Raw genomic sequence first — 136,491 nt, 5'->3', positions numbered from 1 at the left:
CAAGCACCTGAGAGAGACAAGTAAACCCTGGGTGCACACACGGTGCAGAGCCACTCAGCTCTACAGGCAGCAGGGAGGTGGGTGGGAAAATGGCTTAGCATGATATACAAGCATGAGGATCTGAGTTCAAATCCCCAAAACCCATGTCAAGAGGTGGGTGTGGCCATGACCCCAGTGCTGTGGAGGGGCAGAGGCAGGAGGACTCCTGCTGGCTGCCAGCCTAGCTCCAGGTTCAGTGAGAGAGCCTCAGGGGACAAGGCAGAGAGTGATAGAACAGGGCCGCTATCTCCTCCTCTGGCCTCCATGCATGCACACGTATATACCACATATGCATGCAAAACATACAAAATTGCAAGAATGTTTAAAATAGGAAGAAAACGATGGCCTGTACTATACTGTGGATTCGCCCTGAGGCATTATGCTGGGTGCAATGTTATACGAAGGTCAACACTGAGTGACTCCCTGTGTAACGCCCCTAGAAGAGTCAAACACACACACAGACAGGAAGCAGATGGTGGCTGCCAGGGCCTAGGAAGGAGTCAGTGTCTCACAGAGGCGGAGCTTCAGTGTGGGAGGATGAATGTTCTGCAGGCGGGCGGTGATGAGGGCTGCTGGGTGGACGTGCACGGTCACCTTAATGTACTGTGAGAACGGCTAAGGTGGGGGAAGGGAGAGGGGAGGGAGAGAGGAGCAGGGAGAGGAGGAGGGAGGGGAGAGGAGGAGGGAGGGGAGAGGAGGAGGGAGGGGAGAGGAGGAGGGAGGAGGGAGGGAGAAGACGGAAAAGGGAGACCCCATGTGTCAGGGGCTGGGTCGGCAGAGGGCAGGCTCCTCCTGCTCTAGGCACACAGTCTTCCTTGGTGACTCAGCATGCGCACAGTGCAGTCAGTAGAGCCCCGTGCTGCCCGAGGGCAGGCTGCCCCCAGCATTAGGGAGGTAGACTCAAGAGAATCGGGGCGTCAAGGCTGTCCTCAGCAACACGTGGAATGCAGGCTTTCCCGGGCTACACGGCAGCGCCTCACCTCAGATAAGGAAGGCTGTGGGGTGGTCTTGGGTGAGGACTTGCATGCGAGCGAGTGGAAGGGCCGCTCTCCAGGGCAAACCTCACAGGGGAGTGAGGTGCAGTGAGCAGGGCTCCCTGGTGGCACTCAGCCAGAATGCAGAGTGGCAGGCACAGCAGAGAGGAACAGCTGCTTGGCATTCCTGTGTAGGCAGCCATGCGGCTCACACAGCAGGCCTGGCAGTGCTGTCTGTGACCAGACCAGGCTCAGAAGCCACAAGGGGCTTTCAAGCCAAACCTATTCATGCAGGAAAAATCAGGACTGAAGCCGGCCAGGGAGTGATGGAAAGAGTTGTCCTTCCTTGCATCTCTGTGGGGAGGGAGGGATGTATGGCCCGTGTGGTCCAGCTGAACACGTGGCGGGAACTGGCAGCAGAGCCCAGGACAAGTGTGTAGCATGCATGCGAGTGGATGGAGAGAGCCAAGTCACTGCCATCTCCCACATCGCCAGCTCAGCGTCCCCGGGGCCTGAGCCACCTGTCCCCTACCTAGCAAACCTGCCCCCAGCCCGAGAGACGCCATTCCTTTTTTTTTTTTTTTTTTAAAGATTTATTCTACACTGTAGCTGTCTTCAGACACCCCAGAAGAGGGCGTCAGATCTCATTATGGATGGTTGTGAGCCACCGTGTGGTTGCTGATTTGACCTCGGGACCTGTGGAAGAGCAGTCAGTGCTCTTAAGAGCTGAGCCGCCTCTCATAGCCCCTGAGAAGCCAGGCCTTAATGTAGCCTTCTCGCTGTTCTTTCCGTGGCCGGAGCCTGGCTTGTCTCCTGGCTTCCTAAATCTCCAGAGCTTGCTTCCCAGCCGTAAGTACCACCCATGACGACAGGAGGATTCTCACTCTCTGCTACAGCACCGGCAGGGGAATCCACAGCATCTCTACCCCCGCCCCGCCCACGCCCTCGCTGCTTCTGCTCTGCCCAAAGAGTTAGTCTCGAATCATGTCAAGCATGCGGTTGTCTGCTTCCTGAGCCAGGGCGTCGTCGTCATCGTCCTCCTCCTCCTTCTCCTCCTCCTCCTCCACCACCTCCTCCTCCTCCTCCTCCTCCTCCTCCTCCTCCTCGCCTTTGAGGGACAGGGAACAACTTAATTATGACCAAGCACGAGGCAGCCTCATTTTTAAAAGTATGTTACTGCTGGTCTCTATTCTCCTTATTCTATATTATTTACTCAGCTGATTAGCTTTAACGAGCACCTGGAGAGTAATTCAGCAGAACGTTAGAGGATTCATGGCCCAGGAAATGGGAAAACGAATCTGTTGGCGCTTGAGATAGATTGAGCTCAGGTGGCGTCACTCCAGGAAACACACCTGACACCTCACGCACAGGGAACTCCACGCCGCCATGTGTATCCAACAGCCAACGCCAGCCTGGGGAGTTGCAGAGCCACTGCTCCAGGCCTGGTCCGTTGGTGAGGGCGGAAGTTAATACTGATTGTCAGCTTGACCGCACCTAGAATTACCTCTGGATCCATCAGTATGTGGGGGAGTTTCTAGGTTGGCAAACTGAGGCGTGAAGACCCACAGTAAATGTGGAGAGGGCACCATGTCCCAGACTAGCTAAAGGTGAGGCAAGCGCCACCAGTCACCTCTCTGCTTCCTGTGGGGAGAGCCACCCCAGGCTTCTACCCCCAAGCCTTCCCAACCGCCATAGACAGGACCCTCAAGCTCTGAGCAACAATAAGTCCTTTCTTCCCAAGTCACTGTCTTAGGGTTTCTATTGCTATGAGAAACGTCATGACCAAAGGGCAGGTGGGAGAGGAAAGGTTTATTCAGCTACACTCACAATGCTGTTCATCTTGGAACTCACACAGGGCAGGAGCCTGGAGGCAGGAGCTGATGCAGAGGCCATGGAGGGTGCTGCTTACTGGCTTGCTCGCCCGGCTTGCTCAGCCTGCTCTCTTATAGAACCCAAACTATCAGCCCAGGGATGGCACCACCCACAATAGGCTGGGCCTTCCCCATTGATCACTGATTGAGAAAATGCCTTACTGTTGGCACTTCCTCAAGGAAGGCTCCTTCCTCTGATGACTCTAGCTTGTTTCAAGTTAACACACAAACCCAGACAGTACAGTTACTTTTGTCAGATACTGAACTTGGGTGTGTGAGGGCATACCACGAACTCTCCCCGTTGGTTCTCCCATTAATATGTGAATAAGTGATATCCAGTCCGGCGGGGGGGGGGGGGGGGGGAGGGGCGGGGCGGACGTCGAAGACCGCATCTTCTGAATCAACTACTACTGGCCTGTGATCTGTAGCCATTTCCCAGCTCCATGTGTGGGTCCCAGTGTCACACAAGCCAGGAGGCTACTGAGGGTAGATGTTTAAGGCAGGCCTCCACAGTTGACAGAGCCTGGGGAAATCCCAGGAGGGAGGGGCAAGTGCCACCCATAGAAACTGAGGGCAAGCGGGTGTGTATTTCATGAGGCAGGAATGGGAATGCAGCTTTGAACTTCAAATGTGGGCTGACTCAAACTGGAATGGAAATTGTAGGTAAGACCACATGGCCAATCAGTCTCCTTTTTATTGACTGGTTGATTGATGATTGAGACTATCTTATAGCTCAGGCAGACCCAAACTTGTCATGCCCTATTCCTCAGACTCTGGAGTACTGAGATCACAGCCGTAAGCCGCAGTGTTTGTGGAGTCTCCCTCCAGTTCTTTAGAGATGGTGTTTTGCCCAACTAGAAGAGATAACATGCCCCACCCTGAGATTCCTTCTAGAATCTGTCTCTCTGAGCCCCGAGGCTAAGCTGCTCTCAGGAGCTGCATCTCGGCCTCCGAGCACGTGTCTAACAGCGAACATTAGACACTCAAAGGGACCAGCTCAGGCACCATTGGAACAGAGTTTTAGCCAGTGGCTTTGTGACGGCCAATCACTGCCTACGAACATGCGTGTATGGTGATATGCATGCACACATCAATGTATATATGCATTATGTGTGTGTGTGTGTGTACATGTATATGTGTGTCTTAAACCCCATGCAGATCCCTGTCAGCAAGTATCTCTGACATGAGCCTTAGAGTCCACAAACTGTGAAAAGCTCTCAGGCCACAGGGTCTCCATGAGTGGCTGTTTTTACCTTCGGTGCCATAGGTCTGCAGCCTGAGGGCTGGCTGCTGCTCTTCCAAATCATCTCTAAGGCACAGCCAGCCTCCTGAGAATGGTGACTTCCAGTGAATGCTGATCTAAGAAGTCTCAGAGACCTCAGAGCGGGGGCCGTTGTCAGGATGTCGGGGCTCAGGGACCACAGACGTGCACCTGAGAACAAAGCCAGCATCCTCTAACCAGGTCGAGTGCCAGGGAGCTCAACTCTGCACTTGGGGCAGCCACTGACCACAGTGACATAACATGGGACATCAGAGTTCAGCATCCTGGGAGTCTCTGAGACACAGTTCTTCCTGGGTTAAAAATACTGTTTTCTGTCAGAGATAGCCACTGACTCACAAAGCCATTGAGAAATGTCTGTCCCGGGGCCTGAACACGTCCCGAGGATGGGTCTTCTCAGGTTTCTGGTCTGGCGGAGCTTGACCTGACTTGTGTGGGCAGGCTTGTGTGTCTGGTGCTTCAGCTGTACTTTGAGAAGCACTGAGCTACCTCCGGGAGCCTGGAGGAGCCTGGACACTGGGACGCTCTCGGTGGTGTCAGAGGTCTGAAGTAAGGAATGTCCTCCGCTGCTGTACTTCAGGGACGTGTGAGCGTGGCCCCACCAGGACCAACAGGATCAGACCCCTTGAGAGTGGGCCCAACACCCAGGCGTGTAAAGTGTCCCCACAGGCAGATCTGGATTCAGGCCAGCTGCTGGCTCTGAAAACGGGTGCCTTGAGGGGACACACAGCTCTCTGCCTGGCCCTGGATGTGCTGGTGTGTGTGTGTGTGTGTGTGCGCACATCGAAGGCGCAGGCATCAGAAATGATTTGATACGATACCACCTTGTCATATTGGATCATGGTATTAATCGGCATCACAGTTGGAGTGTCATCTTTACACAGTACTTCTCAAAGTCAGCTCAGCAGAGACCTGGGGATGAAGCTCCGGGGATTCGGGTCTGGGCAAAAGGCCGAGCCCCAGGTGCAGATATGAACTGCTGAACACCCGTCCCGTCTAGAGGGCGTTGCCTGCTTTGGTCTCAGGTGCACAGCTGTGGTCCCTGGGCCCTGACACCCGACTATGAAGCTGCTGGGGTCATGTCTCCTCTTCCCAACTCAACAAACCATCCCATACTCAGCTCTAAGCAACAGGTCCTGGGTTTCTTGTCAACGAATAGACAGGCATCTCTTCTATAAATGCTCCCCCGGTCAGGGGAGTGACCGCTGAGGGCGGAGTGGAGGAAGGTGGAGCCCTGCTTGGATCTGAGCAGAGGTGGGCCTCAGGGTATCCCTGAGCAGAAGGAGAAATGGCCTTAGAACACCAGGGCCAAGCCCCCATAGGCACAGCAAGAATGAGAACTCTTCTATACCACGTGTAGAACTACGAAGTGATAGTAAGGCCTTATTGCCGAAGACTGTAATGTAGTTTTCACTGAACATGGATCTGTGACAGTGACCTGCCTGGGATATGTGAGAGTAACCGATCAGTCACCATCTGATTGCATTTAAGGCTCACTCCATGGCCCTGTCAGAGAATCTGAGACTGAGGGGACCCAAGAGAAAACTAAGTACCATTGTTCTGCTAAAGGAACACAGCAGTGCAGTGGCTCCTATTCTGCTGTGCCCCTGACCAGTGTCTTGCTCAGACATGGTCAGAGACGTTTCCTCCTACAGCGGATGGAAACCAATGGGGGGGGGGGGGGACTTGAAACTCTGCAATGTGCAGAGTGAGAGACTTTGGATCACTCAATCCTAAATGGGATGTCACCATCAATGGCCTCCCCTCTGGCTCCGAGAACCCTACAGAACATTCTAAGAGCTGGAGGAAATGGAGGACAGTGCAGAATCGTCCCAGACACGACAGGACTGAAGCACATAGGAACTCACAGGCTGTGGCAGCCAGACAGGATGCCAGGGCTCAGAGGAACAGGCTGAGCGCTAACCAAGGAGCCATCTCCGACTGACACTCATTTTCAAGGGAAGGATTAGTTTGTATCTCACTGGGCATACGAACCACACTTACCAGTAACCCCCATGCCACAGCCAACACAAAACAAACTCAGTGGTATCTCTGTAGAGTTTTTCTTTCTTTCTTTCTTTCTTTCTTTCTTTCTTTCTTTCTTTCTTTCTTTCTTTCTTTCTTTCTTTTTTTCTTTCTTTCTCTCTTGTTTGACCAGTCTTTTGTTTGTATATTATGATTTCCAATTTTGTGTGTGTGTGTGTGTGTGTTTTTTATGGGTTTTACGCTTCTTGCATTTTGTTTGTTTGTTGTTGTTTCAAAGACAGGGGTTTGCTGGGCAGTAGTGGTGCTCACCTTTAATCCCAGCACTTGGGAGGCAAAGGCAGGCGGATTTCTGAGTTCAAGGCCAGCCTGGTCTACAGAATGAGTTCCAGGACAGCCAGTACACAGAGTACACAGAGAACACAGAGAAACCCTGTTTCAAAAAAAAAAAAAAAAAAAAAAAAAAAAGACAGGGTTTTCTCTGTGTATTTCTGGCTGTCCTGGACAAGGCTGGCACTGAACTCAGAAATTCACCTGCCTCTGCCTCCTGAGCACAGGGATTAAAGGCCACCCCTGCCGGTTTGTTTGGGTTTTGCATGTTGGTTTTCTAAGGGGAGAAAGAAAGAAGAAGTGTGAGTAGATGCGTGGGGTGGCAAGGCAGGGAGATGCTAGGTGGAGATGGTAACGGAGGGGAAACCTGGGAGCTGAAGAGATTGCATGAAACAATTTATTTTCAACTTACAAATAAGAACAAATCATGTATATGTAAATATATCTCATATCTGTGTATATATCTCTACTTACCTACTTGTCTGTCTATATCTATCTGTCTGTCTGTCTATATCTTAATCTATGGACACACACATCCATGAACAGTAGGGTATCCAGCAGTCTCTGAAGAACCCTTGCCAAGTTCTTCTACAAGCACCAGGAAGAAAACGGTGAAGCCGCCTCAGAGCTCAGCTCTGGTGTCTTTGCCTTTTAAATCAGAATACAAAAGAGATCCTCCCACCTTCTCTTGCAGCAAACAAAGGGGCCGCCCTTGAGTGCTTTAGGGTGAGGATCGAGCGCCCCCTTGTGGTAATGAGTCCTACACTGCACCGTCAGTATGCGGACTTTTAGAAATCAAGTCCTTTTAAGGGTCCTCAAGTTTCTATATACCCCAGAGATTTCAATCATTTCCAGTGTTAGAAATAAATTAAAAGAATACAAACTGTCCTGGGCTGGTGCTGTAGGAGAGCTGTAACTCAGCGGTATAGCATGCTTGCCTAGCGTTCATGAAGCCCTGGGTTGAGTCCCCAGGATCGCATACAGCTTGCAAGTCCTAAAGCTGCAGCGCTCAGGATCGGGAAGCAGGAGGATCTGAAGTTCACCGTCATGCCCAGTTACACAGTGAGTTTGAAGCCAGTCTGGGATTCACGAGAGCTGGTCTGAAAACAAAAAACAAAACAAAACACCCAATCAACCAACTAAAGAAACAAAACCCAGCAACATTAAATGGGACGTTTTATACCGATGCATGCTGGAATCACTGTATTTCAATCTGCTGAATCAAATATCTTGTGACATTAATTTCACCAGCATTTTCTGTGTTTTACCCTGATGACCGCAGTTGCACGCAGGGCCCGCAGTACAGCATTTAACCCTACTGAGCCTCATTACAAGCTTTGGCTGAACTTAATGAAAAACAAGGGCGGGTGGTCTTTGACTATTTGATCTAGGCTGGGGCAAATAGAGCCAAAGAGAGGGGAAGTGGGAATCTGGACCCTTTCGGTCTCTCTGCCTGTATCTTGGAGTCCTGACCTGAAGTAAGGGAGAGCCCTGAGGCCTGAGGCAGAGCTGACTCTGGAAATTGCCAAGGCACGAGGGACAGTTTGAGCCGTGTGTGAGCACCCAGCACCTGACACGCAGGACGTTTGCTTTGCTGTGTGTCTGAAGTCAGGGTGGCAGCCATGCTGTGGGGCCGCATGCAGGCCACTCTGGCCGGCTGTCAGGTGGTCGCCGTCCTGTGGGAGTGATTCACGGAAACAGAGTTCCCTACCCTCGCAGGCCTCTCAAGGACTCTTTCTGTTCCGTGGTTGCCACTGGAGATGAGCCCAGCTCCGTGTATGTCTAAGAGGAGACCCCGTTTTCCCCGATCCTGAGAGAGATCGCTCCATCTGACAATGCCTTCCGTGCCAATGTTTTCCTTGGTATTAGTTGCATGACCTGACACCGCAGGTCCGACTGGGCTGTCTGGACGCTAGAACCTCATGCTCTTTAACAATCTTCTGAATACGAAGAAAATATTGCTCCTACTTATTCTTGTCATGAATACCATCAAATCTACATTTCAACTTGATAGGATCTAAAACCACCCAGGAGAGAAAGCTTTGGGTAAAACTGTGAGGAAATCTCTAGACTGGGTTAACTGTGTGGATTAATTCTCGTCCTAAATGTGGGCAGTACGGTTCCTTGGGCTGGAATCCCACGAGCCTAAGCCAGGAAGGTGAGGGTTTATTTCCACTTACAGCTCAGGGGGGTCCAGCCACGGCGGTGGGGAGTCACGGCCACAGGAGCAGGAGGCAGCGGCCACGCTGCACCCACAGTTAGGAAGCAGGCAGCGAGCGAGGCGAGAGGTTTAACCCTCCAGACCCGCTCGCTCCCAGCTTAACCTAGTTCGTCCAGTGAGCCTGCGCCCTCCTGAAGGTTCCAAGGCAGCCACGGCAGGGGACTGGACTGAGTGTCCGAATAAATGATCCTAGGGGAGAATTTTCATTTTCTAACCACAACACCGTGGATACCTCACACACTAGGAGAAGACAGTACATGGCTGACTACGCTGGAGATTCTAATCAAAACCAAGTCAACAATGCAGACAGTTTAAGTTTACGACAGTGCGGATGTACAGCATTGTGTAGCAGCAGGGCACAGGCGGGCAGCCTCTGCGAGGAGCCCCTGCCTGCCGTGTGGAGGAGGGCATTTGAACTCAGGAGTTGGAAGTTTAGAGGCTTTGCTATGGGGCAAGGTGGGGTGGTTGGGGAGGAGGGCGTGGCAGTGTGGATAAAGGGCTAAGCAGGAGGTGAAGTCAGAGGTGGGTGGGAGACAGCTCGCATCTTTGCCGGCCCCCCAGGAGCTGACAGGGCAGCTCTCAGCCTGCAGAGGGCGTGGTGTGTGTGTGTGTGTGTGTGTGTGTGTGTGTGTGTGTCCGTGTCCTTGGGCTGCTAGGAGGAGCAGGGAACTGAAGACCCTTTAAAGGCATGTAAGGGGGCACCTCCAGACATCCTACAGGATAGGGGGCACCTCCAGACATCCTACAGGATAGGGGGCACCTCCAGACATCCTACAGGATAGGGGGCACCTCCAGACATCCTACAGGATAGGGGACACCTCCAGACATCCTACAGGATAGGGGGCACCTCCAGACATCCTACAGGATAGGGGGCACCTCCAGACATCCTACAGGATAGGGGGCACCTCCAGACATCCTACAGGATAGGGGGCACCTCCAGACATCCTACAGGATAGGGGGCACCTCCAGACATCCTACAGGATAGGGAGCACCTCCAGACATCCTACAGGAGAGGGGGCACCTCCAGACATCCTACAGGATAGGGGGCACCTCCAGACATCCTACAGGAGAGGGGGCACCTCCAGACATCCTACAGGATAGGGGACACCTCCAAACATCCTACAGGATAGGGGGCACCTCCAGACATCCTTTCTGGACTGACCGATTGCTGTTAGGGTTTTTATTGCTGCAACAAAAAGCAACTTGGGGGAGGAAAGAACTGATTTGGCTTACTGTTGTGATCATAAAAAGACAAAGAGGTGTGAGATATCTTCTACTGCAGTGTGGGGGAAGGGGGTGCCTCAGTGGGCCCATGCCAAAGCATCCCTTCCCCCGAGGGACCAAACACACAACGGTATAGCAAAGAATAGTTTATTCAGGGCATGGGGAGGGGAGTTAAGGGGGCAGTAGAGGCCAAGAGAGGCAGAGGGATAGTAGAGAAGCAGAGGCCGGCATTGACCACGTGGAGAGGGTGGGGGAGGGGAGGAGGAGAGAGAAAAGCCCAAGGGGGTAAGAGAGTAAGAGCTGCAGAGGGAGCAGAGAGAGAGAGAGGGGGGGGGGCGAGCAGCCCCTTTCATAGTGGGCCAGGCCTACTGTTGCCAGGTAACTGTGGGGTGGAGCTTAGACAGAATGCTAACACTTACACTTCCGTATTGCTGTTCATCATAGAGGGAAATCAGAACAGAAACCTAGGAGGCAGGAGCTGATGCAGAGGCCATGGAGGGTGCTGCTTACTGGATTTCTTCCCCTGGCTTCCTCAGCCTGCTTTCTTATAAAAAGAACAGAGGACCATCAGTCCAGAGATTGCACCACCCACAATGCCTGGGCCTTCCCTAACAAACCACTAATTCTAAAAAAAAAAAAAAAGCCTTAGAGCTAGATCTTATGAGGCCTTTTCTCAAGTTGACATGAGACTAGCCAACTTAATTGCCTGTCTTTATTAATGGTCCTGATGCTGATCAAAACCTGAGGTGGCCCTAAGTGGTCCGAGAGTCCATTTTCTTTGAGAGCAGAGATCAGCCAGCCCTGACTCTGACCAAATGTGCAGTTGGGGGTTGGGGGGTGGGGAGTTCCTTCTTAGTTTGAAAACCGTGCATAAAGCAGTTCTCCCTCTAGATTTTGGAATTCAGACTCACGCTGCTGCTGCATCTTTGCTGCCTGCAGAAGCAGCTGACCTGCTGGGCAGGGACGTGGGGAGGGTCAGAGGACACTGCCGCCCGCCCAGGTGTGGGCTGAGGATGTTCAGGTTGGAGCATTCACGATCATGGAATTGTAAGGCCCATGCTTAAGTATAATCACAGGTTATGAACCTGGGAAAACTACCTAGACAGTGCAGAGGGTCCTGCAGGGATCAGGGGTGACACAGAGGTCAGCAGTAGACTCTGAAGGAACGGGGGTGTTAAGCTGACAAAGTCTGAGGACTGGGGCAGGGCAATGCTCGCATGTGGATCCCAACCCTTACCATGTTTACCTGTTCACATGGCCTTTGGGTGTGATTCTCAACCCTTACATGTTTACCCGTTCTGTGGGAAAACTTGGAAGCACACGGCCCACCCACTCATCTCTTCTAGAAAGCCTCTTTAGAGTTGTGTGGCTTGGGCAAGATGCCACACCTGCCAGTGGGCCCCAGTCCAGTCTCCATGGGACAGGTGCCAGGCGAGAACAGCTCCTTTAAGACCTTGGGAGCACCACACCGAGACAGAGAAGCACGCTGGCCTGAGCCCTGGGCTGTGGGCAGACTTGAAGACTCTGAGGGCAGCAGCGGCTTCTGCACTAGTGTGGCTAAGTCCTTCTCTGTGGAGCTCCGAATTCTGTCAGATACTGTGCTGTCCTCAAGATGGCTGCTCTTAGGCTCTGCCATTCCCTATCTTCAGCCGAGACCCCCTAGATGAAGAAGGCCATTCCCAGGGAGCTCTGCCAGGAGGGCGGCAGACCCTTCAGGAAGCTCCCACACATCGCCATGTCAGGTAGGCTCAGCCCAGGCAACCAGAGTAGTCAGAGGGGTGGGTGTGGGAGACAATAGTGACCAGTTGCTCAAAGAACTTGAGCACTGCTGGGGGCGTTGTGAGTTCGGAAGTCGGCTGGGGGAGAGGTTTCCAAAGGTTTACCATGACTTCTGAATAGGCCCAGGAAGCAGGCATGGTTAAAATCTTATTTAAAAAAACACAGCAGGTTTACAGGGATTAAACTCATGACTTAGAGACTATCCAGGAGAATCTGCCCTAGCAAAGGTAACTTGACAGGCACAGGGCATTGCTGCATTCCTTTCCCATGATTCCTAGTCGTGGATTTATGATCAGTAAATTATATCGTCCAAGTACGCAAGAGTAAGAAACAGACCATGGGCTAGTGAGATGGCTCAGCAGGTAAGGGGAGCTTGCCGCTAAGCCTCATAGCCGAGTTCAATACCCGAGACTCAACTGTTGGAAAGGGAGAACCAGCTCCTGAAAGTTGTCATCTGACTTGTGTGCCCACTTCCAAATTAATAAATGTAAAATAATGCAAACTCATCTGAGACATGAGGATATGGGTGGGGTGAAAATAAATAAAAAGAAAGAGGCAATCAGTGTGCCATACAAACCAGAAAAAAGGAAAAAAGCAGAAAATGGCCTACTAGCATCAAATAAAGCAAATTCAGAGCAACGAAAATGACGAGGGTCCAAGAGGGGGATTCGTCAGCAGTAGAGTAGACCCAGCAAACCTGAACGCCTATGTACCAAACAGCAGAGCATCCGAAATATGCAAAGCAAAAGCCTAACAGTGCTGGAAAAGCAAAACAAGAATAGGAACATCGTTACTACAGCTGTTAGTCCATCTACAGCAAGAGACACAACTAGGCAGACAGCAAGGTCAAAGAACCACCGACACCCTTATCCAAAGGGATACAGGTGACGTGTACAACCTTTAGCATGGTAACCATACCTGGTCATAACCGCCTGCCTCACAGCTTGCTAGAGGACTGAAAGCACAGTGGTCATGATGGAACCATTCTAACAATCTGAAACAGGAAGAAACCGGAGATCCCCAGCTGGCTGGAATAACACACTTCTAACTAACCCACAGTACAGAGAGGACACTGCCAAGAACACCACCACGCAGAGACCTAGGATGCAACTAAGAGGAAGAAGTTACAGCGTGCATCAGGATGCCTGATCTTCAGCCATAACTCCAAATTTTAAACTACTACAAGGAGCACAAGAAACCCAAACAAAGAGGACCTGGAGATCAGCGTCCCCACTGTACTGACCTGACTGTCAGGCCTGAGGTTTCCATGGGGGCCGTTAGCTGCTTCTCTGAAGACTCCATGGCCAAAGCCTTATCTTGCCTGGATCTCACGACTCAACAGCACGTGGCCTCACGTCCATGGCTGGCCAGATTTTAACTCTGCAAATTCAGCTCTGGTGCTTCTCTTGATGTGGACTCCAGTGGCCCCCGGCACCGGACACGCAGTCCTTGTAAAGGAGGTACTAAGTCCTGCAGTGTTTTATAATTCTATCACCGGGAAAAGCCTGCTTCCTCCATTCCACAGGGGACGCCTCTTGTGTCCCAGTTACTTCTGGGCTGGGTGGGCCTAGAGAAAGACAGCCTGACAACTAGACAGGTGCCCTCCGTGCACCCTTTGGAGCAGTGGCTTCTAGGGAACTGGGTCTTCCCACCAGTGTAGGCCTCAACTGACAATCCCACACAGCCCCAATTCTGTGGGAAGGAGTGTGTGCGGATGTTAGAGGGCATGTGGCGAGCAGAGACCGAGCTGAGCTTGCTTCCCCACCTCTACCCCCATAGTCCCTCTGCCGCTGCTGGAGCTCTCAAAGCTTCACAGCTCAGTCCTTACAACACCAATGCCTCTAGGCCAGGACACGCTGCAGACGGGCTAATGCCAAATACCAAGCTACAGTGCAGAAGGCCCTGAGGAGCCAGGACACAGCTATAGACTTCCACCCCTCAGACCATCCAAACTGGTACAATGACAGCAGGTTACAAGATTTCTATGCCTGTCAGTGGGCCTGGAATGGAGCCAGAACTCAGGTTTCAGCGTTCTTCCTTTGGCCATTCTGAGGACAGACACTACTCAAGAATTACCACTGTGGCCTGAGGACAAGCAACTGCCACAGGCAACCCCCTTCCCCTTTTGCTCAGTACCATTTGATAGACCTTCCTATACTTAACAGATGACTGTATTTACACAGCATACCCCAGACTCCACCACCCATGGCTTTCAGTTACTCAACAGGAACTTGGCCCTGGAGAATCTGGGGGCCCTTGTTGCAATATCCTCTCCCCAACCCCACAAACGGGAGGCTATACATACAGCTAGCCATCCAGATTCTTTCCAGCTATGACCCTGTGCTTGAGCAGACCGTTCTGAGTGTGCACTGTTGCTCAGCTGACAATAGGGCCCCCCAACACCCTTGGCCCTGACCGCCCCTGCTAGCCCCATGAAGACAGGGCTCAGCTCACATGCCTCTGGTATCCACTCCTGAGGCCGTACTCTAGGCACACGGTACGGAGACAGTGGACACTTGGTAGGCACCGTTCTTTTCTGCTTCCTTCTTATAGCCCGACTGAAAAAGCCCAGAGCCTTTCATTCAAGTAGGCTAACAGCTTACCTGGCTGAGAAAGTGCCTGTACTCAGCTAGTTCCCCACAGGGTTACTTTACCAACTGCTTTTTCCAGGGATTTGAGAAAGAGGATCTTAACATTAAGATGTAGAAAAGGTAAAATATGAGCTAGTTAATTTCAAACTTCTCTGTGTGCCAAACAAGGCTTAAGTCCCATCTGTCTCCTCTGCCCATGGAGAGATCTTCTTGGTCCTCTGGCTGGTTTAGAGGACCAGACCAGCCAAACCACAGAGCTGTGATCCACTAAACTGGAGGTCAGAGCTTATACTTCACTGAGGCTGGGCTTCACTAAGCGGGAAAGCACATCAAGTCTCTCTAAAAGTCTGAAGCCAGAGCTGTGCAGGGAGAACATACAGTCTGCAAATACAAGATCCAGTGTCTGAGTGTCCTCCTACACTGCCCCCGGCATACAGAGGAGGCAGGGCAGTGGGTCTCATGGACACAAGCCTGCCCTATGTCGGGGCATACCTACCCAAACCAGCAGCACAAGAGTGGCAAAGAACAGAAGATGGTAAATTAGGGGGAACTGTGTCCCAGAACCGAAACGGAAAGCCTAGATGGGTCCAGGTATGTGTACATGGTTGGTGTGAGGTAACAAGGTGGGGGAGGGGCATCACAAATCTGGGGAAAGAACACTAACACACCGGAAGCTGGGTGTGGTGGTACATGCTTACTTCCAGCACTCTGAAGGCAGCAGACCTGAGTTCCAGGCCAACCCGCTCTACACAACTACTTTCAGCAGGCCAGTGATTCCCTGTCCTAAACCAACCCAACCCAACAAGGCAACCCAACCAAACAGAAGTGCTGGAGGGGTAGAGATGGCTCCATGTCAGCAGCACGCGCTGCTCTTTCAGGGCCCGTAGGCCGCGGGCTCCGTCAGTCCTATGCTGTGGGTAGTCAGCTTAGGAGGGAGGGCTGGACGACTTTAAAACTCAAACTGAATGTTGTGGGCTCCTGTTTTATCGTCCTCATGTGCTGTGATGGGAAACAAAGGATCTTTAAAAAAATGCATTCTTGAAGAAAATTTTAATTTAAAAGAATCAAAAGAAAAATTGAACAGTGCCTAAATCTTTATTTTTCATAACCTACATTTTTTCAAATTAGACAGTTTTACACAAAAATGACACAAAAGGAAACTTAAATTACCAATAGTTTACATGTAAGCTTGATTCCAGTCTTAATGAAAAGTAGAACAGAAACAGAAACCCTCGGGCAAGCTCCCACTTGTTACACTCCCGTTCTGTGACTTGCAGCTGTTAGCGCTCCTGGAATCTTCGATTGTCTGTTGCTTTCCGTATAACAGGCTACAAAGCACACAAACCCACAACTACAGCTCACTGAAGGGGACACAAAGACAGGTATGCACCATCAGTCGCCTGCTGTGACACACTGGACCAGTTTTTCAATATCAACTGCAGAAACCCTAATACAGCAATATAAGACTTCTTTTTCCTTTTTTTTTTGTCTTTTTTCTCTTTTTTTTTTTTTTGCCACCCGCTAGTGGCAACCAGTGATGCAATGACAGGAGGGATTCACAGAGACATCATGACACTGACTATGAGAGAGGAATCACTTGAAATTCCTGTCTGGTGAAGTGGGGCCAGATTCCTAGTCCGTATTTCCATATTATAATTAAGCATCATCACACAATTTTACAAGTTAAAAATGTCATTTGTGACTGTGGTATCTCTGATTCTATACCTTGAGATACTGAAAGGAATGAGTAAACTTAAAAAATAGACTATGAGACCACATGTCACACTGGCTGTATGACATAGCAAGAGTCCGCATGCACCCTCCACAGCTTCCTACTTGGATAACTTCCATTTTTTTCTGAGTGGAAAACCTCAAAGTGTTCAGGAAGTCTCTGTTTTGACATTATACAGCTATTTGGCATATCACCCTTGCTTCCTGAAAATGAGTGCTATAAAAATCCCAGCTGAGCAAGGCTTTAGTTCCTGGTGCCAGGCTGTCACTGGCTAAGCAGTACTGACAGTGTCCCGACCTCGTGCATCTGCACACCTGCTCTTGCATGCGGCCATGAGCGTTACACTTCCAGCCAGCAGACAGCAAGCACCCACAGCTGGCTCTGCCACACAGGTTTCGTGCTGCAATGCTCAGCCTTGGGGAAAGGACTTCTCATTAAAAATCAAAGATCCTGTGTGAGAGCACCCTCGGGGATGAGGGATGCTGACCATAGTTTGGCCCCTCTTCCAGCAAAGGCGTGATGTGATGGGAAGGGCCTGAGGCCTCAGGCCGGCCTTCTCAGACAGACAGTATCTGCGTGTGTGGGTTCAAGAGGCCAGCTGTTTCTTCTTCTTTTTTTTTTTTTGTCAGTGATCTGACATCTATAAGGAAATTCGTCCTATGTTCCTTTCACAGGCGTTTGAAACTTCAGCACTGCGTACTCCTATGTAACTGAGCGACAGTTGCTCTGAAGGACATGGTCACGTGCATCAGGCCATCTTTGCCTCTGGCAGGAAATATCACTTAACAGAGTATAATTTTAATTAGCACATCGATTTTGACTTTCATTGAAGATCCTGCAGTCTCTGCTCTCTCTGCTCTCCTTCCAAACCCTCACACATCACATATGATTAGTATGTGCTTACATACCTAGAGTATGAAAACATCCAAAGGCTTTCAATAAGACTTTCCATTTCCCTTTGCAGCAAAGAGGCAAAATCAGTTCAACACACCAGTATAAGGGGGAAAAGAAAAACCTTAACAAATTAAAATAATACTCAAACCACAACATTTAGTTTATCTACATCCAGCTCAACAGCAACCTTTATAATATATCAATAATTTTATCAGATTCCTCTGTAGGTACCTTTCTCATATGTTCTGACTATTTACACTGTACAGCAGAGCACACTCAAGTGCACACTTTAACACAGTAGCGACTATTTGCATTTACAGGATTTTTCAACAATCTGAAAAAAAGATCAACTGTTGAAGATCTGTAGGTATGTTACAGAAACCACTGGAGTTCTTGTACAACAGTATGCGTGCTCAGCAAAGCCAACACCAGGAGATCCGCATGGTAACTGAGTAACCGATCCGCTCCCGCCAGCCCAGGGGCAGGTCTCCGTGAGCTCTAAGCTGTCTTATACAAAAGTTAAGGCAAAGTCATTTTCAAGTTTAAATAAAATTCAAGTCTTTAAATATTGGATGGAAATCATTTTTTCCTTAGAAAAAAAAAGAAAAAAGAAACCAAAACAACCTTCAGTCATGTTAAATAGCATTTTGTGGAATAAGGTGTATGGTTACATATAGCAGGAAATATTTTAATGTCTGCTGCTTAGAATACTTAAAGAAAAGTTTTAGGCATTTTAAAACAAAATAATTTATCTGTAACTTTATTATAACTTGCTAACTTGACTGCACTGTTGCTCTTCAGAAGTACAGCTTCTGTCGACAACCAACAAGACCCTCGTCCTGGAGGTAAGAGCAAGGACTCTGTCCTCGCCAGCCAAGAGGGGGACACAGACACCACTCTCTCACGGCTAGGTACTTCTACATCCGTGTGCCGGTGCAGAGGGACAGGAAGACATCCACACAGAGCTGGCTAAGAAATGACTCTCCAGAGTGTGTGGGGACACGGACAGAGCAGGCCCTGGAGGACGGGAGCCCACTCACAGCAACACACATCATGGTACAACTTCTGACGTCAGTGGGCAGCAGTTTCTAATTTCATCTAGGGTCTATTCACAATGTGCTTTGAACTTATTTTACACAGTAGCCACTTGGAACTGGAGTGAGAGGCTGGTTACTTGCTCGCAGGACATCAACACTCAAAGGTTTCAGATCTTTCTAGGGTGCTCTTTGCAGGTTCATTCTGCCCACTAGATCAAAAAAGAACTGTATGTACATCTGTATCTTGTTTTAAAGCTAGAGTTACCTGTTAGCTAAGGATTTGGATGAAAACACAGCTCCTATGCCCGTGTGTCAGTGTCCTGACATTGCAGTCCCTTGCTCTGTGAGGCCAAGGCCGTCCCGCCAGTGCCATCAGCCCCAGCCATCTGCTGGACACCCTACCACTGCGCACTTGTAGACCAGCTATTAAAAAAAAAATTCCCTTAATTTAGAAAAACTCATTATAGCTTTGCATTCAGAGCCATGTGGAGGCTTAATAAAAAATATCCATTTGTAAGGATAAATACATTTTCTATCCTGAAAAACATCAGACTTCTGTATCACCTCCAGTTAAGCACCAACCTAAAATAAGGTTTATATTATATAATTAAATCCTGAAAAATAGATTTTTTTTTCAAGAGGGGGAAAATCCGACTCACAGAAGGAAGTAACTTGCAGGTATCCCACGGGCCCCACAGACACTGCAAGCTCCTAACCAGCGGCTCATTCCGTACTGAGTGGAAGGGAGAGCTTCTCACGGTGAATACAGCTCTTCCAGAGCCCTCCCAGGCATCTGGCTTTCACTGAGGAGACTTGGGAGGAGTGTTCTGTTCTCTGTTCAGGCGTTTCCCAGCAGCTGGAGGAGAGGGTCGGCGCCCAGGCTGCCGCCTCTGATCTTTGGGGACTCCGGGAGTGGATTTGAGGGTAGAGGGCTCTCGGTATCTCTCCACAGGCTCAGCAAGCTTCTTCTCCTCCTTCCCACAGGTGACAGTGTTTGGCTTTTGTTCTTTTGGGGGTTGCAATGGGGAGGAGGAAGGAGGCTCTTTACTCGTTCTCTGACAGATCTCTGCATAACTGGGCTTTCGCAATTCCTGGAAACACAGAATGTAGGATTATGCATACAAAGTATCAGGGATGGAAGTTCCTTCAGGATGAAGTTATATAAGATAAAGCTTTTATTTTAAGTAAAAGTTCATCTTCATGGGTATTTTTACTTTTAAGACATTCACAGAATTCAATAGCCACTTCTGGCATGTCGGTGGCAGCTAGCGGCCGGCATCAGAGCTCCGACCTCTGGAGCTTGCGGACACATGGACAGCATCAAGACTTCTCTGAGAAAACAGTTGTTGGTGTACTTGTAGGATTTGTTGGCTTTATAACTATGGTGCTGGGATAGGTCACAGAGCTTGGAATTACTCCAGAAGGAAGAATAATTACTAAATAGGGATAATGTAGCCATGCTGTTTCCTGCAGGAGGCCTGAAGCACAAAGCATTTTCTTGATTTATGTTAGATTCGGGCTTATTTGTTTAGGTTCTATAAAGCTACGTTTCTATTAAAATTAAGTAATTTGAAAATACACATCCATTTTTTCCTAAGCTAATCATGGTTATCTTGAAAAAAAATTAGTTTTGTAAAGTTAAAAAAATACAGACGTCTTTGGTTTTTTGTTTTTTTTTAATTCACTGCTCCCTTCCCTTGCAGTAGTGCAGTTTCCCTCTGAAGGTACTATAGAAATGCCTCTCTTCACAGCCAGGAGTGATAAAGGCACAGCAATAAAATGGTGACCAAATTCTGACCAACACGAAGCCTTAAAACATTCTTGAGAAACATGGAAGTCTGTGGGGCTCAAGGAAAAAAGCCACAAACCCTGGCCCCCATCTCGTCTAAGCCAGGACTAGTGCAGTGCTATGCTCACACAGAGCAGGCAGGGCCATTGTGACACAGTGGCCAGGACGTGAGATGGCTTCACTCCCGGCCCTCCTGCTTCCACCTCCTGAGGGAGTATTCCGCTGAGCGCAGCTGGTCTGGCACTCGTGCAGATTGTGGGATTCAATCTTCCTACTTCTGCCTCCCAAGTACAGAGATGCCAGATCATAAAGGACAGAAACTCCTGCTTAACTGTGCATCCCCAGCTGGCTGAAACCTGCTATGTAGATCACGGAACTCAAATTGGCAGTTATCTCTCTGCCCCATCTCCCAAGCATTGCAACTAAGGGCAGAGTCACTGGGATATAAACAGGGCAACAGGACACCGAGTTGCTCTTTAAGTCATTCAGCTTTATTCCACTCCTTGCCCTGTTGTCCTTTTATTCTTCTCTCATATATTACATCTCTCCCTCCCCTCCTCCAAGTCCCTCCCCCAAAGGATGAAGAAGCTGTGGACCACCCATTCCCCTCCTTTAGAACCCCCATCTGTCTAAGCTTTTGAAGCAGACAGACTTTTGTTATTACTGTGTTTTTCTCGAGACAGGATTTCTTTGCATGGCCCTGGTTGTCCTGAAATCCATTCTGTAGACCCAGCTGACCTAAGATGCAGAAATCCACCTTCCTCTGCCTTCAGAGTACCTGGATTAAAGGTATGCATATACCACCACCGCTCAGCTAATTCTTTTTCATATATACAACACACAAAATAAATGCAGAAATCACCAACTCCATATAGGACAGAGTTGAGACCTTGTTACCATCTGAAAGACTCCATACTGAAGCTGAAGACCTCAGTGATAGAGAAATGAAGGCACACACACACTAATGACAACCCATCATCAGAGGCAGGACACACATGGAATGGCAGAGTGTGTGGAGGGCAGGCCAGACACTTACTGTTGCTGCTCCATTCACCTGCACGGATTTACATGCAGTTGCAGTAGGGGTAGAAGGGAGTCTGTCCACACTCTGAGTCTCCCTCTGCTTTTCTGCCACCTTGGGATCCCTGCGAAAATGCCATCTGGTTTAAGAATCACACTTAATATTACAGAGCGCTCATCCTTGTACCTGGCAGAGGCTGGCAGAATGCTGATACTCACTCAGGTAAGTGGGCGGGGGAAGGGGGCCGCTCAAACGCCGCCGACACAGCACAGGGCGCTGGCACGGAGGGCTCTCGGGGTCCCGCTGCAGGAGCAGTGTTCGTGCTTGCATCTGCACTGAGGTTCTGAAAACCGTTAAAGTAGTATTTAGCAGTTGCCTATCTTTGCCCAAGAAGTTAAGGTCTAACCATGGCAATCACTAACCGATTGTTGGAGACTACTTCCCACTCCTACTGACTGATGTTGAAGGGTAAACAGAACAATGGCATGTTACCAACAACTGCCAAGTCACAGCACAAAGACCAGGGAGAAGCCTCCAGCAAGCATAACTGCATTCTGAGTCTGTCATCTGCTGCACGGCACGCAGCCTTCTTGCTCTCAGCAAGTACATTACAGTTACCTATAAGCTTCCAAGTGCACAGCTTCCGAACACACACCTTACTCATCTGACACATCAGGGCTCCCACAGCTGGGGTGGGGTTACCAAGTTATACTATGACTCACACTTGTAACTAATACAAAGCAAAGGCCGACATATCCAGGCCTACACAGACTTGCAGGCCCAGTGGTGGGAGGCACATGCTCACAGGAGCTGTCACCCGAGTCTACAAGCCACCCTGGAAAGCAGGGCTACACATCAGCTACCCAACTTAATAGGCATGGTCACTAAGCTACGACCTGAGTGAACCAGACATTGCCCCATCAATGACTTGCTTAGTGAAGCCCCATGATTCATACAAGTGCACACACTTGTATGTCATTAACCCACTATGTGATTTTAGGACAAGTTAAGTAATTGGCCACAAGTTTAAATACAAAAAGACAAAATTTACTAACTGCTTTTCTCTTCAAAGAAGGTAAAAGTTCAAAGATAAAATAAAGTCCCTAGAGTAAAGTAGCTGGAACTGCAGCTTCGGGAGAATGGAGCAATTCACGCTATTGCCTGGGGTGTGGGCGTGGGGGGGGTGCACTAGAGAGTCGGAGGCTCTGCTGGCTGAGAACCAAGTTTCTTATGACTGCTCAAGGGCAAGGTACCTGACCCAGGGAAGCCAATGGCTTTATATTTGCAAAAGCATATTTAGATTCAGTGTGTGCTAAACACTGGCTCTAACACAGACACACATGGCACTTGGCAAAGAGTCACCAGTCCAGGTCCACCATGGAGGGCGAGGTGCCTGATGTCCCAAGTCCTCCTGCAGGCTTCCTTACTGGCAGCAGTAAGTCTGTATAACTTGGCCACAGAATCAACAACAACCTCTCAGAAGGCAACAGTTGTTTCTTGAAAGAAGAAACTCAAGTATATACAGAGCAGCAACTGTCTGTTGCTGGGAGGCCTGCTAGGACTCTTTTACTTATCACTACAGGAGGAGGACATACTTGAAAACAAGACTTCATGACTGTTGAAATGCATAATTTTCTGTTTTATAAGTCAACTGGAAATTAGTAAGTGGATGTTAAGACTTACAATATCTAAGACATCCCAATTCTAACATGTAATCCTTACTTGAAAAGATAGGATCTTTTCACACAAAGTCCATGCTAAAAACAGTAGCAATTAGCACCCCAATGAGACTCAACTTTTACCTGACTTTAGTCTCAAATTACTGTAACAAAGTCATTTGCCCTAGGAACTACTGCAGCTACTACTGTGGCTCTAAACTCTGCAGTGGAGTGAGGTCCTTCCCTCTAAAGAAAAGTCTGATGTGGATCTGACGTGCAGCCAGTTTGCCATGTAGCAGAAGGGATGTCTGCAACCAGGACCACTCTACTGTCCCCCGTAGTGTGTTCGTTCAAGTGTGCCCCTAGCACTTAGCCATACGTTAGTAGCTGGGCACAGAGTCTTCTCTCCATATGTCCACAGTCTTCAGACACTGGCCCTGGAGGAGAGACAAAGCCCATCTTCGACCTGCTAGCTAAGTGTCCTGAAGCCGTAGCCCTGGGAAGGACTCTCCTGTGATGATGGCTGCAGTGGAGACCCTGCTGTGGCCTGGTGTTCACACTGCAGCCCAGCACGCCTCTGCCCTTCCTACCTGCACTACGTAGATCACCACAAATCTTATCTCTGCTCTAATTCTGATTCCTGTGTCTCATTTTCTGTTCTGTGAAACAAAAAAGCTCTGAATGTCAACAAGGAAAATGAATATATGCGTTTGTACAGCACAGGCCTCCCCAGCAACCTCAGCAGATGGCTTCAGTGACAAACACCTATCACCCAGATTTCAACCTGTCCCTCCCAGTTATGCTCCCTTCCAATGTGTGTGAAGGACCTGGGCACAAAATCAGTGCTTAGAGAACATCAGCAACGGTAACACTTAGCTCACTCTTTCTTTTGAAGATCCTATGATCAAGCTGGAAAGCCTGTTTTCAAACAAGTCCTCTGCCTTCAAATTGCCTGCAGCTCCAGGTAACGGGGGGAAGTTGGACAGCCCCAGTTCGAAGCTCGGTGATGGAGGCTTTGGTGGCGTTGGCGACTGCGTCTGACTGCTCTGCAACACAGCGACACCCCGTAAGGTCACACAAGTGTGCAGTGAGTGACCAGGGTAGAAAACAAGGCAAAGAATCTTCTGACTTTCACATCCACCCAAAAATGTATAAATGTTGCACAAATAATTTCTAGGCTCCAACTAACTTGAAATTTAAGCCAATAGGATAAAACTGTGAGCAGAGTCTAGAAAAACAATAATGTCAGAGTTCAAATGTAAACAGTGGGCCAGTGAGCGGGTTCAGTGCCGTGCCAAGCTCGAGGACCTAAACTGAACCTGGGACCCAATAGGACAAAGAAAAAAAGAAACTACTCATATAAGTGGTCGTCCTCTGACCTTCATATACGGGCCAAACATGTGCGTTGTATATATGCACACATGCACACATACAAACACAGACACAATTAAAAAAAATTCAAAAGTAAACAGGTTAAAAGATGTAATGTGTATCTAAGGTGACAGACAAACCCGAGGTTGTACCGACAACCTTTTAGTGGAAGTGTGCCTGGCCCTTACAACTGCTCTCTTAGTAGCACAACTGATCTCTTTGGCAATCAGATCAGATGTGATCTCAGAGTTTGTTTAAAAGTAACCTTTACCTCAATAGCCCCAAAATGTCAATAAAAGAGAAGCCAGGAACTGCTTCCTGCTGAGAAAAAGGTGATGGTTCTCTACTAATGGGAAGAAAGACAGCCATACACCCCCCAGGTTATGAAGATCTATGTTACAAATGAAACCACTTTTCACAGTGCTGCAGAGGGAAGACAGGCTTATGCTAGCTTGGTTGCTGCATCTAACATCCAAACAAACTTGATGTTGCCTATTAGCCACGGTTTCAGCATCAACTCTGAGTCTTAAGATGTTTCCCAAAGGTTGGGAGGGGCGCTCCTGCTTAAAAATCCCATTATAGTTATCTGCTGAGGACTTTTCTGAACAGCCACATTTAACTATTCATAAAAGTGAGCTCTTACCTGAACTGTTCACGGCACCTTTATTTACATATTAAGGGAACACACCATATTCATCAGAATTCCTAAAAACCCCACAATCCTTTCCTAATTAGACCAAAAATGTCAGTTACAATTTAAGGATATCACCTTAAAGTTCTTTGCAGTGCTCCTCCTCATCTTAGTCTTTTTTGTTTGTTTGTTTGTTTTTGGTTTTTCGAGACAGGGTTTCTCTGTGTAGCCCTGGCTATCCTGGAACTCACTCTGAAGACCAGGCTGACCTCGAAATCAGAAATCCACCTGCCTCTGCCTCTGCCTCCCAAGTGCTGGGATTAAAGGCGTGCGCCACCACTGCCCAGCGTCATCTTACTCTTAATGCCTTAATTAGTGCTCAAGTTTGCTTACTATTAGACTTAATCATCTTATAAAGAGAAGCATTTGGGGATAAGAGATGGCTCTGTGAGTGAGACTGCTTGCTCTGCAAACACGACGGCCTGAGTTTAAAACCCTAGCAGGCATGTAGAAAGATAAATATAGCTGTCTGTCTTGAATCTTGAACTCTAGCATGGACGGGAAGACACAGAATGATCAAAGGAGCTCCCTGGCTGACCAGCCTACCTGAAACAGTGGGCTTCCAGTTCTGCAAGAGACTGTCTACAGACAATAAGGCTGAGACTGGCAGACACCTGAAGTCTCCTTCTGGCTCTTATGTATTCTAGTGCATGGGTTCACACGTCAATAAGCTTGTGTGTGTGACTACACACACACACACACACACACATACACACAAACCCCATACCACTTTCTATACTTACTGTAAACTTCTCTTCTCTTTTCTTCCGATAGGCAAAGGAATTTTTCCTAGAAGAAAGCGAAAGCCCATTATTTTCCCCTCACATGAACAATGCACCAAGCTTATATTTGTTCATGTATACAGAGCAGCATGCACCAACTCAGTCTCTAACATATTTAATCTTTTATGAATAAATTCTGATGCTAAAAGGACAGAGAACCCAGGCACTGCAGGACATGCCCGCAGCTCTAGTACTGGGGAGGCTGGGCAGGAGGCTGACAAGCTCACGGCCAGCCTGTATCACAGAACAAGATGGTCCTACGGTCTTAAACAAAAGTACAAACAAATCCAAATTCTGAGAGGAAACTATTAAGTTAGACATCCAGAAAGATAATAGAAAAATCGTTATTCCTAGGAGCTCCTTAGAATTTCTAAGATTTGAATGTTTAAATCCGCTCAGCTGGAATGACAAGATACATCTAAAATCCAACACTAAACTGTTTAGGTGAGCTACTTAAAACACAAGTCAAAACCTATCATCATCCCTTCCTGCAACAGCCACGTAAGACCCTCTAAACCCTAAGAGGTCACTAAGATGGGCTGCTTGCCTTCCCTGTAACAGCAACCAGACCCTGGGCAGAAAGGCTGAGTTCTGTGCCCTGCTGCTCCACAGTGAGCAGCCACTGCATCAAGATGTACAGCATCCCGTGTCTGTGTGGCCTAACAAGCCACACATGACCTGCCAACTTGTAATTTTATTTTTACTTGTTCATCTCTTCTATTATTTCAACTGAACAGACTCCCCAAAGGAGATTCATTAATATAAAGAGGAGTTTTAATTTACTTATAGAAAAGGTTTTCTTAAAGTATTTTTTTTTTAGGAAAGTAAGCGTGAGGATTGCTCTATAGATCCTCTGGCTAGCCTTTAGGCTATGAACCTTTCTGACTGGAAGAGCCAGGCTTTCTGCTGAGCTAGCCTAGTAGGGGCTAAACCCCTGAGGAAGGAGGAGCCACTGTGCCACAAAGGTGGGCATGAGAAGCAACCTATAGCATGTCCCTTGGTCCCACAGTGACCAGGCCTTTGGGCACTGAGTCCACTGTGATCACCTGTGTTAGAGTTGCTACCTCAAAATACCACCAGGGCTCTTCACTGGGCTGGCTTCCATCAGGTCCTGAGGAGCAACACCAATGCTGCCTGACAAGCATCTTCCTCCAGCCTCTGGCCTCCCACCACATGTATTACTGCCTTCAGGGCACCTTGATAGCCTACTAGGAACCTACTGGGTGCAGCAATCCTGTAATGCAGGACGTCCTGGACCACATTATCAGTGCACATCCCTCACAGTGCCTGAAGAGTGGCTGCTGCCCACGGTGGACAGCTTACTGTAGCTGAGACACAGGCAAGGAGACAGTCCCAGCACCACTCAGGCTGCAACGGGGAGACTGGGAACTCACATGTTTTGGACCACACACAGGCATGCTTCCACTCTGTGAGTGGAGAGAGCTCACACTGACAGCGTCAGATGAGCATTTGGAGATGTTCATTGCACTGACCGCGCATGCACAAGGGAGGCAGGTACATGACCGAAGCCTTAAAAATGTTATGGGGACTTCTTAGTGTTTCAAACCAACAGAAAAAGTTAATGGGAAACAAGCCCTCTGAAAAGCAGTGGAAGGAAGACTTGTGAGCTAGAGCAAGTCTTTCAGGAAGGAAGATCGAGATCACTGCTCCAGCTTCTGAATACACGCTCTGGACATGGGACATACGATGCAGTAAGAAGGAAGCTACACACTAATCCTGGTACCATTGGTCCACAGTTCAAACACAAGGGCTGAAAGCTACGTCCATTCAGGCTTTAACAGTGAACATGGGTCACTGTTGTTAGCAAAGTGAACATATTAGTTTCTCCCAAGTTTCACTGGAAATGTTAAGTTCCTTAGGAGTTATGTTCCTTACTTATGAACATAACTCTTTCGTTGAGAACACAGTTAAGAGTCTCCATTATCTGCCTGGTAAAAGCATAGACCTGTCCCAGCAGCCACCTAGAAGTTCAAATACTGCTGGGAGACTAACAGTGACTAACTATGTCACCAAAGAAGCAGATCATACTGGTCAACAAGATGCCCTCCAGGCTCTGCCCTTGCTCTTTAGTTCACTTTGTTAGGTGGCAAGGATTCTGCAAACACTGCTTTTCCTCTGACAGAAGCTCTGCTAAGTTTTCATTAACAAGGTCTGGAAGAACATAGGAAATTTACCCTTCAGCTTACAATCTTTTTACACTGTACCTGTTGGATCCAGAAGGTCTGTTGCCCAGGCTCCTTTCTCTCAAGAATTCCAAACATGATCCTTGGCTGCCACCCGATGTCACTGAATGCTCCCTTTTGATTTTTCAGTCTCCAATAACCCATTTAGTATAAAAATGGCTGGTACAGCTTTTTTCCTTGATGACTCATAGGCCACTGTTAGTTCTATTAAGCCATGGTACCTGTGACCTGTCTCATAGTAGCTTCAAGATGCTGCCCCATCACTGAAGACAGGAATTGTTGTTCCCAAATTCAAACTGCACTGAGAGCCAAGAGATACCCCCCTCCTGTTCCATGCTGTGCCCATCAAGGTTATGAGCATTGACAGGTAGCAGCCCCAGCCAAGCAAGAATCTCCACGCTATTTCCCCTATGTCATCACTTACTGTGTCTTTGTGCCACACTTTTAAAATCACCAATATTTCAAACTTTAGTGTGTATTTTATGGTTATCTGAATTTTAAGGTCACCACTGCAATTGTTCTGGGAAGTCAAGAGCTTCACCCATGTAAGATAGTGAACTTAATAGATGAATATGTGATCTGAAATTTTTCTGAACAGCTTTATATTTCCCTGTTTCCTAGGGAACAACATTGAAATGAACCGTACAATGCCTTCAAGTGTTTAAGGGAGAAGAAGAGCTTATGTGTTTCTCTTTAAAACCTAGAAATGACTAAGCTGCGTGGAGAAAGCGTGTCCCAGCAGAGCGAGCAAAGCTGAGCAGCTGTCACATCATCAGCCAGTGCATACAGAGTAACAGGAGAGCCAACTGGCCTTCCTGCTGACAGAGGGCATCCCAGTGACCCAGACGAAAGACCAAACCAGCCACAATATTCCCAGATGGATACGGGAATGATGGGTCACAAGGTTCCCTCTTTTGAATCCTGAGGGAGTTGAGAGAGGTGAGGAAGTTGTCGATGCTGACAGAGGTTGGCAAGAAAGAAGTACTTCCCTTACACCAGAACACAGGTGAAGTAGCAGGCTCTGAGGCAGAGGACGCAGAGATGTAGCCAGAAGACCTAGCTACCATCACACACATAAGAAGAGTGCTTCACCTAAGTCAAACAGTTTCCCATTGAGAGATGATACACTCTACGACATACTAGCTTCAGAAGTCAATGCCCAGCAGTGAAGCTTTTAATGACCTAGCTGACTTTCCACTGGGGACTAACTTCTGACTATTACGAACATGATTAGTGAATGTTTTAAGCAAGTATTGAAAATGTATTATTAAAAACAAATGATTCTTTTCAGATTATAATTGTTGCCAATGCACCTGGCCATTCAAAAGCTCTGATGGATTAATAACATGTTAAAACAAAACAAAACAAAAACAACCTAACAACATGCACTCTGCAGTCATGGGCCAAAAAATAATTTTAACTTTTGGGCCTCAGTGTTCAATAAATGCACTTCATAGGGACTGGACTGACGATAGCCAGTCAGAAAATGCTTGACGCCCGGTCATCAAGACCTGAGCTTGAGCCACAGAACCACAAAATGGTATTGAGCAAAATTACCACAGTGGTATTTAAAAAAAAAAAAAAGCACTAGGACTCGGGAGATCCTTTCTGTAAACTGCCTGTCATGCAAGGTTTGAATCTCAGGACACATAAAAGCCAGCATACAGAGAACCACAGGCAGATCCCTGGAGCTCACTGGCCTGCAAAGTTTGCCAAAACTGTCAGCTCCAGGTTTAGTCAGAGACAAAGGTGGAGAGTGAGAGAGGAAGATTGTCTCTGGTCTCTACCTGCAACACTCAAAGATGTATGTCTGTACACAATTAAGAACATTCAAGGCACCGGACTCTCCAAAACAAAAATGCCTAGTGGTTATGTTTAAAATCTTGGTTTGGGGGTATTTGAGACAAGGGATACCCTGGAGTCCACCAGCCTGACCTAACTGGTGAGCTCCAGTTAAATGAGAGAAACTGTCTCTAAAATGAAGGCACACGACACACTTGGTCTGTTTATTCCTTCCCTGACACGCACATGAAACAGGAAAGGACACTCAGACAACAGTGAACCTCTGAAAGAGATTTGGAAAGGGCCCAGCATCTCAGGTGCGGCAGGCAGGTGAGAGCCGGCCAGAGGGCAACAGTGATGGATGGGTATAGGCTTCAAGGGAAGAAGTGATTTCAGAGCGCTGGGAGTAGGGTGAGACCTGAGAGCGGCGGGCTTCACGAGCCTCCTAACCGTCCTTATCCACCCTTCAACAGTTAATGGAGCTGCTTCGTACAGATCAGCAAAAGTATGGTTTCCTGAGCTAGAGCTAATGACTCAGGTCTTCCAGTGGTATGGATGGAGAACAAAGGGTTAAGACTACCACTGGAAGGGGCATTAGGCAAGCAGCAGGGAGGGGGTGAGATCTGTGAGCAGAATAAACTGCAGCATATGCTTTTAAAACAAAGAAAACAGACAGCACTGCCTTAGTCTTGGGTATCGCACACCTATCCTAACCTTCAGCACCAAACAAAAGCCACCCTGCTTTACAGTGCTGGTCTAGGCCCGCACCTGCTGCACCCCAGAGGTGTGCCTTTGTTCTGACTCTGTACCCACAAAGAAGAATCAACAGTCTTGAGTTTCACCTTGCCACTAATCATGCTGCATATGAATGTATGGAAAGCTTAAGACCTTTTTCCATTTACACATTTCAGAATAGGTAAAAAGAAAAAGCCTTGGTAGGCTGAGGGTCCTGCTCGGGCTTCATCTCATTAGCACCTGGCCTAGCTGACACTGAGTGGGTGCAGACCCTCAGACCCACCTTTTCTTTTCTAACCTCACTTCTTTAGAGGCAGAGAAAAGAATGAGCAAGGAGGAGGCTGCATTAAAGGCTGCAGGGGGGATGGGGATGGGGTGTTCCATTCAGTGTACGGAAACCACCGGAGACGATGACAACAAAGACCAACAGTCCAAGAACCACCTGCCCAAGAATGGAAATACTGTGGCCACGGGTGCTGCTCTACAAGAGCAGCTTTGGTTTCTAATTTTTTTTTTTTTTTTTTAAACAGAGACAGGGGTTCTCTGTGTACCCCTGGCTGTCCTGGAACTCACTCTGTAGGCTGGCCTTGAACTCAGAAATCCACCTGCCTCTGCCTCCCAAGTGCTGGGATTACAGGCGTGCGCCACCCCCGCCATCAGGCTGTTTCTAATTAACTTAGTAGAAATGGAATGTTGATGCTGGCTTGCATGGCTACACAACTCTACTATGTCCCACTGCCAGCTCCACTCCAGTTCATTTAGGTTTTATGGAGCACTAGGCACTGAACCCAGGGCCTTGTTTATGCTGGGCCTGCAATCTACAGCTGAGCTGCATGCTCAGTCCTCCTTATTACCTGCTGCAAAGGAAGCCAGGCCAGGAACCACAAGCACACCTGAGGGCCCAAGTCTGTGTGGGCAGTGACCTGAGGGGCCAAAGCTAACTGCTAGGCTGAGGCTGCACACAGGGAAAGCAGGCTAGCAACTGCACAGCTCCTAAACACCAGCTTAGTCTCATGGAAAAAAAATGTCATTCTTTTAAGAAAAAAGAAAAGAAAGAAACAAAGAAAGGAAGCACTGAAGTTTATGCTCTAAAACTATCCTGAGGAATTAAAGGAAACATTTTATAGCCTTCTCTTTGATTTTTCTGATTTATGATTATAAAAATCTAAGTTGAAACTTAAAATATTAATAGTTGATGATTGGTACATGGTATCTGTTTGACAGAACACATGAGTGACTTACCTCCCTCTCCCTAACCCAGGAGAGGACTCGAGACTACTTGGCTCCACACGCCCAGCTCCAATCTCTCTCTTGGCATAAGCTGAAGGGTTTTGTATTCGTGTTCTAGTTTGCCCTGCTTGCCTCGTCTGTGGGCTCCGGACACCATTAATTAATCGATCTGCAGTGAAGTTAAATATTGAAGGACTTTCTAGCAGCCCAGGCCCTCTCTCTGTACTAGGAATCGCATGACGCAGATGAGACTTACTAGGATTCCTGCAAATGAGATGTTTGTATATGCTGAGTTATAAAGCAATCAAGGAGTATAGAATGAACATGCTAATGTGAACTATGGATGTCAAGACCTGCTTCCTACTGAATAAACACACGGTAAAAGCTGCCCCCAAAGCCTTCTCTGAAGAGAGAATCTCTTCCTTCCTACTGGCATCCATTTTGGGGTTTCCTTTAGATTACAGTTTTCAGTTTTAGGTAGTATCATCTCCAATGAGCATTGTTAGTGGTTACACAGATTTCTTCTTACAGACACCCTGGAACACCACAACATGAAGCTCAAGAGCACTGAAAGCAGCCCTGGAACTTGCCTGCTTCTAGGAGGATATTGTCTGAGTGATGGCAGAGGAGACGTTGCAGGTTTGAAGGTTGGAGATGTAAACCCATTTATAAATCCAGTACTTGGAAAAGGAGTTACCTGGATTAACAAAACAAAAAACAAGCATGAAAAACACGAGACACTTCAATTGGATTTTCGCTTTAGTATCTGGGGTATACCTCTCGACAGAGGTATTAATTCCAATTTATGCTTAAAAATAACTGCAGTGTAAACTGCACATAAACCATGGCTACAGGTAAGAACTTTTTCCCTATCGTGTAATTAATCCCTATAATGACCAAATGAGAATAGCAAGAGGACACAACATGGAGTCCTGAATATAGGCACTGTTTAATTGCTTAAAATAAGTTACTACTATGAGCACAACTACCTCCAATCCGGTAAGAGGTAGAGGATCCTTTATTTTTGATACCCTTAATAAAAGTCAGCAAAGACCCCGACTTCAGGAATGCTCACATTCCCCACTGTTCCTAACCTTGTGTATGCCACCCCCACCTCCACAGCTTTTAGCAGGGATTTCTTCTCTCCACCCCCTACCCCTTTTAAGGGTTTACTTTCATGTAAAACTTGCTGTAAACAGCATCCTATATTTTAGACTATAATTTTTTCCAAATAATAATTTAAAGTGATAAAGAACATACAAATGTAACAATATAGGTTTAGGCTTTTAATCCTAGCACTTGGGAAGCAAAGGTAGGCAGGTCTCTGAGTTTTGATTTCAAGCCCAGCGGGGTCTACAAAGAGAGTTCCAGGATACCTAAGGCTACAGAGAACCCCCCCCCCTCACACACACACAGAGACACACACACACAAAAAAAACCAAAAACAAACCAAAACCAACTAAAACAAAACCAAAACAAAATAACAATAATCAAAAGAAAATTACAACAGATCATAATGGCTTTAAGGTTTGCTGTTCAATGTATTTAAAAATGAATTTTTAAAAAGTTTAAGAGCGGGCTGGAGAGATGGCTCAGCAGTTAAGAGCACTGACTGCTCTTCCAGACGTCCTGAATTCAAATCCAGCAACCACATGGTGGCTCATACCCATCTGTAATGAGATCTGATGCCTTCTTCTGGTGTCTGAAGACAGCTACAGTGTGTTACACACATATAATAATAAATTAAATCTTTAAAAAAAAAGTTTAAGAGCTTAAATGCAGAATTTAAAGTACCACTCAACTGTTTTTAACATCTTGATACATAAAATGAAGGTAAAACTCAGTGTGAAGGGCTCAGTAGCCTTGGGACACAGGTATCACACTTCAGGTCAATCCTTGGATGTCAGAGGGATATCCCCTGAGAGTTGTTCTTTGTCCTCTGACCAGTACATGTATGTCCTAGCATGCGTCCTGCTATAGACACAAAAACACAAACACACACACTTTTAAAAACCCAAACTCCAGTTGGGGGCTAGAGAGATGGCTCAGTGGTTAAGAGCACTGACTGCTCTTCTGAAGGTCCTGAGTTCAAATTCCGGCAACCACATGGTGACTGACCACCATCCTTAATGAAACCAGACGCCCTCTTCTGGAGTGTCTGAAGACAGCTACAGTGTACTTACATATAATAAATAAATCAATAAATCTTTAAAAATGTCCACCCCCCGACACACACGCACATACGTCCAGGATAGTCAGGTTACAGAGAAACCTTGTCTTAAAAAACCAAAATCAAAACCAAGGGTGGGGGACACAGTGAGATGACTCAACGGGGTAAAGACACTACTGGTCAAGCCTGGTGATCTGAGTTCAATCCCTGGAACCCATATACAAGATGGAAGGAGAGAACCAACTTCACACTCTTGCTGTGGCACATGGGCACAAATCACCACCACCACCACCACCACCACCACCACCAATAACAAGATAGAAGGGTGAGATCACTAACTTTTAAATACTTTCCAAGTAAACACATTACTTTCCGAGGCCTTCCAGGTCCCCCCTGGATTTTACACTAAAATAAAGGTCCCACACAGCTGAGAAAAGGAAGAGGGAAAGGGAGGGAGAACCTAAACAATTCTCTTCCGTGCTAACTGGAAACAGACACTCTGATGTAAAATAGCTATTAGAGCTAACATATCATTCCTTGGCTAAAAAATTAAAATGGCAAAGGAAAACACTTCAAGGAAGATCCACTACTTGACAAACTCCACAATCCATAAAAAATATATTGCTTAACAAAAGTCTCTCCCAGTTACACAACAAACAAGGGGATATTAAACACCAAACCCCTAATAAATGGGCCAATGAACTGGACACTCCTCAGTTCTCTAAGAAAAAACATCAATGGCCTAGTTTATACCTGAAAAAGTGCTCGGCAGCCTCAGCCACCAGGGAATGCACAGACAGAGATTCTTTCTTAACCTGGGATACTTTAACTAGCTGCTAGTGTAGATGGTGTAGTCAATTTACACTATGGAAACCAGTCTGGAAACCAAAACTACCACGTGACCCTGCTATATCACCCTGGGGTATTTATACACCCATGTTTATTACTGCTTTACTTATAAGAACCAGGAAACGGAACTATCCTATTATGTGAAGCAAACCAAACTTAAAAAAGATAAGTACTGTGTATTTTCTTTAATATTTGGAACCTAGCCTTGAGGGGTAGTAGGCAGATGCAGGGAAGAGACCAGGGAACTAGGAGGAAGACCATGAGGAGGGATGGAGGGCCTTTAGAGGGAAAAGCAGAGGTAACACACTAACTTAAGCAGAGGTGACTCTCTGAGAGGAGAAAAGTGGTAGTGGGGGCATGGAAGAAGAGAATGAATGGGTACAAGTATAACCCATATGCACCAAAATGCAATAATAAAAACCATTATACCTTGTTGGCTAACTTAAAAATTAAGGAAAAAATTATATGTGACAGGAGCCACTTGTCTCAGACCTAAGTTTTGGAGACTTTAAATGTGGCAAGAGCACTCTGGTAGTAGTGACACACCCCAGCAGAGGCAGGTAGATCTCTCGGTTCAAGGCCAGTATAGTTTATAGAGTGGGTTCCAGGACAGCCAAGGCTACACAGAGAGACCCTGTCTCAAAAAAAAACAAAACAGGCAAGCAAACAAACAGTTAAGACCAAAACATCAGTTTAAACTCATAATTTTACACATAATCCACACCTCAGAAAAGGACCTCGATGGGAGGACCTGGATATAAAACAATTAAAAAGGCGTATGACAAGAGGTGACAGAGCATGCCACTGCAGGAAGAATTCAGAAGGCTGCCTGTGCAGCGTCTGGGGACAAGCAGCACTGGGAAGAGCTAAGGGACAGCTCCTCTACAGATCTCTCTCCTCTCGATTCCAAACACCCCTGCCTTTCATGTCCCACATGTGAGAAAACCACGCAGCCCTTGTCTGACCTGGCACTATTTGCTTAGCATATCAATCCATCTTTTCCCTGCAATGATCTGATGTAGCTCTTTTCTGTGGCTGGCTGAATGTAAACATGTTTCTCCTTTCCCAGGCCTGCTCCTGGAACGAGGACTCTGAGACTAATTAGTAATTAGTAAATGCCTAGGCCATAAGTGTTAGCTCATTTCCTGACAAGCTCTTACTTTACCATTTAAACCATTCTAAGTCTACCACTGGGTTAGCTGCCTCTCCTTCAGGCCTGGACCACTTCTCCCTTCTCATCGTCTCAGCTTGGCTCAGTGTCTCCCTCAACCTCTCTCCAAGTTCATCTACCTGATGGTCCATCACTCATCTCTCCCTCCCTGAGTCTCTCTCTTACCTCTTACTAGTTGCCAGAATCCTCTCTTCTTGCCAGTGTCCCACCTCCTATTTCCTGCTTTTTTATTGACAGGTGGCTTACAAGAGATCCTCTCTCCAGTTAGCACATGGTTCTCCACTATATCTATTCACTCACTGTCAGGCACCTAAAGTGATTTCCAGACTCAGCCACTGTGTCTAGTTCACCATGTAGATGAGTGTGCAGACATCTCTACTGTCTGGGGATATTTATTCCACTGGATGTATGCCATGGGCAGTAAACTGGATGCTATGACAGGTCCACTTTTATTTTTTTTTTTCAACAATCTCCACACTGAACTAATTTATATTCCCAGGAACCATGTAAAAGGAATCCCTCCCCTGTACCAGTGTCAGCACGCCAATTTATTTCCTTGATGACAGATGGAATCTTTGCGGTTTTTAATTATATTTATTTCATGGCTAAGAAAGTTGCACAATTTTTCATTTATATATAAATTGGTCATGTGTATTTCTTCTTAAACGTTTTTTATTATTGTGTGAGAGATATGATTTACATATAGGAGTATCATGCCACAGCACACATATGAAGGTCAGAGGTGATCATCACAAAAATTTGTGCTGCCCAACTTGTGCTGAGACAGATCACTGTCCACTGGCTCTGCTTTTACAGCTGTCTCTCTGACCACCTTGCCATTTACTTATTCTGATGTGTACTTTTTTTTAGTTCGCTGTGTATTTAGGTAGTAAGTTTTTGTTGGATAAATCTGGTAACAGTTCTTTTCCAGTACAGGCTGTCTCTACTCCAGCAATTGCTTCCTTGTTGGGCAGAAACTTTGAAGCAGGACAGAACCCTGTTTGTCCACTGTTGCTGTCTTTACCTATGCCTATGTCTCCATGTATTTTCCTCTGGTCATTTCAAAGTTTAGAAATAGACATAAGTTTTCACTTTAGATACTGGTATACCAAACTTTTTACTGCAGTGTTCTAGAACTTGAGGGAGAGGAGTGTTATGGGACCAAGAATCTCCTGTAACTCCTATCCTGCACATGGCTAGAGGGCTACCTTTAAAATATGGAACATACTTTCTTTTTTCTTTTTAAAAAAACATTATTTATTTTTTTAATACGCATAGGTGTCAGGGAGAAACATGAACACCAGATTAAGGTACATACAATGGCTCATCAATCCTTGCTGTAAGTGTAATGGTATTTATATCTACTTTTGCAGCATCAGCTCCTAGACATACTCATTTTCTCATAGACATTTATCTTCATATTTCAGTATTTAACAGGACCTGCATTTTCAAGTCTGAACAGCTCTGTCTCAAGCTCCATCTTTCCCACACCTCCTGTTTGCCTGCCAGTGAGTGGTACTGACTCTGCCCGACAGGTGGTGGCACTCAGACCCGAGCATCCTCCACCTGTTCTCCGGTCTGGTCCCCAGCCACACCCTGGATATGCACTCTTCCAGACTTAATAACTTCATTTCTGCTTTCTTACCACTTCCTCCAATGCATCCTACACACAAGAATGATTTTCTTATCAAGGAACCTTACTGCAACTTCACTAATCAATGAAGCAAAATCAGAACCCATGTTTCTTACCATCTATAGCACAAAACTGCAGAAAAGTGACTATGCTCACTACAGGCTTATAGAGTAAAAGCTTAACAAAGGCCAACTCCTAAGGCGGTGTGCGAACTATGTTGATTTTTGTGAGACATTCTCTATGTATCCTGCTTTCCTAGATTGTCAGGAATCTATTGAAATACACCTTCCTCTACGACACAACTCCTCATGTCAAGTCTCTCTCTCTCTTCAGGACACCAGTTGGAGCCTTTACTGCACTGTGTCTCACAGAAAGGAAATGCTAAGAGGGCGGGAGGCAAAGGTCACAGCCTTGCAGGGCTTTATTGCCCAGGACTCTATCTATATTGCCTAATTAAATTTTAAATCCACACCACAAACCTGAGGCCTGGGCACCAGAAGAGCTGTAGACACACGGCTCTTACTTATTAAAGCAGGACTTTGCTTTCAGAGTGCCTAGTGCAATATCTAAATATAATCTGTTATGTAAATTTAAAACAACAAAAAAAAAGGCTTACCAAGGGTGGATCAAGATAACTATGAGTAGTTGACCATGTCTGGGGGGTGATCAGGCTGTACAGAGGGAACTGCTGCTGGGGACTGTACACTGGAGGTAAGTAAAATGACGTAGCATAGCGCTGCTGTGTGTACAGGGTCATGTCCAGAGGTCTAAATCCATTCTTTGGCAAAAATGTGTTTATCGCTATTGCCTTTGCTTTTATCCGCGCCTGTTTGGAAACATTCAAGATGTTAAATGTTCCAATTAGAACATTTAAGAATACTAATCATGTAATGAACAAGCTGTATGCAATAGTCTTATTTACCTTAATTGGCTTTCCTTGGAAAGTTCTGACTTCTTCTCGAAGGTATTTGTAAGCCTAGGGGTAAAGTTATCCAAAACATCATTCTGTTAACTTTATAAGTTAACTTTACAGCTCAAATAATGATACATATGATTGAATATAGCAGACACGATCTAAAGAGTAATTTATGACCCTCTTTTGGACACAGATCACTAAAAGCATCCTTATTATAGTACCTGTACCCCAAATTATTGTAAAATATTTAAATATAATTTTGTAAGTATTAATAAATACCATAAGCAGCCCAAACCACAAGTTTAGATACAAAAAAGAATACTGCTTCCCTCCTATTAATCCCAATTAGAAACTGGAATTATGTAATGTATGAAAGGAAGTACTCTGAAAGGAAAGAACAGGAAATTGGAATATTTGTGCTGCTATCACTCCGTAGGCCTACATCTATTATCATCTGAACATTAATATTATTATTATCATTATCTTTATCAAGCCCCACCTAACTAACGGGAGGCTCCTCGCTTTCACCTATGCTCACCCGCTCAGCTCACCAGGCAGGCCACGCCACACAACACAGTGCCCTCCACCCTTTGGTGCTTAACATTTCATACGTGGTATGCTTCCCCTAAATCAGACACCTCCTTTAAGATCGCAAAACTTCTCAATACCTTTGAAAACACTTTGCCACACAATGGACACCCCCTCACTGGTCAGGGTTAGGTTTAAATCTCCCCACTTTGCAAACAAAAATTTTTCCCCCGGATATGAGAGCAGATTTTATTTCCCACAACTGCTTACTCATAACATACTTAGAAGTAATGCAACCTTCTTTCAGTAGTGCTAAAAAAACATACCTGTGGGTTCCTAGACCTCAGTTTTCTCTGGACTTAACACAGTGTTGCTCTAATAACCTCAGTGTCCTAATTTCTGCTATACACTGATGGAACATGAGTAGACTACAGACTTCACAGGTTGGCAAGGATACACTTACCTGCTGTGCATCAGCTTCTGTTTCAAAGGTAATGAACCAATTATCATTATAGGCAAATTCACAGTTTATAAATTTTGGTAAGTTATCTCCTTTAAATAGTGCTTCTACTTCCTACAGAAAACAGAAGTTAGAAATTAGTTCTCAGTTATGCTGTTTTTTGTCCTCATCAAATTAGGAGGAAAACGTATCCTCTCAGGCGCTGATGCAGCTGTGATGCAGCTGTGAAGCTCTTTCAGAAACACTGCAGGGAGTGCCCCCAGGATCACATGCCACAGAGAAGAAAGAAGGCCATCACTGGCAGCTTCCCCACTCACAAGGAACTAGGATTACTATGAACAGCAGGGCTGGCGTGCCCTGCCTAGTGCACACGAAACCCTGGGTTTGCTCCCCAATACCACATAACTGAGCACTGTGTATATGTGTGTAATCCCAGCACTCAAGCTAGGAGACCAGTCAAGTTGAATGTCATCCTCAGCTACACAGTTCTGTACTACTCTGGGATACAGGATCCTAACAGAAGAGGATCGGGACAGGGAGGAAGAGCGAAGGACAGTGGAGAAAGAAGGAAGAGAAGGGGATCAAGAAGGAAGGAAGGAAGGAAGGAAGGAAGGAAGGAAGGAAGGAAGGAAGGAAGGAAGGAAGGAAGGAAGGAAGGAAGGAAGGAAGGAAGGAAAGAAACACTGTATTTTAACAGTAGGCTAACAAAATATACAAATTACTTTAAAAGACAGTTGGAAAACTAAAAATATTAGCTGAACTTTTGCTTCTGGCCAAGTTGAACTAGATTTATGGTCCTAAGTGACACAAGTCATAAGCAAAAAGATAAAACATGTGCTATATAAAGCTTTTTAGACACCTATTAGCAGGCTAGGAGAGCCTTCCCTGAGAGAACACAGAGGGGCCAAGAGCACCCAAGCCTAGGGTTTCCAGGACACAGGATGGCAAGTCTCCAGAGTTTTATGGAGGGTTCTTGTTAGGCCATTAGCCAGAAACAGAACAACTAGAATGGTCAGGTAGGACAAGCCTACAGCCAGCTTACTGGGCAGCCAGAGTGGGAAATCTGTCTTAACCATGCAAACAGGAGGGCACAAGCAAGCCTGTGCGCGTGTGAAGGCTGTTCTGAACCACTTCACAGCCGTGTCTCAAAACAGCCTTGAGCAGCCTTTCCTGCCTGCGTCTTGAGCAGTTGGAACTACAAACACACCACCAAGGAACTTAGCTGAATCTCAGAATATTTATTAGAATTCAAAACTATCTGACGGTTTTACCACTCACTGAAGTAATAATCGCATAAATAGAAAAAGCTGCCTATAATAAAAAAGACCAATTAGATTAACCTTAAAATAATACAAACAGCAGCAAAACCAGAACAGTTACTGAATGTCCATTTTATATGCTCAGAAAGGAAAAGCCTGAGAATGAGGAGAGGTCTGGAATAATAAATGTCAAACTGCTACAATGAACAATACAATTTTCTAAGAGTCAGATAAAGACAGGAAGAAAGAGAAAAACTGGCAGGTTTTTTTTCCCCCAGCAGAAATAATGCAAAGCAGAGAACAAGGTGTTTAAAGCACAGGAATTGGGGTTTGGGGGGAAAGCACTCCCTACCAATCTAGAAACTTTACTAACTCCCCCCCCCCTACACAACACAAAGCAAATTAAAAAAAAAAAAAGCCTTTAGTGAGCTCTAAACCAGGATTCTCTCAAATATAATGAAGATGAAAAAAAAGTTGTTTTCAGTACTAATGGATTCGTACAAGATCTCTCAAAGGAATAAGGCAAAAGGAAAAACCAGAACCTGACTGAAGGACTAAATTCAGGCTTGTCCAACCATTAAGACATGCAACCAAGTGATATTATCAACAAAGTTCATGCTTAAGAATCCTGCAGTTGACTTACAACTCATGTTTGAAGACATTTACCATTCCGTTTGGGATGGCATTCTGGGTTATCCCAGGCTGCACGCAGCGGGGTGGGCTGCAGGTGGAGGTGGCCGGAAGCACTAGAAATGCTGAGTGTCCGGGCCAGCCATGGTGGCACATACCTAAGGTGCTGGCATCGAGGAGCTTGAGGCAGGAGCACCGTGAGTTAAAGGCCAACCTGGACTACGCAGAGTGAGACCTTGCCTCTAGAAAACCAAAATGCATCCAACCAACCAACCAAAGAGTTATATCCAGTGAGGCAAAAAACTCAGAAAGCCCAAGCCCAAACAACCAAGAACAACAAACCAACAGAGTGGAATGGAACAAGATATAAAGTCATAAAGACCCACACCATGTAGCCTCCCTACCCATCACATATATAAACCTATTACATTTTTAGTTTCTAACTACTGAAATATACAAAACCCATATCTGTTTTTGAACAAGCCCTATCAAAAACAGACATATAAACAAATACCAAAAACAACCAAAAAAACTCAGGAAAATGTCAAGGCCCAAGAGTGGAGGCACCACTTACTTCCACAGGGGTAGATTCAGATATTTCACGCAATATTACTATGCACCGGTTTTGATTTGGCCTTACTTTCTCTCCCTTCTCATCCACTTGGACTAAAGGTAAAGCTGTGAAGAGGGAGAAAAAAAAAGGATAAAACCACATTACATGATACTCCAATGGGATGTGAGCACTCGTTACCAAACATACCAGACAAACTTGCACACGTGGAGAATTACTAAAATGATCAAACCCAAACAAACTACCAAACAGTTTAAACCCATCTTTTTGTTAAATTTTCAAAGTAAAGAAATATGTAAATTTAAAAGTTTCTGCAAGAGCTACCACATACACACATAATGAGGTGACAGCTGTAGATCAAATTCTAGAAGCACCAGACATGGGGCTAATGGTTTTCTCCTTTCTACAGTGAAAACCGACAACTTTAGTCAGTGGTATGGGGGTAGTACGTAAGAACAATTCCACAGACTTAGTGTAGTATAGATATATACAGCCAAGTTGCTCTTTTAAACTAGATCCAACAGAACTAACTCAACCACACCCACCCACCCCCAAGTGTGTATTCTAAATGGCAATACTGAAAAGTAAATTACTGTCTGGGAAATGTCATATAATGCTTCAAAGTCCTACTGATAATTATGTTTGCCAGTTCTTTAGCTTTTTTATACAGGGATAGAAAAATGAGAAATAAATTAAGGCTGGCAAAATGGCTCAACAGGTAAAGGTGCTAGCTAATCAAGCTGGTGACTCCGGTTCAACCCCTAAAACGCATAGAAAAACAATCAAATTCCAGAAGTTATCCTGACTGCCATGTGTACACATTGTAGTACATACAACCACACAAATACACACACACACACACACACACACACGCACACGCACACGCACACGCACACGCACACACTCATGGGGGGGGCAGTAAAGAAACATTTAAAAGTCTTTCAAATCCAATTAAGTTCTAAAGGAAGATAGATAGCAATCTTTTAATATTACTACAAAGACAAATGTACACAGAAAACTTTTGAAATGACCATCTCATCAATGAACAGGGACAGGACATAGACAACCATCTACAAAAAAAGCTGGTTGGCAGAATTAAGACTGTATTTCAGACACAGCAATGTCTAATCACTCCAAGGTTTGTAAGCAATACAGGTGTACTAGCATGTGTGGGGTAGAGCAGAACATGTTCTCTGTGAGAAAGCCACTACAGCTGGACCACACATACATCAGTCTCAAGGGAGGGAACAGGGAAAATTACTCACCTGGAATTTGTAGCTTGAGTACAAAAAGTGAATTTTTATAATAAAAACAATTTGATTTAAAAGGAAACAGAAACATCACAGCAAAGTACATACAGAAAGCGCCAGCAAAGCTCTGAGCGGAGCAGGTGTCCTTCACCTCACAGTTGCGATGTTTCCTCACCCGTGTACCTAGCCATGTGTCAACACTAACTGGTACAACCTTTAAATATGGCACTTTATACCAATCACATCTAAGGTGAGGTTATTTTCTTTCTTTTAAGAAAATAAACTAGAAAAGGTAGCTAAATCCCCCCAAAATCAAGTAGAACACAAATAAATCACAGTTTTGATACAAAAGGTAACACTTTAAGAGATTTGTATCTCTTGAAGTGCCTGTGGATCTAAATACTATGTAGTATTTAAACATTCACTGTATGCGCCAAATTCTGGAGAAAATTCATTCCCAGTAACTTTCTAAGGAAAAAATACAACAATATCTCATCAAAGCTTAAGCAACAAGTTGGAAAGAAATTCATTCAGTAGCTAAACCAATATATTTTACTTCATATATGTTATTATTTGTTTTGGTTTTTATTAATTTAGCAGCTGGCTTTAAAGATCTCTAATGAAAAGATTGTTTTTCCTCTTTCAATTACCCTTAATATTTGTGACCTTTCACCTTAGGTTCAATCAATGCTCCTGTTCTAGGAGCCTGTAAAGGAAAGGAGGCCAGAGAGTATCTAATTTGCGTATCTGGGCTGCTGGTGCAAAGTTTATAATACAATTTTAAATCATTATCTACTTACATCTTAGCACTTCAACAATCAAGTCCACATCAGTACTGAGTTTCTTGATATGGTCCAGGTTAGCTACCGTTGTAATTGGCACATACTGATCACTGTCCATCTGGGATATAAGGTACATGTCACTAGCAAGATTCTCCCTGTTGAAACAAAGTAAACTCTTTTAACTGATATTTAAAAGAACTTTCACCTTTAATACCAATTTTACAAGAGACATGAGTGTGGTGTGGGACAGCTTTGAAATGAGAGCTGAGTCTAAACTCCATTTGGTATTTGCTCAATTGATACAATAAAAATTAGCCACAATGGGTTCTCTGAACACAGAGTTATAGCCAGGTGTGGTACACACACCTTTATCTCCCAGCTCTCAGGAAGGAGACAATGTGGATCCCTGAGTTGGAAGCCAGCCTGGTCTACAGAGCAAGTTCCAGGATAGCCAGGGCAACACAGAGAGACCTTGTCTTAAAGAAAAAAGAAAAAAGAAAAAACCAAAAACAACAACAACAAAACAATAACTCAAAACAAACCAAAAAAGGGCGCAGTTGTAGTTCATCTGTGTTTTAGACAATGCTTGAGTAATATATTAAAAACATGATTTTTTTTTCACAGTAGAGAAATCTAACTAAATAAATGAGAAAGCTACAAGAAATACCAAAGGCCAGGAGAAAGTCAGTCCACAAATGTACCTTAACATCTGGACACATGTTAAAGGTACTGCAAGTTTATGCTTCTAGGCAGCCAGAGTTATTAACAAGAAGGAAAGAGGATTAGCACCTTTAGCTGGGGTAGAAGAAAGAATACCAGCAAATAGGACACGATGTACTAGTTTCTGGTATGTGGGCCAAAGAAAATGTTTCCTGTGAATTCTCTGGGAAAGACCATATGCAATAGCGCACACACAGCCTCAAACATTCCACAAAACAAAAACACAGTACTGGGTTTCACAGCCCTCCTTCAGGAAAGGCCGAACAGTGAGAGGAGCCCTGCTCACCTGTCCCTCCTCTGAGAGGTGACACTGGTAGTTATGGGAGAGCTACAAAGGTTTGTACATGGCAGGGAGCAGAGCTTCACAACTTGGACAAAAGTATGTTTCATTTTTATACCATACTATTTGCTAAAACTCAGGAATTTACTAAGTTGTGATAAAGGGAAGGAAGGATGCCTGGAGAGTGCTCTCCTTTACCTGATACAGGCCTTCTTGTCCTTGGGGAACCTTCGCTTGTTGCCCAGCTACCTATCCATCCACATGTTTATCACTAACTCAAAAGCTCAACATTATCCAACAAGATGTCATTCAAGGGAAATTAAGACACACATGTATCTTCATGTGAGTGCCACATAAAGAGTAGCCCACTAAAGAGGTGTCTGGGGCATTCATCTGAAGGTCTACAGCATATTGTGCACATGCAGAAATCTATAGTCAGACAACAGTCTAGACAGTCATCACCAAGGTGAGGCAAGGGTCCCTACCAGTTCTCTACAGCACTTCTGATGAGTAGAAACATACTACTATGAAAAGTCACATTTGTAATCAACAGTCAATGTGTAATACCAGTGACATGAGGCATTAGAAAATGTCTCTAACAGCCTTACCTAGATAAGCAGAATTCCAATGTTTTTTTAAGTACTTCCCGAGGGTCTTCTTGGCTTTCTGGTTGAGATTCATTTCCTCCTACACAGAAGTAATAAACAACTCAGGAAAAAGTGGCTTAAAATTTACCAAGCAGGTAGGTAATTCAGTATAGCATTTCAGTGTTTTCACCTGCATATATGCACAATAATATGAAAAGTGCTATTTTACCTGCTAGAAAAAAATAAACCATGAAAAAAACAAAACAAATACAATAGCTGAGAAAACAATGGCATGTCACTAGCCAAGTCTAGCAGTAACTGTCACTGCAACAGTCGGCAGGCACAGGCCTCCTTTCTTTGTCTTGTTTCAGAAAAGATTTTTCAGGTAACAAAAAAGCACACTGACTCTAAATAAAATTACAAAAGAAAGAATCAAAACAGAGAAAGGATAAATACAGATAAAACCAAACCACCCCAGATGGAACATCAGGAAGAAAGCTGGAGACTGCTCATACACAGGCCGCTTGTTCTACAGGACTAGGTAGGTTTGTTCTATATGAGAGCTGTAGTTTACCGTCCCAACTGTCAAAGGGTCAAAAGAGAAACTATTTTATTAAAGAGTCCTCATCAGAGAACAATAAAGAAATCAGATTCTCAGGACAGAACAGTCGTTCTTCATCTGGAGGAAACTGTTCAGGAAATGATGTTTGGGCCACCTGTAGGTTATTTATGTGTATAAGGTCACAGGCAGCAGCAGCGTGAGGCGATGACTCCAGAAGCCTAAGTTTGGCTCATAGCCCCTGGCACCTGTAGCACTCAAGACACCTTGGGAACTAGTATTTAGTATCACTGACTCGAAGGCACTGAACACTAAAGAGTGTACAAAAGTCAGCCAGGAGAACACAAAGGACACTTAAATTCTAAAAGTCAAGGTTAAAGACTATGAAAAAGCAGACAAATTAGGGGAATTCGGAACAATTGTAGAGCAGACAGTTCACGACAGTGTCATACTGAGCATTCACAAAATACATCTTCACTAGCAAAAAGAAACTAAACTGCAAAAATAACCAAGGAATAAAACTGTCAAGACCCATGAGACTTGAAAGTGAAAATGCAGCCTGTCAATCCCAGATCTGGAGACTTTCCCAGGTTATCCCATTTAAACTCACATTCCAATCTCCATACTGAAGAGACAATTACTTGATACAGGAACTGTGAATTCAGTCTAAGAGAAGTAAGGCCCCAGCTCTCGGGAGGCCAACATTCCACTGAGAGAAACAGACAATGGACTGCTAAAGAAGCCATTATCAGCAAAATGAGACTCAAGTGACTCAGAAGAAAGCAGCCTGGGCAAAGGGCCGAGAGGCACAGTGCTGCCCCGCACGGAGGTGCTGTCTGAACTGATGGGGAAAGAGTATGCATAAGGAGAGTGCAGTAAAGTTCTAGAGGTCCTGAGAGGCAGTGCCAACGGACAGTAAGGAGGCAGGTACAACTGTGTAGTGAAAAAGGAAGTCACAGAATGAAGCATGTATGACTCAGGTCAAGAGGGTTGTTCAGATTTAATTCCAATGTGACTGGGAACAAAATTGGGGCGTGACATTTTGGAAAGACCACCATGATTACATGGTACAGACAGACTGTGAAGCTGCAACAGTATAATCAAGAGGTAAACATAATCACTGAGAACAGACCACCATTCAGGACTCAAACCATAGGGTGCCAAAGCCAAGGAAGGCAGGCAAAAGCCTGCTATTTAGCTCGGGAGCTGTCAATGGTCCACTCTGCAGCCATAGAAAGCCAGTGGCTACAGAGATGCAGCTGGCCGATAAAGACCACCATGTAAGAAGAGGATAATTGAGTAGGATGAAGAAATCACCAACAGAACTGACACAGTGAACAGGGGAGATAGCGTAGTTGGCTATGTGTTTTTGTGTAGGCAAACGAGGACTTGAATTCACCCTCTTGACCCATGTGAGCTGACTGTGAGATTCCACACTTATAATCCCAGCACTGGCTGGGAGTGCGGGTGAGGGCAGAGACAGGGAGACCCTTGGAGCTTGTAGCCAACTCCTCAGCCTAATCAATGAGGCCCAGATGGCACTGAGAGACATCCTGAGGAACTACACTGGAGGTGGGCTTCTAGCTACACGTAGATTCATGTGTAAAACACATGCCGCGTGTATTATAAATCACAACAGAAACAAACTGGAAGTAAGGAACCATTTCACCATTACCCACAAGCATTTCACATTGGCACATACAATAGCTTCAGAGAAGTCTTTTTTTTCTTCCAAAAATACCTTTAAATACCCCTTTTACAAAGAACTTTTGAATTTAGAATTTCCAGATGTATTTTAACATGTTATTTTATTTTTTGATACTTGATGCCTTTTGCAGTTTCTGTTCCCAGGTTAAGATTTAAATGCAATCTAAACGTTTAAGTTATTTTTGACCCCTTTCATTTTACTAGAGGATCCCCACCACCTGTATATGCAGTGCTTGTTACTTTCCTTTTTGAAATCTACTTTAAATGTCTGGCATTCTTCCCTTGTTTTGCCATCAAAAAGTCAACTTCACCATTACTCCAGTTTATCCCAATTATTAACCAGTTAGTGTTAAGTTAATGAGGAAGAGCTGATCAAATCTAATTGCTAAATGTTGGTGAACCCTTGCTTAAATGGAGGTTTAAATCACTTAAATTCAAGATGGCTAATTCATATTTACTAGCAAACAATGTGGCTTGATTTTTTTCCTTTATAAATTCTTACCTTATTCATTTGACCAGTTTAAAACAGACCTAGTGTTTTAAAAACATATTTCCTATTAAAGTGGCAATGTTTAATTCTGTCGGATTTGAGAGTCTTAAACTAACTGAGGTTGTCTCACGCAGCAGGGGCCTGGCATCTTTAGGTCTGCTCAGTAAGAAAATGCTTTCTTATATTTCCGACAGTGAGCAGCGCAGACCCAAGAGACTGGCCTTGGTTTAAAACCTGAGGTGATCACACACTGCAACAGTAAGAAACAAAAATAAAAAAGGGAAACATGTATCTAACAGGTTTATTTCCCCAAGTTTCTTTCTCTTTCTGTCACTCTGCACTAACAAAGAGGACACAGTTCAAATCCTTCTGGCTTCCAAGGCCTTTATCCACTGCACTATTCTATCTCTAGAACTCTGGGCCCACCCAACCTGCCTTACCCTTAATTCCAACACTAATTCTCCATCTCTGTCCTGTCTTGACATGTTACCCCACAAAAAAACCTTGTGCCTCTCATACACAATGCCATTTGTCTCAGAAGCCACTTTACTCCAGCACATCTTCCCTCCAGGGTTCCGCTCTGTAGTCACCAGTCTCAAGGGACAGTAAAAGGAGGTAATGAAAAGTACATTGTTTAAACAAAGACCAAGAACCTAACATTTAACAATTAAAATCTCAGACCTAAGTGAAACAAACTTACACAGCAGGCTTACCCGTATCGTTGTTCTCAGGCAGAGGTTCATATTCTGAATGGCCCAGAGCCAGAGTGCTCATGTCTGTCTGCTCTGCCTCCTGTGGGTCCGGGAGCACTGCATTCTCACGACTTTTGTCGCCATCACCATTGGCATCCAATCCTAGAATTGCAGTTTTATCCCAAGAGGATGTATTAGAAGAATAACTTTCCCTTAAAGTAGTAAATTCCCTTACTATATTGGCATTACTCAAAGTTTTTAATTGGATTGTAAAAGCTCCCAAGACTCTCAATCGATCACAAACCAGGTCCCAGATGTGAATGAAGGGAGACGACAGATTAACACACTGAGGAGGTAAAGGCTTAACTACCAGCAGGCTGCTCCGGGCGGGCTGGCTCAGGACTCACCCTGCTGGTCACAGTCTGTGGGATGGCCAGGGTCCTCTTCCCATGCAGCATTCACACCAACAGCTGCACTACTTGCTTCCAAATGTAACATATGAGTGCCCCATACTTTTGCATTAGGGTTTAGCTCTGAAACCTTAGTTGTTGGGACCTAGAAAAGAATTTCACATATATGTATCTTTATCCTAAGTTCAACAAATGCTGTTTTGTTAGTTTATAGTAAAAACAAACACTAATATTAAGACAGTTTAGGCTTAAAAGGCCAAGCCTAGCTATTCACACACAGCTTTGGGATTAAATGAGGCTCAAAAAGAAACCAAGCTGACGCTGTCAGAACTCTAAGTCTCCCTTAGCGTTTCTTCTAAGCCCAGGGCTTGCTACACACTGCAAATGTGTAGCATTTGCTACGGTCTGCTTCTATCTACATGATAGAACGAAGTGACTCCTTCGTTCCACTAACTTCAGTCTCAAAACTGCATAACCTGTGATTTCCTGGATGACCTAACAGAAATCTTGATCTATAGATTTATAAATTCAATACAACGGAAATGGAGTATCTTACTTATAAAGCTCTAAGCACTAAGCAAGAGACAGAAAATCAGAGCTGCTCTTAGCAGCTAGGACTCCTGAAGCACCAGAGAAAGCCAGAGCATCATTAAGGCAGGAAAACACCTTACACTCTCAGCAGAGCTACTTGCTCCCATTCCTGAGAGTCTCCCTATCCTCTCGGCAGCTCCAGAACAACTGACAGCCCAAAGCTACAGGAGACTACAGGTGATTCTGACCCTTCTAGTCTAGGGTTCACACCTGGCTAATGCCACGGGGCTTGAGTCCAACACCCTACAGACAGCTGTGCAGTTACTTAATCTCAATAAACATCACCTGGAAATGACCTTTTGCCAGTCTCACTTTCTACAGTGAATAGGAATTTTTCAGTTTTTGGTAGTGGATAATTACATAAAAGTGTATTTGGTAGTGAAAGGGAAAATCCAAGATGACAGTTTTCAGGTTCAGAATAGTTATTCAACTGTAGAGAAGTTAGTCGAGGTCTTTAGACCTACGGTATGCTTCTATCTACATGATTTTTTATGTACAGGTATTTTAATTTTAAAAAGAGATGATGATAGCCGGGCGGTGGTGGTGCACACCTGTAATCCCAGCACTCTGGGAGGCAGAGGCGGGTGGATTTCTGAGTTCGAGGCCAGCCTGGTCTACAGAGTGAGTTCCAGGACAGCCAGGGCTACACTGAGAAACCCTGTCTCAAAAAACCAAATCCAAAAAACAAAACAAAACAAAACAAAAAAAAAGAGATGATGATGATGACGATGATAGTGGTGGCACATTACTGGCATACAGCACTCAGTATGATGCCTGGCACACACTGGGCACTAATCCATCAGTAGCTCGCTGGTTACAATGAGAGCAGCAGCATGCCATGCTCAGATGCCAGGGACCTCATCCAAAGGCTGCCCAGCTCACTCAAAGTGTCAGAACAAGCACTGCTACAGGATCACCACCTCCGAGGCCTTGTTCACCTCGCACACAGCAAACACCAACTGCTTGTTGTTTCTAACACACCAGCACTTCTGCACTTCCGGTCAGTTTGTCTCGCAGACCCTTCCATTTCCTTCTGGACCGATAGTCTCTGTTCATACACTTTATAGCTTATAATATTATAATATCCCCTCATTAAGTGGGTATTCTCCATTTTTTACTGATACAAAAAAAAAAGTCTGTCTTTCTACTTAAAAACCCTGAATTTTTCCCCAACCCAATGAAAAGTAAAACATCCCAGCAGTGGTTATTCCCAAATACTATCTCCAATATCTCCAATTTGCCACTGCACCCTTCTTTCAACAAACTGCTCGCCCTTTCAAGCATACCACTAGCATGGTGTCCTGAAGTGGGGCCTCCTCATGAAGGGACAAGGGGCCCTAGTCCTGGCTATTCTTCAGACTAGTGTTCTAAGCTGGGAACAGGCAGGCTGTGCTTCCCCAGGGTAGCCATTTCTGCCCTCCTGTTCTATAGTTTATAAAGCCAGATTACATGGCTTCCAGTCTGTGAAGTGCCCACAAGCAGCACTCAGAGATATTACAGTATGACACAGTAGGTCTTTCATGGTGTCCACAGCTAGACTGTGTCTGTGCTCTACATAACTCTGGGGTGGTGGACCCCAGACACATTGTGCTTACCACTATGTTGCTAATACCCAGCAGCATTCAGAACGTGGTAAAAAGGTGCTCAATGAATACTTAACAGAGTAATAGCACAGAAATGTACATTTTGCACAACAGTTTTAGCTCAGAAATGACTTGGACCCTATGGATAAGAAATTATTACATCTTGGGTGCTAAAGTGATGGCTTGATGGCTAAACATAGGCTACTTTTCAGAAGAACACTGGAGAACTGGTAGGGGTCCAGAGTTTGATTGCCAGTAGCAGTAGCTCACAAGTTCTTATTCCAGTCCCAGGGAATCTGGAGACCTCTTCTGAAGTTCCCTAACACCAGGCATGCTGCACAGGAATGCTACACAGATACATGCAGGCAAAACTTGTATGTACATAAAGAATTAAATAAATCTAAAATGAGAAATATTTTAAAAAGAAACCATTATTTAAGTGATAATGTCAGGAAAGCTACATAATTTTGAGCAGTTAATTAGGATTCGGAGAGAGCACTGACAAAAGAGATGTGCGAAGACCTAAAGGCATAGCAACAGAAGGCTCGCTGCATTCTGCACTTCCACTATAATCACAACAAGCTTAATGGGAGGGGGTTATCATCACCTCCATTTCACAAGAAAATCAAGAAAGAGAAAGGCTAAATACCTGCCCATGGTAATGACAGTACTAGAAAATTATACTCCAATATCAGCAACCTCAAAACATTCAAGAACTGACTTCTCAAAATCCACATGAAAAATATTTTTACTAAACAAAGGCCAACCTACTATTATTTATTTAAAAATGATGAGTTTTGCTTGTAGGTGTATGAAACTTGTAGAAGATTATCATCAAGAACCCTAGTTTTATCTGCCTGGATCTATGAGTCAAAAATTTTTTTTCTCTGAAAATGTATGGGTTGGTAACTTATTAAAACCAGAAGCAAGCTGAACTTAGCTGCTGCACTGTGAGGTGACTGCACATAAAGTCAGCCCTGGTTCTCTCTGAAGGCTGCAGCTCCGATGTTCTGCACATCTGTCTCCCCGACAGGATGGAACTAGGTGTGTCAGAGTGGGGAAGTCATGGGGAGACTAAATTAGATGAGACAGCAGAGCAAAGGAGAGAAATGCCTGAGGGAAGCCTGTATTCCTGGAGTTGCCCTGAGTCCTGAGCCACACCAACACTACCTCTGTCCCTTTATCAGCAAAGAGACACAGTCCCCATAGCTCAGCGGTTAAGAGCACCAACTGCTCTTCCAAAGGTCCTGAGTTCAATTCTCAGCAACCACATGGTGGTAATGAGATCTGGTGCCCTCTTCTGGCTTGTGTCTGAAGACAGCTACAGTAAATAAAAATAAATAAATCAAGAAAGGAAAGGAAAGGAAAGGAAAAAGGAAAGGAAAAAGGAAAGGAAAAAGGAAAAAGGAAAGGAAAAAGGAAAGGAAAAAGGAAAGGAAAAAGGAAAGGAAAAAGGAAAAAGGAAAAAGGAAAAAGGGAAAAGGGAAAAGGGAAAAGGGAAAAGGGAAAAGGGAAAAGGGAAAAGGGAAAAAGGAAAAAGGAAAGGAAAGGAAAGACACAGCTCCCAATATAGGGAATTAGTCTGGTGTTGCATAAATTTACCAAATAGTAACTGTGTCCACTTAAATAACTGTGTCCATTAAATAAAAGATTCAAAACCAATGTGGGCATAGAGAAAAAGCAGGTGAGGCAAGTCTGAACGGCATGACTTGCTTATGCCCATCTTACAACTCTCTCCTTAATATCTAAGTGAAATCTCCTTCCTATTACCAATAGCTTTTCTTACTGATCTTATAAAAATCACTACAAATTACTAACTGAATAAAGAAAAAAATCATATTTCAGGTCAGCCTTTTTTGTCTCTGGGTTTCATATCCATAAATTCAACACGTAAAAGATCAAAAATATTTAAAGAGTGAAGCCTGCACCACCACCACCACTATTACTACTACTACTTCTTTTAATAGAAAGAAGAATTTATTGGAGGCTTACAGTTTCAGAGGGTGAGTCCATAATAACTGTGGCAGCAGGGAGGTAGGCAAGGCACTTGAGCAGCAGCTGAGAGCTCACATCTTTGTCCACAAGTACAAGGTGGAGAAAGTCAGGAATGGTGTGGACTTTTGAAACTTCAAAGCCAACTGCCTGTGACAACCTTGTCCAACAAGACCACACCTCCTAATCCTCCCCAAATAGTTCTACCAACTGGGTCCAAGCATTCACACATATGAGTCTATGGGACATTCTTATTCAAATCACTATAATCATATATATTTAGTTTAGACTTGTGGCTTCTATATTGTCTTCCTCTAAGATTATTCTCCGTAGTTGCCAACCTAAATTCTTTCTTTTGTCTTTAACTCAGTCATTGATTCTTTTTCTTTTAATGATTTTTTTATTAGATATATGCTTTATTTACATTTCAAATGATTTCCTCTTTCCTGGTCCCCCCCGCCCTGCGAAAAATCCCATTAACCTATCTTCCCTCCCCCTTTTCTCCAATCAACCTCCTCCTGCTTCCCTGTCCTGGTATTCCCCTTCACTGCAGCATCAAGCCTTTCCAGGACCAGGGGGCCTCTCCTTCCTTTGATGTCCAATAAGGCCATCCTCTGCTGCATCCTCTGATGTGTCTGGAGCCATGAGTAACTCCATGTGTACTCTTTGGTTGACATTTTTGTCCTTGGGAGCTCTAGGAGTACTGGGTGGCTCATTTCATTGTTCCTCCTATGGCGCTGCAAACCCCTTCAGCTCCTTGGGTCTTTTCTCTAGCTCCTTCATTGGGGACCCTGTGCTCAGTCCAATGGCTGGCTGAGAGTGTCCTGCTCTGTATTTGTCATGTACTACCAGAGCCTCCCAGAACCCCACACTTCTAAAAACATTTTTTTTCTTGCTATTTCCCTAATCTAGATAGTGTATGGTATTAGGTATTTTACAAGTATTTTAGAAAACCATAAAGTATGCAGAAGAATGGGTTTGGTATCCATAGGCTCTTGGAACCACTTCCCTTCACATACAAAGGTAAGTATATATCCTTTCATTACTAAGACTTTGGTACATGTGTGTTATGACCAGCACTGGCTTCCTGTTGCTGAATAGTAAGTGCATTTATTCATCTTACTTCTATGAAGATGCTCAGATTAGCTACCCAGTGTCAGTGGCAAAGCTTCTTCCAAACCACGGAGGTCAGGACGAATGATTTTTATCGAAACTAAGATTTTAGGTCCAGATAAATAGCAAATTTTTCTGCCTTAGGCATATATACATACATGTATACTACAAAAATAATATTCTTTATTTACATTTACAAAAACAAAACACACACTTGAAATACATTTGTGTTCTGCAAATGTGACATCATGTTGGTGACTTCAAATATTTGCTAAAACACATCATTCTGCCCATGTGACAAGAACCTCTCTCAGAAGGGTAAGGTACACTGAGCAAAACAGTATCCATATGAAAAGGTGTGCGCAATGCTATGTGGGGGTTAATTAGTGGGGCATGCTTTAACATCAACAGTTTACATGCAAGCTCTGGCTTAAATATGTCAATTAACAATTCACATTTATTTTTCATTTGAAAAAGGTTAAACTGATGCTACATGCATTCCGTCTTTAAAAGGCATCCAGACTGCCCACAACCTAGAATTAACTAATTTTCATAAACACAATCAAAAGGCAAAAACTGCCACAGCACAACACAACAAACACCAACAAACACGGAGAAAGCATACTTACTAACTGTCCACCTCTATTTGGCCATCCCCAAATACCACCATTCTCTGACACTGGCAGCTGATTAGGGGTCTGTTCCAAGGAAAATGAAGTATTTTCTAAGTACTGGAACTTGCTGTGTAGATCCTCATTAAAAACTTGAGCATCTTCTGCCATGTTTTCTGTGACTATGTTAGCCCACAGATAGCCCACCTGATAACTGCCACACCCACCTGACAGTCCTTCTGGAAGTGCCTGACTTGCTAGCCCTCCCACAGGGTAATAGGAAAATTCATTCAAAAAATGACCATAGAACTCTTCGGGGATTCTGTGCCCATCCATTTCTGAGGGGTTTTCAGATACATCCTCTGTGGGTGGTGCAATGCGGTCAGAACTTGGTACTACACGTTCTTTGCTGTCAGCTGGGATGGCAGGAATTGCCTGGGGAGCATCCCCAGGATGAGTTGCAGGCAAATCCACTTGTATAGACTTGACATCAATCAAAGAAGAACACTCTTCAGAAGTGTCATGTAATACTGGTTCCTTAAAAGTCACCTCAGAGTTTCCTGAAAAACGTATCTCCCCATTTAAAGTGGATTCTTTACCTGTGGATTTGGCTTTTTTTCTTTTCGTCTTACATGGGCCTAAGCATCGAATGTTATTAGGATTAATATTGCATTTATCCAAACAAAGTTTCTCATTCTCTTCTCTGCATGTTGGCTTTTGTTTGCTCAATTCTGATGCATCATTACCAAAGGCATAAGATACATCTTTAATTGATTCAGTGTTAAGAAGACACAGGTCTGAGTTTCTGTCACTGTTAGCCCACTCCTTCTCTTCAGGTGACAATAAACTGTGGCTTAAAGGTGGCACAACTATAAGATCTGGGTCTTCATTCACCTCATCAGTTCTGTAACTGTTTTCAGTTTGATTAGTTTCACAATCAGGATCTGCTGCTATGCCAGAACCAATACAAGGTCCCATGTTCCCATTGGGCACAGCCTTGTTAAGAACACTGGTTTCCCAATGAAAGGTTGTTTGTGCACCTGACTTGGCATTTTCTATGTTATTCTCACTGATCTCTCCATAATTAGCTTTCTGTGGTTCCTTTTCAGAATCTGCTAGTACACTAGATTGTTTGTGTGACACAACTACACTGTTCACAAGTACTCTATCTCCTGTTTGGTCCCGTAGGCCTGTTCCACTTGCTTCAGGATCAGCACAAGTGAGAATAGATGCAGGGGCTGTTTCTGGGCCCTGCTGAGGTCTGCACTGATACTGAGACCTGTCACTTGGCATTCTTTGTGAGAGTCCAAGCTTCAGGAGCTCCATCTTGTGGCCCTCCTCTTCTGTGTCTGCCTCACATTTAACCTGAGTTAAATCACAGGTTTCTCTCTGCTCCCCGTCTGCCCCGGGTCCTCTACAGACATCTGTCTGACACTGACTTCTCCACTCCCTCTTGCCATGGCTCTCAATCTCGAAAAAGCTCACTTTCTCCTCATCCTGACAAGTGGACCTATTTTCAGAACACAAAAACAGCTCGCCTCTCTTTGCCAGCTGGATACTTCCTGTTTCCAGATTGCTATCCCCCAAGTGTCGCTCCTCCATACATGCTGGTCCCCAGTGGGGTACAGGATTAGGACCATCACGTTTGCTTGAGGCAACTTCTTTGGAATTATCATGAACTGGGAGATACTCACTGCCAGAGCTCTCCAAAGCTAACTTTTCAGGATTTAAATGAATCTTATCTAGACCAAAGGAAGGGATCCTACCTGACCTGCTAACGGTGACATGGAAGTAATCATTACCTTCTAGTGGCTTTTCAGAGTCATGCTCTCTTTCCATTTTAGAGTTTAAACTTTGACAACTGCTAACTGTTGTAACCGCAGGTTCACCAATCCCATCAACACAGGAAATATCATTTGGTAAAGTAAGTGAATCATCCATCTGACTTCCTATTCCTGAAGCACTGCTCTCTTGCTCTTCAGATAGAGCACACGTGTATGGTAAAGAGTCACTGCCTATGTTAATAGTTAATTCAGGGAGTAGGCCAGTATTATGTAATGTAGTGTGTTCAGTGTGATCTTTAGCGAATTTGGCATGAACTTTTGCCCTTAGAGACTCAGCTTGCAGGTCACTGATGTGTGCTTCATCAGATGCAGCACAGTCCACCAAAAGATCAGAACTGCATTCACTCTTCTCAGGAAACACTTCTTTTGCTCCATGTGGGACATCGTGGGGGTACCAGCAGCTCGTCCTGCTGCGGCTTCAGCCCTCCTGCCCTCTGTCTGGCATCTGAGGCAACACGTTCTTCCCTGTTATCTAAGGGCCAATCCTCTTGGAAAACTCGGTAAGTAACAGCTGAGTGGCATTCTGCTGCAGCTGTTCCATACATGGGAGTGAACAGGGCCTCATCCATGTTCATACACGCAAGATCTACAGCACAAATACTCTGAACTGTGCTCGCCCCTGAATCCGTATACAGACTGTCACCAACACACCTTTTATTTTGCAGCTCCCCAGCAGACACATGAACAGAGTTATTCTCATTTAAACTACTGATTCGACCATTTAGCACTTTTTCTTTTTCTATTAAAGAGTTTTTACAAGTGGCCAGGTAACACTGCAGATGGTTACTTAGAGAAGTTTCCTCCTGCTGCTCAGAAGACATGGGCACATGTGAGAAAGGCTGATCATTTTCAGAACAAGCCTGTCTATCACTATACATACCCAGTGGATCCCTGGCAATCTCAGAATTCTCTTCAGTAGCAACAGTAGCTAAATTCTTGTTAACCTCATCTAAATTTTCAGACCCATAAAACAACTCGTATGTGGTAGAGGAACTGGACCTCAATGACTGCTTTGATCTATGATCCTGTTTGTGCCTAGACCATGTAAAAACTCTAGTCCACACAGTAAGGCCAGCCGCTGCTCTGCTGGGTCCAGTTCCAACATTATGAAGCTGCTCACCTTCAAGGGTATCAAATAATGAAGATAAAGTTGTACTTATCTTGGTCTCCGGTTTCTTCTCTTCCACACATTTTTGTAACAGGCCAATTTTCTCATTGTCACTGTCACTACTGAGTTCTTTGCTGAAGCAACAGCCCATATCGAAACTTCAGAATTCACATCACAATGCTCGTCCTTTTTTGCACCTCTACAGATATGTCTCACACTAACTTGCTACAGTTCTGAGGCTAAGCCAGAACCCCATACCAAAAATAGCTCGTTGCAAAGCAGTCACATGCTCCTGCCACTCAAATCCAAATCCTAATGACAACAGAGTCCTGCCTGACATTCATCAGAGTTCTTGTGCTGAAAGCCAAATAGCACATGCGATCTAAAGCTGCAGAACAGGAGGAGGGGAACAGAAACATAAATATGGTTTATCTTATTTCATAAACTTAACTCTAAAAACAACTGAAGTTATCAGCACAGCCAGAAGAGATTTCGAACTTCTGGTCCTTTTTTTCAGTGGATTATATTTCATAAGACAACAGTCACCAAAAAAGTTAGTTTGTGAAGTCCCTTTAAAGAAAGCAATACCAGAACCTTGCCCTGTACATGAGACCACGAGGTAAGGGTGCCAGCTGTGCAAGCCTGAGCTCAATCCCCAGATGGCACACCGGACCTCCACACGGCCCATGTGGCACAGGTACTTGCACACGCACAAGCTCGCATGCATACACACACAAATAATAACAACAACAATAATAACAATTCTACATTTTACAGCTACTTAAAAGTTTAATCTCTTAATTACTAGCTTTAAAATTTTTCTTAATATTAAGGAATCATGTTAATTTTGTCAGGCAAAACAATGGAATGACAAAGAGATCCATTTTGAAGTGTTGATGGTGATATAACTGTGCAGAGAAAAGAATAAAGTTCTATTTCTAGGCACATCTTGAGTGCTGTGTGGGGCAGGACTGAAGCACAAGCAGTTGAGGGAGAGCTAGAACGATCACTAGGGCACTGGGATGCAAATACATCGTCTTTACTCTTCAGATAGCTGAAAATTGAAATTAAGAAAAAAACGTACTGGTATTTCTATTAAGAATTCTCCTAAAATCACTATACACTGCTCCAACATTTACCCTGTAAGACTCTGTGCTAAAAGCAGCCAGTTGTCATTCACAAACAAAATTCAAGTACTAGCTATTTTCATGAGTGTGAGCCTATTTACTTATGCAGACATGTAGTAGTTAATCTAACACCCACTCAGAAACAATGCCATCAAAAGGTATAGAGTGTCCATGGGAGTTGGGGGGAAAGGTAAGGTCCTGTAAGTCAAACCATAGTCTTGTAAATGCCAAGCAAGTACTCAACCTTTAGTTCGCTGATCTTATCTTTAAGTAATTTTGAAAGATTATTTCTGAGTGGGCCAGTAATAATCCAACTTGCCATAGTAGATAAAGGCATTTTGCATCCAACTTGTAAAAGAAAAAACTGATTCCTCTCAAGTTGCCCTCTGACCTACACACACACACACACACACACCCCAAACTTTATTGACGTGCCTACAGTTAGTGCATAAGAATCAAATACTCCTATTAGATTAGAAAGACACTCCCCAGAAAAGCAAGCACTAGCACTGCCTGTCTTCACACACCTCTCTCCAGCAGCATCTCTGCTCATTAAAGGTGAAACACAACAGACCCACTACAACAGAAAATGCCTGAGGCCAAAGCAGTTACACTGGGGCAACTTGGCTGCGGAGAAGGCAGGAGGATTTGGAATCTGAGTCCCTTCCTGGGCTTCTAACAGATAACCTTGTCAAATTGCAGTCATCAGATCTTGTTTCTTCCTTAAGGAGATCCCATCACAGAGGCCCAGAGTGTCCATGTCTTCACTCAAAATATGCTCAAAGCCATCCTACCCCTGTCTGTGTCAGCCTCCTCTAGCTCCCAGTGTCAGGACCTTAGGCGGAAAGCGGCTTGTGCCGTGTCCACCACTCTTGCATCTCTTTCTTGGCCTGCTGCAGTCTGGCTTCCACTGACATCACCCCGGGATCTGCACTTGCTGAGGGCAAAACTGATGATCTGCTCTGCTGCAGCTCTGTCCTGTCAGTTGGTTCCTATTCACTTCCTCTCTGTCTCAGCCTAACACTTTCATTTCCTCATTCCCTCGGGTCTTTCATTCCAGTTCTGAACACTCCATCCCCATCATTTTTCCTGTCAGTACTTACAGAGACATTTAATGCAAATTTATTACTTCTGCCTTCTTGCGTTAAAACAAGTGGTGAAAGTTACAGTATTTTAAAAGTCCATCTTTACTAGGGACAAACCCAAGAGTATTCTTGTACAGACGCAGCCACAGCTCCGTCTCTTCCACGTCTGTTTACTCTGTTCACACACGCTTTGGTAACACAGCTCCACAGCACTGTGTCAGGATGCGCTAACACTGTGTCCTGTCCTCATTGTGAAAAACTTTACCATAGAAAATGTCTCCCCAATCTCTATCATCTATACTCAGCTCTATTGGATGAACAGCAAAAAAACTTTATTCAGAAAGTAGTAGGCACATAGGCACAGAGGACACAGGAGGCCCAGCACATCTGGCTGGAGTAGTGCTGGGTGCCTTTGGCCTTTGATGGAAGATGTGGAAGGCAGAGACAGTCTGTAAGCTCAGTCTCTTCTTGCTTGGCTTCTCTCTCTCTCTCTCTCTCTCTCTCTCTCTCTCTCTCTCTCTCTCTCTCTCTCTCTCTCTTCTCTCTTTCTCTTTTTCTCTCTCTCTCAAAAAAGCCAGAATACCTGTGACCATCAAAAGCTGGGGAGTGGATGGCCGGGAGTAACTGTGACTGTCCACCATCACTTGGAAGGTAAGGCAAGATGAGTTCAAAGCCAGCATGAACCACAGACAATGAGATTCCCACTCACAGGACAAGGTCTAGAAATACAAGACTGTAATGACTGCACAACTTAGCAAACTACTAAGTCTCATCAAATTCTATACTTACGCCCAACATAAATAATAATTAAATTCAAGTGTGGTGGAATACACACACACATCTGTGCACCCAGGAGAGGCCAGGACAGACAAGCTACAAGTTCAAGACTGGCCTGGACTATGTAGCAAAATTTCACCTCAGGAAAAAAATAATAGTAACATATAATAATACATGGAAGAAGAGTAGGAGAATGATAAGGAAAATACACGATAGCTAAAGGAAGTGTCTTGGAGGCTAAATGCCTGTTAACTCTAGTTTCAGGGGCTCTGACACCCTCTCTGTCCTCCAAGGGAAGGAATGGGGTATGGAGACATACATGCAGGCACTAACACACACACACACTAAACCTTTTATTTTATTTATTTATTTTTTCTGAAATAAAGTAGCTGAGTGGTTAGTGAGATGGCTCACTGGGTAAAAGTGCCATCCACCAAGATGAAATACATAGATGCTATGTATTTCAGAGAATAAATCATTAATTTTTTTGTATGTTTGTTTTTCAGGACAGGGTTTCTCTGTGTAGCCCTGGCTGTCCTGGAACTCACTCTGTAGACCAGGCTAGCCTTGAACTCAGAAATCTGTGTGCCTCTGCCTCCCAAGTGCTGGGATTAAAGACATGCACCATCACTGCCCAGCTACTAATGTTTATTATGCTGTAAAGTTCCTAAGAGTTATAAGATACTTAAAAGACAAACAAAACTCGTAATACTATGGAGATGTACTTCTTATATGCACATACACATGCAAAACTCAAGAGTTACAACAATGGCTCCCTTCTCCCTTACCCTTTTCTTAAACAACAAACAAACATGGTTATGCCTTGTGTATATCTAAGACTGACCTCAAACATGCGCTGCATTAAAAAGTGAGCCTGAGCCCTTGTTCTTGCCTCCCAAGATAGGATGAGAAGCGTGAGCTGCCACACCCAGTCGACACAGGCCCAAGGATTTCTACCAACTGAGCTATGTATTTAGCCTGTTTTCTTTTTCTTTTATTACTTAGGATTTGACTTGCATACTCTGAAAAAGTCATCAAGATGTAAAGCTATCATTATATGCATACATATAACAGATTAACTGAAAGCACTGTCATAAATACTTGGCAATAAATTAATATATCTGACATTATGAAAAAGAGTATTAACATTTAACACACTCCAGGGCAAAATGGTAAATGGATCCTGCTTTTAAGAAGTATCTACATCTTACTAGTTTTTTCACAATACATATTTGGGATGATACTCTGTAGTCTCGGCTGTGGCTAGGCATGCTGTGGTAAATCTCAACACTGAATTACCTGAGTCAAAGCTGGGAGGGAACTTGTTTGAGAAGTGGTTTGCGATATAGGACCATTCATCTGAAAAATTGGAAACATCAAAAACTCCATTACCATAACATTAATAAAATATAATTTTAAACCATAGCAATTTAAGTAAAACCAAACCCACGGAAAAATTCATTATTTTACATAGCAAGAAATCTGTAAATAAATTATATTAAGAAGTATATAAATGCATATACTGAAATGTATTATAACTTTTGAAGTTCTAACTAAACATTAAAAACAAAATCTCTGGTAGTTTCAAACTGAGGTAATTTTAAAAAGCTGGTTTTTCCCAACATCACTTAGAAACTTTAAATATTATTAAGAAATTTTAAAGATGTATTATTTTTATGTATGTGTGCAAGCATGTCTTCCCACTTGTGTGCAGGTGCCCTCAGGGACCACAGGATGGCCTGAAGCTGCAGTTACAAGAGGCTACAAGCTCCCCAGGGTGGATGTTGGCAACTGAACTCTGCAAGAACAATTAGTACTCTCCAACACTGAGCCATTTCTCTAGCCTAAGAGTAAATTCAAAGGTGGCCAAAACGACACTGAAAAACTACAATAAAATCCTCTCTTTACATATGACTTACTATGTTAATATGATACTTAGTTTTTAAGGCTCTTTTATGTGTATGAGTGTTTTGCCTACATGCAAGTCTATATGTCCGGTACCCATGGAATCAGAAAGGGTCAGGTGCCCTGGAATTGGAGTTAGAGATGGCTGTGAGTCATAATGTGGGAGCTGGGAATCAAACCCGAGTCCTCTGCAAGAGCAATGAGTGCTCTTAATTGCTGAGCCATGTCTCCAGCCCACATTTTCTTTCATTATTTTCTTTATTATTTTTGTGTCCGTTATGTGTATATGTACACATTGTGTGTGGGTGGGTGGGTGGGTGATGCCAGTGTGCATATGGGAGTCAAAGAACAGCTTTGACAAATTTGTTCTCTCCTTTCACTGTGGAATACAGCAAATCAAATTCAGATTGACAGGCTTGCATGACAACTGCTTTTACTCACTTTTCAGGACCCAAATTGTATTTTCTTGATACAAAGCTCTAAGTATCTAAAGTTATGTCTTTTATTTTCTGTATCACCTAGTACTTTAAGTTTCTGCTAAAAAAAGATGCAGATTTTTTTTCAAACAAATATAGTTCAGTCTGAAATATTACAGCTTGCTATTTGAGGGAACTGCAGGAAAAAAGGAAACAAAAAAATTGAAACTAGAATTTCCTTCACTACTTTCTCAAGCATACCATAAAGCAAGCTGACTTTTCCTTTGAAACAAGGCCCTCATTCCAGAGGGAGTCTGGAAGAATGCCACACACAGATTCAAAAACAACAACAACAAAAAAAAAAAAAACAAACTGAACAAGTCTAGCTAAGTTCCCAGCTAATACCATCAGATCACACTGTCTTTCGGATAATCATGCTTCAATATAGTTATCCACTTTTTTGTTATAAAACTTAGCATAGTTTGCTCTGTAGGTCTTTCTCTCTGAAAATTTCTGTGTGCATCTCTTGCTGTAGAGATCTCAGCCAGGAATACTGGATGAATAAGTTCTATTGCCTCTGTTATCATTTGATACACGTGTTCTAGGAAACTTTTTTTTTCTTCGAGACAGGGTTTCTCTGTATAGCCCTGGCTGTCCTGGAACTCACTCTGTAGACCAGGCTGGCCTCGAACTCAGAAATCCGCCTGCCTCTGCCTCCCAGAGTGCTGGGATCACAGGTGTGCACCACCACCACCCGGCTCTAGGAAACTTTATTAGTGTTACTATTAACCTCTTCATAAGTCCAATGTAGAGTTCTTTATCAGAAATAGGAATGGATGCCTGTAGCCTGTGGCCTCCCCTCTAACAACACCTACCAGATGAGAGCTGTCCTTGCCCTCCTGGACTCGCTGTGCCTGCGGTTCAGCCACAACTTTAGCGTCCTGATCAGAAGTCATGGGCTCCACTGGAAAAGTATAATGCTAACCTCAGGACGCTGGAAAAGACAGAGTGTGAAAGTTAGCTTTATTTGAGAAGCACCAGTTTTTGGTTGTTTTACTTTTGAGATGGTCTAACTGTTCCAGGCCTAAGCTAGCCTGGAATTCATAGGAGCCCAGGTTGTATACAACGCACCACAATCCTCCTGCCTTAGCTTTCCCAAGGCTGGGATCACAAGGGTGAGCCACTCTACCCAGCATTATAACTGATTCTTAAAGTAAAATTACTAAGCTGAGAATGCCAGAATCTTTCAGAATATTGCTTGCCTCTGGATTCCAAGTAGCTGGGAAACATCTGCCTGGAACACTCGTGCTATTACTCACCGGGCACGCAGCAAGTTTCTCTTTCAGACCAAACGGGTAAAAGCAACATCAGAAACTTTAGAAACCATGTGCTAACAAACAAAAACTCAGGAACTCATCTTAAAACCTAAAATTAAGGGGTTAATAGTCAAGACACGTAAATAGTTCAAGAGCAAAAATCAAACTAATTTCAAACCTGGCCAAATAATGAAAGCACACAAACACACATATTAAGATATTCAAATACCTCAGTAATCATCAGGGGAAAGCTAATTAAAACCACAAAAAGACACTACCATGCATCTGTTAGGATGGCTATAAAAAAGACAGGCGACAAGTGTCGGCCTGGGTGTGGAGAACGGGAATGCTTCTGAAATTACTATATTACTGAAAACAGTAGAGGTTTCTCAAAATTTTAAAAATAGAACTATACTACATGATCCAGCAATTCCATTTTTTGGTATACATCCAAAGAAAATGTTATTAGCTCCTCATAAAGATAGCCCATGCCCACTGCACTATTATGCACACTAGCCAAGACAGAAATGAAAGACTCGCCGATGGATAAAGGAGTAAGGGAGGGAGTGTGGACATAAGTGAACAGACAAACCTGAGAGACACTGAGCTAAGGGAAATAAATCAGTGCTCAAAGTTAAATACTGTATGAATTCCGTTACAAATACAGTCTAATCAAACACACACACAGGGGGGTGGGAGAGAGTGAGGCAAAGAGGGAAACAGAGAATGGTAGTTTTCCTGGCCTGGGAAGAAGAGAGGAAGCCACAGGTCAAAGAACTCAACAGTGCAGTAATCTGATCTAACACACAATACAGCACAGGGGTATCGGCTACTGTGCACAGAAATCTGCTATGAACATAGATGTACACATTAAGGCAACAATGTGAGATGACTAACGAGAACCATTTCACCATGTATACCTTAGGTAAGTATATATTAACAAATCACAGAATCCACCAATCTCAAAAAAAGAAAACTTTTTATGAATCCCAAATTTTTGAATGGTCCCGTTTATTCATCTTGATCAAGAACAACAGTTGTGGATGAGGCATGGTAGCAAATACCCTCAATCTCAGTACTCAATAAGCAAAGGCAATCAAATCAACCAGTCTGGTCTATAGATCAAGTTTCAGGTCAGCCACAGCTACACATTAAGCAATAATTGCAAAGGAATGATTTCACTAGAAAGAAGCTGCAAATATTTGAGCAAAGTTATAAAAACATTGGAGCATTCAGGAAACACTCTGTTAACTCAGCACTAGGTAATAAACTTCACATATTTGACCTTTAAAAATGACTTAGAGACAACTTTCATGACTATTGCTACGAGGATTCCTAATCATTTAGTTCTGAGTTGAAGGCATTTCTTCTTTAATGCTTCAAAAATAAGATAAAGAGTTCAACACAGGCCAGGTAACTTTCAGTCACTTCTGAAAACAATTGCCAAGAGGAAAGGGGGGAGGGGAGAAGATAAAAGTAACTTGTTTCACTAAGCACCCACACAGGGCTTCTCACTTACACCTTGAACTAAGTTTCACAAAGCAAAGGATTTCATCAAGCACCTTCACAGGCCTCATTGCACTGTCTTCCATGCCCACTGCCAGCTTCTCCCGGTCAGTCCCAAGTCATACTTTATTATGCACATTTTCCTGTTTCCCATCTCCCTAAGATCCCATCTCATGATCCTTATCTCAGGCTGACACACACACACACACACACACACACACACACACACACACACACACACACACACATATAAACACAGAGAGAGGGAAGGCGGGAGGGAGGGAAAGGGAGGATAGAATTGAAATTTTAAATGTAGGTTTCGAAGGAGAGAAACGGTGGACTTGTCTTTGAATGTGGTTTGATTTTCAGCTGCATCTGTTTTCCTGCAAATATTTTTACTTCACTTGTAAATTTCTCTAGGTCAGCTATCTATTGATGGACATCTAGGCTGGCTCCATTACTTGCTAACTCTCAGAAGCCATAGGTTATTAAATGAAAAGTCCAATGACTACCCTCACCTCCCAAGCTGCTGGTCAGGAAGATCTGAGAATATCAAATAACAGGCAATTGCCACAGTGGTTGAATGTCAACCAGGACTAGATGGCCTCATTGCTGAAGACATCACATGATCTAGTTGCAGGTCATAGAGAAATCAATCGGAACTGAGATTAAAAAGCTTTCTCCCTAGGGCTAGCCTCTACAGTACCAGAATGGGCTATGCAGGCTCCTGGGTGAAAATTGTCTTGAGCAATCTTAATTCTATAGTGTGTCTTTCATGGTATATTATCAATCTGTTAGGTAGGGTGTGTCCCACTAGTAAAATAGAGGTATGTCTATTGTGGGGTAACCAACTTCATACTGGCTGGGATTTCCTCCATTCCATTCCAGGGAGGGAAATCCCTTCTGATCTCCTTAAGCCTGCTCAGAGCTGGAACTGTGGAGGTTATAAAGTCTTATTTTACTAAACACACATGATATGCCCATCATTTCTCCCTCTAAATAATTAGGCTTTTGCAAAAGCTGTCAACTTTGGCCTGAGAGACATCTGCTGTAGTGAGCAGCAGTACCTACAGACTCACAATGGTCAAAGTGATCACAGTGACTGCTGCACAACCAGCCATCAATGGACAGCCAGTCACCTACCACAAGGCTCAGGGAACTTCATAGAAGACAGTTTAAAGACTCTAAGAACCTAAAGAAAGGATAGTGTTTTGGAAAGTTCTGTTAGGCACAACATGGCCACAACACTCCTGAACCCACAGCAGCTGTGATTGGGGAACAAGATTAGGGCCATCAACCTACCTTGTGGGAGTGAGCACTCACGAGGCTCTATGACGACTCCCTGAGGATTGTAGCTTAGGCTGGCCTTAACCTTGCATGCTCTGTAGTCAGAAAACATTGAACTTCTGGTCCTATAGTCTCCATTCTCTACCTGCTAGGATTGCAGGCATGCCCTACCATGCCCACTTTATGCTATGCTGAGAGTTGAACCCAGGACCTTATGCACAGCAGACAAGAACTCTACCACCTCATCTATATCCTCAGTCCTAAACAGGTATTTTATAAGTCATAGAGATTACTCTAAATCACCCGAGCAAAGAAAAACTACTTAGCACTTGCCCAAACCCCACCCCACCCCCCAAAAAACAAAGAAGCTGGAGGCAGGGCAGCTCTGTTTTGGTGTATGGATACATATGTACATGTGTGTAGGCGTACACGTGGTGCCCTGCTCTATCAGTCTGTCTTAAACCTTTGATACTGAGTGAGTCTCAGGAATTTGGAGGCAGCACTAAGGTCAGAGATGTGCATGGCCATATCCAACTTTTTATGTGAGTGCTTAAGATTTAAACTCAGGTCCTTATGGTGTGTGTGTGTGTGTGTGTGTGTGTGTGAAGTGTTCTTACCAAGTGAGCTATCTCCCCAGCCCAATCAGGTCAATTCTGAAGGGCAGATTTAGTTATGCAAGAAAACTACCAGGGAGGAGGGGCTGGGAATGGAGATGACATTTGAGATGTAACTAAATAAAATAATTAATAAAATGAAAAGAAAAAGGACAAAAAAGAAAACTACTAAAGATGATGGTGGAGTAGAAGCTGGTCTTGCACCTCAGTAAATGACAAGAGTCAGAATAACAAGGAACACTTTCAAAGAACTGGAGTCAAAGAACATAAGTGGCACAGGACTCAGTGTCAATCAAGGAGCGAGCAGGGTAGTCCCAGCCAAATCTGTTAGCGGCAAGCCTGAGGCAGGGGCAGGGGATGGTCACCCTCTGCAGATGATCTACTCAAGGCCTGCTGCTGCAGAGGAAGCTGTCTGTGTCTCTCAAGCACACGAGTCCACTTGTATAGATTTCAGTGCTGCTTGCTTCCCTGATTCCACAGCACCCCAGAGTCAGGCTCAGAGCTTGTGATGTGAGGTATTGCGGAAGGAAGGGAGAACCTACCCAGCTCCCAGCCTACACAGTTAAGTGTGGCCATCAGAGGCTCCCAGTACAGAAAGCACAGGAGTGAAGACTGCAGTGACACACATGACACCTGTCTAGCACGGGCTCAGCACCAACTTAAATTGTAAGAAAGACTCTCCCGGTTTAACCGACACCCCTCCTCCTGCTCCACCATGAAGAGTCCAATTCTGGAGATGTGAGAAAAAGCCACTCTGACCGGTCATTTACTAGACTTTGAATAGTATTTTGACTTTAAGAGGTATCATGCCTTTGGTTTTTTTTCATTGCTGAGTGAACTAAAACCTCACTCTTCTTTCCTCTTTCATTTTAGTCATGTTTCTCTGGCCTTCTCCAGTCCATGCACTCTTATCACCTTTAACTGAAATTACTTTACTCTCACACTGCATGCCTTTTCCACAGTCATTATGGGCTTTAATGAATTTTAGCTGTGTTTCTGTACCTTGTTTAGGTTTTGTTGTTGTTGTCATTGCTAATATGGTCTTTATTTTGAGGACTGAGAAGGCTGCTTCAAGTTAAGGAGATAGTCCAGTCAACAAAGTACTTAGCATTGAGTTATGAGGAACTGAGTTCAGATCCCCAGCACCCACATAAAAAGTTGGGTGCAGTAGTGCATGCCAGTAATCCCAGCACTGGGAAGGCAGCAACAGGACAAAGCCCTGCCTGAGGTGTGCTGGCTCGTTCCTGTAGCCTAACCATTGAGCTCGAGGTTCAGTGAGAGACTATCTCTCTCTACACATAGACAGAGATGTGCATACACATGTGCATGTACACAAATACACACCACACAACAGCATACATGCACAAGCAAACAGTAGGCTGCTCAGTAAGAAGACAAAGGGGATTAGGGATGCAGGGCTCAATTCCCCAGCACTGTGTAAACTAGGTGTGGTAGTGCCAACTTGTACTACCTACTGTATCTCAGGAGATGGAACAGAACAATTTGAAGTTTAAAGGTCAACCTCAGCTGCCTTGCATATTTGGTGCCACAGTGAGTACGAGTCTCAACATTAAAAAAAAAAAAAAAAAGTTCAACATACCCAAATCTATGGGACACAATGAAAGCAGTGCTAAGAGGAAAACTCATAGCCCTGAGTGCCTCCAAAAAGAAAATGGAGAGAGCATACATTACCAGCTTAATGACACACCTGAAAGCCCTGGAACAAAAAGAAGCTATTTCGCCCAGGAGGAGTAGAAGGCAGGAAATCATCAAACTCAGGGCCGAAATCAATCAAGTAGAAACAAAGAGAACCATACAAAAAATCAACAATACCAGGAGCTGGTTCTTTGAGAAAATCAACAAGATAGATAAACCCTTAGCCAGAATGACCAAAGGGCACAGAGAAAGTATCCAAATTAACAAACTTAGAAATGAAAAGGGAGATATAACAACGGAAACTGAGGAAATCCAAAAAATCATCAGATCCTACTACAAGAGCCTATACTCAACACAACTGGAGAATCTGGAGGAAATGGACAATTTCCTTGACAGATACCAAATACCAAAATTAAATCAGGACCAACTAGACCATCTAAACAGTCCCATAATGCCTAAAGAAATAGAAGGAGTCATAGAAAGTCTTCCAACCAAAAAAAGCACAGGACCAGATGGCTTCAGTGCAGAATTCTACCAGACCTTCAAAGAAGAGTTAACACCAATACTCTTCAAACTATTCCACAAAATAGAAACAGAAGGAACACTACCCAATTCCTTCTACGAAGCCACAATTACGCTGATACCAAAGCCACACAAAGATCCAACAAAGAAAGAGAACTTCAGACCAATTTCCCTTATGAACATCGATGCAAAAATACTCAATAAAATTCTTGCCAACCGAATCCAAGAACACATCAAAACGATCATCCACCATGATCAAGTAGGCTTTATCCCAGGAATGCAGGGTTGGTTCAATATACGGAAATCCATCAATATAATCCACTACATAAACAAACTCAAAGAACAAAACCACAAGGTCATTTCATTGGATGCTGAAAAAGCATTTGACAAAATTCAGCATCCCTTCATGCTTAAAGTCTTGGAGAGAACAGGAATTCAAGGCCCATACCTAAACATAGTAAAAGCAATATACAGCAAACCGGTAGCCAGCATCAAACTAAATGGAGAGAAACTTGAAGCAATCCCACTGAAATCAGGGACCAGACAAGGCTGCCCCCTTTCTCCTTATCTTTTCAATATTGTACTTGAGGTACTAGCTCGGGCAATTCGACAACATAAGGAGGTCAAAGGGATACAAATTGGAAAGGAAGAAGTCAAACTATCATTATTTGCAGACGACATGATCGTCTACCTAAGTGACCCAAAGAACTCCACTAGAGAGCTCCTACAGCTGATAAACAACTTCAGCAAAGTGGCAGGTTATAAAGTCAACTCAAGCAAATCAGTGGCCTTCCTATACTCAAAGGATAAGCAGGCTGAGAAAGAAATTAGGAAAATGACCCCCTTCACAATAGCCACAAACAGTATAAAGTATCTTGGGGTGACTCTTACCAAACATGTGAAAGATCTGTATGACAAGAACTTCAAGACTCTGAAGAAGGAAAGGAAGAAGACCTCAAAAAATGGGAAAACCTCCCATGCTCATGGATCGGCAGAATCAATATAGTTAAAATGGCCATTTTGCCTAAAGCACTATACAGATTCAATGCAATACCCATCAAAATCCCAACTCAATTCTTCACAGAGCTAGAAAGAGCAATTATCAAATTCATCTGGAACAACAAAAAGCCCAGGATAGCTAAAACTATTCTCAGCAACAAAAGGAAATCTGGGGGAATCAGTATCCCTGACCTCAAGCAATACTACAGAGCAATAGTGTTAAAAACTGCATGGTATTGGTACAGTGACAGACAGGAGGATCAATGGAACAGGATTGAAGATCCAGAAATGAACCCACACACCTATGGCCACTTGATCCTCGACAAAGAGGCTGAAAACATCCAATGGAAAAAAGATAGCCTTTTCAACAAATGGTGCTGGTTCAACTGGAGGTCAGCATGCAGAAGAATGCGAATTGATCCATCCTTGTCTCCTTGTACTAAGCTCAAATCCAAATGGATCAAGGACCTCCACATAAAGCCAGACACTCTGAAGCTAATAGAAAAAAAACTGGGGAAGACCCTTGAGGACATCGGTACAGGGAGAAAGTTTCTGAACAGAACACCAATAGCGTATGCTCTAAGAGCAAGAATTGACAAATGGGACCTCATAAAATTACAAAGTTTCTGTAAGGCAAAGGACACCATCAAGAGGACAAATCGGCAACCAACAAATTGGGAAAAGATCTTCACCAATCCTACATCAGATAGAGGGCTAATATCCAATATATATAAAGAACTCAAGAAGTTAGACTCCAGAAAACCAAACAACCCTATTAAAAAATGGGGTACAGAGTTAAACAAAGAATTCTCACCTGAAGAACTTCGGATGGCGGAGAAGCATCTTAAAAAATGCTCAACTTCATTAGTCATTAGGGAAATGCAAATCAAAACAACCCTAAGATTTCATCTTACACCAGTCAGAATGGCTAAGATTAAAAATTCAGGAGACAGCAGGTGTTGGAGAGGGTGTGGAGAAAGAGGAACACTCCTCCACTGCTGGTGGGGTTGCAAATTGGTACAACCACTCTGGAAATCAGTCTGGCGGTTCCTCCGAAAACTGGGCACCTTACTTCCAGAAGATCCTGCTATACCACTCCTGGGCATATACCCAGAAGACTCCCCACCATGTAATAAGGATACATGTTCTACTATGTTCATAGCAGCCCTATTTGTAATTGCCAGATGCTGGAAAGAACCCAGGTATCCCTCAACAGAAGAGTGGATGCAAAAAATGTGGTATATCTACACAATGGAGTACTATTCAGCCATTAGAAACAATGAATTCATGAAATTCTTAGGCAAATGGATGGAGCTAGAGAATATCATACTAAGTGAGGTAACCCAGACTCAAAAGGTGAATCATGGTATGCACTCACTAATAAGTGGATATTAACCTAGAAAACTGGAATACCCAAAACATAATCCACACATCAAATGAGGTACAAGAAGAAAGGAGGAGTGGCCCCTGGTTCTGGAAAGACTCAGTGAAACAGTATTCAGCAAAACCAGAACGGGGAAGTGGGAAGGGGTGGGTGGGAGGACAGGGGAAGAGAAGGGGGCTTGCGGGACTTTCGGGGAGTGGGGGGGCTAGAAAAGGGGAAATCATTTGAAATGTAAATAAATTATATCGAATAATAAAAAAAAAAAAAAAAAAAAAAAGTTAAAGAGCTATCACCAGCTTGTCTGACACCAAGTAGGCTGGTTTTGTTTTTTTTGTTTTTTAAAAGATAAACCTGGGATATCTTAATATGAAAGCAAGGAAACTATTCATGGTAAGTGTGGCTACACTGCAAGAACACTAAAGCCACATGCACAAGCAAACAGTAGGCTGCTCAGTAAGAAGACAAAGGGGATTAGGGATGCAGGGCTCAATTCCCCAGCACTGTGTAAACTAGGTGTAAACAGAAGAGGCAAAGGTCTTGAATGTATATAAAATATGGTATCCAAAAGTCCCTGAAAGCTAAAAACATCGCCTCTATACTATAAGGACACCGATTGATTATCCTACAGATTACTAAGGGAAACAGTGATGTAGTCCACCTCCCCCAGATGAATCAACATTTCATAATGACAAAACAGTTATCAAGAGAAGAAAAGCCTCAGTAAATGAATAATGAGTGATTTTTTAAAATATCAAGATGTGGGCTGTAGAGATGGCTCAGCGATTAAGAGCACTGACTGCTCTTCCAGCGGTTCTGAGTTCAATTCCCAGCACCCCATGGTGGCTCACAACCATCTGTAATGGGAATCCAATGACCTCTTCTGGTGTGTGTGTGTGCGCGCGCGCGCGCGCGCACGCAACAGCGACAGTGTGGTCACATACATGAAATAAATAATTAACAAAGAAAACAAAATGTTAAGAATTCAGTGCTGAAATAAGTGGTTATTAACCTAGAAAACTGGAATACCCAAAACATAATCCACACATCAAATGAGATACAAGAAGAAAGCAGGAGTGGCCCCTGGTTCTTGAAAGACTCAGTGAAACAGTATTTGGCAAAACCAGAACGGGGAACTGGGAAGGGGTGGGAGGGAGGACAGGGGAAGAGAAGGGGGCTTACGGGACTTTCGGGGAGTGGGGGGGGGGGCTAGAAAAGGGGAAATCATTTGAAATGTAAATAAATTATATCGAATAAAAAAAAATAAAGACATAAAAAAAAAAAAAGAATTCAGTGCTGAACAGTGGCATACACCTGCAGTCTCAGCCTCAGGAGTCTGAGACCAGGGGCTTGGACTGTTTGTAAACAACACAAACAACACTAAAGGTGACATCTCACAGGAGGAGGGAGGTGATCATCAATACAGGATAAAAATCTAAGTCAGATACTGACTGGAGCCACTTTTCAGTCTAGTCAGAGAACCTGGAAGTCTAGGCATTTTTTTAATGTGGTAGCAACAGTACCATCTAAGAAGCATTCTGGCAACCATTTAATCAAACCTCTAGATCTGATTCCCAATTTAAAGAGAATACTAAGGAAATGCATGTTAAGACAAATGGCCTTGTCTTCTATATCAAATGGCCTCACTTCTATATCAAATACACATTTTATAATGGGACAAAAATATACAAACTACAAAAGTTTTCACCAAAATAACCTAGTGTAATGTGAGAACTATTCAGACTTTGAGTTAGATCGAATTTAAAATTTCATTTTGGATACAAGAAAAAATTACATAGCTAAAAAGAACATTAAAGAATGACAGTGATTTTACTGAATTCAATAAAGGCGTTCCAGTTCTGTTCATTTGAAGTGGCCTTGTCTAATAGAGATACAAACCAAAATTCTTTATTCATGGGCCACACTCTAACAGACTCCCTACCCTGCTACTTGAGAGGCCAACTTGGGAGGAGCACCTAAGGCCGTGAGCTCAAGACCATCTGTGATGTGACTACAGTAAGAACTTCACATGTGCACAAGCACGAAACTTAGGGAATTAAGTACACCTAGGCTATAGTTTGGGTGTGGTGAAATGTCCTCTGTCCCCCACAGTTTCATGTGTGTGCAAACACTTAGTCCCCAGCTTGGGGACACTGTTCTGAAAGGTTGTGTAACCCTCAGGGGATAGAACACAGCAGGAGGAAACCCATCACTGGGGGATGGCCTTGGGATTTTATAGCTCAGCCCCACTTCCTGTTCCCTCTCAGCTTCCCGACCTTGGATCCACTTCCTGGTCTCTCTTGGTGTCTGTCTGTCTCAGTCTCTATCTCTCTCTCCTTCCCCCTCCCACCCCCTCCTTCCTGCCAAAGTGGAATGCAAGGCCTCACACAGAGAGCCAGAAGCCCCCTGAATGGGAAAGACAATCTGGAGTTTAAATATGCTAATAAAGTTTAAGAAGGAAAAAAGAAACAAAACTACAAGGATGGCAGATCATGGCTGCTGAAACCAGACAGTACAGGTCAGCAGAGTGAGGTTTATGAAACTGTCCTCTTTTGTTTAAATCTAAGGAAAAATAAGCACACACATATGACTTAGATATACTACTGATACTCAAAACGTCTCATTTATTTATACCTAAAATGTGTCCTGATGAAATCAAAGAAAATGTGTAAACCATTTTTATGAACAATAATTGTGTTGGCTTTAGTGATAAAAAGGAAATAAGACATTTAACTACAGAAAAGCAGAAGCTAGTACAATCAATCACAATTACTTAAAAATTGACAAAACCCACAAAGTAAAAGGAAAAAGCATGATGTAAAATGATAAAAATTGACAAAACCCACAAAGTAAAAGGAAAAAGCATGATGTAAAATGATAGACAGTAAAGTTGTAACTAGATTTTTAAAATTCACATAACTTAGCAATTACTTAAAAAACAAAACAAAACAAAAAAAAAAAAAAAACTAGAAAGAAATAAGCCAAGAGACTAAGAATGCATGATTAAGGTTTCTTCTTGCACGCTGGACAGATAGACACACTGTAGCAAGGATACAACAGTACAACTCAGCCCACTGATTATCACTCAAACACAATTGGCTCACTGCAGAGCTGGCCAAGTAAGTACTCTATCTCTTCCACCATCAGTATCCATGCATAAAGTATACAGTTCACCAAGGTCTCAGTCTCATGACTGCAACCAAGCAGTTAAGAGATGAAACACAAGGAAGAGTACTAGATGCTACTACACAGCCACATGCTCCAAGAACTCCAACCTAATTTCTAAATTTCTAAAAGTTTACCAAAAAGGAAAAAGAAAAAAAGGTAAATGAGGGGCCAGCAAGACCGCTCAGAGGGTGGAGGTGCTTGAGCACAGGCCTGACAATTCACTTCATCTGGAGATCCTATGTGGTAGGGGAAAAGAATGAACTCAAGAAAGCTGTCCTCACTTCTACACATGCACCCTGGCATGGGTCGGGGTCACACACACACACACATGTACAAGTATGCACACACACACACAAATAAATTTTATAAGTTAAAAAAAGTAAATGACTAATATTCAACTAGGTAAGTAAACAGTTTTCCTGAATAAAGAACACAGGCTATTCACAACTACACACCTACCTTAAGTATTGTATGGATCCCTGGGCAATCAATTTTAAAGGCCAAATTGTTTTTACTTTTAATGTCCAAATGTATTTATAAGTGAAAGTTTACCTACTAGACCCTCACTTCTTTGAAACTAAGTAAATTCATGGGGGGGAGGAATTGTCAAAGCAGTTCTAACAAGTTATTAAATATAACGCTAGCATTTTAAGGCTGGAAAGAGGGCTATTTCTTAGTGTTATTAATTTTCTATTTCTAAAGAGGTGTAAGGAAGTGAGACAAGATAGAACTGGAGTGTCTCACTCATTTGCTCCATGTTGCTAGATCATATGCTAGATCATATTCTCTCATCGCTTGGCTGTCAGCATCATTCTGAATGGGTATTCAGGTCTTGGTGTCAGTCTCAGTCTCTGTTTCTCTGTCTGTCTGTCTGTCTGTCTGTCTATCTGTGTCTCTCTCTCCCTCTCCCCCACCCCCCTCTCTCTCTCTCTCTCCCTCTCTCCCTCTCCCTTTCTCTCTCTCTCTCTCTCTCTCTCTCTCTCTCTCTCTCTCTCTCTCTCTCTCTCTCTCTCTCTCACACACACACACACACACACACACAAAATATGTAGAGTTCCTCAGGGGAGGCAATGCTGCTTATTTCAACTCACACAAATTACATAAGAATTCATCTTCAATAGTGGAAATATGTACAGAGAAAAAAGACTGCTGACTCCAGGAAGGCTGCTATTCTAGCTCTTTGTTTTTACAGACTTGGTATCTCTATAATAGTCTCTTCAACGAATATTATTATAGTAAATGTGTTACTCAAAAATACTGGCAGATGAAAGAAATGAACCCAATCTCAACACAGTACTTAATTGTACATTTGCACTGGCACCCAGCACAGGTGTACTCCTAATCAGACATGACCAATAAGCTTTCAGATTATTTTAAATTTCCTTTTATGCATGCACACCTGTGCTTCTACTGAAACAGCCAATGGTGGGATTAGAGTTGTTTGTGCTGAGGGAGAGGGGGTGATAAAAATCAGATTCCAGATACAACAAAATCTGACTGGAAAAGTAATCTATTCACAAGAAATATACCAAATAAAATTGTATTTTTAAATGTCACAGCAGTAAAAAGCTAATTTAGAACCTCTGACATACAGCCAAGGAAAGCTGGGAAAATTCCACTTAGCACCTGCGGCTCCTCCCAGCACTTCTCAACCTCCCCTCCCCCCCCCCCTCCAGCCAGAGGCCACACTCCCCCCCCCTCCCTTCTGATTCCTATAATAACTCAGCCATTTTGACGACAAACTCTCTTGGGCTCTTGGTACTCTGCCCTGGGCCTCTTGGTCTTGGTCCACTTGCCCCCACTTCTCTCATGGTATGGTTTGTGCATGCTCAGACCAGGGAGTGGTACTACTAGAAGGTGCAGCCTTGTTGGAGTAGGTGTGTCACTGTGGGTGTGGACTATAAGACCTCATCCTAGCGTCCTGGAAGCCTGTATTCTGCTAGCAGCCTTCAGATGAGGATGTAAAACACTCAGCCCCTCCTGTGCCACGCCTGCCTGGATGTTCCACTTTGATGATAATGGACTGAACCTGTGAACCTATAAGCCTACCCCAGTCAAATGCTGTCCTTAAAAGAGTTGCCTTGGTCATGGTGTCTGTTCACAGCAGAGAAACCCTAACTAAGGCACATGGCCTGGTTCAGTCTTGACCTTTCCAGATGCCTCTGGCTGTTCTCTCCCTCATATGTACAATACAACACTTCTCCTCAACTATACCTAGGAGCCATCACGTCCTCACTTTCATTCACAAAGTTCTACAAACAATACTTGTTTGAAAACATTTTTAACTGGCATTCTTAATATAAACCAACCAACCAAAACAAAACAAACACCTGAGAATTTGGGTCATCTCATTAGGTAAGCCTCTGCTAGGGAAGATGTCATATTACACTTTAATATTCTGACAAACTCCAAATCACCACTCCAGTATTGGTTTAAAGGAAACCCAAAACACTACCACGCAGGATTTGGGAGTAGGAATGACCCCTCTCATTTTGCACGTGGGCAATCACAGCCTGGCAGGACGCAGCCCTTCTCCCTCAGAACAACGGCTCACTTCTGCTCTGTACTGTGCTCCTCCTTCCATAATCATGAGAAAGTTGTTTCTACAACACTTCACACAACTGAAAAGCCAGGCAGAAAAGGAGACAACCCCATTAGGATTATCAACCTAAAATGCAGGCTTGACTGATTCACCTATCTTTCTTGGTCATTAGGGAAACAGCACTAGCAGGAGATGCCATACCTTACACTTTAAGTCTCTGAAAGGTTCAAGACTACATAATTATTTTATTTAACCTAAACTGGGAAAGCATGTAAGAGAGGAAAAGGGTTTAATCAAAATGTTAAATAAACCCCATGTGAAAAGTCAATTGTCTCTCAATCCCTGCCTGCTTATAATACATTCTGACATTTGTTTACTGATGACTTTAAAAAAAAAGTCCCTAGGTCGAATGTGTCAGGGTTTGCCATGTCTCACCTAGCAGTCAGTATGCAACTTTTCCCATTACTAATTCAACCGCGCCCTGGCTTGTCTGTGTCTTCTTCCATCATGGCTTTGAGCTCAGTCTGTTACTTGGTCCTGCTAATTTGCTGTCAATGTTGCAATTCAATTAATGTATGTTCTTCTGTTTACTCAAGTCATCTCTTTAAGATGAACATAGGGTGGTATATACCCGTAATCCCAGATATTAAGGGGTGGAGTATCCCAAGTTAGAAGCTGGTCTGGACTACATAGCTAGACCTGTCTCAAACAAGTCAAACAAAGTACATCCAGAATCCAAAGAAAGAAAGAATAACCTGTCAGCATTTCACATGTATTACAGCTACCCTGACAAACGGCAGGGCTTCCTGACTCCAATCTTTTCTATCTGTGCCTTACATTCACCACTTCTTCACTGGGCAGCTTTAGTAACTTTTTTTTCTTTGAGTAGACAAACATTTTCTTGAGACCACTGACATTTCTCCGAAAATCTTCAGCCATTTACATGTGAAAACACAGAGTTTTAATGAACAAGACAGTTATATCAGTACATGCTTGTCTCACAGAATTCACAATCTGTGGCTAGAGAAGACCTTCAAGCCTGAGAATATCTCTAGAGGTGTGCTAGAGGGGTGAGGAGGGAGTGGGGGAGCACCCTCTTAAAAGCAAGGGGAGGGGGGCTAATGAAGGGGAGACCAGGAAGGGGATAACAATTGAAATGTAACCAAATAAAATGATTAATTAATAATCATAATAAATTAAAAAGAAACCTACCATGGAGAACTCATCATCACTCAACTGTTGAATGGGGAAAAAAAAATCTCTGTTCACCTCACCCTTTGTAAAGGCTGCGCATCATCCATTCCAATGTATATTCACAATTAAGAGTCTCAATCAAAGATATACAAACAGTGAAGGTTGAAATTTTAAGCAAACTTAGAAAACTTAGAAGTGAGCATTGAAGCCGGGCAGTGGTGGTGCACCTGTTTAATCCCAGCACTTGGGAGGCAGAGGTAGGCAGATTTCTGAGTTCGAGGCCAGCCTGGTCTACAGAGTGAGTTCCAGGACAGCCAGGGCTACACAGAGAAACCCTGTCTGGAGGGTGGGGGTGGGGGGAGAAGTAAGCATAGAAAGAAGGGTAAAGCTAGAGCTGAAAGCCAGCTAGAGATACGCAAACTGCTCTGCCAGAGGCAGGCCTGTTCTTAGGGATAAAGCCGAGACCTAAAATCTGAGGTTTCTGATCCCTCAAAGCTGGTTTGGAGGTCAAGCAAGAGAGCACAGCTACTCAGAGACACTCCACCAAAGATGAGTCCTGCTCTAGGGCAAGTCATCTTCTTCACTCAACTTCCGAGGAGCACACATGGACAGTAAGGACATCCACCAAGCCAGGTAGGTTGGCCAGTCAACCCTGGGAGCAGCGGAGTGCCACGCATCTATCAATCAGACTGCCCTCAGATACCTAGCACAGTTTCCGAACACCTGTCTTCACTTTTGCTCTAACACATTAAGTGATGAGTTTCACAACAAAACCAACTTTAATACACCCGAGACAGACAGTATTTTTACTTTTTTTATCCCAAGGAAGATTATCCAACAACCAAAATGTTACAGTTTTTGGAAAAATTGAAATACTTCTAATCTGTATTAATGAGTCCACAAACCCAGACAAAGCAAGAGCACCTTTAACAGGTGATGAAGGCTGTGAAACCCACCAAGCTATGAAGCTCGAGAGAAGAGAATAGTTACTTGCTGACAAAGCAGATGACACTTACAGAAAAGGCAACTTCTTCTTCATAGCCTAAATTACAGTCCTGACTCTATGTCCTCTAGTCTTGTTACATGAACATGCAAATCGCCTTCCTAGAAAACTAAACACCAAGCTGGATGCACACCTACAACACTAACACTTGGGAGGAAGAGGCTGATGGGTCTCTCTGAGTTTGAGATCAGCCGGGTCTGCAGAGAATTCCAGGACAGACAGGGCAACTGAGAAATCCTATCTCAAAAAAACAAAACTAAACCAAAAGCAACAGCACACTAAAATGAGCTGAGAGTTATCAAGGTTACACGTGCAGTCCCAACTTTGAGCCCTAGTGTCCAATGCCAGCATAAGTAATAACACAAGACTGAATAACTGAATAAACAACTGAATAAATAACTCATTTAACAGCATTATAAACGATAAACCACCTTACTTTAAGATATATGAATATGCAACCTTAATTCTCCATTTAATGTTTGTATATAAATAAAAGTATGTAGATAAAATATGGTATCTATATTTTATATTTCAGTGATATGGAACTATTTCCTAGCAATTATAATCCTGTATTCCTGGAAAAAAAAATCACACGTCCTAAGTGAAGGCCAGGTGCCTAAATATAAACTAGATATATTTTTTTTTAAACTTTTTTAATACAGAAACTTCTGGGAACAAAAACCCATTCATCTCTGGGAGGCAGAGGCAGGCTGATTTCTGAGTTCTAGGCCAGCCTGGTCTACAGAGTGAGTTTCAGGACAGCCAGAGCTACACAGAGAAACCCTGTCTTGAAAAACAAAAAACAAACAAACAAAAAAAAAAAAAAGGTTTTGAGAGGGCAGTGGTCGCACATGCCTTAATCACAGCACTTGGGAGGCAGAGGCAGAGGCAGAGGCAGAGGCAGAGGCAGAGGCAGAAGCAGATTTCTGAGTTTGACGGCCTGGTCTGCAGAGTGAGTTCCAGGATAGCCAGGGCTACACAGAGAAACCCTGTCTCAAAAATAAAAAAACAAAAACAAAAACAAAACAAAAAAAACAAAAAAAAAGGTTTCTAGGAAAAGCCAAATAAGTAACTGGAGGTACAATGGTCCTGTGTTAGTCCCCACCTATAGTCTGGGTCCTATTCTGTCTTTCCCCATCTTCAACATTTCCTGCTGTAACTGTTTCAAAAAGCCTGGGGCTGGAGAGATGGCCCAATCATTCAAAGCACTTGCAGAGGGCCTGGGTTTGGTTTCAGCATCCACAAAGCAGCCCCAGGAAATCTGATACCTTCTTCCGGCTCCAAGGGCACCAGGCACATGTTTGATACACATACATATGCTCAGGAAAAAACACTCATACATACAAAAAGAAGTCTTTTTTTTTTTTTTTGAAAAGCAACCCAATCTTGCCTCAAAAGACAGAAGAGATGTGAAATGAGAAGTGCAGGAGAGGAGAAAACTAAAATAAGAGACAGGTCAGTCCTGACTGGATGTTCTTGTGACCTTGTTCCTGGGAGCAAGCCTCTCTAGCACAACCTTTCACAGCCTGCTCCTTTCTCCAGCCTCACCAGCCATCAACAGTCTCTCCCCTGCAATACCACTGCTATATCTCTCAACAGCACAGCACAGAGCAGCACAGCACAGCACAGCACAGCACAGCAAACAGGGAGTCTGCTCTGCCTTCTCCCCCTCTGGCCTGGTGCTTCTGCTTCTGTAGCTACTCTTTCTTAACCACCCTGAAATGTTCTTCCTGTGTGCTAAGCAGTGTAAGAAGCTCTATAGCCCATGCAATTGAAAGGAACTGCAAAAGCAGTTACAAAAATTAATGTGTGCATACTTTACTAGAACGTTTGTGTGTGTTCTTTCTTTTGATCTTTGCCCTAGACCTGGTCCTTCTATTGATGTTCTTTTTACATAAGCCATAACACATCACTGTTTCTTTAAAGCACATCTAGTACAGATGGAAAATGATCTAAATACACAATGTTTATAGAAGAATTATTATTATCTTGTATGTTGTGTGTGGACACCTTTCATGCCACCCTCAAAAACACATTAGAAGCTAATTCCCTCAAGACAGGGACTACCAAATAGGTCAGGCCCCCACAGATCCTCATCAGTCTCCCCAGAACAGGCCATACAAGCACAACACCATACACCCAGTTTTCCTTTTTCCTATTTATTTACTTTACCTTATATGTATTAATGCTTTGCCTGTATGCATCTATGTGAACCAAGTGCAGGCCTGCAGATCTCCTGGAACTGGCATTATGGGTGGTTTTATGTGGGTGCTAGGAATAGAACCCAGGTCTTCCACAAGAGCAACAAGTACTCTGAACTGCTGAGCCAACTCTTCACCAGCCCCTAACTCTTCTTCATGTGTGCTCTAAGTTATCTCCCCAGACCCTCCACTATATTTATAATTTAAGAACTTTTTAAAAAAGATTTATTCATTTTATGTATATGAGTATGCTGTAGCTGTCTTCAGACATACCAGAAAGGGGAGATACCATCTGATACCAAGGGATCAGATACCATTACTGGGTTACTGGGAATTGAACTCAGAGCAGTCAGTACTCTTAACCACTGAGCCAGCCATCTATCTCTCCAGCCCCATTTATAATTTCTTAGTGAATGAAAATGGTCAAAATTCTCTCTTGACTACTTTGATTTCTAAGATACAGTATCCATTTACAGTAATTAAATTATATAACTGCACTAACAGAGGGTCAATGTGAACAAGGTTCTAAGGCTCTGGTGAAGAGGTAACTCAGCCAGGAGAAAAGACACCTGCAGAGGAGGAGCCTATTAGCCACAGTGCAGAGCAGTCCATTCCATCCATTCCGCAGGTGCCTGAGATTTCACAGGAAGAGTACCTAATCTGGTGAATGCAATCAGAAACACCGGGGCTCCAGAGCTTCTGCCTCTTCTTGATTCATGCCCCTGTGAACACTTTCCACAAAGCTAATTCACAACTGTATGCTAAATTTCAAGACAGCTATCTAACCAACAGAGTGAACTTTATATGGTTTGACAGACTCCTATATATCAGTTGTTTAAAATAAAGTAATTAACCCTATTGTTCTTTTAAAACAAAACCTGATAACCCCTATTTGAAGGATATGCAAATGACCCAATTAAAAACCTGCAACTAGATTGCTATAGTCTCTTCTCAGAAAAGGGTCATTTCTAAATTGCAACTTATTAAATTCTTCAGAAAGCCAGTACCTCTGAAACTATCCTAACTTCTTAGTTTCCTTACATTTTCTAGAATTCTAGAAGGCAAGTTGGTTTTCCTAAAACATGGGCCTCCTCAGATCAGTTCAAAATCTCTAGCCTGCCCTTGGGATGAAATACAAACATATGCAGCTATTTGGATATTACTTTTCTTCCTCCCAACAGGGCCTGAGTTAATTATGTCTCTTACTAGCCCTTTCTATCCTGGAATATGGCACAGCAAATTATGATCATCCCATCAAATCCAAAATTTCTTCACAGGGAAAGACATCCGTGCCAGGCTGCCTGCCTTGTTCACACTGTGCTCCTAACAGGACCTAATAGAGTAGACCCATTAAGTGTGTGTCTAATCATTCTTTTTTGTGGCAATAAGTGTGGGAAGACTTGCCTAGCAATTAAAATAGAAAGCACAGGAAACGAGATGGTTCCAAGTAAACCTTCACTCCAGTTGATGGGTTACACACAAAAGACAGTAGTTGTAACTTAGGGTATAATTACTTTGAATAAATTTTCATCTTCATTTTAGTCTCTAGATTTATGTGTATGCATATGTGAGCATACATGGATGCACTTGAGATCTAAGAGTTACGTATCAAAGAGTGACATTAAAAATTCATTTAATATTAAAACAACAAATCAGTAAAGAAGTCTCTTAATGGCAAACACATACTAAAGCAATTATTTGTATGGGAGGAACAAGTAAAAATGCTGCTTTGAAAATCTGTTCAAAGCTTATCCCACTGGAAAGATATTTAATATAAATGACCAAATACTCAAGCTAGACACCTACAAATACACTTTAGCCTTTCCGCAAATATGCTTCATTTGTATATTCCAATTGTCACTAAATTCTTCAGAAAAAAAAATCAACTGTGAACCAAGTAACTACTCCAAATTTTCAGGTCTCACAGTGAACACAGGCTAAAAAACCCAACTAGAAAGTATGTTCTCAAGTACAATGAACACTTGCCTGGTATACTGGCTGGTTTTGTGTGTCAACTTGACACAGGCTGGAGTTATCACATAGAAAGGAGCCTCAGCTGAGATCCAGCTGTGGGGCATTTTCTCAATTAGTGATCAAGGAGGGAGGGCTCCTTGTGGGTGGTGCCATCTCTGGGCTGGTAGTCCTGGGTTCTATAAGAGAGCAGGCTGAGAAAGCCAGGGGAAGCAAGCCAGTAAGAAACATCCCTCCATGGCCTCTGCATCAGCTCCTGCTTCCTGACCTGCTCGAGTTCTAGTCCTGACTTCCTTTGGTGATCAACAGCAATGTTTCCACGGTATAAGCTGAATAAACCTTTTCCTCCCCAAGTTGCTTCTTGGTCATGATGTTTGTGCAGGAGTAGAAACCCTGACTAAGACACCTGGGAACTGGACGCCTTCTCCATCAGGCATAACAACCACATTCCCCTGGATTTTCTCATCAACAGCACTGTGAGGACATCTTGGAACAATGGAGACAACACAGTACCTTGTGCATAACATGTTTAAAATTCCTAAGTGCTGAAATACCAAACTGTTCACAAAGCCACAGTATCAAACTACAGTCTTCAAGTAGTAAGCATTACAATTGCAGACAAATTAAAATTTACCAAAATAAGCCAGGTGTGGAGACAGCACTTGGGAGGCAGAGGCAGGCAGATTTCTGAGTTCGAGGCCAGCCTGGTCTACAGAGTGAGTTCCAGGACAGCCAGGACTAAACAGAGAAACCCTGTCTCGAAGAATAAATAAATAAATAAATAAATAAATAAATAAATAACCAAAATAACCGTGTAAATAGTACTATTAAAACATAATGAATATCCTCTAACATGTACAGAAGGGATACAACACTTCAGCTTAGTACTGTAAAAGGTTTGTCTCCCAGCCAACTCTATTTCTCAAATGGGTTACAACTCAAGACAGGATTATACTCCCTTTTTAATAGATAATATATACCACTTAATAATTTTTTTAAAGATTTATTTATTTATTTTATGTATGTGAGTACACTGTAGCTGTCTTCAGACACACCGGAAGAGGGCATCAGATCCTATTATATATGGGGATTGAACTTAGGACCTCTGGAAGAACAGTCAGTCCTCTTAGTCACTGAGCCATCTCTCCAGTCCACACATAATAAATTTTGAGCAGAGAATCCACATCAGTACTTGTAATTTCAATTAGCTGGATGGGGTGTGGCTCACATTAAGTACTTGCCTACCCAGTGAGAGGATCTGAGCTCAACCTTGAGGACCACGACATTGGTTTTGCTTTTTTTTTTTTTTTTTTAAGAAGCTTCCAAGCTTCCTATCAATTTAACTACTAATATACACTGTGGTATACCTCCGGCTTCAATGATTACATTAAAACTTTTTCATCAGAGCCTAAAATATCTTTCTCTTTTTAAGACTGTCTTGTTATATCAGACACACTAGGATTAAACTTAGAATCCTCCAACTTGTTCTTCCTGAATGTTGGGAGTAGAGATGGGTAATCCCCAAGTGGCTAGAGCTTGCATAGCTAACATAAGCCCCAGATACAAATTATTGTATCATCTGAGTCCAAGGTGGTGAACAAGACTTTTTTGGGGGGGCAAGGGGTTTAGTATTGTCATTATGGGCTTGAAAATATGAAACTAGAAAACAACGTCACTTCTGTCTTTCTGAACTGGAAAATGCAGAGCAAACTGTCCTCTGGCCTCAGGTGTTCTGAAGAATGAAAAACATAGATATTCAGTCTTCAGAATTATAAGACAAGCACACTGTTGTGAGCTGTTGTAATGTATTCAACTCTCCAATTTTGTGGGGAAACTTGTTAAACTGAGAACCTAACACACAGCAGTTGTTTGACTTGAACACAGCAAACAAAACCACAGAAAAGCTCTCCCAAAACTCACATTCCTTCTAGCTCAAGTCTCTCCTTTTAAAAAACACAGAAGCTGGGCTTTGTACTCACCTTTAATCCTAGCACTAGAAGAGCAGAAGCAGGGGGATCACTATGAGTACAAGATCAGAGTAGAGCTACAGAATGAAGCTTTGTGTCTTTAAAAACATTAACAAAAGCCACACACAAAAATGCAAGCTATGACATTGGACCTTTGAACCTATACATATGTTCCTATGTTAGCACCAAAGATACTAAAATGAACTCAATTTTAGTAAGTATACCATAAAATTAATATGAATTTCTCTTGAGTTACTCTTTCTTAAAGGTAAACTATAATCCAGTCTGTTTATATTATATGAATTGGGGGATGCTAAATCACAACACAATCTGAATCAAGGATGCTGGATATTCTAGAATGACAAAATCCTTAATTATCCTTGACTACATACTATCATGTACTACATAACATTTAAGTTAAGGATAATGCAAACATAATGGTGACCCTATACATTACAAAGGAGCTAAATATTCAGGGTGAAGGGCCCTGGAGAAATACTTCAGTAAGAGTACTTGATGCTCTTGTAGAAGACTGGCATTTGATTCCCAGCGTTGACAAGAGGATTGCAACTGTCTGTAACTCCACCTCCTGGAGATCTAATACCTTCTTTCTGCTCTTGGTGAGCACATGTACTCACATGTACAAACCCTGCCACCACCTTAGCCTAATTCCAATGCGCAATTAAAAAGAAAAAGAAAATATATACACATATATATGAATTCCAATTGCCTATCGTTACTGTAGCTACTGCAATGTATCTAATATCTAATTGCACATGTTACTCACCGCTGTAGTAATGCTGATATAAACAAGCCTACTATACTACCAGGTATGTAAAAACACATGAACAGATAATATTTGATAATGATCATGTATGATCCTTACTAGTTTATTTATTTACTACACTATTTCTTGAGTATGCCATTTTTTAAAATCTTACTATAAAATAGCATGCCATGTTATATAGGCACATGCTATGTATTGCACATCTCTCACTGTAACCTTGACTATACCAAAAGGCTAGGTGAAGTGACGAGCCTCTCCTGTTTGTGCTAAGCATTCTAAGGTAAACACTCTAGTAATAATTAAACAGCCTAACTGCATTTCAGAACCTACCCTATCATAAGCAACAAATAATACCACCTCAATCTTTTTTAAAGCTTCTTTAAGAAATCTGCTTTTAGGGTTGGAAAAATGGGTACGATTCAGAGCATGTACTGATCTTCCAAAAACCTGGGTTCCATCCCCATGAGGCAGCTTATAAGCCTGTAACTTGTAGTTACAACTCCCTGTAAATCCTATGCCTCTTGCCTCTAGGCACCTACCCCACTTACCCTATCCCCAAAGCAAATAAATATTTTTAATTTGCTTTAAAAATTAAAATGGTTCTTTGAAATTCTGCAACAGAAATAAAGTCAGTATGTTTTGCCCATGCCAAGGCTGTTTTTACAGACTTGCAAGTGTTCTGACTGAGCATGCAGCTAGAGTGTAGTGAGTCTGGGGTAGAGGGGTCTACACTGGAGAAGAGCCAGGGTCTGAGTCGGAGGCCAGCCCAGCTCCATATCCAAACCCTGGAGTTACCATCCTAACTCTCACAAACCAGCTAGCTGTATTTCCAACCAGTATAACTTCTGGTTAGAAGTTCTTCAGAGCTCTAAAATCCTATAATGAGATACTGTTTTTTTGGCAATTGATAACTAGTTATCAAATTTCAACTGGCAAGAATGTAGACCTAACAAAACTCAAAATCTCAGAAAATGACTGCAATACCTAAAAGTGATACTAATTTTTACCTAACACTATATGAGCATCTAGTAATTCCAGACAGATAACAACAAAGTTAAAAACTAATGAACCAGGGCTAGAGAGATAGCTCAGCAGTTAAGAGCACTGACTGCTCTCCCAGAGGTCCTGAGTTCAATTCCCAGCAACTACATGGTGGCTCACATCCATCTGTCATGGGATCTGATGCCCTTTTCTGGTGTATCTGAAGACAGTGACAGCGTACTCACATATATGAAAAAACAAACCTTTTTTAAAAAGACCTTTGAACTTGGCCTTTGTTTTAAAAAAAAAAAAAACCTCATGAAACTAGAGTAAAGCTTATTAAATGCTATGCTAATATTAAGCATTTGGTAACTTAAATAAATTTAATGTCACCTCCACATAAACTGAAACCTGGGCATCCAGAATTTCTTTTGCCTCTGCATAAAACTGAGCTGACATTATTTTGGTATACAATGGATATGCAAATATATCAGTACATTCCCCCCCTCCCCCAGACAGGGTTTCTCTCTATAGCCCTGGAACTCACTCTGTAGGAACTCAGAAATCTGCATGCCTCTGCCTCCAAGTGCTGGGATTACAGGCGTGTGCCACCACCGCCCAGCGCAGTACATTTTTTTTTATCTTGAACTGTAACCTCATGAGTTTCACATATGCACTATATAACACACAATAAAAGTACTTTCAATATTCTGAACTTAAAAGACACAGTACACCAAGAGTGTCCCTGGATTTGATTGAAACCTACTAAAACACCATCATTCTGAATTGGGCGGTATTCTGTAGAAACAATTTGAATTTTTCACGTCATGGAATTAATTCTATGACTGAGTGCTTCTGGCACTTTTGGTTTTGGCAATTCTAGTTTTTACCTCCAATCTTTTTGTGTTTAGTTTTAATTCACCCTAAATTAGCCACTCTTGAAGGACATTTTCAATAGAAGAGGTTTAAGTTTATCAACATGAACATAAAAACATAAGAGCTGTACAAGAGTACAGAACACACGCCCATCACTGGGCACAGAGCTTCTTGTGTTTCACCCTTTGGTCTTCCTCGTGTTCTCTCCCTCCCTAAAGGTGTAAAGAAGCAAATATTGCTGACTCACCAATTACTCATACACGAAACTAGTCTGTACTCCGACTGACCTGTTAAAGGCCAACACTAATTTGCATTCTGGCATGATAGCAGTACCTGGGAAAGTATGGGTGTCATCCACTAAGGTAACAGAACCTAATGACTATGCCATGCAATTTTGACTTAGAATAAAACCAAGTACTCACATAAACAGAATTCCTGAGACACACTAACAGAAATTTTAAATATTATACATTGTCTTTTAAATGTTTTTACCTCCTAAAAGCATTTTTTAAAATGTTCTTACTTTTCTAAATATTTAAAGGCACACTTTTCCAACAATACTTTAGGTCTACTTTTAAGTTTTTGTTCACACAGTCACAACTAAGTGATTAAAGCAATAGACTACACCCCATAAAAGTGTCCTCAAGAATGGAAATCTTCTGATCCCTTATAAGCTATTAGGAAGAAGATTCAGTGCTCTCCAACTTGACCAAAAATTTCCCTTTGTACAGACCCTGGTTAAAAATTAATTGGGAGTCCTTTTAGAGGTTACTGTTACTAAAGCAGAGAAATTCAATTCAAGTGAAAATGCCTAGCAGGATATAAATCTCAACAATGAAACATAAGGATATATTGTAATCAACCAAGAGAAAGAAGGGCTCAAAAAATACTAAGACTTTACAGACTAACACCACTCCCCTACCCCAGAGACAGGGTCTCATATAGCCCAGGCCTTGAACTCCTGCTCATTCTGCCTCTACCTCCAAAGTACTCTGATTACAAATGTGGTCATCACACCCAGCCTATAGAAAGGTTGTACAAGGTATTTTTTTTTAAATCAATGTTGAAACTGTTCAACAAGAGTAACATTGAAGCCACCTGTAACTTTACATCAAGTTGGCCAAGGAGTTTGCAACCTACACTGTAATCAACCCACAATAAAAATACTAAGCTTTCCGAAATGTGAAAACAAAACGTTCCCATTTTTCAGAGATGCTACTAAAAAAAGAATGTTAATTAGTTTGCCTCCATAATATCTGAATTAACAATATACTTTTAAACAACTGACAAATGCTAGCAGAGTTAAGGTATATTTTTAAACTATTTTTAAGCCTGCATGATTTCGAACTGCACAAACTAAAGGAATCTAAGCACGTTACCCTGCCTGTAGACTAGAACTGGGCCTTTTCAACTAAGACCAAGGGAAGTAAAAGAAATCTGTACTTGTCTGTGAGCTTATTTCTGCCTGGTCCACATCACTTCCCACAGAGCAGAACAAGCATCTTCTTAAGTGTTTACCATCTTTACTTATGACTGCATATGGGCTCGGGCCATAGCACCCATGTGCCGTCAGAGGACAAAGCCAACTTCAGGAACTGGCTCTCCCTTCCATCCACATGGGGTCTGGGGGGCAACTCAAGCTTGTCAGGTTTGGTGGAAGCACCTTTAGGTTGCTTAGGTTACCTCACCACCTCCAAACAATTATTTTTAAAAGCCAATTCTGATCATGTAATTCACTACTTAACACTCCAAGAGTTTCCTGATGTTCTCAGGATAAACAACAAAATCCTCAGCCTACACAGGGACATCCAAGGCCTACTTCTTCCCGATTTTTCACCCCATTAAGCCATTTCTACATTAATTTGCCACAAGCTCTTTGTTCCTGCTCACCTCAAAATCAGTACAATGTCATTCTGAGAATGCTGCTCTAGTCTCCTTTTCTTCCCCCCAGGCCCACATCTCTGACCTGTTGGACACTGTCCTTTTACACTGGGTTAAGTGGCTGTACTCCTACTTTAGCGAACACCAGGATGGTCTTCAAATGAAGACCAAATATTTTGCTTTATTCACCATCACTGGCTGGAGTTTATTAAATTCCTTAGGGAGGAGCTCCAGAGCACATGCCTAGAACAAACAGGGTTTCTTCCCCAGTACCGCACCCACCGCACCCACCACACCCACACACACCCACACCCCCCCCCACACACACACACATACATACACATCATTTATGGCACTTTATGTCTGATACAGTTCTGGGATCTGGATTCACACCAATGAATAAAATTAAAAAAAAAAAAACCCTTGTATATGTCATGGTGTTTATATGAGTACAGAAAACAGACTACAGGTAAACACTGTGTATGGCATTTTATAGTTCTGTAAGAAAGATGAAGGAAAAATGCGGGAAGGAAAGGAGATAAAGAGAGCCTAGGGCCACCATGACATAACATTTATCACAACTGTCACTGTCAAGGAACCATGTAGCCGTCACAGCATCTGAATGCCAGTGTACATGACATTAATATTACATTAAAATATATTAGAAATACTATAACTACCTTGGGGTTTGTTAAAAATAATTTAATTTTAAAGCAAAAGACAGAAGGAAAAACAAACAAAAACCTACCTAAAGAGATTAAGTTTATAGACTGAAGACAGTGAAATCTGAGGTCCCATAGTTAAGTTACTGCACCTAAACCATTTTATCCATTAAATACAGCTATGAAAGGTCAGATAAAACTTTGTAAAAGTAACTTTATAAACTAGAAGAAACTTGACGATATCTCCTTTTCAGGTGTCCAATTTTGTTAACAGACATGTGGTCGGCAATGCCTCTTACACACCTGGAGGACGTCCCTAGCCATGTCTCCATTCCTCATTACACCAGGAACTCAAGGGGGAAAACAGTCGGAAACTTCCCCATAATAATGTCCCTGAGTTGTGTTGTAAATAAGATGCAACAAGTAAGAAGCACCCAGTCTAAACTCAGAAACTGGCAATGATTCCTAAAGAGCCATCTTCAGGAATTATTCAAAGTATTAAGAAACTAAGCAAAACTTAAAAACAAAAAATACATCCTGGGGAGTGGGGTGGACATCCAATTTCAAGCAGATAAACTACCAAGCGCCAGGACCGCAACACTGTGGGGGGAAGGGCGGAACAAAGGAGAAGAAGGTCGAGAAGGTGGAGCAGAAAATGAAGAAACAGACATTAGGTTACAGTGGGCAAGTCATGGATCTTAGAGAAGTCCTGGTAAGTTTCTAGGAAGGGTCAATCAACCGGGACATGCCTGAAAGGCAGTATCTGGATGGAGATGGCAAAAGCAGTTTGTGTAAACACAGGACTATTTTATTCTGATCAGCAAAGAAGTGCCCTGAATAAGAAGCTTTAAGGAAGACTTAGCAGGCAGACTTCAAAAGGATATTTTCAGTCTTGTATCAGTGAATATTAAGCTACCTCTAAAAAATAACAAAGCAGCATGTTTTTCATTTGTGCTAGGTACGAAATATTTTCAAATGCCTAGGCCTCAGAAACTAGCTAGGGTTGTAGGTATAGCAAGGAAGAAAAAGATCACAAAATCAGCAGTATCACTCCAATACAAATCCTTCATGATTAAAATAGGGGTCATGACAGCTTCCACAAAAAAGAGGTACAAAGACAGACTTTATAAAGGCACAGAGACAAAAGGTGTGGAGGAGGAGATCAAGGAAGGGAAAGGAAGGAAGCATAGCTAATAATTTTCCCCCATTCCAAGGAAGACATTTATACATGGGAAAATAAAGCAACTTGTAAAAGCACAATATTAAGGGGAAATATTTCCAAGTTGGAATTTATCTTCCTTCTCTTCTGGTTTTGTTTTCACATTTATCTATTTATTGTGTGTGCAGAAGTCAGATGATAACTTGGAGAAATAGGTACTCTCCTACCATCTGGGTTCTAGGGATTGAACTCAGGTAAGCAGGCTTGAGAGCAAGAGTCCTTGGCGGCTGAACAGAAGGCCCTTCCTTTTCTTAAGGGAATCTAGAGGCTTACTATTCCAATTCCATACCCTAATAAGAAAACCCTTTCTAATTAAGGTAACTGCAGAAAACATCAGCTCCAAAACATCAACAAGTCTAGCAATTGAGAGCAAACTAGCTGACCTGGTGGTGCATGCTTGGAATCCCAGTTACTGTCAGGCTGAGATGGGTGGATAGCAAGTTAAAGAACGGCCTGTGGGCAACTTAGTGAGATTTTTGCCTTAAATTTTAAAAAAAATGAATTTTTGTAAAGAGTGCTGGGGGTATAGATCTTGCCTAGCATAACCAAGTACCAGAGTTCAATCCTCTGTACTGCCAAGTCAGTCAGAGCAAAACAAACTAAACCAAGGACTCATGAATTTAACCCTTAGATAGTAATAGACTCACTTCCTATGTACTCTAAAATGAACTCTCACAGAAAAACAAAAACAAGCTGCAACAAGACAAGATTTCTCTACATGAAATAAGAACATAAGCAAACTGCAGCAGTGACCCTTAACAGACTCGGCTCCAACGTCTGCACTTCCTTCCTTCCATTAGAAAAAGGTTGAAAGCCGGGCGGTGGTGGCGCACACCTGTAATCCCAGCACTCTGGGAGGCAGAGGCAGGTGGATTTCTGAGTTCGAGGCCAGCCTGGTCTACAGAGTGAGTTCCAGGACAGCCAGGGCTATACAGAGAAACCCTGTCTCGGAAAAAAACAAATCCAAAAAACAAAAAACAAAAAACAAAAAAAAAAAGAAAGAAAGAAAGAAAAAAAAAAGAAAAAGGTTGAAATGGTTCAATAGTAGTAATTAGAAAATGAAACTACAATTTTTCTGCTTCTACTAATCTGAAATTAAGGAAGGAATATACTTTAAACCTCAGAGAATCCACAAGAGCACTGCGTGTGAGTTAAGTACTCTATAAGAGCGAACGGGCTTCTGAGGTACAAACCTTAACCCCAAGTGGCAGCCCATCAAAGACCATCATAGAAACCCAGACTATAATCCTAGTTCCTATTTCAGCAGAACTATGAATGTCCCATGACATAAAAACGACAGAGGAGTCTATCAGCCCTTTCTTGGCTGCTAACATCAACCACGTCTAAAAGTTTATAAATCTGAGTACTTGCTGCTTCCTGAAGGCAGTTTATTGTAATTACCATTAAGCTGATATCCAAACTTTCACTTAAAATTTCAGAATTTCGTTTCATATAACTTTGTGAAGACTTCTTCATGAAAACAGGTAACCACCTGTGAAGTATGTTTCCACGGAGTTCAAATACATCTTGTCAAGATTTGTACATATTTGGGTAAGTCACATAAATTTAATTCTTCAAATCTCAGGTTTTTTTCTTTTTTACAAAATGGGCAAGCCCCCAGACCCTTATTATTACATTGCTGCTACATAATTTCAGCCACTCTTTTACAAAATGTGGTAAAATGAATGCTAGCAAACTTCTTTTTTTGCTTTTGTTTTTTGGGATTTGTTTGTTTGCTGTTTTTTTCGAGACAGGTTTCTCTGTGTAGCCCTGGCTGTCCTCAAACTCAGAAATCCACCTGCCTCTACTTCCCAAGTGCTGGGATTAAAGACATGCACCACCACTGCACGGCTAGCAAACTTCTACAACCATTATAATCATCTATTTTCTCTCTGGATCCTATTCACATATAGTATAGCACCTTTCTCCAAACTTATATGCTGCCTCAGAACCTATCTTCTATGCCAAAGACATGTGATCAAGGCATGTAATAAATTAAAATTGACAGCTATAAGATAGAATATCAAAATTAGGAATTCAGTAACAATAAAAATAACAAATCACAAACATCTACGTGCTTCATGCTTACCTCAGTCTTATGAAACTTTTCAGATGAGAATTTTAGTCACCAAGAAAATAACTTTTTTTCCCGGTTTTTCTAGGGTTTCTAGGGTTTCCCTGTGTAGCCCTGACATTTGCTCTGTAGACCAGGCTGGCCTCAGATCCACTTGCCTTTACCTCCCTAGTGCTGGGATTAAAGGTGATTCAGGATATCTTCTAATGACTGAGAAGCCATGCCATTTATACCCATATAAAGAAGTCAACTCAAGTCACACTAGTATTCCAAAATATGAGATTAAATATATTTCTAACTAATGAAGGTTTTAAGAGAAAATGTACTGACTATAAAATAAACTTTCAGAGAACATTCTACTTTAGCAATTCCAACAAATCTCCTTAAACTATTTCTTGTACAGCTTGACTACAAAACTGGCTTTTAGTATATTAAACACAAAGGAAAAGCCTCAACCATTTCGACTTCTGTAAATTAACCGTGACTGTAAATAAGGCAAGCCAACCAAATGAGGGGAGTATAGAAATCGCACATAATATTCTAAAACATACATAATATACTAAAAGACCACCAAAACCAAAACCCATCACTCCTTTCTCCTCTTGTGGTCTTGCAAACCACCAACTCAAAACAAACTGCAAGTGCATTATAAATATTCAACTCAATTTGAAAAGGAGAGTAACTAAATATCCTAAAAGAAACACTTGTAGTTGCTATTGCTTCTATTTGAAACTCCTTGTTTAACTGTGTGCTACAAACTAACTCCACTGAAGCACTCTTCGTTTGTTCAGTTACGGAAAACTTCAAAGTTTCAGTTTATGATGAAGACAAAAGTATTCCACCGCCAGAGAGAAAGTCTGGAGTGGAAGGCAGATTGAGATCATTTTCTCCGGGTTGTTTTCTCACATTTCGAGTCTGTCCAAATTTCAAAGCCACCTTACACCAAAAAATGAGGGGGTTAACAAGATTACATTCACTGAAAGTCACAAGATGCAATGACCTCAACTCTGAAGCAAGCTTAATGTTCTACTATACACCACTGAGAAGCAGGTGGTTAAGACGTTACCATGAGTCTTCACATTTGATTTTTTATTTCTTAACTATTTCAAAGTCGGACCCGCTCAAGTCTATCGAGTGTAAAGGGAAAAGGGAGCGGCATTCCAAACACACACACGAGCAACAGGATCCTAACTTCCTGGTTCTAAAGGAATGCGATTCCCTAATGAGCCATCTCTCTCCACAGCAGCGAGCGCGGCTGTCTGTCCGGTCTCCGGCGGGACCGAGGGGGGCGAGGCCCCGGCGCCGCACTGCGGGTCCCGGGCGCCCGCCTGCCTGCCCGCCCTCGGGGCGATGGTGGCCTGCGACCCCAGCCCATTCTCCTCGGGCTGCATAGGCAAACCCTCGAGGGCCTGGGGGACGACTCTGCACACGTCTCGCTCCGCTCCAGTCCTCTCAGGCCAGCGCCGTGTCGGTCAGGTCTGACCCCGGCCCGCAGGTCCTCCCAGGTGCAGCCTAACCCGGGCTGCCCGGCCACTGCTCGGCCTGCCCTGCCGCTCCCTCCACGGCGCTGCCCCTCTCTCTGTCCACCCCAGCGCCGGCCCCAACCGGGCCCCGGCCCTGTGCTGTCCCCTCCCCGCCCGGGCCCGGCCCTGCCCGCCACTGGCCCAGTCCCTCCGGGAAGATGGCGGCCCGGTGACAGGCTGGTGGAGGCGCGGGTCCGAGCACGGGGCGCGGAGGAAGGCCGCCCTGTCGGTGACCGAGGACGGCCCGCTCACCTGTCAGCCGCCCGCCCCGCCCGACCGGCCGCCCGCGGGCTCGTCGCCGCAGCCCCGGTGCCCGGCGACCGCGCAAAACACGCGGGGACGGCCGAGGAGGGAGACGGCAAGAAAAGGCGGCACGGCCGGGCCGGGCCGAAGACAGCAAAGAAGGGCGGGCGCGGGCTTGGCAGCGACGGCAGCTGATCCTTCCTTTTTCGGGCCCGAAAATGTCTCAACCTCGAGACTCCAGATCCCCAACGCTCCTTCCCGTTCGCATGAGAACACACAGATCCCACTTCCGGGGCCCTGCGGAAGTCCCACCCCCGCGCGGCCCCGCGCCCTACCCCGGCGCCCTCACCCACCCGGCCCGCCGACTGGCGTTTGGCGCCCAGAGAGAGCCTAGCGTCATGGCGGCGCTGCGCAGTGATTGGCTAAGAGGGGACGCGAGTCCTCCCTTCTACTTCCCCGGCCTCTCCGCGCGCACCCATCTCGCGGCATCTGTGATTGGCGCGTGCGCGCACGACGACGCGGTCCCCCTCCGCCCCGCCCCGCCCCTCCCCGTCCCGCCCTGAGCTGCTGCGCGCGCCGCACACCCCGTCTCTCCCCGCCCATTCTGCAAGCCCCGCCCTGTAGCTGACGGAGCACCAGTTGTAAGCAGCTTGGCCTCTTGTCAGCAAGTGCTGGCTCGTGGACCATGCCAGGCTAGTGGTGTCCTGAAAGTGCACCCCTCGCTCCGGACCCGCTGTCCCCAGGACCTGGACTCCTGTCCAGCATTTCTCTAAACGTCCCCAACTTCAGTGTGAGACAAGAATGATCAAGATAAGCAAAGAAACCTGCTCTTGTCGCTTCCCAGAGAATTGAGAATTGCCTTTATCAATTTTCTTTAAAAAAAAAAAAATGCTGCATTTACTTTACTTAAAACTTGCTGCCTACTTATATACGTTTATGCGCCGGTTGCTTACTCTCTATAATTCATTATTCGAAGTTGTACGATTTTTTTTTCCCAAATGAAAAGGCTCTCTTGGAACTAACTATCCACGGTCACCATACACCCGTTCTGTTCATTGGTTTCTAGGAACGTTTTCCAAATGCTGAAGACTACATTTTGGAAGAAGGCTTCTTGAACTCTCATGTATTGCGTCTTTTTGTAAGAGTATCTTCTCCTCCACCCTCTGGTTCTTGATGCTCTAACTCTGGTGTTTAAACCTCAGAGCAAGGGCCTTTACTAAGAGAGCCATCTCACCCACCGTCTATGTGATACCTTGTTGCACTTTACTAGGCTTAAAACTATTTCCGAGTTAATTATTCTCACAGACGTGTTTCTTCTTCAAAGAGCAGTTCTCACTATTTTAACACGGACAGGCTCACACTGATTCTTTTGCCTCCTACCTCCCAAGTTGCAAGCTCTGCCTGACACTATGTGCCCTACTCATAGATGTGTTTCTAAAGATAATAAATTGCAAGTAAAGATTGCCTCTTGTAGTGGAAAGCATGCACAATATCAGTACCATTAAAACCTTTACCGGTCCTGGTAGTTCTGCCTGCTGTTAAGATCTCAGGGTATGTCAGAGCAATACAACTGGTCTACCTAATCCAGAGTACCAACAGGTATTTCCTTCAAATATATCTTCTTCATCTTGTCAACAAAGATCTTCATGGCTCCTTGTTGTCTTTCTGCAGGATAACATTACTATTGCATAAAAAGAAGGTCTTCACAAACTAGTGAAAACAGTCTATTTCAGCCCTGTCCCTTGCCTTTCCTACCCTGTAGATTGAGACACCCTAACTTTCCAATTACATTAGTGTACTACGCATTCTTAAGACATTAGGTGAGTCACTCAGTCTATGCCAGAATAAAGCACAGCCTGTACACTCTATACAATGCAGGTTTTACTGAAAGCCAAGTCAGTGTTTCATATGTGGTTTTTCCTATAAATCCCCTGGAATGTGGCTCAGTGATAGGGTGTCTGCCTGACATATAAGCCTGGCTTCCATTCCTAGCATGGAGAGAGAAGGGGAGAAGGGGACAATGGGAGAAGGGGAGAAGACAAGAATCTAGGATCCAGAGCATCTTAGGTTCTAAAAGCTGTGATTCTGTTTTCCCTCATATGCCTATCTTCTACTTCTGATCAACTCTTGCTTATTTTCCCCCCTTTCCTCTGGCCCTATCTCCCTTCTAGGTCCTCTATGTACTTTGTAGAGCTAGTAAAGACTTGGCAATCAGAGCCAGGGGCAATGGCTCTCTCCTACTGTTTGAGCAGCTCAAGGAGGTGAACCAGAAGGATCACTGAGATCCAGGGGTGCCTGGGAAGCTTCAGTGTGAAACACTGTTGCAAAGCATGACTCAAACAAGAGATCCATCCTGGGACGTAAGATCAGGGGAGCAACTGGGAGGGAAGTCTTTCTGCCACCATACTGACCAGGGACCATGGGGCCGGCAGCTCCGCAGCCTTCTGTGCAGACCCTGACAGAAGAGAGTTGGTCTCCCAGGAGTAAGGACAGGCTTACAGGCCCAGAGGGGGAACACGCTCCAGCCACAGACAACAATGCCAACTAGCACCAGAGATAACCAGGTGTAGAAAGGCAACCACAAGAACCCTACCAACAGAAACCAAGGCCACATGGCAACATCAGAACCCAGTTCTCCCATGACAGCAAGTCCCGGATAACCCAACATACTGGAAAAGCAAGAGTTGGATTTAATATCGTATCTCATGATGCTGATAGAAGGCTTCAAGAAAGACTTAATTAGCTCCCTTAAAGAAATGCAGGAGAGCCAGGCAATGGTGGTGCACGCCTGTAATCCCAGCACTTGGGAGACAGAGGCAGCTGGATTTCTGAGTTCAAGGCCAGCCTGGTCTACAGAGTGAGCTCCAAGACAGCCAGGGCTATACAGAGAAACCCTGTCTCGAAAAAAAACAAAACAAACAAACAAAAAACAAAATAAAAAGAAATGCAGGAGATCATGGGTCAACTGGCAGAAGCCCCTAAAGAGGAAACACAAAAATCCCTTTAAAGAATTACAGGAAAACACAATCAAGTGAAGGAACTGAACAAAACCATCCAGGATCTAAAAGTGGAAGTAGAAACAATAAAGAAATCACAAAAGAAAAGAAAACATTTACTCAACAGTCAAAGAAAATGCAAAATGCATAAAGCTTGTAACCCAAAACATCCAGAAACTCCAGGACACAAAGAGAAGACCAAACCTAAGGATTATAAGTATAGAAGAGAGCAAAGATTTACAACTTAAAGGGCTAGTAAATATCTTCAACAAAATTGTAGAAGAAAACTTCCATAACCCTGAGAAAGAGATGCCCATGAATATACAAGAAGCCTTCTGAACGCCTAACAAACTGGACCAGACCAGAAAGTTCTCCTGGTACATAGTAATCAAAACACCAAATTCACTAAACAAAGAAAGAATATTAAAAGCAGTAAGGGAAAAAGGGCAAGTAACTTATAAAGACAGACATATCAGAATTATACCAGACTTCTCACCAAAGACGATGAAAGCTACAAGATCCTGGGCAGATCTCAGACAGACCCTAAAAGAACACAAATGCCAGCCCAGACTACTATACCCAGCAAAGCTCTCAATCACCATAGATGAAGATATTCCATGATAAAAAAAATTTACACAATATCTGTCCACAAATCCAGCCCTACAAAGGATAACAGATGGAAAAATGCCAACACAAGGAGGGAAAAATGCCTAGAAAAAGCAAGAAATTAATCTTCTTCCAACAAACCCAAAAGAAGATGACCACACAAACATAAAAATAACATCAAAAATAAGAGGAAGCAACAATCACTATTCCTTAATATCTCTTAACATCAATGAACTCAATTTCCCAATAAAAAGACATAGACTAACAGAAATATTTTTCATGTAAATCTTCAATTTTATCAGAAAATGTTTGTAATTTCTTTCAATTAATTTAATAATTTTATGTCTACCATTTTATATGCATTATTTTCATGATAATCTTCAATTTTAATATGCTTTTCTATATATTTCTTCTATTTTATCAGAAATGTTTTCAATGTAAATCTCTGATTTTATCACAAAATGTTTTTAATTCTATCTTCAATTGACTTAGAAAGGTTTTCTTATATTTACCATTTTATCTGTAAAATTGTCCATGAAATATTCAATTTAAATGTGTTTGTCTACATATTTCTTGAATTCATCAAAAATATTTTCCATGTAAATCTTCAATTTTACCTAAAAATGTTTATATAATTCTACTTTCAATCAACCTAGAATTATTTTTATGCCTATCATTTTATCTGTATAATCTCCAATAATAATCTTCAGTTTTAACATGTTTTTCTATATATTTCTTCAATTTTATCAGAAATATTTTCCATGTAAATCTTCAAGCTTATCAGAAAATGTTTATAATTCCACTTTTTTTTGTTTGATTTTTTTTTTTTCTAGACAGGGTTTCTCTGTGTAACCCTGGCTGTCCTGGAACTCACTCTGTAGACCAGGCTGGCCTCGAACTCAGAAATCCACCTGCCTCTGCCTCCCAAGTGCTGGGATTACAGGCATGTGCTGCCACTGCCTGGAATAATTCCACTTTCAATCAATTTAGGAATACTTTTATACCTACCATTATTATATCTATATAAAATTTTTCCATGATAATCTTCAATTTTAACATGTTTTTCTACATTTTTCTATAATTTTATTGGAAATATTTTCCATGTAAATCTTCAATTCTATCATAAAATATTTCTATTTTATTTTTCAATTAAAAAAAGAACAAGCCGGGCGGTGGTGGCGCACGCCTGTAATCCCAGCACTTGGGAGGCAGAGGCAGGCGGATTTCTGAGTTCGAGGCCAGCCTGGTCTATAGAGTGAGTTCCAGGACAGCCAGAGCTATACAGAGAAACCCTGTCTTGGAAAAAAAAAACAAATCCAAAAAACAACAACAACAACAAAAAAAAAAACCCAAAAAACAAAACAAAAAGAGAGAAATCCCATCCCATCACTTATACCCTATTTAAACTTTTAAACATTCACTTTTTCTTTCCCTGAATGTGTATATGTATCCAAAAATAATAGAGATGATGAGGGGAAGGGAAACTTTCTTCTTTACACACACACACACACACACACACACCTTTTAGCTAGAGGAAATTGACTCTCAGGTGGGAATTGATTTGTTCCTTTCATCATGTTGATGAATCCCAAGGATTCAACTGAGATCATCAGAGTTCGCACACAGCGTGTGCCTTTGCCAGCAGACTATCTCACAGGCCCGCATCAGTGTATTCTGCAACCAGCAACACAACGCACACGCCCTGTCCCGCCCAGTTAAATGGTAAGTACTGGCCAAGGAACTGAGAAGTGAGTGCTTTTCCCAGCTGATAACCCCACAGTTAGTGTTGTTCAGACGTATATACGTCTTCCTCTGGAGCACAGGAAACTTGCCAATGACCACATTCTCAAAAAACAAACAAAAACAGTAGCTCCTCAGGAAGTGGTGGGGCCTGGAGATCACTTCCCATTTATACCAGAATTTTGGCTAGCGTAACCTTGTGTAGGCCTTCTGCAGATGATCACAGCTACTGTGAACCCATGAGTGTGCATCGCCATGTCACGTACAAAAAGCAATATTGCATGGTACTCTTCCCGTCCTCTGGCCCTTACCTTCTTTCTGCCCCCTCTCCTGCAACGTTCCCCTAAGTATCCCTTTCAGGACACCTAAGTTCTCTGTCTCTTATTCTTAGTTCTTAAACAGCTATGCATACTTCTTCTCCATTGACTGCAACCGCTGCCAAAAAGGACCTTCTCCAACTAAGGTTGAGAGCAGCCCAGGTCTCTGAGTGTGTACGTAAACATTTAGACCTTACTTAGACAGCATAGCCATTTAGCAAAATAATAATGGCAGATTCTAGTCACAGCCTGTGATCTCCTCAGTCACGGGAGGGTCACTGTCGTTTTACGGCAGGCATGATATTCTCTCCACAGGAACAGGGCTTAAATCCAATCAGAAAGCGGTTACTTCTCTCCTAAGCGCTATGCCACTATTATACCAGTGGGCTTATCCTGCTTGGTAGGTCAGTGTGGTAATGCAAGGTCCGGTGCTAGGTGAGACGCTTGGTGCCTCCCTTTCCTCCTCCAGCAGCCTGTAGAGCCAACAACGAGGACATTTTCAAGTTGGATTAACCTTGGTTTCTCTATGTCCTGCATCCAAAGAGTGTGGCATCCTCAGCAACAGGATCTTACTCTGTAATTGTGTTAGGTGACCAAAGGCAATGACAGTCACCTATGTTCCTTTGAGCCTCTGGGGCCTCCCTAACCAATAACTTGTAAGGAAGCTTCTCATGTAAGGAAGATAGTGAAATTCTCCTTTTATAAACCATGTCTTCTAGAACCAATACTGCCCACCCCATCTATGCAAACTCGCTTTTTTAAGGTGTATTATTATTGTTGTTGTTGCTGCTGCTGCTGTTATTGTTGTTTTTCCAAGACAGGGTAGCCCTGTGTAGCCCTGGCTGTCCTGGAACTCACTCTGTAGACGAGGCTGGCCTCAAACTCAGAAATCCACCTGCCTCTGCCTCCCAAGTGCTGGGATTAAAGGCATGCGCCCCCACTGCCCGGCTTAAGGTGTATTTTGAAATTATCCTGCTAACTAGTGAGTTTTCATAAGGCTTTCAATTTCTAATCTAGGCATGGTAGTCCATTCCATAATCACAGCACTCAAAAGACTGAAGGAAGAGGATACCAAGATCCTCTGTTTTTTGCTGTTAGACAAATATATCAAGGATAGCCTGGACTGCAGAGTGAAGCCCTATCTCAAAACACAACTTAAATTCTAATTATTTCCAGCTACTGGTTGCCCATCAAGTATTTTCTAAGAACTTCCTTTGAGAGACTCTGTCGAGTTCTGGGGCCAGGAGAAGAATCCTGAAGAGAAAGTAACAAAAAGTAGAAAAAGAGAACATAGGAGTTTTGAGAGGAGGATCCCAGGCGACTCGGGAAGGAAACAGGAGTGCTAAGTAACCCAGTGCTAGGTAGCAAAGGGTGAGGGGCTGCTCTCACGCCTTCCTCACAGAAGAGCACCGTTGGGAAGCTAGAGGCAGGCTAGTCCTGTTTGGTGAGTCAAGATTATACTATGCGGCAAGCAGGAACCCTTAAGAAGCTTTTGTCAGACTTGCTACAGAGCTTTTCCTACCATAGAAGGCACCAGAAGAGAAACACAATAAAGAACTGGCTAAGTCAAATTAGGCAGAAGTATCAAAATGAATGACAGTCATATTTTAGAATATGTTGAATTTTTTTGAATGTATGAGTTCACACAGCTGCTAAGGTGTGTGTGTGTGTGAATGTGTGTGTGTGTGTGTGTGTGTGTGTGTGTGAATGCAGTGTACTGTACAGGTACATACACACGCACATGTGGAGGCCAGAAGGGTCCTGTTCTGTCACTCTCCTTTTTACTCCTCCAAGAGGGTCTCTCCCTGAGCTTGGAGCTGGCCTGGCAGTCACCAAGCCCCAAGCCTCCCGTCTCTGCCTCTTACAGCACATCTGGCCAGCACATCTGCCCCTGCAGTCTTACTCAGCTTTTGATGTGTGTTCTGGGACTTCAAATTCTGGTCCTCTTATCAAGTGCTTTCTTATCAAGCACTCTTACCCACTCAACCATCTTCCCAGCTCCTCTAGAAAGGTAAGAAACCTTTCTGTGTCCTGTGCTTGCAATACCTGGAGGATGATATATTTACAGAAAGCCCGTGGGAAAGACCCAAGTTGCTCTATCGAGATCTCAGACGGTGGGTGTGTGACACTGTTTTCTCTTATGCTGCTTGGGACTGCAGCTTGAATCCATGGTATGTGTGCATTTCCCCAGGGACTATCTGACTTGCTTACTTTCAGTCATTTTTAGTTACTTTTACATTACCATAGCCAAAATACCTGATAGAGATATTGGAGAGAGCAGAACGTTATTTTGTCCTGTGGTTTTACATTACTTCATCATGTTCACGGCATTGTGGGACAGATCAACGTGGCAGTGGATGTTTGGGATAGAGACCATTCACAGAAACAGAGAGCTGGACACAGAACCAGGATGTAGTCTTCAAAACCCCACCCCTTTGTGGCCCACTTCCTCCAGCTAATTCCTGCATCCTTAAAGCCCTACCCACTTCAGAGCAGTACCACTAGCTGGGAAACAGGTACTGAAAATATGAGCCTGGAAGGACATTGCAGATTCAAACACCAAAACCTGCATAGTACCCGCCTATGTCCAGGCATGAAGTGGTTACTAGGCCCAAGTGACAACCTATGTACATCTTGATTGCGTGACTTATTGAGGCCCTCACAAAGAAAAAGAGTGAGTTGAGTTGGTAAGTGTGATGACTATTCCTGGTGGTCAACTTGACTATATCTGAAATGAACTAAAATCCAGAATTGTAGGGCTCACCCTATCCATATGTTGTGTGACTCTAGAGAACCCTGACTAATACAGTAAGAGTCAAGAGATTTTGGAAGGATCCCTAGTTTTGGATTTGATACCTTAGACAGAGAACCCAACTTTGCATGTCTGTTAGCTCCTTTTTTGTTAATGTTTTTTTGTTTGGTTGGCGTCTTTGTCTGAGATAAAACATCAGAACCAAAAGCAATGTATGGAAGAAAGGATTTACTTCTTTATTTAGGTTTACTGTCCGAGAGAAAGAGTCCCTAAAGACGGGAAGCCATGGCAGCTGGCAAGAGGAACAGGAAGCTCAGAGACCACATTCTCAAACACAAGTGCAAAGCACAGAGAGTAAGCTGGAAACACGATGAGGATATAAACTCGCAAACTCTGTCCCATGAAGCACTTTCTCCAGCAAGGCTACACCTCCTAAAGGTTCCATAACCCACCCACCCCCATCACCTGGGGACCAACTGTTAAAATGCATAAACCCATATGTCTTAGTTAGGGTTTTAGTGGTGTGAACAGACACCATGACCAAGGCAACTCTTACAAGGACAACATTTAACTGGGCTGGCTCACAGGTTCACAGGTTCAGTTCAGTATCATCAAGGCGGAAGCACGGCAGCATCCAGGCAGGCATGGTGCAGGAGGCGCTGAGAGCTCTCCATCTTCTTCTGAAGGCTGCTAGCAGAATACTGACTTCCAGGAAGCTAGCCTGAGGGTCTAAAGCCCATGCCCAGTGACACACTATTCCAACAAGGCCAAGCCTCCTAATAGTGCCACTCCCTGGGCCAAGTATATATGAACCATCACACCATAGGAAACCTTTCTTTTCATTTAAACCTACACATCATGTATATACAACTATATTCCCCTGGGAAAGCATCAAACTCCTGGAGCTCTGACGAAGAAGTCACAATTTTGCTGCTGTTGTTGTTTTCTTGTTTTTTTGGATTTGGTTTTTTCGAGACAGGGTTTCTCTGTATAGCCTTGGCTGTCCTGGAACTCACTCTGTAGACCAGGCTGGCCTCGATCTCAGAAATCCGCCTGCCTCTGCCTCCCAGAGTACAGGGATTACAGGCGTGTGCCACCACCGCCCGGCTAAATTTTTTTTTTCTTTTTAATTCAGTACCCTTCTACTGAACTAGAATTTGTCCCAGAGCCTTTATGGAAGCAAGAAATGGTGCCAGGTTGCTCCTATCCACCACCTTGGGTGAGAAAAGCAGTCACCTCTGAGAAGTATGATATCCCAGCAAACCATCCTAAGAAATAGCTGTGTTTTTTGTTGCTTTAGAAAACAGACATGGGTACCCAGTCCACAGACAAGATGGCTCTTTTTACTGGATAAAAACAATTACCAGGAAGTCTGTGAAGGGTACAGCTCTATAATTCTGAGGTTTTTAGGTTCTATTTGTTTGTGTAGGCACGTGTGTGTGTGTGTGTGTGTGTGTGTGTGTGTGTAAGTGCAGATGCACAAGGGCATAGAGGTCGGAAGACAATTTCTGGTGCCATAACCAGTTCACCTGCTACTTTTATTTTTAATATTTTTCAGTAGTAAATCCAGCTGACCTGGAACTTTTATCACTTCTCCTCTCTTTTCTGAACTTCATGAAGATAGCTATTTTTGTTTCTTTGTTTTGTCAACACTATAACCTTAGATACCATATAATATAATTGAGAGGCACATCCTTCCATAGTCACTTACATTACACTTGTATTTTCCTCTAGGATATGTTAGTCACTTTGACTTGATTCAGAGACAGTTTCCTAGATCCTCTTTGTGAGACATCCGAAGTCCACAGGTCACATGCTGCCAGTTGTATTAACAGGAATCCCAGAGGGCTACTGGGAATCCAATAAGAATACTTATTTTTTCCTTTAACTTATTTTATTTTAATATTTTTTATTCAATTTTATGTATTTATTTGGGTTTGTGTGTATGTGTGTGTCTATGCCTGTGTATACAGGCCCTGTGTCACACAACACCATGTAAGTGGAGGTCAGGAACTTGCAGGAATGGGTTCTCTCCTTCTACCATACAGATTCCAGGGACCTAGCTCAGGTTTTCAGGTTTGGTAGCAAGTGTTTTTACCTGCTAAAGCATCTCACTAGCACCTCACCCCCAACTTCAAGTTCACACTTTCAGACTTCTTCATCTTTCTGGATGTGCTATACAATTTGACTACTTACAATTTCCACGCACTGGTTATATGATAAAATATGTAACAGGAATGGAGAGAAATACAAAAATCAGATTTTTTTTTGAGAGTCTCATGTTTCTAGGTGGACCTTGAGTTTCCTGTTCAGCAGATCTTGAACTTCTGATCCTCCTACCTCTGCCTCCGGAGTGCTGGGGTTACAAGTGTGTGTAACTTTAATTTTTTCAAAGTCTACTTTTAATGAGCTCCTTAAATGCTTTAACTTCCCTTTTAACCCACCACCCACCAGAGGTAGTGGGAAAGAAAAGATACTGTGGAAGTGAACCTGTTTAGAAAGGTTCTTTGGAGCAACTCCCACCTGTGTTACTTGGAAATCAGCGGTTCAGTTCACAGGTCAGCAAAAACAAGCAGCTCAGTGCACTCACAAGCACTTCCTGGATACACCAGCAGTCCACTTCAGTAGTCAAGATAGCAAACAGGAATCAGCAGCGGTAGCACCACCCAGCAGAGAAGCCAGGCCTCAGCCTTGGCACGAGTCATCAGCAGGAGAGACCAGCAGAAATGTCAACATATGTTCTCAGGTGTGCCTCTCAGTGAACTGACGATCAGCGAAGATTCAAGACCAACAAGCATTGCACAACCAGCTCTTCCAGCAAGCCAAGCTCATCCTCCATCACTGTCTGCTGAGTCACACTTACACCCTCCAAACATCACATGTCCTCCGTGAGTCTTGTCACAGCTGACACTACCTTGCCCATCAGGCTGAGTCCATGGAAGCAGGAAGAAACCGCACCACATCACCAGAAGTTTTTGATGGGTTTTTCTCTATGGAGTCCCAATAAATGGAGCTCAACAACACATGTAAGCTGGACCAATACATGTGTGTTAGCAAAGAATCCTTCATCACGTGTCCTTTCACGTGCTTGCTTTAGCAGAACCATCCTTTTAGCTGTGTCTGCTTCAGGAAAACACTCCGTCAAGTGTTTGCCCCAGAGAAACACCATCTAACACAACTGACTTTTAAAGAACCCTTAAGTTTTCATTTCAGGTGTGTGTCCAGTTTATATAGTATTGGAGACCAAGCCTAGGTCTTCAAGCATGCTAGACAAAGCATTCTACCAACTGAGCCACATCCCACAGTCCTGATGCAGAATTTTTATTTTGTCATAAATCTAAATCTGTTGTTTTCTTTAGAAGTGTCCCCGTATTTTAAAAACCATTTAAGTCTTCATTTTAAAGTACCTCAATGCTCCAGTTTTAGTCAGATAGTTACTAAATTGTCAGTTATTTTACATATGAGAACATTTTGACAAGTTCAGTTTTCAGCTTTTTAAAACTATGATCTTAAGTGACTGTAGAATACGCAGCCATAGGTGGGCATGCATTATCCCCTCCCAGGTCCACAGCGTGGGGGCAGAGAGGATGTGACGGACAGACCTATGGAATGGTGCCTTCTGAGCCTGACCTGGCCGTAGCACTCTCAAACTCCCAGCAGCTCTGGTTGCCTGCAGAGATTGGGCTCGTCCGAATTCCATGATGTAGGAGACTGGTTTCACGAGACTCTACTCCTCTTAGGATCCATAGGCAGTTAAGGGTTGCTGGAAGAGGGAGAGAATTTTCTGCAGTGATGTAGCCACCTGTAAGGTGCCCAAGGGCTTTTACATCACCTCTAACATGTATTCCTGTAAGTGATCCTAGCAGAATTCACGGGGTCATTAAAAAAAAAAAAAAACAAAAAAAACAAAAAAAAACCAAACCAAACCAAACCAAACCAAACCAAAACTTGGAAGTAGAAGGGAAAGTCATTGAAAAGAATCAGGAGGGGGAGTAAGGAGGTGGTAATTGGATCCATCCTATAAACAGTCACCAAACCCCGACACTATTATGGACGACAAGAAGTGCATACCAAAAGGAGCATGCCACGGTTGTCTCCGGAGGGGCCCTGCCAGAGCCTTACACTTATATAGAGGCAGATGCCAGCAGCCAACCATTGGTCTGGGCGTGTGGCCCCCAATGGAGGAGCTGGAGAGTGGTCCAGAGGAGCTGAAAGGGTTTACAGCCCCATGGGAAGAACAACGATGTTGGCCACTCAGGTGTCCAGGACTCTCAGCGTCTAAACCATCAACCACGGGGTACACATGGCTCCAGCCAAAAATGGGGCAGAGGAATGCCTTGTTGGGCATCAGTGAGAGGAGTGGTCCTTGGTCTGGTGAAGGGTCAATAGAGGCCCCAACAAAGGGAAATTGAGGGGGGAAGGTGGGAGTGGGTCGGGGGAGGGGCATATACTTGGAGGCAGGCGGTGGGAGGAAGGGTTAGGGGTTTTTGGGGAGGGGGGGAACCAGGAAAGGTTTTACCATTTGAAATATAAATGAAGATTATATTCAATAAAAAAGTGGTAAATATTTAACCTCTGTCTTAAAACACATTATGAAATAATACTTGACTTTTACTTTGTGCCACTTTGGTTCTGGCTTTGTTCATTCTGGTTGCAGGCATTTAGGTCGATTCACGCTTTGCTGATATCAAAGCTGCTACTGTCGAATACTGACCCAGCTGTTGAGACCACGGAAACTCTGACTCCTCATTTCCACGCGGCCCACATAATCCCCTCTATGTGCACAATCCGCTGCTTTTGAAGATCAGGTTTGAAACCTTACATAGAAACGGGGGCCTTAATTGTATGTTAGTTAACAATATTTCCTAAATTAATTTGAGATTTTTATATTATTAAGTTAATTAGTTTTTCTATCTTGAATGATAAGTATTTCAAACACGAATGCCTTTAGGGACCTAACAGTGAGGGTCAGCGTCAGAACTGGCTGGTGTGAGGTAATAGCGAGTGGTGAGCCTGTGGCTCACTAGGGAAGGGATATGTTCTCATGGAGGAGACGCTCGAATTCTCTTTAACAGACACTGATGCCAACCTGATGTCTGCCTGTAATCACGCGTGCCTAGAATCCCAGCACCAGGGAGGTGCAACCTTGAGGGGAGGACTTCAAGGCCCACTGGGGCTACACAGTAAGATTCTTTCTCTGAGAGCAAACACAAAGCAAACAAAAGCACAGAAGAACGGCTGCACAAACTTCTGTGCCGACAAAGGGAGTTAAGTGATCTTGGACCCAGAGCTCAGGATCATGGTTAAAGACAGTTTTTTCAGAGGTTTAGGGGATGAACATGACCTCATAGAGAGTTTTAGGACTTGAAAACCTGAACACGCAGAGTATGGAGAACATTAGAGCAGAACACAGACTTATGGTGCTCCTGCCTCTTCCGTCTGATGATCCAGCTTAACATTGCTGAAGAAGCTGTTTGCAGTTTCTACCAACAATAGAGGATTTTACCAGCAATCCAAAGTGCTTCTACATAATAGCACTATGAATAGTGTAGACCAAGCGCCTGAAAAATCACAAGATGTGTTTCCTATGCATCATCCCCTGGACCCCAAATAGCACTGGAGTGTAATTGACCGCCATATTATAAGTAAGAAATTGAAACTCAAACACCAAAACCACCTACCTGAGATTCCCTTGAAAAGGAACAGAAAGTAAAGCTGGAACTCTGGAGTCCAGGTGAGTTTTATTCCCACTCCCCTCCCTGTGTCCTTTGTGCCCCACCTGCAGAACGGAAATCCCACCATGATGTGGCATTCACCTCCGCCCAGCCCCCCACCTCACCCCCTCTCTCTCCTTCCCTCTCTTCCCCTCCATCCCTCCTTCTCCCCCCCCTCCTCTCTTTCCTATATGCTTTGCTTAACACAGCAAAGTGGGAGACAATAGCTTTCTATATAAAGAAGTAATCAGATTTAATATATTGTTCTCTGGTAGTTGGATCATAATGTGCTGTCTCAGCCCAGAGAAGAATAGATTCTTCTTCCATTGAAAGAAATGTGTCTTGTGGGTTCAGATCTGGTTATACAGCTCCTGTGAGGTGGAGATGAGAGTTACTGGAAATCAGGATTCCTTTGGTCTTGAGAGGTTCTGTGTCTTAGTGACTCCATCTTGATATACCCCTGACTCATGCCTGTCCAGGGTAAAGCTCATATCCCTGAGCACTGTGCTGTTCATTCAGAAGTTCACACCAGGGGCTGGAGAGATGGCTCAGCACTTAAGAGTGCTCACTGCCCCTGAAGAGTGCCACTGCCACCACAGCATCTCCCGCAACTCTGCAGCTCCCGTCTCAGGGGATCTGACACCCTTCTTCCAGCCCCTTAGATAGCAGTGCCATGTGTGGTGCATATACATATATGCAGGCAAAGCATTCAAACACGTAAAACAAAAATAAATCCTTTTTAAAAGGGAAGATCACAGCAGACTTTTCTGTTGTTAATGAAAGGGTCCTAACTGTATTCCTCTACTGTTTGAATCTCTCTGTGCAATCTATTTTTGTTTTAATTTATATTTCCGCTGGGCGGTGGTGGCGCACGCCTGTAATCCCAGCACTCTGGGAGGCAGAGGCAAGTGGATTTCTGAGTTTGAGGCCAGCCTGATCTACAGAGTGAGTTCCAGGGCTATACAGAGAAACCCTGTCTCGAAAAAAAATCCAAAAAACCAATATATATATATATATTTCCTGTGTTAAGTGTATTGTAAAACACTTTCATATGTTTGTTAATCTTTTTTACCTCCCTTCCCAACTTAGATCCTGTGATGGTTTGTATATGCTTGGTCTAGGGAGTGGTACTATTAGGAGGTGTGGCCTTGTTGAAGTAAATGTGTCACTGTGGATGTGAGCTTTAAGACTTTCACCCTAGCTGCCTAGAAGACAGTATTCTGCTAGCAGCCTTCAGATGAAGATGGAGAACCCTCCTGCACCATGCCTGCCTGGATGCTGCCATGCTCCCGCCTTGATGATACTGGACTGAACCTCTGAAGCTGTAAGCCAGCCCTAGTTAAATGTTTTCCTTGTAAGAGTTGCCTTGGTCATGGTGTCTGTTCACAGCAATAAAACCCTGACTAACACAGATCCATATTTTAAGTCTTTTTTTTAGAACTTCATGAATGAACACTGCATCTAAATCACTCCAGCCCCTCCTTTCTCCTTTACCCCTCCAAAATTCACGTCCTTTTTCTTAATGAGTATGGGTATATATATATATATATATATATATATATATATATATATATGCATACATACATCCACACATGTTTATACAACCCACTGAGTTCATTTAGCCTCACTCATCTGTACATGTATCCAGGGTTGACCACTTGAGATTGGACAGCCTATTCAAGAGTTTGTTCCTAGCTGGGCGATGGTGGCACACGCCTTTAGTCCCAGAACTTGGGAGGCAGAGGCAGGTAGATTTCTGAGTTCGAGGCCAGCCTGGTCTACAGAGTGAGTTCCAGGACAGCCAGGGCTACACAGAGACACCCTGCCTGGGGGGAATGGGCGGGGGGAAGAGTCTGTTCCTGGAGGAAACTGATTCATTTTCTTCCAAACCATTGATCACCTAGAGTTCTTCATTTACAAGTGGGACCTTGCAGATCTCCCCCCACCCACCGCCAGCCAATCCCCATCCACAAAATCCACTGGTAGTGTTGTTATTCTGGTCTTGTCGAAATTCATAGGTGCGTTTTCCTTGTTGTGCCTGGTGGATAAGGCATTGTGGCCCTCTGACTCACAATCTTCCTGGTGTTCCATGAGCTTTAGATACATGTTACATTGCAGATGTATCAGTCATGGTTGGACATCCTTCTTGAAGGAAGTTCTTTGTATTTTTGCCTATTGTGGTCCTCTGAAGTAGTCTCCTTCTGTTGCAAAAAGACATTTCAGATACAGATTTTTGTGTAAAAATTTTTTTTGGAGTGAAATACCCTAGAAATGAAAAAAGTGGGGGACAGTTATGCTAATGGTTATAGAGAAGTTAGAGTTAAGTTTCCCAGATGGCTTACTGACCAGGGGGTGGAAAAAACAACCACTTCAACTACGGAAGAATAGAAAAAGTCTCTATGGATATTATACGATCTCTGAAACCTTCCCTAAGTTATTGATTCTTAATTGCCATCACATCACAGCAGGCTGAGGCAAAGTAACAAAAATGTAAAAGAAACAACTTTAAAATTTTTTACATACTTCCAAAAATACACAAAGAACACGTTACATTCCTTTTTGCTACTTATTTCACCAACAAGCTTTCTCTCCAGCAACCTAGACTGGCCTTAAACTTGTCTTCATGCCTAGTGCTGGGATTACAGGCATGTGCTACCATACTCTTCATGTTCTTCACTTAAAACCTGGTGTGTGTGTGTGTGTCTTCATTTGTGTGCATATACCTGTGGAGGACATCTTTGTTTCTACCTTTCAAGTGCTTGGATTATACAGGGATTTGACAATGCTATGCCCAGCATTGGGATCCAAAAAATTCAAACTCAGGTCCTCATGTTTGTGTGACAAGTACTTTACCATTGGAGCCATCTTCCAGGCCCTATATTCCTCCTTCTGCTAACATTTTCTATGTTCTTAATCACAAATGCTTGCTTTAAAATGAAAGCAAGTATTTTTGAGTTGTCGGAGAAGGAAATAGCTGTTACATTTAGGCATAAATGCACACTTATCTAAAAGGATGGGAAGATGTACAAGTCATGTGTCTCCATAGAGACAAAACTGATATGAGAGGTATGTAAACATGCCAAATGGGAATTTATTGGGGAATTGGCTATGCTAGCAATGCAGCTAAGAAGTTCTATGACAGGCACAATATGCCAAGCTGGATGCTCTAGGATGCTTGTTTAGGGAGCAGGGTGCTGGTGAGAGTCCTGGAGTCCAGAGGCCAGGATGTCTACACCTGTGCTGCACCTGGGGGTCGGTTAGTATGACAGATCAGTTTTCCTCCTGTATTTGCTATGTCTAGTCCTCCGACTGTATGGATGGGACGTATCCACACTAGAAAAGTTTTGCCCCTGCTACGGTCTCCTATCGCCTTCTCTTAAAACACACTACAGACACACCTGTAGCAGTGCTCCCTCAGATCTTCAGGCAGTTCTCCATACAGCCTAGGGCACAGCAGAATTGGCCATGCCAGGAGGCAAGCAACCCGCTGCTAGTTCTCAAAGCAATTAGTGTGCTTTCCCCGTCATTCCCAGCCAAGATATCCTAGGGAAATCCCCCTTCCTTTGAAGTCTCTACTTTACTGTAGTGACATGACTGAAGAGTTACAACTGTGGAGCCTAGGGCCTTGGGACCACATTTCTGCCCACACATTTTTGTTGTATTTATTATTTGTATGTGTGTGTGTTGTGTGTGCATGTTTGTATGATGTATGCATATGTTGTATGCATTTGCCATGGTGTGTGTGTGTGTGTGTGTGTGTGTGAAACTTTATGAAGTCAGTTCTCTCCTGGGTTCTGGGGCTCAAACTGGGTTCTGGGTTGTCAGGCCTGTGTCGTCACACAGAAAGTGCCTTACCCATGGGCCCACCTCACTGGTACCTATTGCTGCTGTCTACATCTCTAACCTTTTTATATCTTGTTTTTCTCTTTGTTGAAACAGATAATTAAATTAGAAACTGTACTGTGGTTAAGCAAGGCTAATATAGTTACCTTTTTAAACTTCAAAACATTTTTTAAATTTCTATTTTAAGGAGAAAATCACTGACAGTGAGGACTTCGGTTCGAGCTGACTAGAAAAGAGCAAGGCTGGAACACTGACTGCTGCATCCAGAGCTAACCTAGCACAGACTCAAGAGGAAGCACGAATCAGCACTTCGTCACTGACCCCACGGGGCCTGCCAAGTCTCGGCAACGAGCGAAGCAGTGGAAGGCTCTGTTCTGTTTCCTCCAGGCACACAGACAGTGTGGCTGTACTGTGTGAGCAGAGCAGGCAGCCAGCTGAAGCACTCCCGGGGAGCAGGAGGGGTCGGTGGCCCAAGTACCTTCACCGGAAGGCTTCAAACCGCCCGGCTAGTGAGGGTGTGCTGTTAGCGCTGCGGTGCTGGGAATAAAGGAAGACTTAGTGTAACCTGGAAGAGAATAAAATGTTCTCGGGCCCCAGAGGCAGAGGTGAAGAAAACACAGGATCTTATGGGTGATAGGTAGTGCCTTCCTTAAATATAAAAGGTACCCCAAATCATGAAGTTGCTAGTGTGCCTTTAAAAAATTAATAAAGCAAACAAAACTTGCTCCACGTGCACTCTAGGGAGACAGCTGGTAATGTGATCATGGACTTGTGACCTCACAGGGCTGCACAGAAGATTCCAAGAGCAAGGGCTTTCTGTTCCGTGTGTGTGTGTGTGTGTGGGGGGGGGGGGGTGTACTTGCACCTGAGACATGCTTCACGAAGTCCTTACCCCAAACTCCAAATATAAGAGCACACGTTTTAAATCAAAATTTTGATTCTGAGATGGTCATGATTTATATGCAGCTGTGACAAACGATGCAGAGAGGTCCTGTGTGCCCTTTATTCACCAAGGTAACAGTTTGCACCACTAGGGTTCAGTGTCATAACCAGACTGAGGCAGAAAATACCTCACAGTTCCCCCTTAGAGTCCCTCACATGCCTACCAGGGACCCCTCATCTTTAATCCTGACAGCCCCCACTTACAGTCTCTATTTCTATAATGGCGTCGCTTCCAGCATGTTCTGTGAGTGGTAAGTGCACTCTTTTTTTCTCTTTTTTTTTCCTCATTAATTAATTTATTTATTCATTTTACATTCCGATCTCTGTCCCCCTCTTTCTGGTCCACCCTTTACATGGTCCTTCACCCATCCCCCTTCCTTTATTTTCTGGTAGGGTGGAGGCCCCTCTCTGGTCACCCCCCTCCCCACACTAGTCCTTCAAGTCTCTGCAGGGCTAGGCACATCTGCTCCCACTGAGGCCAGACAAGCCAGCCCAGCTAGATAGAAGAATAGATCCCACAGACAGGCACCAGGTTTTAGGACAGCCCCCGCTCCAGTTGTTCAGGACCCACATGAAGGTGGAGGTGCACATCTGCTGCAGATGTGTGGGGAGGCTAGGTCCAGCTGTGTATGCTCTTCAGTGGGTGGTTCAGTCTCTGAGAGCCCCAAGGGTTCCGGTTAGGCGACTCTGTTGGCCTTCCTGTGGAGTTCCTATCCCCTTCCTGGGACTCGATCCTTCCCCCAACTCTTCCATAGACTTGCCCAGTGTTTGGCGATTGGCCTTTGCTTCTGTTGGTCAGCTGCTAGGTGGAGTCTCTCAGAGGAGAGTTACGCCTGGCTCCTGTCTGCAGCACAACAGAGTATCATCAATAGTGTCAGGGGCTGGTGCTTGTTCATGGGATGGGTCTCAAGTTGGGCCAGTTTTTGGTCGGCCATTCCCTCTGTCTCTGCTCCATCTTTGTCCCTGTATTTCTTGTAGACAGGACAAACTTTGGGTCAAATGTTTTGTGTGTGGGTTGGTGCCTTTATCCTCCATGGGGTACGGCTAAGCTGGTAAGTGTACTCTTACGTAAACTTCGTCGTAGGTGTGCTTCATCCAGGATACTATTCTGGAGATTAATTCATACCATGGCATGGATAAGTAGGATTTTTCCTCTTTTTATTGCAGAGTTGTGTTATGTAACATGGACTTAGAATTGTTTGATTAATCAGACACTTGCTGAAGTACAAGTGGGTGGTTCCCAGTGTGGGGCTAGGACAAATAAAACTGCTATCGATGTTTGTACATAGGTTTTGGGTGTGAACACAAGCCTTTATTTTTCTGGGATAAATGCCAAGGTAAGCAATTCATTATTGGGTTGTATGCTAGTTGTATATTTAGCTTATTAAAAATGGTCAAACTGTTTTTTAGGTTCCCATCAGCGGTGTAGGTGTGAGATATCTGGTTTCTCTCCGCCCACATACAACATTTGGTAACTATTTGTAACTATTTGTTACTTTAGTTATTACCTTCTTTCCCCAGTGCTGGAAATCAAACCTAGGACCAAATCAAATCAAATCAAATCAAATCAAATGCTAGGCAAACGCTGTACAACTGAGCTGCATCCTGGGCTCTCCTGTCGTCATTCTGATGGATATAGTGACCCAGTGAGTTGTGGTTTTGATTTGCATTCCCTGGAGGCTCCCTGAGTGTCGTTCTATAGTGCATCTTCTAATACACTTACTTGTCAATGGATATCATCTTCAAGTTGGGCCAGTTATTACTTCATTACTTTGGCCCCTTTTCTAATTGAATAGCCTTCTGAAGACATTGAATTTTGTGAATTCTTCATATATTTTTTATATTGGTTGGTTGGAAACCTGGTTTGTGGGTATTTTCTTTTAGTTTGGAGCATGTATTTTCATTTTCTGAACAAGTCTACAAAATAGTTATTTATTGAGACAAGGTAGCACTGCCTAGCCTGGAGTTTGCTATGTAAATCAGGCTGGCCTTAAACTCAGGGAATATATCTGCTTCTACTTCCTGGGTGCTGGGTTCTGGGTACTGGGTGCTGGGCACAAGTTCATCACCATGTCCAGTTTAAGATTTTTGTTTTTGATGAAGTGAGCTCATGCATTTTTTCTTTTGATGCACTGTGTGAAGTCTATGAATTCTGTGCTTTGTCCCAGATCCTAAGATAGTTTTCTGTTTGGTTTTGCTAACAGGCTAATATTTTTGTATTTAATTTTGAGCCTGCAATCCATTTAAAAAACAAATGTTGTAACTATTCTAGTTCATTTGTTTTTAATATATTTTACTTTTCTTAGTCTAAAAATCTACAAGAGACCTTTTAAAAATAAAAGGCTAACCCTTTATATTTGAGTGCACTGGCATTTCCCTGTGATAAACGGTCCAGTCTAGGGACATGCATGAACCTTCCTTTAGATCTGCTTTGATTCTTTTGCTGTACGCCGATCTTGTACATGTCTTGAGAGCTAAAACTATCTTACTATTTTAGTAATTACAAATGCTGTATCATTAATTTTGGTCTTTACTACTAATACTATTGATTTTCCTGTAGTCACCACATATCATGTTACAAGCTCACGTAATAGTTATAGGAATTTGGGTTAACTCCTTGGGATTTTCTGTGTTGACAATCATATAAGATAGGTATCATATATAAAAATAGGAATCAACCACAATCTCTCTGTCTGCCTCTATCTCTACTTCTCCCCCTCTTTCCCTTCTTAGATGATTTTATTTCCTTCACTTACTTTAATTATGATAGTTAGGGCTCCCACCACTATGTTGAATAATCTCATTCCAGCAGTCATCCTTGCTTTGGTCCTGATGTCCTGGTCTTCCAGGAGAAGCATTATGAGAAGAAGCACACTGCTAGCTATAGGTGGCTAGGATGTTTCCATTTGTTTTTACTTTTTCAGAAAATTCTTTTTAATCTTGTGGTTGTTTAATTTTGTTACATATTTTTTCTGCATCAACTGACATGATTCTTTGATTTTTTTCTTTTCTTCCCTCTTGACGTGGAAGATTACACTAGATGAAGAATTCCACTCCTTGTCAGCTTTACAATCTTAGAGCAAATTTAACTATTGTATATTATTTTTTATACATGCTAAACTTTATGTAGTATTTTATATCATTTTTGCACTTAAATTCATGAGCAATATTGGTCTATATCAGAGTAACACCAACTTCATAAACTATCCTCGCTTATACTCCAAAAAATATGAAATAGAATTGGGCTTAATCGTTTAAATTTTGACGGAATGGTGTTGTGAAACCTCTGGGTCTAGAGATTCTTCCATTCAGGTTTAATTATTTCTATTATGAACTTTTTAAAAAAGAATTTGTATTTCTTTTATTTCATGTGCCCATTCTTTTTCAGTTAAAAAGGTACCATAAAGGAGCAGAGCAGAAGAAGACTCATGCTCCGGTGTCCCACTGGCGCCTCGGGGCCAGCTGATGCAGCCCTGACCGTGTGTCTGGTTGGCGCACGGCCTCCTCCCAGCACAGGTGTGTGGACTCAGCTTTAGGGCAGGCTCAGTCTCAGCTTCCTGTTCATCAGCCGTGCCCAGAGCCAGCCTGGCGGGCTGCCAGTCCCTCCCCCTCCCTGGTCCTCCGCTCCGTTGTTGTTCCTAGAGCCTCAGTGTTGCCTCTCACACTTGGATAGTCTTCGCTGTTTACTTTAGCTATTGTGACCCCACCTCCTCGTTGTTCTCTTCCAGGAAGTGGATTTCTGTCTAGGTCAAGTCTGAACACTACACTCTGGACTGTGGGACACCTGGAGAGATCAACCCTGTCACCCAGGTCAACGGCTTCTTCTGGGAACCTGGCTTCCTCGTCTTCCAGCCTCACACCGGTGCTTCAGGTATATAGACCTGGCTGGTGTGGACTTTAAACCATATATTTGACCAAGTTGTTGTTAATATCAATAATGCTAAGCACTAAGAAGTAGCTAGTCGTTTTGAATATCAGTTCTTTAAAATATCCTAATTTCTTTACTACACTCACATATCTAAATGGCATAGATCATTCCTTGCATGTTTTCTCTTCTGCTTTGTCTTGTTTTGTTGAGACTGACTTCCATGGAGTACAGGCTGGTCTTCACTCAATGCGTAGCCCAAGGTGGCCTTCAACTTCTGATCCTCCTGCATTACCACATGAGTGCTGAGGTTACAGGTGCATGTCAGCATGCCAGGGTCTGTGCATCGCTGGGGATTGAGCCCTGGTCCTCTTGCAAACTAGACAAGCACCTTATCAATTATACCATACCCTAGCCTCTCTTTAAATGCTCACTATCACCCATAGGGTTTTTAATCACAAAAAGTATATCAATGCATTTACTAGTATGATTAAAGAAAAGGAATAATTATTGTATAGAGAAATTAGGATGGGTCTAAGGATGAAGGTAGAGGACTCTGAGAACAGAAAACTCAAGTTCTCCTTCTTGCTCAAGTAGCATTCACATACAGATGTATCAGGCTTGGTGGTCCAAGGGTTTCTTACTAGAGTGTAAGAACCAACAGAGGAAAACTTAAGAAGAAATAGGCTTATTGAAGCCAAAGACAATTGCTTCCTTAAAAGGGCCAGAAGGTACCCTCTGAGCTGCTGAATGACCCAAACTCTTAAATATCGGGGGTCTTGTGGATTAAAGGCAAGTCTCATGCTAATTCTCAACACATAGCTGGGAATTCAGAGGAGTGGTTTGTCCAAATGTGCACCTTTCAGAAGTAAGATGGTGATTTGGAAGGAGGTGCATATATACAATGGCAGTTCTAAAGGAAAGTTCCTAAACATTCATCCTGATTGTTCAGATCCTTGCAGTACCCAGCATACTGACTCAGTAGTACAAGGCCCTGCAGTGTGAACCCAGATCATAGCCATTAGGCCACATGTTTAACTCACTGTCCCTGTCTTTTTAACTTCCCATATCCAAAGCATTGTCGATGTTGTGGGAAAACTGATGGTTATGCTGGGCTGGAGTGCTGGAGTCTCTGTCTATATGCATTCACTTCGTGGGGTCTGCGGCTTGGGAGGAGGCAGCTGTTCCTGAGACGCTGTTGTTCCCATGCGTTACAGTTTCAGCCACTGTGAGGCCAGAGGATACACACATTAACACAAATGAAATCACAGCTGGGAAGGGAATAAAGGTTTATATTTTTATATGAGATAAAACATAGTTTTTGCCTTAAAACATATCATATAGATGAAGTCCCATATTTCTTCCAAAATTGGAGCACTTGGATACTTTCTCATGAGAAATGCCTAATACAGTGATCCCAAAGTCATGTTTACAGAATCTGGCCATACAGCTTGGACTTTATCTTTTCTTAATGTAAACCCAGAAAGGGTATCATGACCAAATAGCAATAGTGATAACTCATTGATAACTGAGTGATGTGATCCACCAGCAAATCGTGTCTACCTAACTAACATTGAAAACCTCAGGGGGCTGGAGAGATGGCTCAGCAGTTAACAGCACTGACTACTCTTCCAAAGGTCCTGAGTTCAAATCCCAGCAACCGCATGGTCATATGTTTATTTTGGTTCAAGAAAGCAGGCCCTGGCTTGTGGTCCATGCTGCTTTCTTTCAGAGAAGGAAGGTTGGTTCTCTGAGATCCTCAGAATTGCACACACAGTGCAGTCTTACAGGACCGTGGGTGATCTGTCAGCCTCCTCTTCCCCGTCCTTTGAGCCACACACCACAGGCATTTCCTGCTTGTAGGGAGCTCTGGGCACTCTTGCCTCCGCCTGAGACTCACAGAAGGTCTAGATTCACTCAATGCTTGTCGTTCCAGGATGAGAATGCAGATAAACAGTGGCTATGGTAAAGCGTTAGGGGACATGGGTAGGGAGGGGAGGGAAAGACATTTATGCCTAGATGTGGAGTCTAGGGAGAAAATCTCTAGGCAGAGGGTGCAGCATGTTAAACAGTCCTGAGCCAGAACAACCTCTGATTAGTGAGAGAAGGCTACACAAGGTGAGGGAGGAAAGGAGGAAGGGAGGGAGGGAGAAGGTTGGACAGTGGACAAATGTCTAGCCACGTGTGTGGAGTGCATTCAACACCCATTCTGGAGTCACTAACTGATCAACCAAGAGAGTAGAATGGTAACAGTATTGCTTAAGAGCACCCCAACTTGGTTATGGTTTTAAGGATAGACAATGACTAGAAACAGAGAAGCTGTTCTCAACGCCCAGATGATTTCAACTTCAGGGAATATTTGGCTTTGTCTGGAGGAGTTTGAAGTTATGATGACTGTGGGTGGAGTGGAAGCCAGGGATGAGGCTCGTGTCCTGCCTACCACAGAGTCCTTGCTCCCTCACAGTCAGATCCCTCCAGGTGTCAACAGAAGGGCCTCTGAGAAACCTGTTGGTCAGGAAGGAAGCTGCCTGGGCCACAGAGCTGCTGCAGTGTCAAAATCGATGGGACATGTGGCTGGAGGCCACTTCAGAAAGTGTCACAAAGCGGCCAGGGGGATACGGCTTCGGAGAAGGGAGACAGAATTCAAGTCCCGAGTTTATGAGCATGCGTACAGGAGTTTACTCACCCTGACGTCGATACTTGGGAGATGTGTGCTGCAGGTGGGAGGGGAGAGGCAGAGACTTCTATTTTGAACATGTCTGGTTTGAAATAACCATAAGACATCCAAGTACAGGGTGATGCGTAAAGGGTGTGTCAGGACTAAATGTCAGGACTAAACATTAGGGTCTTCAATGGGTGTGTAGTTTTGTAACCATCAAAACTTGTGGATCTGTGTCTTAGGTTACTACTGCTGTGATGAAACACCATGACCAAAGTAACTTCAGGAGAAAGGGTTTATTTGACCTACATATCCCCAGTCATAGTCTGCTGGGGGAAATCAAGGCAGGAACTGAGACTAGGCAGGAACCTGGAGACAGAAGCTGATGAAAAGGCCAAGGATGGCTCCACCCACAAGGAGCTGGGCCCTCCCCATCAATCACCAATTAAAATGCCCTACAGGCCTTCCTACTGCCAGATCTTAGAGGGGCATTTTCTCAATTGATGTTCCCTCCTTTCAAATGACTCTAGTTTATGTCAAGTTGACATAAAACTAACCAGCATATTTAGGATATTATAGGAAAACAAATAAAAATGTCTCAGGGTAAAGCCTTAAGGCTTCCTTCATTCATTAATAATCTCTCTCTCTCTCTCTCTCTCTCTCTCTCTCTCTCCCCTCCCTCTCTCCCTTCATCCCCTCTGGTTTTGTGGTGTATGTGTGTGTTTGTGTGTGTGTGTGTGTATGTGTGTGTGTGTGTAAGGCAAAACCTTGTGTGTTCCATCCACCTGTTTCTTTTGAGACAGGGTTGCTAACCTGGAATTTGGCAAATAAAAAAGACTGGCCGGCCAGTGAGGTCCAGAGACCTCGTGCCTCTGCTTCCAGAAAGCTAAAAACACGGGTTCTGGTGATACAGGCGTGCAAGACAGCACATTAACAACTGACTATCTCCTCACCCGTAAATGTTCTCTTTTTGTATATATAATACAGTAAGGGAAAATGCTTTAAATGGAATAATCCAAGTTGATGAAAAAACACTTATAACATCAGAGCAAAGTTGTATTTTCAATTAATTGATTGATTGATTCATTTTCCATCCTGATCACAGCCCTTCTGTACTCTCCCTCCCTTCAGCACTACCCTTACACATTCTCAGAGGAGAAGTGGAGGCCTTTCTTAGGTACCGCCCCACCCTGGGATATCCAGTCCCAGCAGAACTAAGCACATCCTCTCCCACTGAGGCCCAAACAGGCAGTCCAGTTAGGGGAAAGGGACCAATGACAGGCAACAAAGTCAGAGACAGCCCCAGCCCCTATTGTTAGGGGACTCACATAAAGGCCAAGCTACACATCTACTGCAAATGTGTAGGGGGCCTAGGTGCAGCCCCTACATGATCTCCAGTTAGTGGTTCCGTCTCTGTGAGCCCTCATGAGTGCAGGTTAGTTGCTTCTGTAGGTCTTCATGTGCTTCCTTGACTCCCTCACCCCACTTGCTCAATTCTACCCCCGACTCTTCCACAAGACTCCACTCTGCCTGATGTTTGGCTGTGTGTTTCTACTTCTGTTTCCAGCTGCTGCTGGATGAAGCCTCTCAGGAGACAGCTGTGCTAGGTTCCTGTCTGCATGTTCCTGATGCTGTGGGCCTGGAGAAGGGGGACAAAGGGATTGCCAATCTTGTCTTGATGTTAAAATCTACTGCTTCTTTAGTGCTGTCCTGTGGTCATCAAAGAGTTCCTCTAGTGCTGATCCCTTTTGCTGCCTAATGACACTCAATAGAGATCTGGCTTATGGCTAGTATTGGCTAATATCTTACATAACTGGTTAATACTAGACCATTAATCCTGAATAATCGTATATATAAATATCAGACATGGGTCTTTGCTTGGACAGACTTCAGGTGGCCTTCTGAAGTAGCCATGAGGTGTATCCGTGTATTTCCTCATGAAGCACATTTTGAGTAAAGTGTGCTATTGAGTCAGTTTAGCAACAGCTCAGCACTCTGGATCTCTGTTTATCTCTGATAATGTGATCCGGGTCATCATCCTCCCCCACCCTCAGGTGACATCTACTTCCCTTGACCTGTCTTCAGCAAGGTCCTGTCAGGTCAGTTTAGCCAGAACTCCCTTGCTCCCATCCTAAACTTTTCACTCACCGATCCTTACACACCTGACTATATGCCTCCAGTGTCCATGCTATATCAAAATTAAGCTCTGTCTCTCCCCAACAGAAGATCCCATTTGCAGTAGTCATAACCCAAATAATCCCATGCCTTAGCAGACAAACAGTTTTTGCTCTTTAATTAATACATCCTATATGAGCATGCAGTTTTACTTTGTCAACTTTGTATTCCAACTTTGAATTCCTCAAACTCTTCATTTATGACAAATTTTACTGTAAGACAAACAAGTGATTCCACAACATGACACATCACTAAAGTACAGAGCACTCGGAAGAGCAACATCCATTAGGATAACGTAGAGCTCTGTCACTCTGTCACTCTGTCACTCTGAAAAGGCCAAAGAGGGCGCTGAGTGGGGAGTAGCCACTGAACTGGATATCCAGAAAGTAGCCAACAGCTCACTTTACAGCCGCAGGTTTCTATCACCGCCAACAAAATGGTATCTCGGGGCTTAGTTGGAAATCAGCACTGCCTTCATGCTTCATGAGGAAATACATGGAATCCCAGTGCTGTGTTCAGAGAGAAAGACAGCCTCTCATTCTTCTTTCTGACAGTTCATAGGCAGGCCCCAGCTCATGACTCCTAGGAAGAGAAACACTGACCGGGCAGTGGCGGTGCACACCTTTAATCCCAGCACTTGGAAGGCAGAGGCAGGCAGATTTCTAAGTTCGAGGCCAGCGTGGTCCACACAGTGAGTTCCAGGACAGCCAGGGCTACACAGAGAAACCCTGTCTCAAGAACACACACACACACACAGGAACACCTTGGCCCCCTCGGTTCTTGTATTGTGGCTAAAATACATGGTGTGTCAAGAGGCTCTGTAGCCGCAAGAAAAACAGTTGCTAAACGTCTTGAAGTGCGTGTTTCTTTCCCCATACTCTGCCCGACCTTATGCTTCCTAAAGTTTTCCCCTTCCCTAGGTGTATTGCTGGAAGGAAGCCATGAAGGGGAGGGCCTCACTGGTAAGCTCAGTCACAACGGAAGGAAACAACTACCAAGGGAAGCAGGATAACCGTTGAGAAGAAATTGTAGCCAAGCTTCAGGTTGCATGCAAAGCAGCCCTGAGAGTCTCAGAGGCCAGCATAGAAAATAAGAACACAATGCCCAAGTCCAGTTCACAAAATGGAAATGTGGGGGTGGGAGATAACTCAGTCAATAAAGAGCTCACCATGCAAGCATGAGGACATGAGTTCAATCCCTAGGACCCCCCCCCCTTTAAAAAGCAGTGTGAGATAGCGTGCATTTGTCATCTCAATAGGGAAGGCAGGACCATAGAGGTAGATCCCTGAGGCTGACTGGCTAAGAGGAGCTCCAGGCAAAGAGACAAGATTGACAGCTCCTGAGACAAGACTGTGTGTGTGTGTGTGTGTGTGTGTGTGTGTGTGTGTGTTGTGCCAGAGGACAACTCTAAGTTGTATACACACACACACACACACACACACACACTGCACATACCTATATACTGAGAGTGGTGGGGTAGGAGAGGAAGTTCTCTCTCAATCCTTCCTATCCTTCCTTGAGTCACAGTTACGTTTGTCTTTAGGTCCCAGATGATGCTAGTGATATCTGCAGATGATTCTGGAAGAAAGCCTACAGCAGGAAAGAGGCAGCCCTGTTCTGGTTCATGCCTTGATTGTGAATTTCAAGTTGCTTACTCTTCCTGAACCTTGGTTTACTTACCTGTAAAATCGGAATCACTATACTGAACTGCTAGGTTTTTTTAACATTAAGGAACTGACTCATGTCACCCATAAAACAGGATAAACAGGTTTGTTTATTCACCCCAAAGAACACCATTATCACTAAATTCAACAGTCTTAATTGATAGTTGCTCTATGGTTGATACTTGATATGAATTATGCATTCAAAGATACTTTTAAAAACCATAGGATTAACCCTCAGTTTAACTCGGTAAGTCAGCCGGGAATGGAAACACCATTTGTAACTTTATTCTGAACACCACATAGGGATTAGCTTTAAGGGAGGAATTCTTTGTAATATGAGGACCCTGAGCAGCATGTCTGAACAGATGTCTCTGAAATACCTCCCTCTTCAGAGACAGAAACTGACAGCAGAGAACTCAGGAAGAAAGCCTCAATTCATAATCGAGGTCCTTCCAGCTATAACAAGCTGCGTTCAACACACCAAAAATACTTCCATAGGCGGCTGTCTCGTGCAATCTTCTGCCTTGAGCCAGTTATTCCTGGAGGTTTGTGACTCATCAGCTGGTGGAAATACTGCTACTGTGGATTTCTGTGACAGCTACGTGGTTCTGCTTCCTTCAGGGACATTTCATTTAATTATAGCACAATAGTAACATTGCATATATTCTTTTGGAGCAGATGCATTTAGATTTTTGCTGTCAATGGAAACTGCCTACAGAAAAATGTGTGGTGTTTACTTACAGAGTTTTACAGCTATAGACTAAACACCACTGCTATTTAAAGTCTTCAAACTTAGTTCCATTGTAAGCCCTCCTTTACTTTCTCTTAGCTATTGATACAGCTTTCTATCCAGAGCGAAAAGGAACCCAAAGAATACTTCAAAATGCCAGCAGGCCGTGAAAAGGAAGCATGAGGTAAATTGCTTCAGTTGCCGTGGAATTCCACCTGGAGACAGTTATTTTCACCAGAGAGGAGGGATATAAACTAAAGCAGACCTTTGCCTCAGTCTCCACCCAGAGACGCTCCCCTGATACTCTAAGCCCTGGTCCTGTCTTTGTTCTTGCTTCGTCTATTTATAGCTTCATCCTGGCCTGCAGTTGCTGTATGGGCCCAACGGCAAGACATTCTCAAAGCAGACTAGAATGAAGAAAAATAAACGGAGCTGCTGCGACAGAGCCACACAACTGTCCAAGACCTGCACACCAGCCACGCAGCCGAGAGCCTCATTTTTCATGTAAAAAATCAAATAGATTTTAAGGATGTCTAAGTAAGGAGAAATAACAGTGTGAAACAGAACGCGCTAACTTAGAAAAGAGACAAGAGCTGGGTGGTGGTGGCGGCGGCGCACGCCTGTGATCCCAGCACTCTGAGAGGCGGAGGCAGGTGGATTTCTGAATTCGAGGCCTGGTCTACAGAGTGAGTTCCAGGACAGCCAAGGATATACAGAGAACCCTGTCTCAAAAAACCAAATCCAAAAAACAAGAGAGAGAGAGAGAGAGAGAGAGAGAGAGAGAGAGAGAGAGAACTTTAAACAGTGGTAAAAACAATAGTGTAAGCAGAGATACTCAAGAAAGTGCTGAATTCGTCAGAAGGAGCTGCCAGAGCAGAAGAGATAGACCAGGTGGTTGTCTTTTGTACACGCATGCCCATGCAAGTGGTTGTACTTTGTACACGCATGCCCATGCAAGTGGTTGTCTTTTGTACATGCATGCCCATGCAAGTGGTTGTCTTTTGTACATGCATGCCCATGCAAGTGGTTGTCTTTTATACACGCATGCCCATGCAAGTGGTTGTCTTTTGTACATGTGTGCCCATGCAAAGTGGTTGCCTTTTGTACACGCATGCCCACGCAAGTGGTTGTCTTTTGTACATGCATGCCCATGCAAGTGGTTGTCTTTTGTACATGCATGCCCATGCAAGTGGTTGTCTTTTGTACATGTGTGCCCATGCAAAGTGGTTGTCTTTTGTACACGCGTGCCCATGCAAGTGGTTGTCTTTTGTACATGCATGCCCATGCAAGTGGTTGTCTTTTGTACATGCATGCCCATGCAAGTGGACACACGTGGAGGCTAGGGCCCAACCTCATTGTCGCCCAACCTCATTGTGTCTCACTGGTTTAGAGCTCCCCACATAGGCCAGAAGGGCTGGCTAGCAAGCCCTAGAAATTCATCTGCCTCCTCTACCTTTCCAGCACGGACACACAAGGAGCTACTACCATGCCCAGTTTTTTTTGTTTGTTTGGTTTTTTTTTTGTTTTTGGTTTTGGTTTTGGTTTTTCGAGACAGGGTTTCTCTGTATAGCCTTGGCTGTTCTGGGACTCACTTTGTAGGCCAGGCTGGCCTTGAACTCAGAAATTCGCCTGCTTCTGTCTCCCAAGTGCTGGGATTAAAGGCATGGGCCACCACCACCCGGCGAATGTCCAGCTTTTAAAACCCAAGTTCTGGGGATCAAACTAAAAGCCCTCATGGTTTATAAGGCAAGCACTTTACAAACTAACCTATTTCCCCAGCCTAGACCATTGCCTTTTCAAAAATACATTTTTTTCTGCCTAAGAAACACGTCTTTTATCTGTTGCCTGGGATGGGTCGTTTATATTTTCTAACCTCATGGCTCCTAAAGAACATTTCCAGGCTGCTTGACTTCAAAATTTGCCTAACTTATGGTTTCTTCTTTAAGTTGTAATAGAAAATAAAGAAAATACTATTTTGACAGAATAACTTGAAACTTCAGAAAATGCAGTGATGTATATATGCTATACATATATGTATATATCCACTTAACTATATATCCTTTGAGAGAGAGAAAGAGAGTTGTGTGTTCCTTTGACACCCCTAGCAAAATGAAAATGCATGCAGTTGCTTTTAGCTTGAGCCTCTGTTTCTCTCTTAATCCCACTTGACTCAGACTGCTGCTGGCTGCCTGAGAGTTCTCTCCCCATGCTTGTCCTTCCAGTATGCACCCCTCACTTTGTATAGACTGGTGCCTGCCAAGCAGCACTTGGAGGAAAGGAGAAAGTACACACCACTCTGCGGGAGAGGAGGCTCTGAGCCAGGTTTCTGGTCTACCCACCAAACTGGCGCCTTCTTTGTAGAGCTGCTCCGGGAGCTGACTCAGACAGCCTTTCCACTCCCGAACTGTTAATGACCCCATGAACTCTGATGGATTAGACCAAATTACACAGGCACCGAGCCCTCCAGCTAGGTATAATGGCAGCTTGGAGCTTGCCATGTACCACAAACTACAAACTACGTAGTTATGTTAGCAGAGTACTTATTGGCCCCCATCTGTGTGCCCAAGGCTACACCTACGTCCAAGAAAGCTCAAGCAGCAGAGTATTTACATGGGCGGGCAAAGACTGCCCAGGTCTTTACCTTATAATTTTGTTCAGTCTAAACTCAGCAGGTTCCAACCAGAATGTTCTTTCCTTGGGTCTGTGAAGCACAAGACACCAGGCTGCCTCTCTCTTTGGCTAAAATCGCAGGCCCACTAGCCAATAGGAAGGTCTCCTCTAAGGCCAGAGTGGAAGATGGCATTGAAGGTAAGGGAAAGGAGAAGAAAACTTTCTAGGTGATTGTTATTTGGGAGGGAAGCAAGGAAGGTCCTAGAACACAGCTACGAGGCACACACACCAGAAGAGCTAATGTTTTCTGGCCCCTGCTTTGACATTTTTGGCCTAGAGTGAAGCCCAAGACTCTGCCCATGTTTGCCGCTTCATCTTCTGTCACTTCTTAATGAGGATAACTTCAAATTAGAATCGAACTAAAGCCTAAAATCTTAAACGTTAGCAATTCTTCCCCATCATAAATATTTTTGATAAAGGGAGAATGATTGATTGTCAGTCTTTCCAGGGATTCTGAGACAGTCCTTCTCCAGTCCATCCTCCAGTCTTACCGACTCAACTCCTGCTCAGATCCTCTTGGGTTCTGGCATCAACCATGACTACTGCTTCTACTGGCCCACCGCTCCGCCTCTCTGTGCAGCTCAAGCTGGCCTTCAAGTAGCTATCCTCCTGCCTGAGTCTTCTGAATACTGAGACTGTACCTTTCCTTTCCCTTTGTTTCTTGTCTAGTTCCTGCCCCATTTTCCCCCTCTTCCTGCTCCCATTCCTTTCCCTTATCCACTCTCCAGTGTTTCTCTATGTTGCCCAGACTGGCCTCGAACTCATAATCCTCCTATTTTAGCCTCTCAAATGCCAAGATTACAGGTTCACACCACCACACTTGTCTAATTTTTCTGCATATAGAAGTCATGCATCCATGGTCTTTGGCCACTAAGATGGGAGCTGTAGACAAGGCCAAAGTAGAAAATAAACACTTCCCATATTCTCACCACCAGGAAATAACAGCTTGTCTGTATATTTACTTCTAATAATGCATATGTGATTATAAAGAGTCATTATGATGCATGGATAAGGTTTTGTAGAGTAGTTTTCCCTTCCACATGTGAAATTCACCATTTTGTATCCCTAAATATTCCGAGTGGGCAAGGGTCTGCATGAACTATAATTCAGTAAACAATTCCTTATCATCAGATGCTAGCATTTTTCCAACCATTTAACCATTGAAATTGATGCTTTGATGAGTGTCCTTGTAAATACACCTTTGTGCACACTCATAATTACTTTTACAAGGAACATTCCTGGGAGTCAAATTACTAGGTTATAAGTTGCGCAGCCAATGAAATTGGTGTGTCTCCATTGGTGTACTTCAGCAAAGCTGCACTAATTAAGAGCTCCCCAGTCTTGAAAGTAGCTGTTTCCTTGAAGCTCCCACCTTCACCCTCCTAACAGTGTGATGGTGCTGTTGGGTTTCCATAAACTGAAATGGAAAATCATCTCACTGACAACTTCATGACTGCCACGGATGATGACAAATGTTTCTTCAGACGTAATCGGAACTGCCTACTCATCTGTTTTGCCTATTTTCCTGTTGGAGTCGATATTTTTATTTTGTTTCGAGTTCTTTGGCTATAAAAATATTAAAAGCATGGCAAGGTGGATGATGGAGTTATTATTCCAAATGCAGGGTAGTTAGTTGTCAAAGGTTTTAAATGGAGAGATAGCTCTGTGCCAGAGCTCATGCTCCTGGGAAGCTGCCTTTCCAGTTCTGAAATTATAAGTTATTCACATATAGATGATACCCACAAAGAGCATGAGGTAAGAACAGACAGCAAAAGACAGGCTGCCCGAGCATCCATGCCTTAAAAGGTACAGGTAGAGAAAAAAGATTGACTATCCCAGATGCTACCAGAGTTTCCCCAGGAACCGACACAGAAGGTGCCTCATGGAAGGAAGAAGACAGATTGTCAGATGTGACACAGCACTAAATGCAAAACCAATACTAAGTAAGACTGGAACTTTCAGGAAGCCCTGGGATTTGGTAAACAGGATGTCCTGGTACATCTGCCCACTGCTGTTTCAGTGGTGTGGAAAGAATGGGATGTAGAGAGGCGTGTTCGATGGCCGTCACTGAGAATCCCAGACACCGGCCTGTGTGCTCACAGAAGATTGCAACAGTGCTTTTCTCCTTGTTCAGTTAGAGCTAACCTGTGGACAGTGCTTGGCTGGCCATTTGGTCACATGACCTCGGGGCTTGCTGACAGGCTGGACAGACTGTGGTATGTAGCAAAGAGCATCCCGTCTGCTGTGACTCAGGCCTTTTTATGTCATGATTTCTCGTGTTTCCTCAGAGTAGCACTTCAGCCTCCGGTGTCCAGTCAGCAGGCTAGGCTGTTTGCGGGTATTTTCCGGACACCTGTGTGACACTGACGTGTTCTTTCTGGGACAGGGATGCAGCTTAGAGAGTAGAATGCTTGCCTAGCATACACAAAGTCTTAGCACTGCATAAACCAGCTGCGGTGGTATGTGCCTGTAATCACAGCACTTGGGATCTGGAGGCAGGAGGATCAGAAGTGGAAGGTAATCCTCACGACAGAGTGGCCCTAAGGTTAAGGTTAAGTTGAGCTACATGAGATTCTGACTAAATAAATCAATAAATAAATAAAATGGGCTTTCTGAGGGATTAGTACATCAAATTGTCTTTGAAAAGCTAAGGTGGTTTGGAAATATTCTTAGAGGTCAACTTTTGCTCCATTTTGTAGGTAAATACCGAACTTCAAGGCATAGTCGATGATGGGGAATGAGGATAGATCAAAGACTAAAGAAAGGTAAAGCAGAGGTGGATATGCAGGATTATAATCACTCTAAATCCTGATACCACGGGTGGCCCCAGAGTGGAGAAGAGGGGGACTCAGAAAACAAGGAACATGAAAAGAAGCAGAGTCTTTACAGAGAAAACCTTCAAAGGAAGACTGATAGTATATAAGAAATATCTTGAGGTAGGCAAAATGTGTTCTGTTCCTCAGCCTGTGACGATGAATTTGGCAGCAGCTGGCAATGTGTTTATATAAGCCAGCCAGCAGACAGCAGGTTTGTTCAAATGAGTCCTGGGACGTGAGGATACCCAGCTGAAAAGGAACCACAGGCTCCTGAAGAGCTGCCTGAGGCTAGGCTCTTAGCAAATGCTCTGCCAACCTAGTCAGCTCCTGAGTTTTTCACCACATACAGCCTTTGGAAGGCAGAAAAAAAAAAAGATGAGATCCTGAGAATATCACAGGATGACTGGGGCACACCTCAACTGGCAAGGACTCTACCTGACTCCACTGCTAACTCCTGAGGGTAAGACATGGGCCTTCATTCTAGGTTGGTGGGAAAAAGTCAAGAAGAGAAAGAAATGGCATCTAACAAAGCTTCCAGACTCACCCCAAGCTCGTCACCTGAAGAGTCTGTTCAGGACAAACCAATGAAAATAGCACAGATGTGCCTTCTGATTATATCTCAGCATGTCCTTCCACAACATTGCACCCACACACCGAATGACAGGGTCAGAGCAGGGGATGGGGAGGGACAAACTCCTGTGATACCCTGATCCGGAGTGCCTAAACCCACTGGTGGCAGACGCAGGGCCATACCCCAAGGCCTCTGTTTTTGACTCACTGTTGCTTTCTCTGTGTTTATCTCTCTTCAAGTAGCATGGAAAATTCTTTTTTTTTTTTTTTTTTTTTTTTTTTTTTTTTGATTTGGTTTTTTTGAGACAGGGTTTTTCTGTATAGCCCTGGCTGTCCTGGAACTCACTCTGTAGACCAGGCTGGCCTCGAACTCAGAAATCTGCCTGCCTCTGCCTCCCAAGTGCTGGGATTAAAGGCGTGAGCCACCACCGCCCGGCTAGGAATATTCTTTATTGATAAATTAGCTTAATATTTATTATGCTTTTGATTTGTTGACCTTATCATTTTTTCTCTCTCTGTGTGTGTGATGTCTGTGTGTGAATGTATGGGTGCTAATGTGTGTGTGTGATGTCTGTGTGTGAATGTATGAGTGTTAATATGTGTGTGTGTGTGATATCTGTGTGTGAATGTATGAGTGTTAATGTGTGTGTGTGTGTGTGATGTCTGTGTGTGAATGTATGAGTGTTAATGTGTGTGTCTGTATCTGTGATATCTGTGTGTGAATGTATAGGTGTTAATGTGTGTGTGTGAGTGTGTGTGATGTCTGTGTGTGAATGTATGGGTGTTGATGTATGTGTGTGTGATATCTGTGTGTGAGTGTATGGGTGTTAATGTATGTGTGAGTCTATATGTGTGATGTCTATGTGGATGTATGGGTGTTAATGTGTGTGTGTGTGATGTCTGTGTGTTAGTGTATGGGTGTTAATGTATGTGTGTGTGTGTGTATGATATCTGTGTGTGAGTGTAGGGATGTTAATGTATGTGTGAGTCTACGTGAATATATGGGTGTTAATTGTGTGTGTGTGTGTGTGTGTGTGTGTGTGTGTGTGTGTGTGTGTGAGAGAGAGAGAGAGAGAGAGAGAGAGGTCTGTGTGTTAGTGTATGGGTGTTAATGTATGTGTGTGTCTATGTGTGTGATGTTTGTGTGTGAATGTATGGGTGTTTATATGAGTGTGGGCTTTTTGTAGGAGCCACACATCAATGTCGCTGTCTTCCTTGATTGATCTCATCTTATATACTGAGACAGGGTCTCCGACTTAAGCCCGGAGTTCCCTGATTCTACGAGTCCGGCCAGCTCTCTTGTATCTCTGTCTTCCCCTCGGGGCTGCAGGCAGGCCATGACACCTGCCTGGAATTTGCATGGGGACTGGGCCTCTGAACTCCAGCCTTCATGTTTACCAAACAAGCCCTGCGCCCAGTGAGCACTCCCCAGCCTCACACTGGTTTGCTTTCCCTTTCTGCTTTATTTGAACTTTACATTTTTTTTTCATGACTGGGGATTGAATTTACAATGTCACTCACACTAGGCTATTAAATACTTTATAAAACTAAATTTTCTTCCCTCTTAACATGCCAATATACTTTTTAATTTTTTTTTATTTTTGTCTGTTATTTTCAAGTTTACAAAAGACATTCACAGCTAATCTAAGCCCAATCACAAATAGTACTGCACCAACTCATCAGTGATACTGGCCATACAACAGAAGTCTCCTTGTCGTCCAGTCTAAAGAGCCAGCCTTCACCCGTGTATGCGCTGTCGTATTCTATTACATTGGTACTGTAAAAATTGTCAATAATATTTAATATTCTTTTTCTTTCTTTGTTTCTCCTCCTCTTCCTCTTCCTCTTCCTCTTCCTCCTCTTCTTCTTTTTCTTCCTTTTCCTCCTCCTCCTCTGCCTCTTCTTTTTGGCAAGAGGTCTGTTAGCATCATATTCTCTCAACTTTTTCTTGATGGGGGAAGTCTTTATCCTTCACTTTTAAAGGATTGTTTTATTGGACAATAATTTCTACTTTGGTGTTTTTGTCTGTCAGTCTGTCTGTCTGTCTCTCTTCTTTCTATTCTGAGCCTCCAACAATTATCAAATAAAGCTCTGTCTTTCTATTAGCAGACTTCACTCCAGCCAGCTATACTTCTTGACGCTCTCCTGCCTTTTAGGTTTGGGATTTTCATTTGTTGTGTGGCTTCTGTTTTTGATGAGTCCCAGAAAGATTTCTGAGTTTCTGTCCATTTTAGTCTTTTTCTTGTTGTAAAGATGGGGTGACAACTTTCAGGCTCTTTGCAGGTCAGACTGGAACGTGGATATTCTTGATTTCCCATAAGGGTAGCCATACCTACTAAATAATGCATTGATTGATTTACTCAACAATGGCACTCATTTCCATTTTGCAGTCCCTGTCATTCGAGACTCTTCTTCAGAAATAATTAATAGAAATTTGCAGTAATTGAAGTCTTTATCCTTCCATGTTCACTGCCTGGGATATAGATATCTCACTACCAATTCAAGAATAATTGCACTTAAGAGCCTTGTGGCTGTGTTACTGGACACCTAGGGGAAAGGCCTCACATAGCCGGGAGTGGCACTCGTCTGGAATTAGACCAACGGTATGCAAGTGGGATGGACTTGGCTTAGGCCATGATCTAGTGGTCAACGTCTCCATCCCTGCATCCCATCTGAGCACACTCCATGATCCTTTCTCTACGCCATTCACTCTATCACTGGATACTCAGTGAGCCCAGACAACCATTATCAACTTGCATCATCAACACTATTTCTGCTTTTAATAGCATTAGCTGAATGGGGGATGAAAGAGAAAAGTGAGTCAAACCCACACAGCTGTGGTTCCTAGAGAGAGTCCTCCCTTCCTTCCATCCTCTTGACTCTGGCCCCAGCTCAAACCTTGGTATTCTGATAGGTCTTCCTTTTTTGTGTTACTTGGCCTTTTTCTCTTACTGCTTTTAGTATTCTTTCTTTGTTCAGTATATTTGGGGTTTTGATTATTATGTGACAGGAGGTATTTCTATTCTGGTCCAGTCTGTTTGGAGTTCTGTAGGCTTCTTGTATATTCATGGGCATCTCTCTCTTTCGGTTAGGGAAGTTTTCTTCCATAATTTTGTTGAAGATATTCGCTGGCCCTTTAAGTTGTAAATCTTCACTCTCATCTATACCTATAATCCTTAGGTTTGGTCTTCTCATTGTGTCCTGTATTTCCTGGATGTTTTGGGTTACAAGCTTTTTGCATTTTGCATTTTCTTTGACTGTTGAGTCCATGGTTTCTATGGTATCTTCAGCATCTGAGATTCTTTCCTCTATCTCTTGTATTCTGTTGTTGATATTTGCATCTAAGGCCCCTGATTTCTTCCCAAGGTTTTCTATCTTCGCTCATGCCACTCATGTGTTTTACCTCCTTCCCCAGACTGGCGTTCCCTCTCATCTCACCTTCTTCTTTTTTTTTTTTTAAAGATTTATTTATTTATTATATGTAAGTACACTGTAGCTGTCCTCAGACACTCCTGAAGAGGGCACCAGATCTCATTACAGATGGTTGTGAACCACCATGTGGTTGCTGGGATTTGAACTCAGGACCTTTGGAAGAGAAGTCGGTGCCCTTAACTGCTGAGCCATCTCTCCAGCCCTCACCTTCTTTCTCTGTTCTTTCTCATCATGTCACTGTTTCTCAGTACCAGGGGCCTCCCAAACATGGGGAACTTACAAAATGCATGTCAATAGGCCTTGTCTCAGATATCACAGCAGAATCAGAATCTACAGTGTAAGGTCTGGGATGTGCAAGTCCTCTGATAGCTCTTAGATGTATTGCAACTTGGTA

The 136,491-nt window shown here is 43.6% G+C and overlaps 1 protein-coding gene across 7 annotated transcripts; it reads right to left on the bottom strand.

The window, feature by feature from the left end:
* Positions 1-15,367: 15,367 nt before the first annotated feature.
* Positions 15,368-96,915, bottom strand: Larp4b (La ribonucleoprotein 4B). 7 transcript variants are annotated; one of them, XM_052157689.1, is made up of 18 exons: positions 96,616-96,914; positions 63,909-64,027; positions 62,012-62,071; positions 48,879-49,026; positions 48,493-48,633; positions 45,045-45,123; positions 43,455-43,591; positions 41,408-41,511; positions 38,948-39,058; positions 37,963-38,016; positions 37,657-37,866; positions 31,808-31,914; positions 31,230-31,481; positions 25,228-25,273; positions 23,304-23,468; positions 20,983-21,107; positions 20,780-20,903; positions 15,368-19,045 (listed from the first exon to the last, which is right to left on the bottom strand). In XM_052157689.1, exons 2-18 carry the CDS (start codon positions 63,987-63,989, stop codon positions 18,755-18,757), a joined length of 2,235 nt encoding a protein of 744 aa, XP_052013649.1. In that variant the 5' UTR covers positions 63,990-64,027; positions 96,616-96,914; the 3' UTR covers positions 15,368-18,754. The 7 variants fall into 7 exon arrangements, with proteins under 7 accessions (XP_052013649.1, XP_052013651.1, XP_052013652.1 ...); XM_052157691.1 differs by having other exon boundaries at positions 20,780-20,888; XM_052157692.1 differs by lacking the exon at positions 23,304-23,468 and having other exon boundaries at positions 96,616-96,915.
* Positions 96,916-136,491: the final 39,576 nt, after the last annotated feature.

The sequence above is a fragment of the Apodemus sylvaticus genome, chromosome 14 (assembly GCF_947179515.1).
Source record: "Apodemus sylvaticus chromosome 14, mApoSyl1.1, whole genome shotgun sequence".
In the NCBI taxonomy this organism is placed as follows: Eukaryota; Metazoa; Chordata; class Mammalia; order Rodentia; family Muridae; genus Apodemus; species Apodemus sylvaticus.
The sequence above is the reverse complement of the archived record's forward strand: the minus strand, read 5'-3'. Positions and strand labels throughout refer to the sequence as shown.

Excerpts from the sequence above, each read along its gene's own strand:
- Larp4b (XM_052157689.1), bottom strand. The coding sequence starts at position 63,989 with ATGACTTCTGATCAGGACGCTAAAGTTGTGGCTGAACCGCAGGCACAG. Across the intron at positions 37,867-37,962 it reads TCCAAGGAAAGCCAATTAAG|GCGCGGATAAAAGCAAAGGC; the intron begins GTAAATAAGACT and ends GTTTCCAAACAG. Across the intron at positions 25,274-31,229 it reads CCTGGGTTAGGGAGAGGGAG|GAAAAATTCCTTTGCCTATC; the intron begins GTAAGTCACTCA and ends GCTTTCTTCTAG.